The 144,179-nt window shown below is 41.5% G+C and overlaps 1 protein-coding gene across 5 annotated transcripts; it reads left to right on the top strand.

Annotated features, from left to right (window-relative positions):
- Nucleotides 1-29,786: 29,786 nt before the first annotated feature.
- Nucleotides 29,787-132,009, top strand: UBE2H (ubiquitin conjugating enzyme E2 H). 5 transcript variants are annotated; one of them, NM_001037614.2, is made up of 7 exons: nt 29,787-30,291; nt 86,713-86,789; nt 87,563-87,637; nt 104,634-104,673; nt 105,989-106,041; nt 123,314-123,442; nt 127,691-127,936. In NM_001037614.2, the coding sequence occupies exons 1-7, from the start codon at nt 30,239-30,241 to the stop codon at nt 127,813-127,815; spliced, it is 552 nt and encodes a 183-aa protein (NP_001032703.1). In that variant the 5' UTR covers nt 29,787-30,238; the 3' UTR covers nt 127,816-127,936. The 5 variants fall into 5 exon arrangements, with proteins under 5 accessions (NP_001032703.1, XP_059741689.1, XP_059741687.1 ...); XM_059885706.1 differs by lacking the exon at nt 86,713-86,789 and adding an exon at nt 81,699-81,733 and having other exon boundaries at nt 29,817-30,291; nt 127,691-132,009; XM_059885704.1 differs by lacking the exon at nt 86,713-86,789 and adding an exon at nt 64,868-79,096 and having other exon boundaries at nt 29,817-30,291; nt 127,691-132,009.
- The last annotated feature ends 12,170 nt before the right edge of the window (nt 132,010-144,179 follow it).

The raw sequence follows: 144,179 nt of genomic DNA, 5'->3' as shown, positions 1-144,179 counted from the left end.
GGGTCACCTCCTCCAGGAAGCCTCCCTGAATTCCTCACTTTGGGTTAGGGGTCCAGACTGAGCATCCCACACAGGTAGCAGATATGAACTGTTCAACTATTAGGTACCAATTATGGTACTTTAAAAATGTTCTTGACATTAACTAGAACTACCTTAAGCCCATCCACCTAAATTGAAGAGAAATTCGATACCAGTTGTTCCAGAGATGGGTTCCACCACCTTGGCTCATTGGTCAACCCTGGAGTGCTTAGAAGGGGTCCCCCGGACTCCCCATGCTCCAGCCGGAAGAGGCCTGGGTGGTTCTGCTGCTTCAAGCCCTGTTCCCCAGTGACTCTCTGTCACTTCTGTCCCATGGATCCTACAGCCTCCTGCTCCAGCTCCCTGCTCAGACCTTAAGGATGTCCCCCATGGAGGCTGGCTCCACAGCATCTCGACCCTTCTCTAAACTCTGAGAGCTCTCCCACCCAGTTCTTCCTAGTGCCTGAAGCTCTCCTCAGAGATGGGCACAATAAAAGACAGAAATTGTGTGCACCTAACAAAAGTAGTGGAGAAGGCAATGGCACCCCACTCCAGTACTCTTGCCTGGAAAATCCCATGGACGGAGGAGCCTGGTAGGGGCAGTCCATGGGGTCGCTAAGAGTCGGATACGACTGAGCGACTTCACTTTCCCTTTTCACTTTCACGCATTGGAGAAGGAAATGGCAACCCACTCCAGTGTTCTTGCCTGGAGAATCCCAGGGACGGGGGAGCCTGGTGGGCTGCCGCCTATGGGGTCGCACAGAGTCGGACACAACTGAAGCGACTTAGCAAAAGTAGCAGTAACAAAAGCAGAAGATATTAAGAAGAGATGGCAAGAATACATAGAAGAACTATACAGAAAAGATCTTCATGACCCAGATAACCATGATGTGATCACTCACCTAAAGCCAGACATCCTAGAATGAGAAGTCAAGTGGGCCTAAGGAAGCATCACTACAAACAAAGCCAGTGGAGGTGATAGGATTCCAGTTGAGCTATTTCAAATCCTAAAAGATGATGTTGTGAAAGTGATGTACTCAATATCCCAGCAAATTTGGAAAAAGCAGTGGCCACAGGACTGGAAAAGGTCAGTTTTCATTCCAATCCCAAAGAACGGCAACGCCAAAGAATGTTCAAACTACCTCACAACTGCATTCATCTCACATGATAGCAAAGTAATGCTCAAAATTCTCCAAGCCAGGCTTTAACAGTATGTGAACCGTGAAATTCCAGATGTTCAAGCTGGATGTATGAAAGGCAGAGGAATCAGAGATCCAGTTGCCAACATCCGTTGGATCATTGAAAAAGCATGAGAGTTCCAGAGAAACATCCGGAGAGAATACAGTCAACATTCTGCTTTGTTGACTACACCAAAGCCTTTGACTGTGTGGATGACAACAAACTGTGGAAAATTTTTAAAGAGATGGGAATACCAGACCACTTTACCTGCCTCCCGAGAAATCTGTATGCAGGTCAGGAAGCAACATTAGAACTGGACATGGAGCAACAGAGTGATTCCAAATAGGGAAAGGAGTACACCAAGGCTGTATATTGTCACCCTGCTTATTTAACTTTTATGCAGAGTACAGCACGCAAAATGCCGGGCTGGATGAAACACAAGCTGGAATGAAGATTGCCATGAGAAATATCAATAACCTCAGATACACAGATGACATCACTCTTATGGCAGAAAGCGAAGAACTAAAGAGCCTCTTGATGAAAGTGAAAGAGGAGAGTGAAAAATTTGGCTTAAAACTCAACATTCAGAAAACGAAGATCATGGCATCCAGTCCCATCACTTCATGGCAAATAGATGGCGAAAAAATGGAAACAGTGAGAGAGTTTATTTTCGTGGACTCCAAAATCACTGCAGATGGTGACTGCAGCCATGAAATTAAAAGACACTTGCTCCTTGGAAGAAAAGCTATGACAAATCTAGACAGCATATTAAAAAGTAGAAACACTAGTTTGCCAACAAAGGTCCGTCTAGTTAAAGCTATGGTTTTTCCAGTAGTCATGTATGGATGTGAAATTAGTACTATAAAGGAAGCTGAGTGTCAAAGAATTGATGCTTTTGAACTGTGGTGTTGGAGAAGATTCTTGAGAGCCCCTTGGATTGCAAGATCCAACCAGTCCATCCTAAAGGAAATCAGTCCTGAATATTCATTGGAAGGACTGATGCTGAAGCTGAAACTCCAATATTCTGGCCACCTGATGTGAAGAGCTGACTCATTAGAAAAGGCCCTGATGCTGGGAAAGATTGAAGGTGGGAGGAGAAGGTTGGATGGCATCACTGACTCAATGGACATGAGTTTGAGCAAGCTCCAGGAGATAGCGAAGGACAGGAAAGCCTGGTGTGCTGCAGGGCATGGGGTCACAAAGAGTCAGACATGACTGAGGGATTGAACAACAACAATATAACTGAATCACTTTTCTATACGCCAGAAGCTAATATAGCATTGTAAATCCACCATATCTCAATTAAAAAAAAAAAATCAAACCTTCACAGCTACTACAACTCTGACAAAAAAACTGGGCACTGTGGCCCAGCCAACTTGACACATGAAATTAACCATTGAGGAACTTTCCTGGAGAAGGAGAAGGGCAAGGGGACGACAGAGGATGAGATTGTTGGATGGCATCTCCAACTTGATGGACATGAGTTTGAGTAAGCTCCGGGGGTTGGTGATGGACAGGGAAGCTTGGCGTGCTGCAGTCCATGGAGTCGAAAAGAGTCAGGCACGACTGAGAGACTGAACTGAACTGAACTGAGGCTCCCCTGGGTCTGGCTGATGCCTCTTTCCTACCCGCTGAACCTCCACCCTTTTCTTAGACAAAGAAATCTAATTTCACTCATAGGAGATTACACAAACGACCCTCACCACTTCCTGTGGTCACCTTCTGGAGGTGAAGATTTCTCAGGAATCTCTTTGTGACCCCACAGGCTGTAGTTCATGGGCTCCTCTGTCCATGGGATTTCCCAGGCAAGAATACTGGAGTGGTTGCCATCTTTTCCTCCAGGGGATCTTCCCAATCCAGGGATCGAACCTGCATCCCCAGTGTCTTCTGCATTGCAGGCAGACTCTTTACCACTGAGCCACCAAGGAATCTGAATAGAGGCCTGCTTACCATCCTGAAAGGGGGAAACGTCTTCCATTCTCTTCTAGGGCATCCACAGAGGCAAAATCCAATTCTTAAGCGATTACTCTGTTTCAATGTCGCATATTTACATCTCATCCAAACCAAAAAGAAAAGAAAACAAGAAAAAGAAGGTTCATTTGTACTTTAATTACTCGTTTCAGTCTCTTTAAAAATAGCTTTATAACTATCTTGAGGACAGATCTTTCTATTCCCAAGATGAGTGCTTAATAAATAAATGTTGGGTGAACAAATGAATTGCCTGTGGAATTCAGAACTCAGTGCAATCTTGTACTCACCAGCCATGTTACAAGCCTTAAACATCAAGGTCTATTTGGCATTCTCTTTTACTGACAGAGAACTGCTTTTCAGAGCTTGAGAGCAGCTTGTCTCCTAGACTGGGGAACGAGTTTGTCTGAGACAGAATGCTTGTATAGGAATTTTATATCATGTGTGGCCAAGTCTTTGCCAGCTTGTGAACATCAGTTCCATGGTCAGTCAATAGACTTGACCTTCGTGATTCCAGGCAGTTAATTGCCAGTGTCAATAATTCAGCAAATCATTTAGTAGAACTTGAGAACAGTTTCATCTGAGGAAAGCACTGGAAGGCCATTCACGTGCTTGGGCAAGTGTTTCGTTTGTTCATGTGTTTATGTAAGTGTGTTGGGCTGGGGGGTGCGGTTGTTTTGTTTTTGTTGTGCTTTGTTTTGGACTTGCTCCATCAAAACCTTGGCTTCAGGGTGTTAATAAAACAGGCCAAATATTAATAATAAACAGTTGAATCAGCAGTGCCCCAGAAACCAAGGTGCCATGGGATGAAATGTTTCCACCTGTGCTGAAAAAGAACATAAGAAGCCCAAATGACCACAGCAAGCAGAGTTTTCATTCCAGAAGGTACGCAGCCTAAGGAGGGCTCCTTGGCACGCTCTTCTTGGCACCTGTGACTCCAGACCTCCACCCTCCCCCTGGAAACAGAGAAGGGCTCCGGAAGGCACTTAGTTATCTCAATAACAGGCAAAGTGTTATCCCTCGGTGAGAGAAATTTAATTCCAGTGATTTGTGTGTGAGAGCTCAAGGGATACCAATCAAAACCCAGCTGGTTTGAGAGAGTGAGATATCTAGTAACCAACAAACAAGTTGGTTATTTCTCCAAAACAGGTCACACCGAACACATTTATAGACTCTTTTCTTTTTTCCTTGACTTAATTACTGATCTGGTAGATAGCTGGACTGCAGTGGGAAGCAAACCTTCCAACTATAATCAGAAACACTCCCTCTCGATGCTAAAGCAGCCGCACTCAGGTTAGACGTGAGCTTGTTGTACCTGGGTGACAGCAGGTGCATGGTTGGGGCAGAGCACCAGAGCACCAGCTGGGGGAAGTGGAAGGCTCCTTGCGGAAAGGGGCCCGTGGGAAACCCGTGCCCGGTGGGGACCCTGTGTATCTGCCACACACAGAATCCAACAAAGAGGGGATTTCTCTGCTGGTCCAGTGGTTGAGGCTTCGCTTGCCAATGGGTGCAAGTTTGATCCTTGGTCAGGGAGGGAGCTAGACATGCCTTTTGGCCAAAAATCCAAAACATAAAACAGATGCAATATTGTAACAAATTCAACAAAGGCTTTAAAAATGGTCCCTATCAAAAAATATATATATATTTTAAAAAAAAGAATCCAACAAGGAGAAATGAAGAGGATGGGGAGTCATTGGTGGATTGAATGCCTGTCTACTACAGGAATCCCCAAGGGCTTCCTTCGATGGTAAGGAAGTTGAGGAGAAAAATTCTCCGTGTGAACCCGGACAGTGGCCTCCAGACAGAACTGAGGAAAAGGGCCTGGTGAAATAAAAAAGGTGAAGAACTCCATCTAAGCATCAGTTAACAACTAATTATTGAGCACATGATTACAAAGGCCAGTGACTCTGCTGGGCGCCAAGAATAGATTGTAAGAGAGATCTGGTTACACCCTCATGGAGCTTCCTGTACTGTGAGAGATCTGGACATCGGTTAATTAATTCTACAGAGACAGTCATGGACTTTGACATTCCACAAATAATTCTAGTCTCCTGGTACTGGCCACTTGCCACCAGCTGCTTTCTCCAACTATGACCAAAGACAGATTCAGCTCAAACGCAACATTCTGAAGATCTCACAGGATTATCTCCTTTCTTCTCTCAACGCCCAGAGAGGTGAACTGTTCGTGAACAAAATTAAGCTCATTTGGGATGGAGGCGGATGTCAATTATTGGTATAAATGTTATTGCTGGTGGCTGTAAAGCAGCCACTTGATTTCTGAAAATCAAGACTCTCGCTGGTGGCTCAGATGGTAAAGAATCTGCCTGTGATGCAGGAGATCCGGGTTTGATTCCTGGGTTGAGAAGATACCCTGGAGAAGGGAATGGCAACCCACTCCAGTGTTCTTGCCTGGGAAATCCCATGGACAGAGGAGCCTATCGGGCTGCAGTCCATGGTATCACAAAAAGTTGGATACTACTGAGCAACTAAAACACATATACACGTGGAGTTTTGCCCAGGGGCTCCACTTTATTTGAAGTGTAACTTAAGAAATTCTTAAAAATTAGTTGTATGCGTAAGCATGCAGTGCTAATTACAGTTTGTTGTTGTTATTCAGTAGCTAAGTCATGTCCAGCTCTTTTCGATCCCATGAACTACAGCACACCAGGCTTCCCTGTCTATCACCATCTCCCAGAGTTTGCTCAAACTCTCATCCATTGAGTCGGTGATGCCATCCAACCATCTCATCCTCTGTTGACCCCTTCTCCTGCCCTCCATCTTTCCCAGCATCAGGGTCTTTCCCAATGAGTTGGCTCTTCCCAGTAGGTGGCCAAAGTATTGGAGCTTCAGCATTAGTGCTTCCAATGAATATTCAGGGTTGACTTCCCTTAGGATTGACTGGTTTGATCTCCTTGTTGTAATAATAATAACAACAATAATAAAGCATACAAGTGCTCAGGAACCTCTCAACAGTTAAATGCATCCACATGATGGAATAGTTTGCAACAGCTAAAAACAATTGGAGCAGGTGGTCATGGTCTAGTAAGTGAAAAAAATTGATACAAACTCATATATACAATATACTTCAACTATGTAAAAATATATGAACATAAAAATGAGAATATCCCAAATATTAAGGAAGTTTGCTCTGAGAAGTGAGATTACAGATGACTGCTATTTTTTTTTTCCCACATGTTCTAAGCTTTCCCCACTGGGAGGAAATCACTTTTAAAATCAGAAAAGGGTTATTACCAACGAAAAAGAATAATTTCAGGCCTATAAACAGCTGTAGTTGAATTTGGAATTCTAAGTTTTTCCTCCATTTTCCTGCTGCCTCCCTCTTCGCTTTGTTTCCATTTGAGGAACTAAAGGCCTGCAAGGTGAGGGTATTTGGTTTAGTAGTTTTGAAGGGCCTCCTGGCACCCCTGGAAAACAGCCACTCCCCAGGGCTTGGCCACCCTCTGAGGGAGGAGAGCAGATGACTCCACACCCCACTGGTGGGGGAGGAGGAGAGGGAAGGGGAAGGGGAGGGGGAGGAAGAGATGGAGGGGGAGGGGGAGAGGGAAGGCAGGGGGAGGAAGAGATGGAGGGGGAGGGGGAGAGGGAAGGGAGAGGAGGGAGAGGAGGAGAGGGAGGGAGGAGGAGGAGATAGAGGGGGAGGGGAAGGGAAGGGGGAGGGGGAGGAGGGAGGAGGAGGGGAAGGGAGAGGAGGGGGAGGGGAAGGGGCAGGGCAGCTGGGGCTGGGCAATGAGGTGTCTGGGGTGGGAAAGGCAGAGACCGCTCTGGGGACTTTGCCTATCACCTTTGTGGCTCAGCTGCTTGCAATACGGGAGACCTGGGTTTGATCCCTGGGTTGGGAAGATCCCCTGGAGAAGGGAAAGGCTACCCACTCCAGTATTCTCACCTGGAGAATTCCATGGACTATACAGTCCATGGGGTCGCAAAGAGTTGGACACGACTGAGCGACTTTCACTTCACTTTACTTCCTTACACTAAAGACAAGCATTCCCAGAAGCTACTGACTGTGTTCATTTTCCTCCTTTTCAAGGTGAGAAAGGAACATTTGCAAATTTGAGGTAAAACCTAGACATCAGGAATGAAACAAGGGAAGTATCAAGTATGATAGATAAATCCTAGGTGAGTCTGGGCTGGGTGAACTGTTGTACCCAACTGGAGAAAATATTAGTTGCTCTGTTGTGTCCAACTCTTTGTGACCCCATGGAGCCCACTAGGCTCCTCTTGTCCATGGAATTATCCAGGTAAGGATACTGGAGTGGGTAGCCATTCCTTTCTCCAGAGGATCTGCTTGCAATGCTGGAGACCTCGCTTCGATCCCTGGATCAGGAAGATCCCCTGGAGAAAGGAATGGCTACCCACTTCAGTATCCTTACCTGGAGAATTCCATGGGCAGAGGAGCCTGGCAGGCTGCAATCCATGGGGTCACAAAGTGTCGGACACGACTGAGCGACTAACAATTTCACCTAAATGGTAAGCATTGGTAAACCAGTAACCAGCCTTCTCAGTGGAAGAGGCCAGGCCAATGATTCTGAGACCTTCAGTGTGTTTCAGAAGCTCCTGGGTACTGGATGAGGGAGCTTTACCCCTGTTTATGCGCTGGTGGAAAATCCTGGGCGAAGAGACAGTTTAGACAATGCAGCACGTACTGGGATCCTTCCACAGTGCAGGAGTGTTTCCCGTCTTTAAGCAGTGCCAGTGAATACCAGAAGGTTTTCTTTTCAGTTCAAAATTCAAGCAGCCCAGGGATGAACAGGGCTGCAAACAAAGGCACAGCCAACCACTGAGGGGAGGAGGAGGAGAAAGGTGAGCACTAGGGCCTCCTGGGGAAACCGGGATAATCTATTTAGAGGTAGGAGGGAAAAGACGCTGGCCTCAGGGGACCAGAAAGTTTACCATTAACTTCAAGGGAGGTGGAGCCAGAGCCTCTATTTGTGTCCAGAGATGCAAATAAGGAAGGAAGAGAAGAGAGATCTCTTAGGGCTGGAGTGGAAAGGCTTGAGGGGGAAACTCCAGACAGCCTTCCCTTCTTCCTCCTGCAGGTCCTCCAGTTCTACCCACCCAACTCCATCACCCTTTTCCAAATCACCTCTCTGTGCAGGTTAATTGGGTTTGTTTCCCCAGAGGGGACCATAAGAAGACACAGGTTGTCTTCGTTTTGTATCACTGCCTCTCTGATTCATTCAGCAACTATTCCTCTGACCTGCTTCTTCTATCAATAATACCCAAACATTTTCAATTAGCAGGCCACTTCAGGAAAGGCAAAATAGCCCCTATGGAAGTGTGATTTATCTCAGTGCTGGCCAGGTTTTTCTGTGTCACAGCACACGTCATGGTAAACTTTAATATTTATATGACAGGAAGGATAAATTGATTGTGTAAGGCTGGAAGCTGTCACCAGGAGCCAGCTACTCCAGGGTTGCATGGGTTCATCTCCTCAACATGCCTGTAAACCACATCTTGGCACACTATTGGGAACCCCCAGTCTAACACTTGGAGCCTGGCCACTAAAAAATAAAATCCTTACAATTAATAAATGGAAGACATGTCTGTCGGAGACACAGTGACCTAAACTATATGTCTTAAGTATTGGGTATGTGTGTGCTCAGTTGTGTCCGACTCTGCAACTCCATGAACTGCAGCCCACCAGGCTCTTCTGCCCGTGAGATTCTCCAGAGAAGGATACTGGAATGGATTGCCATTTCCTACTCCAGGGGAATCTTCCCAATCTTGGGATCAAACCCAAGTCTCCTGAGTCTCTTGAATTGGTAGGCAAATTCTTCAGTGCTGTGCCACCTGGGCACACATTTTCAATTTAAGCCCAAAAGAAAACAAGGACATTTTAATAGGATGCTGAAGTCCCCACCTGTAGGCTATGCCTGGACTATGTTGGGAGAGCCCTGGTGGTCTAGATGTCTGTTCTAACCTGGGGGGAGAACTAAGGGCTTATTATCATTATTGTAATATCCATAGCAATATCCTTTTAACCACTACTGGTTCTGAACCAAAAGAGAACAAATCTTAGGAATGTGAAAAATTGAAATGAAAATATAACTTTCTTTCTGATAAAGCTAGATTGGAAAAATGTGGCTGATCCGTCCATCCAAACGGGCTTCCTACTTTTTCCACTCAGATTTAAACTTACCCACACGTCTTCAGCCAAGCAGCTGGATCACCACAGGGCAAACAACCCCCCATCCTTCCTGCCAGGATTGGCTGCTTACCCCATGGGGTGCGGGAGGTCTTGAGAATTCAAGTTATTTTTCCAATACCATTCCCTCCCAGAGAAACCAGCAGAAGTTTCTATTTAATGGGGCAGGATAGGAATGCAGGGTGATGAAAACAGCCCAAAGAGCCCTTTGAGGGTTTATAAACCCTTTACCCTCAAGTACATGCTGAGTGTGGCTTGGCTTCCTGGAAAACAAAGCTTGGGCAGAGCCGAAGGGTTAATGTTTCAGTGCAGAGGTTGTCAGCCCTGAGCAGCAAAGTGAGGAAGAGAGGTGAGGCCAGGAAGGAGGGGAAGCAAACACAAGGTCATGCGTTATCAAACTGGCAGCGGCCTCACAAGAAAATACACTGAGCGGCTCACTCCCTCCCTTGGGACGGCTCAGGGATTGGCAGAGTCAGTTGGGGAGAAAGAAGCAGGGCTAGCAACGGCCAGCCCCTCCTAGTCTCCTCTCCTTTTCTGGTCCAAGTTTATCCCCTGGCTGTTAACTCCCCTCATCTGGGTGGTATAAGCCCTCCGAACAGCAGCTGGGCAGGCAGAGGTCCTGGTGGCCAGCTGGGCTGGACTTGGATGCTGTCCCCTGGCTCCTTCGGGGCAGCTGAGGTCACACCTGACCAGGACAGCAGCTGTGGCTGCAGGGCCACAGAAAGAAGCCAGCACTTCTCTGGCTGGGAGGCAGGGCAAGATGAGACTGAAGGGAAAAAAAAGGTGGGGCTTAGTCAGTCTGGGAAGGTATATAAACTGGGTTCAGACAGTCCCTTAGGAAAATTCGTTTTGGGCCCCTGATTGTGAACTCGCTCAGGCCCCTGATGCTCTGGGCAGTCAGATGTCTTTTGATGGCAACTTTGGTAAGCATGGACTGAAACAAAGAGCTGTGCTCTATCCTGATGAAATGCTGCTGCAACTGTCTGCAAGGACCCAGAGCCTTGCACGTTTGAGCCCACAACAACACAGGAGCCTGGGCCATGGGTCCAACTGCTTACCAGGTAGCCAAACACATGGCGTTGGTATGGCATCATTTTTTTTTAAGTGGAAGGAGAATCTGCTTTATTGTGTCATCAGAATATGATGATTTTTTTTTTAGAGGATCATTGCTTTATGGATGCTGTGTTGGTTTCTGCCATAGAGTAGTGTGAATCTGCCAGAACTATACATATGTCCCCCTCTCTCTTGAGCCTTCCTCTTCCCCTCCACCATCCCACCCCTCTAGGTTGTTACAGACCACTGGGTGGAGCTCCCCGTGTTATACAGCAACTTCTCACTGAGTTTAGTCATCCAGTCGTTCCAACTCTTTGCGACCCCATGGACTATAGCCCACCAGGCTCCTCTGTCCATGGGATTCTCCAGGCAAGAATACTGGAGTGGGGTGCCATTTCCTTCTCCAGAAGATCTTCCTGACCCAGGGATCAAACTTGCATCTCCTGAATTGGCAGGCAGATTCTTTACCATCTGAGCCACCTGGGCTTCCCAACTACCCATTCACTGTCTATTTTACATATGGGTACAGCATCATTTTAAGTTACTTATTTATTTCAAGCTGTGTATGGTTTACTGTTTTTTTAGATAGAATTCTCATAGTTTAAAATTAATTCTTTTAAAATATACGGTTCATTTGTTTTAGATCATTCACAAGATTGTGCAACCAGCAACATAATTTTAGAACATTATCATTAAAAAAAAAAAAAAGAACATTATCATTAACCCAAAAAGAAATCCCATCCCCATCAGCCATCTCTTTCCATTTTCCATTCCCCCCAGGAAATCACTAATTGACTTTCTTTCTCTGTGAATTTGCCTATTTTGGACGTTTCATATGAGTAGAATTATGCAGTACGTGGCCTGTTGTGACTGGCTTCTTTATTGAGTCTGTTTTCAATGTTCATGGATGTTGTGGCATGTATCAGAACTTCAGTACTTTTAATGCCTGATTAATAGTCCATCTTGGGCTTCCCAGGAGGTGCAGTGGTAAAGAACCACCTGCCAATGCAGGAGATATAAGAGATACAGTTTTGATCCTTGGGTCAGGAAGATCCCCTGGAGGAGAGCATGACAACCCACTCCAGTATTCTTGTCTGGAGAGTTCCATGGACAGAGGAACCTGGCAGGCTCCAGGGAATCATCTCGAACCCAGGGGTCAAAACTTCGTCTCTTATGTCTCCTGCAAGCTTTTTGTGTTTTAATTTCTCTCGGGTACACACCTAAAAATGAAACTGCTGGGTCATACATTAACTACATGCTTAACTTTTTGAGGAACTGCCAGACTGTTTTCCAAGTGGTTGCACCATTTTACTTTCCTACTGGCAATCTATGAGGCTTCTACGTATCCTCACCAGCACTTGCTGTCTGTCTCCTTTATTATAGCCATCCAAGTGGGCGAGAAGTGTTTGCTGTTGTTGTTCAGTTGCTAAGTCATATCCGATTCTTTGCAACCCCATGGACTGCACCACACTAGGCTCTTCTGTCCTCTCCTATCTCCTGGAGTGTGCTCAAAGTCACGTCCATTTAGTCAGTGTTGCTGCCTAACCATCTCATCCTCTGCTGCCCTTTTTTCCTTTTGTCTTCAATATTTTCTGGCATCAGGTCTTCTCCAGTGAGTTGGCTCTTTGTATCAGGAGTACGTCAAGGCTGTATATTGTCGCCCTGTTTATTTAACCTATATGCAGAGTACGTCATGAGAAACCCTGGACTGGAAGAAACACAAGCTGGAATCAAGATTGCTGGGAGAAATATCAATAACCTCAGATATGCAGATGACACCACCCTTATGGCAGAAAGTGAAGAGGAACTAAAAAGCCTCTTGATGAAGGTGAAAGTGGAGAGTGAAAAAGTTGGCTTAAAGCTCAGCATTCAGAAAACGAAGATCATGGCATCCGGTCCCATCACTTCATGGGAAATAGATGGGGAAACAGTGGAAACAGTGTCAGACTTTATTTTTCTGGGCTCCAAAGTCACTGCAGATGGTGACTGCAGCTATGAAATTAAAAGACGCTTACTCCTTGGAAGGAAAGTTATGACCAACCTAGATAGCATATTCAAAAGCAGAGACATTAGTTTGCCAACAAAGTTTCGTCTAGTCAAGGCTATGGTTTTTCCTGTGGTCATGTATGGATGTGAGAGTTGGACTGTGAAGAAAGCTGAGCTCCAAAGAATTGATGCTTTTGAACTGTGGTGTTGGAGAAGACTCTTGAGAGGCCCTTGGACTGCAAGGAGATCCAACCAGTCCATTCTGAAGGAGATCAGCCCTGGGATTTCTTTGGAGAGAATGATGCTAAAGCTGAAACTCCAGTACTTTGGCCACCTCATGCGAAGAGTTGACTCATTGGAAAAGACTCTGATGCTGGGAGGGATTGGGGGCAGGAGGAGAAGGGGACGACAGAGGATGAGATGGCTGGATGGCATCACTGACTCGATGGACGTGAGTCTCAGTGAACTCCAGGAGTTGGTGATGGACAGGGAGGCCTGGCATGCTGCGATTCATGGGGTCGCAAAGAGTTGGACACGACTGAGCGACTGATCTGATCTGATCTGATCTGATCAGGTGGCCAAAGTATTGGAACTTCAGCTTCAGCATCAGTCCTTTCAGTGAATATTCAGAGTTAATTTCCTTTAGGATTGACTGGTTTGATCTCCTTGCAGTCTAAGAGACTCTCAAGAGTCTTCTCCAGCACTACAATTCAAAATCATCAATTCTTTAGTGCTCAGCCTTCTTTATGGTCCAACTCTCACATGTGTACACAACTACTGGAAATACCATAGCTTTGACTATACGAAACTTTGTAGGCAAAGTGGTTTCTCTGCTTTTTAATATGCTGTCTAGGTTTGTCATAGCTTTCCTTCTGAGGAGCAAGTGTCTTTTAATTTCAAGGCTGCAATCACCATCTGCAGTGATTTTGGAGCCCAAGAAAATAAAATCTGTCACTGCTTCCACTTTTCCCCCTTCTATTTGCTATGAAATGATGGGACCAGACGCCATGATCTTCGGTTTTTGAATGTTGAGTTTTAAGCCAGCTTTCTTCACTCTCCTCTTTCACCCTCGTCAAGAGGGGGTCTTTAGTTCCTTTTCAATTTCTGCCATCAGAATGGCATCATCTGCATATCTGAGGTTGTTGATATTTCTCCTGGCAATCTTGATTCCAGCTTGTGATTCATCCAGGGCGGCATTTCACATGATGTAATCTGCATATATATTAAATAAGCAGGGTGGCAATATACAGCCTTGACATACTCCTTTCCCAATTTTGAACCAGTCTGTTTTTCCATGTCTGGTTCTAAGTGTTGCTTCTTGACCCACATACAGGTTTCTTCAGTTCAGTTCAGTTCAGTCACTCAGTCATCTCTAATTCTTTGTGGCCCCATGGACTGCAGCACGCAAGGCCTCCCTGTCCATCATCAACTCCTGGAGTTTACTCAAACTCATGTCCATTGAGTCGGTGATGCCCTCTAACCAACTTATCCTCTGTCATCCCCTCTCCTCCCACCTTCAATCTTTCCCAGCATCAGGGTCTTTAAAATGAATCAGTTCTTCACATTAGGTGGCCGAAGTATTGAGTTTCAGCTTCAGCATCAGTCCTTCCAAGGAATATTCAGGAATGATTTCCTTAAGGATGGACTGGTTGGATCTCCCTGCAGTCCAAGGGACTCTCAAGAGTCTTCTCCAACACCACAGTTCAAAACCATCAATTCTTTGGTGCTCAGCTTTCTTTATGGTCCAACTCTCACATCCATACATGACTTCTGGAAAAACCATAGCCTTGACTAGATGGACCTTTGTTGGCAAAGTAATGTCTCTGCTTTTCAATATGCTGTCTAGCAACAACTTTACTTCCTAGGAGCAAGTGTCTTTTAATTTCATGGATGCAGTCACCCTCTTGCAGTGATTTTGGAGCCCCAAAAAATAAAGTCTGACACCGTTTCCACTGTTTCCCCATCTATTTGCCATGAAGTGATGGGACCAGACGCCGTGATCTTACTTTTCTGAATGTTGAGTTTTAAGCCAACTTTTTCACTCTTCTCTTTCACCCTCATCAAGAGGCTCCTTAGTTCTTCTTCACTTTCTGCCATAAGGGTGGTGTCATCTGCATATCTGAGGTTATTGATATTTCTCCTGGCAATCTTCATCCCAGCTTGTGCTTCATCCAGCCCAGTGTTTCTCATGATGTACTCTGCATAAACGTTAAATAAACAGGGTGACAACATACAGCCTTGACGTACTCCTTTTCCTATTTGGAACTAGTCTGTTGTTCCGTGTCCCAGTCCTAACTGTTGCTTCCTGACCTGCATACAGATTTCTCAAGAGGCAGGTCAGGTGGTCTGGTATTCCGATCTCTTTCAGAATTTTCCATAGTTTGCTGTGATCCACACAGTCAAAGACTTTGGCATAGTCAATAAAGCAGAAGTAGATGTTTTTCTGAAATTCTCTTACTTTTTCAATGATCCAACGGATATTGACAATTTGGTCTCTGGTTCTTTTCTAAAAGAACTGCTCGTTTTAGCAGCCTTTTCTAAAACCAACTCAAACACCTAGAAGTTTACGGTTCACATGCTGTTGAAACCTGACTTGGAGAATTTTGAGCATTACTTTACTAGAGTGTGAGATGAGTGCAATTGTGTGGTAATTTGAGCATTCTTTGGCATTGCCTTTATTTGGGATTGGATGAAAACTGACCTTTTCCCGTCCTGTGGCCACTGCTGAGTTTTCCAAATTTGCTGACATATTGATATATTCCAGGTTTCTTAGGAGACAGGTGAAGTGGTCTGGTATTCCCACCTTTTTAAGAGTTTTTTAGTTTGTTGTGATCCACACAGTCAAAGGCTTTAATGTAGTCAGTGAAACAGAGGTAGATGCTTTTCTGGAATTCCCTTGCTTTCTCTATGATCCAATGAATGCTGGCGATTTGATCTCTGGTTCCTCTGCCTTTTCTAAGCCCAGCTAGTACATCTGGAAATTCTTGGTTCACATATTGGTGAAGCCTAGTTTGAAGGATTTTGAGCATTACCTTATTAGCATGTGAAGTAAGCGCAATCGTGCAGTAGTTTAAACATTCTTCGGCATTGCCCTTCTTTGGGATTGGGATGAAAACTGACCTTTTCCAGTCCCCTGGCCACGGCTGAGTTTTCCAAATTTGCTGACATATTGAACACAGCACTTTCACAGCATCATCTTTTAGGATTTTAGATAGCTCAGCTGGAATTCCATGGTAGCTCAGTCAGTAAAGAACCTGCCTGCAATGCAGGAGACATGAGACCCAGTTTCAATCTCTGGGTTGGGAAGATTCCCTTGAGAAGGAAACACCGATCCACTCCAGTATTCTTGCCTGGGAAATCCCATGGACAGAGGAGCCTGGTGGTTTACAGTCCATGGAGTCACAAAGGGTCAGTTATGACCTATGGATTAAACCACAGCCACCACCAATTCCACCCTTATGCAAAATTCAAGAAAGGCATTTACATAGATTTTGTCAGATACGTGTTTGCAAATTCTCCACTCTCTGGATTCTCCTTCTGCTGTCTTGATATGTCCTCTGAAGTACAAAACTTTCAAATTAAAAAATATTTTGAGGCACATCTTTTTATTACTTTATGTATGCATATATCAATGTGTACTGTATAAAAAAACTCAGTAATATTTGACATAAGATTATATTCACTTCAGATGTACAATATAGTGATTTGATACATGTACATATTTCAATATGATCATCTTTAACCAAGAAGAATGTTGATTGAATTAAAGCTATCATCATAAAGTTTGGTAACATTCCCCTCACCTCTACGCCCGCTCCTACCCCCACACACCACCATCTGCCTTTGTGGGCCAGTGAGCTGAGGGCACCCCTTTGCCACGTGACCACTGGAATAAGACCCAAGCAACCAGAGTGCCTGGGGAAAACCAAACTGCCTCTTGAGATATTGGGAGAAAGTCAGAGGAGGAAAATTTAGGAAGGAGAAAGAACCAGGAGTCCTGTTTTCTCACTTTTTGCTTTTTCTCTGCTCAACTCAGCAGATTCTCACATCTAACTTTCCCCTAAGACAATTCCATTTCTCCTCTTGTATAGCAAAAGAGACTTGGCTGGCATTGAGAGGAATAAGAAAAATTTGGTTAAGTCCTTTCAGACTTAAAATTTCAAAGGTCCTGACTCAAAGTATGTGTAACCTTCCTGGTATTAGGCCAATTTCCCCTAGTCTATCGGGGTCCAGCAGATGAATTCCCAAGGTGCCCTGTGACAGCTGGGACTGGAATTCAGAACCTCAGATTTTGAAACCATCTGCCTCAGGGCGGGGCTTCCCAGGTGGTGCAGTGGTAAAGAATCTACCTGCCAATGCGGGAGACACAGGAGATGTGGGTTTGATCCCTGGGTTGGGAAGATCCCCTGGAGGAAAAAATGGCAACCCACTCTGGTATTCTTGCCTGGAAAATTCCATGTACAGCAGAGCCTGGCGGGCTACAATCCATGAGGTTGCCAAGAGTCAGACATGACTGAGTGACTGAGCACACGCACATTCACACAGACACGCACGCACGCCTCAGAACCAGAACCTCTTCCTCCCTTCAGAGAGCCAGGTCAGGGCACTGGGTGTGGAAGCCTTGTCTCCACACGTTCTGCCTTTTAAGTGCAAATGTCTGTTTTAGGCACAGAAAATATAAAGAGGAATGAGAAAATTCCTGCTCACAGTGCAGTAGGGAAGCTGTAGCAGAAACAAGTAGCTATGCCAACCATGTGACACCCACAAGCGAGAAGTGCTGGGCACACACGGAACCTGGCAAGCTGCCTGTAACTCCAGTCGATGGTCTCAGATGGGCAGCTGTGTGTGCCCTTGCAGGGGACCTGTGCCTCCCGCAGCCCCGCACACTGGAAGAAAGGGTAAGCCCCACATTTGGTGGGACAAGAATGGGGAGTTCTGCCCCAGAGAGGGCAAAGTAGGACATTCAGTGAAAAGAAAAGCTGTGGCTCTTTAAGTCGAGCAGAGAACAGAGGACAGGAGAAGTTGAGAGAGGAGGGAAGAGGATGCTCGGTCAGCAGTTGTTTTTGCTGTGACCCAGGGCAACAAGGAAGAGTAGGGTTTTGCTTTGTTTTTTTTTTTAAGTAGTATCTTTGTTGAGCTGTAAGCCACATACCATACCATCCACTCAAAGTGTGAAATTCAATGTTGTTTAGTACATTTACAGAGTTTTACAATCATCACCACATTATTAGAACATTTTCATCACCTTGAAAAGACACCTCTTCCAGTCAGTGGTCATTCCCCCCATTCTTCCTATTTCTCCAAGGCTAGGCAACTATCAATCTACTTTCTGTTTCTGTACCTAGTTCCATTCTGACATCTGATATAAAAGAAATTTTACAATGTTTTTGTGAGTGGCTTATTTCTCTTTGCATCATATCTTTGAGGCTCAACCAGGGTGAGTTAGTATTTCATTTCTCTTCACTGCTGAATAATATCCCATTGTATGGTTATACCATTTTACTTATCCATTCATCAGTTGATTGACATTTGGGTTGTTTCTACCATTAAGAATAACGGTGCTTATAAACATTCATGGACAAGATTTATATGAAAGAGTAGGACTTTTCAATTAGTCCTTATCAATTATTTATTGACTGCCTCTGTGTATATAGCATAGTGATAGCTGTAGGGGTGAGAGAACAGATGTAGGAGGGTTGAAACCCAAAGAACTATGTTTTATTTTATTTATTAAAAAAAAATTTTTTTTTTCTGTTCTTTGGCCATGTTATGCTGCATGTTGGATCTTATTTCCCTGACTAGAGATCATGCCTGCACCCCCTGCAGTGGACCACCATGGAAGTCCCCTAAGAACTACAAATATAAATATAATTCCCCAAATGTCCTCTGACTAAAGAGATTTAAAATCAAAATACATCATGTGACTCTTCAATGGATTCTGGCTCAAAAAAAAAAAAAAAAAAGCCGTAGAGGGAACAGTTAGGAACATCTGATTATGAACTGGAAATTAGATGATATTAGAGGCAGTGAATAAAAGCATCCCAAAGAAAAGGAAAAGCAAGGTGGCAAAGTGGTTATCTGAGGAGGCTTTATAAACAGTGGAAGAAAGAAGAGAAGCAAAAAGCAAGGGAGAGAGAGAAAGGTACATCACATTTAAATGCAGAGTTCCAAAGAATAGCTAGGAGAGACAAAAAGGTCTTCTTCAGTGAACAGTGCTTAATAATAGAAGAAAACAGCAAAAGAGGAAAGACTAGAGATCTGTTTAGGAAAATCAGAAACATCAAGGGAGGATTCCACCCCAAAATGGGCACAATAAAGGATAAAAATGGTAGAGACCTAGTAGACGCTGAAAAGATCAAGAAAAGATGGAAAGGATACACAGAAGAACTGTATAAAAAAGATCTTAATGAACCAGATTACTATGATACTGTGGTTAGTCACCCAGAGCCAGATACTCTGGAGTGTGAAGTCAAGTGGGCCTTAAGAAGTACTGCTGTTAATAAAGCTAGCGGATGCGATGAAATTTCAGCAGAACTATTCAAATCCCTAAAGGATGATGCCATCAAGGTTTTGCATTCATTATGTCAGCAAATCTGGAAGGCCCAGCAGTGGTCACAGGACTGGAAAAGGTCAATCCTCATCCCATGCCCAAGAAGGGTAGTACCAAAGAATGTGCTAACCATTGAAGTTGCACTCATCTCCACATGCTAGTAAGGTCATGTTTAAAATCTTGCCTGTTAGGCTTCAGCATTATGTGAATCAACAACTTCTAGATGTCCGAGCTGGGCTTAGAAAAGGAAGGGGAACTAAAGTTCAAATTGCCAACATTCTCTGGATTAGACAGAAAGCAAGGGAATTTCAGAAAAACATCTATCTCTGTTTCATTGACTACAATAAAGCCTTTGACTGTGTGGATCATGACAAACTGTGGAAAACTCTTAGAGAGATGGAAATACCAGACCATCTTACCTGTCTCCTGAGAAACCTGTATGAGGGTCAAGAAGCAACAGTTAGAACTCTGAATGGAACACATGATTGGTTTAAGACTGAGAAACCAGTACAACAGGGCTGTCTGCTATAACCTTGTTTGTTTAATCTATACCCTTAGCACATCATGAGAAATGCCAGGCTCAAAGAGTTACAAGCTGGAATCAAGATAGGCGGGAGAAACATCAACAATCTCAGATACTCAGATATGCAGATGATACCACTCTAATGGCAGAAAGCGAAGAGGAACTAAAGAGCCTCTTGATGAGGGTGAAGGAGTAAAGTGAAAGAGCCGGCTTAAGAGTATTAAAAAAAACTGAGATCAAGGCATCCGGCCCCACTACTGCATGGCAAATAGAAGGGGAAAAGGTGGATACAATGACAGATTTCTTCTTCTTGGGCTCTAAAATCACTGCACAAGCTGGAATGAAGATTGCCAGGAGAAATATCAATAACCTCAGATATGCAGATGACACCACCCTTATGGCAGAAAGCGAAGAAGAACTAAAGAGCCTCTTGATGAAAGTGAAAGAGGAAAAAAAAAAAAGTGAAAGAGGAGAATGAAAAAGTTGGCTTAAAACTCAACATTCAGAAAAGTAAGATCATGGCATCACTTCATGGCAAATAGATGGGGAAACAGTGGAAACAGTGACAGACATTATTTTGGGGGGGCTCCAAAATCACTGCAAGAGGATGGAAATTAAAAGACACTTGCTCCTTGGAAGAAAAGTTGTTGCTAGACAGCATATTGAAAAGCAGAGACATTGCTTTGCCAACAAAGGTCTGTCTAGTCAAGGCTATGGTTTTTCCTGTGGTCATGTATGGATGTGAGAGTTGGACTATAAAGAAAGCTATCTGTCAAAGAACTGATGGTCTTAAACTGTGGTGTTGGAGAAGACTCTTGAGAGTCCCTTGGACTGCAAGGAGGTCCAACCAGTCCATCCTAAAGGAAATCATTCCTGAATATTCATTGGAAGGACTGATGTTGAAGCTGAAACTCCAATACTTTGGCCACCTCATGCGAAGAACTGATTCATTTGAAAAGACCCTGATACTGGGAAAGATTGAAGGCAGGAGGAGAAGGGGACGACAGAGGATGAGGTGGTTGGATGGCATCACCGATTCAATGGACATGAGTTTGAGTGAATTCCAGGAGCTGGTGATGGACAGAGAGGCCTGGTGTGCTGCAGTCCATGGGGTCGCAAAGAGTCGGACACGATGGAGTGACTGAACTGAACTGAACTGAAAATCGCTGTGGGCCGTGACTGCAGCCATGAAATCAGAAGACAATTGCTTCTTGGCAGGAAAGTGATGACAAACCTAGACAGTGTGTTGAAAAGTAGCGACATCATTCTGCTGACAAAGGTCCATATAGTGATCACGTATGGCTGTGAGAGCTGGACTGTAAGGAAGGCAGAACACCAAAGAATTGATGCATTTGAACCGTGGTGCTGGAGAAGACTCCTGAAAGTCCCTTGGACAGCAAGGAGATCAAACCAGTCAATCTTAAGGGAGATCAATCCTGAATATTCACTGGAAGGACTGATGCTGAAGCTGAAGATCCAGTATTTTGTGGTCATCTGATGCTAACAGATGACTCATTAGACGTCTCTGATACTGGGAAAGATCGAGGGCAGGGGAGAAGGAGATGTCAGAGGATGAGACGGTTGGATGGCATCACTAATGCAATGGACATGAACTTGGGCAAACTCCAGGAGATGGTGAGGGGCAGGGAGGCCTGGAGTGCTGCAGTCCATGGGTTGCAAAGAATCATATATGACTGGGTGACTGAACAACAACAACAGAGACTCATTGCTTATTTTCTTATGTGTGATAATGATATGGTTATAAAGGAAAATGTCCTTGTTTGCAAGGTATGCATGCTGATGTATGCAGGGCTGAAGTGTCATGGTGTCTGAAGATTATTTTCAAAAAGTTTAGCCAAAAAATGTACATATACATACATGCCTGCTGCTGCTGCTGCTGCTAAGTCGCTTCAGTCGTGTCCGACTCTGTGTGACCCCGTAGACGGCAGCCCACCAGGCTCCCCTGTCCCTGAGATTCTCCAGGCAAGAACACTGGAGTGGGTTGCCATTTCCTTCTCTGTTGCATGAAAGTGAAAATTGAAAGTGAAAGTGAAGTCGTGTCCAACTCCTAGCGACCTCATGGACTGCAGCCTACCAGGCTCCTCTGTCCATGGGATTTTCCAGGCAAGAGTACTGGAGTGGGTTGCCACTGCTTTCTACATGCAAGTAAAACAAATATGGCAAAATGTTAACAGTTGTTAAATTTGGATGGTGGGTATTTGGGTGGTCATTGTTGTGTTTTCTCATATTTTGAGCATATTTGAACATTTCCAAAATAAAAATCTAAAATAAAAATAATTACAAAGCAAAAGATCTAATGCAGGTAAGGAGATAAAGGTTAGGGGTGTATCTTTTTTTAATTTATTTTTTATGTATTTGGCTGTGCCATGTCTTAATTGTACTGGACCTTCACTGGGGCATGCAGGCCACGTGGGATCTATTATAGTTCCTTGACTAGGGCTAGAACCTGCACACCCAGAACCCGGGTCTCCTGCACTGGGAGCATGGAGTCTTAATCCCTGGACCAGCAGGGAAATCCCAAGGGTAAATCTTTTTACAAAAGGGGGTCAGAGAAGGCCTCTCTGAAGGCAGACATTGACTAAATGCATTAAGGAGGGAGTTGGCCACAAGGATTCAGGACAGGGCATTCCAGCAAGAAGGAACAGCCAGCTCAGAGGCCCTGATGTGGAAACAGGCTTGGTGTGTGGACACAAGCACTGAGAGAGCCTGAGGGTGTGTCATCGAGGCAGGAAATGAGGTTGAAAAGGTAGCCTAAATCCAGATTATATAGCATCACAGAATTGAGATTTTAGTCTACATTTAAGGATGACCTACTAATGAATCATGAGTGAGGAGTTCCTTGGGTCAAATTATATTTTAAAACATCTCTCTGGCTCCTGGGTGGTGAGTGTGGTGGTCAGAAGGAAGAGAGGAAGCAGAGAGGCTGATAAGTAGGATTTATTGCAGAGCTTCCCTGGTGGCTCAGATGGTAAAGCATCTGCCTACAATGTGGGAGACCCGAGTTCAATCTGTGGGTTGGGAAGATCTCCTGGAGAAGGAAATGGCAACCCACTCTAGTATTCTAGCCTGGAAAATCCCATGGATGGAGGAACCTGGTAGGCTACAGTCCGTGGGGTCACAAAGAGTCAGACATGACTGAGTGACTTCACTTCACTTTACTTTATGGCGTTTCAGATTAGGTGATGGCACAGGGCAAAGGACTTAGTTTTGCCAAGTATGTCCCAGAAGGGGAGTTCTTATGGAGTTTGCTGATGGGCATGGGAATGAAGGGAAAAAACAGTTAAGGGAGACTCCAAGGACAGCCTGAGCCTCTGGCCAAATGGTGGTGCCGTCTGCTGAGATGGGGAACTCTGGACCGGAGGCACAGACTCTTCCTTTACAGAGGAACATTAGTTGGGTTTAGAATGGCCTGGAAGTCTTCATGGTCATGGAGGAAGTGGAATTGGGGTTGGGCCTTCAGAATAAGGAGTTCATCAATGTCAGCAAATGAAGGTTTTCATGTGAGTTAACAAACAGGGTTGCCCAGCTGATCTGAATCCTGGTGCTGACATTTACTGGCTATGTGACTGGGGGCCAATCACTTACCTTCTTTGACCTTGAGGTTCTTCATCCATAAAATAGGCAAAATCACATCTGTCCTTTCAGGTGTTAGGTTGTAACACACCTTGGCACAGTGCCTGGCACAGAGAAGGTACTCAACATACAGGGTTTCCTGCTACTCTGTAGAGGGCATTAGGAAGGAGTAACTTTGTGAGCATCCAAAGGACTGCTTTAAGCTGCTTATTTTTGGTTGCCTTTTTAGCTAGAGTCGTCCTTTCTTCCTTATATTTATATATTTGAACACTATGTGCCACATGCAGTTCTAGCCCTTGCATGAATTGCAGTGAGTGAAACAGACAAAATCCCTGCCTTCTTGTAGCTTACATTTTGGTGGAGGGAGAAGACAAACATAACTAATTAATAGACAGTATGTAATGTATATATGCTGCTGCTGCTGCTGAGTCGCTTCAGTCGTGTCCGACTGTGCGACCCCATAGACGGCAGCCCACCAGGCTTCCCATCCCTGGGATTCTCCAGGCAAGAACACTGGAGTGGGTTGCCATTGCCTTCTCTAATGCATGAAAGTGAAAAGTGAAAGTCAAGTCGCTCAGTCGCGTCCGACTCTAGCGACCCCATAAACTGCAGCCTACCAGGGTCCTCTGTCCATGGGATTTTCCAGGCAAGAGTACTGGAGTGGGGTGCCATTGCCTTCTTCGAATGTATATATGAGATGGTGCTAAGTCCTAGGGAGAAAACAAAACAGGGAAGGGGAAGAGGAGACACTGGGGTAGAGCTAGGACTGCAATTTTAAATAGGATGCCAAGAGAAGACTCTACTGAGAAGGTGACATCTCTGTAAAGCCCTAAAGGAGAGAAGGGAGGAAGCCAAGTTTTTTAACTAAATGTAGAATGTTTTAGACCAAAAGAGGCAAGTTCAAAGGCCCTGAGGCAGGAGCATACTTGGTACGTCTGAGGGACAGCTAGAAGGCCAGTATGGCTAGAAAAGTGTGAGTGAGGGAAGAAGGTAGGAGCAGCTTCTATATGGCATGGGAAGCCTGCAATGGTTTTGGCTTTAGTGTGGAGTTAAATGGGAGTCCTCAGAGGATTTTGAACAGTGGGTATCTGGTTTATGGTTTAAAAGGATCACTGGTTTCTATCTGTGTGAATTCAGTGGTTAAAGAGAGGAGGCCTGTTGGGAAGCAATTCTAGTAAGGATGATGATTTCAGTATTAGAAGGAGGGGTCAAGGATTGTAAAGTCCATGGCCTTTGACCTCAGCAGCTGAAGGATATATTTAGTTGAACCAAATGATGTTGCTGATATTTGATTGTTCTTGGCCTTAAAAAGTAACCATTTCATATATCCAATTTCAGTTCAGTTCAGTTCAGTCACTCAGTCGTGTCTGACTCTTTGCGACCCCATGAATCGCAGCACGCCAGGCCTCCCTGTCCATCACCAACTCCCGGAGTTCACTCAGACTCAGGTCCATCGAGTCAGTGATGCCATCCAGCCATCTCATCCTCTGTCGTCCCCTTCTCCTCTTGCCCCCAATCCCTCCCAGCATCAGAGTCTTTTCCAATGAGTCAACTCTTCGCATGAGGACGCCAAAGTACTGGAGTTTCAGCTTTAACATCATTCCCTCCAGAGAAATCCCAGGGCTGATCTCCTTCAGAATGGACTGGTTGGATCTCCTTGCAGTCCAAGGGACTCTCAAGAGTCTTCTCCAACACCACAGTTCAAAAGCATCAGTTCTTCAGCGCTCAGCCTTCTTCACAGTCCAACTCTCACATCCATACATGACCACAGGAAAAACCATAGCCTTGACTAGACAGACCTTTGTTGGCAAAGTAATGTCTCTGCTTTTCAATATGCTATCTAGGTTGGTCATAACTTTTCTTCCAAGGAGTAAGCATCTTTTAATTTCATGGCTGCAGTCACCATCTACAGTGAGTACCCAATTTAATAATGGCCATTTACTGAGAAGGGAAAAACTATGTGAGGAGGTGGTGGGGAGGGTATCAGCAGTTTATTTTTGGACATGAAAAGATGTTGAACAGGCAGCCATATATTCATGTCTGGAGTTCAGGAGCGAGGTCCCAATCAGAAATGTACATTAGGGAGTCAGAGCACAGAGGGCAGTTATAGCTCTGAGACTGGATGAGGTCACATAGGGATTAAACGTAGACGAAGGAGAACAGAGGCCTCTGCTCCCCAGAGGCCTGGGGAGCAGGCCAGGGGCCTCTAGCATTTCCAGATTGGAGAGATGAGGAAGCAGCAAAGGAAACACAGGAAGCCACGACTGGCAAAACAAGGGTTCCAAACAGGGAACTGGCCTCAATGAATAATGTAGGTGTGGATAATTTCCAACCTCCCTCTATCCTTGAGCCTTGGCATTATGGAGTGCTTGTGTGTGTGTGTGTGTGTGTAAGAAGGACATGGTAATATCTTATCCAAGGCTAGATCTTTAGAGATTACAGCATCTCTTCTTCTATTTGATCCAGGCGAAGGTAATGCAGGTGCTATCATCCCATTTTACAGATGAGTAAACTGGGACACGAAGATTAGGTTTCTTGCCCAAGTTACATCAAGGTATCTGTCTCCAAGTTCCACATTCTCATTGAATCATGCTTGTTTGGTGCAGGTGGGGGCGTGTTGGTGTTTCCCCAGGGGGCCTGCTGTCAGAGGGAGTGTGCAGAGAATCCCAAGGGAATGACAGCAGTGTAGGAGATGCAATCTTACCATCCTGGCCACTGCTGGCTATTGGAGCCCTACTGACTGCTTCTGTGGGGACAAGTTGTAACAGGGTTACACGGAGGAGACTTGAAATGAGTTTTAAGCTTTCATTTCCTGGCAGCAAGAAAACTGCTGAATTTATTGCCCTCTTGAGGGCTCTGGATCTGTGATCTCTGATACAAAGTGCTCCAAACTAAAAATGAGACTATTTCTCGACAGAAATGGTCAAACAGAATCAGAAGGCCTTATCTGGGGGACTTTCACATCTGGTGGGGACAGTGATAAATCCACTTTAGTTTTAGGGCCATTGTGTTAGTAGGGACCTTCGGAGATAGAGAAGCTTCTGGGCTAGGTTCTTTTACATACTCTGCTGAATGATGGGTTCATCTTACTCCGTCTGAATGTCTTGCTCAAAGCAGTATATTCTCTGCAAACTTGTTTTCTTGCCTTTGAGAAGCTGCTCCTTAGATCAGAGGCTCCTTTGGTCAAGCTTGGCCCTGCCCTGGGGAGAGATAAACAGGCCTGAATACATTTCCCAGATTGCAAAAGTGGCGAGTCAGTCAGGGCTGAACAGCTGTGCCCTCGTAGCGCCACTGGTTGTCCCTGATAAGGAAGAACATGGCTCATTCTAGCGCACTGCCATGAGTGCACACACATAAACAGACACTCCCAGGCCCTGGTGTTATTTTAGAGTAAATTATTGACATTCTGAATAGCTGAAACCTTGGGGGGAAAGGTGAGCACAAACTTACTCTGCTCAAGAGGAGCTCCAGGTCCAGAAGCCAAAAGATGTCAAACCAGGGCTGTCACTTGGCACCATTTTGGAGCCACTTTTTGAACCTATGTGGTCAGGGGCGGGTTCAGAAGCCCTCTGAAGCTCCAGAAGGAGGAGGGAATGGAGAAGAAGTCAGAAAGGGAGCGGTGGATTTATGAAGGAGCAGATGGCAAAATGCCCAGAGAGAAACTCAGTAAAAATGTGAACATACCTTCACCGCAAAGATGGACCCTATGACATCCTTAAAACAATACCAGAAAAGGGAATTCCCTGGCGATCCAGTGGTTAGAACTCCATGCTTCCACTGCAGGGGCCACAGTTTCGATCACTGGTTGGGGAACTAAGATCCTGCATGCCGTGCATGACCAAATAAATAAATAAATATTAATAAAATTAAAAATACCCCGAAAGTGAATGCTTTTCTTCTTATATGACTTACATCATATAAGGAGTGGGGCAATGGGAGACTGATATTAATAATACCACCAGTAATATCGTCACACTTATAATCATGAAAAGCAATTTATAGTTTACAAGGGGCTTTCACATTAATCTTTTCCATTGATTCCACCAACCCACTCAAGTGGGTAGGGCATTATGAGCCACATTTTACAGATGAGAAAACTGAGGCTCAGGGAGGATATAAGCAATTAACTGAGGCATAATTATGGTCTGGGGAGGGGCAGGTTTGTCCTAAGTAACCCAGAGCTAAGATGCTTACTATGAAGGGTGATTCCTTTTCAAGGATTGCTCAGAGGCTAAATGCATTCTTAGGTAGAGCAGCCCCACCTTCCCTAGAGTGATCCAGAGCAAGCCTCTCTAATCACTCCCCTGATGATTTTTACTTAGTACTTAGGTCACAGCAGCATAACATCTGTGAAGATTAAAGCATCAGGGAAAATGTCTAGATCCACCCTATGCCCTTCTTTCTCAAATGTTCTACCTTTGACCAGCTCTTAGGAAAAAATACCTTCAGGTCCTCTATAAGCTTGCTAACTTGATCTCAGGTGGGGAAGAAAACATCCTTATTTACATAGGACATTATGGAAGCACAGGACCCACCTAGAGGGTCAGGCAGGTGTTTTGATAGTGCTGATGCCTATTGGAATCTTCCAGCAGTGGTTCTCAAACTTTGGCCTGCATCAGCATCATCTGGGGAGATTGTTAAAGACTTGGATGTCCAAGCCCCATCCCAGACCTTTGGAATCAGAATCCCCATGGGTGGGCTCTGGACATTTGTGAGCTTAACAAGCTCCCCAGGTGATTCTGAAGCACACCAAAGCTTGGGAATCACTCAGGTGAAGGGGAACAGGGAACCAGGTGGGGAGGGGAGGGAGCAGCAACGGGAGCCTGGAGAGCCTAAAGGAGACACAGTCATGAACAATTCCCTGCTCTAGCCTTATCTCCCTTTAACAAAGTGGTCAAATAAAGGGGGTTAGAAATCTCGTCATTCAAACATGTGTTCCTTCTGACAGAACTGCAATGTGCAATAGGAAAGAGCAATACAGCCCTTTTAAAAGCAATTAAAATAGCCTGTATTTGTCAGACAGAATAGAGGTGACCAGGCACTGCGGAGAGTGAGAAATAAGTAAGAAATGATTGTTTGATGGATACAGAGTTTCTGTTTAGAGTGATAGTTCTGGAGATAGGTAGTGATGATGATTGTAGTACACTGTGAATGTACTTAATACCATTGAATTTTACATTTTAAAATGGTTAAAATGGCAAATTTTGTGTTATGTATAATTAACACACACACGCAACAATAACGGGTCTTTTGGGGGATGAAATGATAGGCACACACAACATTCAATTTTAAGTGCTGCTGCTCCAGGTTCACGTGTGTGTGTGTATGTTTATGTGTGTGTGCATGCGAGCGTGCATAGGAGGTTACATAAGGGGACCCAACTCACAGCACGTGGTTTGACAGACTACAAGCGTGTTCATGGGGACAAGGGAATAGATAAAAATTTTGAAAATAGATGGCAGCGAAAATGTGATATAAATACAGGAGCTGCCTGGAACATTCCTTCCTGGCCCCTTTGCCTGGTTGACTCCAGGATTCCACATCAGTTCTTTTGGAGTGCCTTGTAGAGCTGCTGCTGCTGCTGCTGCTAAGTCGCTTCAGTCGTGTCCGACTCTGTGCGACCCCATAGACTCCCCCGTCCCTGGGATTCTCCAGGCAAGAACACTGGAGTGGGTTGCCATTTCCTTCTCCAATGCATGAAAGTGAAAAGTGAAAGTCAAGTCGCTTAGTCGTGTCCGACTCCTAGCGATCCCATGGACTGCAGCCCACCAGGCCCCTCTGTCCATGGGATTTTCCAGGCAATAGTACTAGAGTGGGTTGCCATTGCCTTCTCCGCCTTGTAGAGCTGTGTCTCTCAAACTTTACTGCACAAAGGAATCACCGGGGGACCTTGTTAAACTGCAAATTCTAATTCAGTAGGTCTGAGGTGAAGCTCTAGCCTGTGTTTCTAACAAGTTCCCAGGTGATGCTGACAGTCTAGATCTAGACCACACTGGGAGGGCTGTGTAAATTTAAAGTTCACCATGATATCCTTATGTCCACCAGAGTGATTACCACACAATGGGTGATCAATAAATGCTTACTGAATGAATGATGAAGTTATAGGTTTGCTCTAGGAGTTTGGAAGGCAGAACAAACTGTCCTAAACAACAGTATATTTGGGGTACTTCTGCTTCTTTCAGTCATTCACTTTGTGAAATCACCTCATACTGTGTAGATTAGAGATGTTACAACCAAATTGCCATCATGCTGTCTCAACTCTAATCATTGAAAAAATGACCCTATACACATGAAGGATAGCAAACCCTGGTTTGCAAGCTTGAAGAAGCCTGGGTATTCTCTCCTTTCAAGGTGGGAGCAGAGGGCAGGGAACCTGCTGGTTTAGGAATTTCTAGATTTTGGTGCCTGTTTGGGTTAATTGCCACCTTGGCTTCCTTAAATCAAATAAACAGACTTTTTAACAGTGTATGTGGGAAGGAGGTTCATTACCCTGAAACATGAATATGATGATACTGCCATTATTTAACCATTATCGTTTTTGATGATGACAACGACGCTGACAGTTGAGCGATTAAGTGTGTGAGGGAGTTGGGGGAGGGGGCAGAAAGCTGGGCAGGCAGGAAAAAGAGGAACTACAACTCCCAGAATCCCCTGCTAAAGCCCACGCCTCCGCCGCCGCGGCACCCCACCCCTTTCGCCAGCTGGGCCCGCCCCGCCGATGACGTCACAGAGGTGACGTCACGGCGCCCAGAGCGAGGCTGGGGTAGAGAGGCCGATTGAGCAGGAGTCGTCCGCTTGTCGTGGAGGCGGCTTGGGAGCCGGCGAGAGGGTGAGCGGGCGAGCAGGCGAGAGAGCTAGAGCAGGCAGGAGGGAGCGACGCGCGGCGCAGAGGAGCGCCAGGTCCGGGCCGCGGCGGAACCCACAGCCGGAGAGGGGCAGCCCGAGCCGTGCGCCGCGGGGTCCCCACCCCCACTCGGCCGGACAGTGCCCGGTGTTCCCCCCCGTGCGGGGGGCGGCGGCGGCGGCGGCGGCGGCGGCGGCTGACGGGACCAAACAGGACCGCGGGGGTGTTGCCACCTCCATCGAGGAGCCGGCGCGGCCGCGGGCTCCTCAGAGCCGGGGCCCGGGGCCCGTGACAGGCGGGCTGAGGAAGGGCGAGAGGCGGCGGCGGCGCAGGCGACGGGGAGGCAGCGGCGACACCATGTCATCCCCTAGTCCGGGCAAGAGGCGGATGGACACGGACGTGGTCAAGCTGTATCCTTCGTGGAGGGGGAGGAATTCGGGTTCTACGTGGGGGACGATATGGGGATGCCCGGGGCACCCCCTGAAACCTAAGCAGGGGCCCAGTGGCACTCCAGCCCACTGTCCAAGGCTTCCTCCCACCCCTCCCTCCTCCCAGTGCCTACGGAGGCTCCTTGGCACCTCCCAGGAGCCGAGATCCTTCTCAGCTCCCCCTTTATCTGCAGCACCCCGAAATGTGCGTTGTTCCACGCTCTTTCCGCACCCCTAGTCCCCGTGACTTTTCTCCACGACGTTTGGACTCCCAAATGGGTCTTTTTTTTTTTTTTTGCAGTACCAGCCCTCTCTCTTCACCACCAAGCCCACCTTCTTTTTCCTGTTTGCTCGCTCTGAATTTGGGGACTCGAGATAGAAATTCCCTAGAGCGAAGCCTTTCTCCTTTTCTTGAGATGCTTTCATTCCCTCCTCTCACAGTGCTTCTTGAACTGGGGTAACTCAAGTGACCTCCTTTATCCCTAATTCCTTTCTATATTAGGAAGAGAGTAGTCTGCTCAGTGCCCCCCTCTTGTATTAAAGAGCTCTGAATATTTTAGATCAGCTACCCCTATTAAGCTTTCTGGTCCTTAGAAGAACCCCACTCTTTTCTTCCTACCGACAAGGCCTATCCCACCCATAGTATGTGGTGAGGACCCCCAGGCCCTCCAGCAAGCCACCCTCCATATTGTGGCTATGACAGCTGAGGGGGAAGGAGAAAAAGAGGATCTCCTTGACCAAATAGCCCCTGCACTAGCCAGTTAAGCAAACTCCCTGTATGAGAATAAGGTGCTCATAATAACTGCCCTGTTCTTGCCAAGTGACACCCTTTATTTTCCTACTCCCCCCACCCCCAACTTTATGTACTTTGGAGGTAGCAGTGGGAAAGCTCTAACTGATAAGAGTCCTTCAGGCAGTGGTTTTGGTTGGAGTCCAGACCGATTATTTCATGACCAGCTAGAGAAATTCGCGAAGGTTCCTGTGACAAATCGAGACATATTTTGAGGGGTAATTTAGAGAGTGATGAGAGAGAGGAGCCCAGGGTTCCAAAAGACTAAATCCCTCGGAAGAGGGGGAACCCAGGGCTGGAGAGTGGTAGTGTGTGAAACGCAGTTTAAAAAGTCCTGTCTCCTGCTTCTGTTTCTCCTTTACCCCCATCCCCCCACCATTTCCCCCTGTTGCTGGGTTTTGTTTATATAACTCAAGTTGTTTGGCTAGATTCTTCAGGTGAATTCCTTCTTTCTTCCTTTTATTGTTACTGTTTTTGATTGGATGTTTTACCCGTTTGTAGAGATCGATGATTATTGTTGAACAGTCACTTAAACAATTCGCTGAAGTTTTAAAAAAGTAGTTTTTTTCATTTGGTTTAGAAGTGGGGGATGGAAGGGAAGTTGCCTGGGCAAGTGATTCTTCTCCCCCACCCCCCCCAACTCCATAATCTTTTCAGGAATAAGATGTTTTTCTCTTCACTCAGTAAAACTTGATTAGAAATTAGAAACAGTACATGAACGTCTCAGTTTAGGGTTAGAAGTTTAGAATTTGGGGGAGGTGGGAGTGGGAATTAGAGGAGCAAGTAATAAAGTATATATTATGTACCAAATATATGTTTAGGCACAAGTGAAACTGACTCTTTATGAGCTGTTTGTGGCTATGATTGAGTTTTGTAAATGTGTGAATGATAGCCGTAATGTTGGCTTTTCATAAGGTGGCAGGAAAACTTGTAACTATGGCTGTGTGTACATTTTACACAAAGCAGTTTCGGGTTTTATTTTTGTTTAGAAACTAGGAAATGACATGGTGGCAGAATCTTGAGTTATTTTTATCTTGAATTGAGACTTACTGTCACACCTAATGCAAATTTCTGCCTAATGTTTAATTGGGATGGGGGTGAGAGAGAATTCCAGCTGTCTTTGATCAGTGTCAGATTCTCAGATTATATACTTCCATATATTTTTTTAGAAGGCTGAGGATAAAGAGGGTGAGGCCTTACTTGACCTGATGCCTTTTCCATACAGTGCCTTTTGTTCATTTAGTAGTTGTGGCATCTAGAATGATTACCGTATTTAGGAGTCGGGGTGTGGGGGGTGGAGAGGGGGAAGAAAACAGACAAAGAACAGCAGGGTGTCTTTCTTTTTTTTCTTCCCCTAAGTGGCTTATTTCATAGCTTATTTTTAGTAGAAGATGAAGAAAGGCAAAGATGCATTGGCCTTCTGTTCTTTCCCCACCTTCCTCCTCTCTGACAAAAGAAAGCAGAGGCGCTTTAAAATTGTACATGTCTGAGATAGGAGGACAACAGTCTCGGGATTTAAAAGCCAGAGGTTATCTTTGTTTCATGTTTGTTATTTTCTGGTCTGAGTTAAATTTTTTGTATTTCCTTTTGTTGTGCATGTGTGTTGGGGTGGGTGTGTGAGAGATTTTGTGGCCTCGTTTCTCTGTTGAATTCACATTAGTAGGCCCAAATGGAGACAACAGTTTTTTGAGCAAGGTATATTTACCATGAAATTTAAGCAAGGTGTATTTACCAGGACACTGCTAAAATGAATACAATTGTGTGAAACAGTTGAGGGTTGAAAATGAAAGATGGTGTGGAGGAAGTAGGAAAGGTCTGGAGGAATGTACTTGCTTTTTGCCCCTCAGTGCCCCCTTGATTTCTTTGGTGTGTAGGCTGATAGCTGGTTTTGTTGAAATCTCCTGTTTCAGCCCATTTTTGGATGTCTCCTGAGCATAATTATGCCACCAGGATTTACAGCCTGGCAGGGAATCTATATAGTAGGAAAGTAGTGCGTGGGGGTAGGGAAAGAAGAGGATGTGTAACTAATTGGCCACTGCCTTCCAGCACCTCGTTAGGTCCTTTCAGAGACACCGTCTCTGGTTGTTGTTTGGAGTCGGTTATATTTCTTTTGTGACGGGTTGGTAGGAGGAGAGCTGACTTCCAAGTTATGGAGGGAGTGAGTGTTTTGCACCAATGCACTTAATAGTCTGCTGGGCGATTATGTTCTGAAACTCTGACTCATTCATTGTTTCTCTTCTGATCCTTTGCTGAGGGTTGTGCAAACCTCTCCAGGAGCCTAGAAACTGATGTACATGACTTGAGCCCTGTAGGAATGTGTCCCAATCAAAAAACTTGCAAAAAGCCCAAATCCTGTGGAATGGTGGTTGAATAATAGTGTTGCCATTTGTTTTGCAAAGTGAGGTGGGTGGGTGATACTGTGCTGTTCTCAGCCTGGCAAGCTTTGAGGTTTCTATCTCGAACCGGCTGATTATTTAGATTGTCTGAGACCTGGGACTCTGGTGACCTTAAAGCGTGATTTGCCCTAAAGGAATATCGGTTTAAGTTCTCCTGGGTAGAGGAACAAACAAGCTCAGATTACATGGGTTTCCTTGTTGGTGGGGGTTACTCGTCTCACCCTGTTGCACAGCCTGGTGATCCTTTTATCTGTGAACCAGTGGCCCCTGCTGAAGGCTGGAACTGCTTGTTTTGGAAAAGCCTATGCAGGCAAAAGGCCGTAGGCACAGCTCCTCACAGCTTATTGGCTGCTCTGTTACTACCCGGAAAAGGAGGAGGGGCGGAGCTACCAAACAGCTGATGGGAATGTGTGACCAGTGTGTTTATATACAAAAGAAGTTGGAGCTGGGGAGGCCTTGTGAGTGGTGTCACAGGATCAAGTGTATTTTCAAGGGGTAAAAAGAGGAGAGGAAAACCTGACCTGTTAAGAGTACAAGAAATATTCAGGGTTAAATCAGAAAAGTGGATTGATGGTAACGAGAACTTGGCAAGCACTGTGTTTGTTACTGGTGTGAAATTTTGGAACTTAATTTTATAATACCAAGAGTTTTCAAAGAGTCCCTTTTTCAGAGGGAGTGTGGTAGCTAAAAACGGATAGTCACGACTTTAAATGTAATTAACCGACTCCTGCAGGGATTCAAAAGTATAGTAGAAAAGTAAGCTTCCCTTGTAAAAGCTTTAAGAGCAGTGATCAGAAAGGGCCAGTGTCCTATACTAAATTCATTATCAGCATTAGTGAATCTTATAGAATCCTAGTTGTCTGCCTTAGGGTTTCAGAAGCTTTCAGTAACAGGTTCATCCCCTCAGTCATTTCTGCACTTTTCTCACGCCAGCCTTGGGGCTAGATGCTGGGGGTTTCGTAGTGAAAAATTTGGTGTGTGCTTATGTAACTAAAACAGAAAAAATCAAAGTACGTGTTGTGTTATAGCAAGTGAGGACTGTATGTGTCACCTTTTTTTTTTTAATTTTAATAACTCATATTTACTTTCAGAATTGACTTTTCAAGGAATAGAAAGTTTAAAGCGAATTTTATATGATGGGATATATGGGGATCTCTCTCCCTGTTATTTAAAAGATTGATGTTAAAAACTGAAAAACAAATATTAAAATGTGTAGCCATTTGTCTTCAACTTGGGTGTTTTGCTGTTGATCCATAGTTATTCTGTCCCTAAGTTAGTAGTGTTTGTTGCTCTTTTATTTGTGCTAAAAGTGTAGACGGTTCTATTATCTTTTAACTAACTCCAGTGTCATTGGAAAAGTGTGGTTTGCCTTTTACTTCCTGTGATCTCTGTTTTAGTGAGATGAAAAGATGGAAGGTGGAACAGTTTTATGGTCTTCAAGCTAAAAGTTAAAGCTTTGGCAACTCTCAGTGTTCTGAATTTGTCTTCTCTGCCTAGATTTTGGTGACAAATATAACATACTGGCACTTTGGTTAAGCAGGAACCTGCATGAGTAAGCATTCACAGCTTCAGAACATCTGATTCCTGCACTGCAGTTCTAGTAAATTACACACAAGCCTAAAAATTCAGCTTTTAGGGGAAAACAATCTTTGCAGATGTGACCCATAAAAATCCCTTACCTGTTTGCGTGTGTGTATGAGTGTGTTAAAGGAACCTGGATTTGTTGGTTTTCTAGTATTGTGCAGTTTCCCCAGCACCTTGACCTGTACATATCTACATATATTATAGATATATAATTATATGTAATTTAGTATCTTGTCTCAGTCTTACCAGATTTTAATGGTTCCAAGAATCACTGGATTTTTTTGGCATATGATTCAGACCTGCGAAAGTGCTTATAGTGGAATAGCTTTTTAACTGTAGACCTGCAGTGTACATTTTAGTAAAATACTTAAATGAAAAAACTTTAATTGGATTATACGAGTAGTAAGATAATTGAGGAAAATACAGGTTACAAAAAGGGAAAGAAAACCATCTCCCATAAGCCTATCCTTTAAATAAATACTGGTTCTCAAACTTCAGTGTGATCTTAAGGACTTGGTGGTGGTGGTGGTTTAGTCGCTAGGTCGCGTCTGACTCTTGGGATCCCATGGATTGTAGCCCACCAGGCTCCTCTGTCCATGGCATTCTCCAGGCAAGAAAACTGGAGTGTGTTGCCATTTCCTTCTCCAGGAGATCTTCCTGACCCAGGAATCAAACTCAGGTCTCCTGCATTGCAGGCAGTTTCTTTACCGACTGAGCCATGGGGGAAGCCTACTTGGAGGGTTTGTTAAAATGGGTCCCACCGCTGAAATAGTGTGATTCACTCAGTCTAGAGTGGGGCCTGTGAACATACATTTCTGAGAAGTTCCCAGATGATGGTGATGCTGTTCTGTCCAGCAACCACAGTTTGAGAACCATTGTCCTGAAATGTTAACATTATATAGTTTTTTCTTATCAGTGCTTCCCCCCCCTCCCAGGATATATTATTTTCAATCTGTTGATCATACTGTATGTGCCATGTTTTTGCTTAATATTTTTGCAGCTGTTTTTCCCATTTATAAATATCGGATATAATAGCTCATGTAATGGGCTATTATAAGAGCTAAACCATAACCTAAAGCATGCCTGTGCCATTGATTTAATTCTTTGCCTTTTTCCTGTGATAAATAAGATTGAAATTAACATGCATAAGGCTTTTCTTACATTTTTGGATTATTTCTCTTTTCTAGAAATGATATTCTAGATCAGAGAAGGTAAGCTTTTGAGTTAGAATATTTATTTAAAATCTTGAGGTCCCACACCCAGTGGATTCTCACTTTGTTATATTGTGTTTTAGCTGGTGTCCTTTCAGCACTGAAGCAGTCAGCCTGGCATAGTAATGAAAAATGAGTTCTGATCTCTTTGTTTAAACTTTCATGTTGTTTTGTGTGTGTTTGAAAATAGTGATTCTTACATTAGGGATACTTTTGTACTTCTCAAAGTGCCTTCTCTGAGTTGGTAGGTTGCACATAATATATTCATGAGCTGTCTGAGTGGTAAGAGCTGTAGAGTTTTGGTGACTTGATTATTTTTCCTTTTGTTTTTTATTGAGGTATAATTGACATAAAATAACTATACATGTTTAAAGTGATAGATTTGGTAGGTTTTCACATAAGTATCACTCATGAAGCCCATTGCCACAGTCAAGATCGTGAACATACTCATTTTCCCACAGTTTCTCTTGTCACTGTAGATTATTTTGCATTTTCTAGAATTTTATATGAATGGAATCATATACTGTATTGTGTGAATTCTTTCCTCATATTTTTTAGATCCCCCCTTGTTATCATGTAGTTTTTTTTAAACCACTGAGTAGTATTTCACTGTATGGCTGTACCATAATTTGTTTACGCGTTCACCCCTTTGTGGACATTTGGGTTGTTTTCCGCTTGGGGTTATTACAAGTAAAGCTGCTCTGGACATATGCTTCCTTTTCTTTTGGGTAAATATATTAGAGTGGAATAGCTGGATCATGTGGTAGATACAGATTTAACTTTATAATAGGTTGCTTGAATTTAAAAACGTAAATGAGGATGGTTGTGGCATTGAACTCTTGTTTCAGTTGTGTGTTTTAAAGGAGTCCCATTAAATAACATAAGTCTAAACACTGACTTCTGACCTAACTGTCAAAGCTAGTTCTGTGGCTGCCCTTCCCTTTCCCTCATTCAAAGTTAGTTAAATTTTCGTTGTGAAATATTTTTGTTTTGTGGCCCTTTGAAATGGTACTTCAAGAAATATGGTCACAAATAACTTTTATTTTTGCATTTGCTAATAAGACTGTATTTTTGTGAGATGGTAAGCACCCTCTTTGTTGATGGTACCTTTTTCTTGCTTTTTGTAAAGTATTGATAAGAATTTTTTTAACATTAGTTTTACTTAGCACCTCCAGTTTACAAATAATCACATAGGACCCTGTTAAGGTCTAAATTGGTCATATGGACTGTGTATGCGTTTAGTCGCTCAGTGGCGTCAGACTCTTTGTGACTGCATGGACTGCAGCTCACCAGGCTCCTCTGTCCATGAACTTTTCCAGGCAAGAATACTGGAGTGGGTTACCATTTCCTACTCCAGGAGACCTCGACCCAGGGATTGAACCTGCATCTCCTGCATTGGCAGGTGGATTCTTTACCAGTAGCGCCACCTGGGAAGCCCCTTCCTATGGACTAAAAACTCAGATAAAAAGAACCAAGAGGAACCTAGTGGCAGAACTGGAAACAGATTCTAAGAGGGTATCCCTTAATATGTTTTCCTGGAATCTTTTTTTAAAAAGTTAATATTTAGCAAAATAGTGGGGTTTTTTGTTTTGCTTTTTAACTTCTGGCATCCTATATAAGTGATTTGATAAGTTAATTAATAGACATTGCTATAATAATAAATCAAATGTTGCTTTACTAGCACATTTTTATACATTACCAACGTTTGAATGTATACTAGTTTATATGCATGTTGCTTAAAAAATTAACATCTTAGCTACTGACAACTGGAATTTTTAGCTTAGCTAACAAGAATAAAGACAGCCTGTTTTATGTTGGAGTCAGTGACAGTTTATTCACTGGGTGGACTTTGGTTCAGTCCTCAAACATGAGGATGGTGCTCTGAGCATATATGTTAGTATTATTTCCAGATTGCCAAAGTGTAATTTAAGTGCAATGTAGAAATCTATGGAAACATAGGCAAGTCAGTGTGTACTTTTGATAGGCTATTGTTACCTTGGTAATTCTCAGGTGTATGAGAAGAATTGTTATATTTTTATGGGGGTGGAAATGGCAACCCACTCCAGTATTCTTGCTTGGAGAATCCCATGGACAGAGGAGCCTGGCGGGCTACAGTCCCCAGGGTCGCAAAGAGTTGGACACGACTGAGCGACTTCACTTCACTTCACTTCATGGTTATTATAATTTCTTCTCTGTACCTCATCGGATGCTTGGGAACCTGGCAGGTTGTTCGCAGGCTGGTGCCTGTGGTGGCACCTGCCCATGCCCGACAGAACCCAAATCCTTAAGACCCAGGTGGTGGAAAGTCCCACGGGGCAGTTACATGCTCATGAGGGGTGAAGGATCCTTTCCGCCTTACCCTGCCTTTTAGGTATCTGGGGCATCAAGTGGGTGGTTTGAATAGGTGCTTACTGATCTTTTGACCTGTCCTGCAGAGCAGCCAGGAGGCATAGGAAAGCCATGTGATGTGAAGACGCTTGGCTGCACTTTGTCAGGACAGGCATGACTGGTGGGTCTGTCTTTGGGCTCTCAAAAGATACCTGGGCTGTTGCACTTGGAGGAACCATATTTAGGGATTCAGAATATTATTTAATTGATAGGAAATTGAATTGATAGGAAATGGAATGGCTTTGTTCAGCTTCCTGGTTTCCAACTTGTAAACCACTTTTAAGAAGGCGTATTATGTATCAGAGTAAGAGATACTCCCTATATGAGAAATTGTTATTAATATTGTAAATTGTGCATTTTGGCTTTAGTATTAGGCAAAATGTTTCTTTTTCTGTGTATTATGTTTTTATCATGCATGCTTTTCAAGGCTTCTTGGATGATAAAATCTTAGTTGATCAGTAATATAAACAGAAAATTAGATACAGTGTGTGCCTGGTTCATGTTACTTCAGAAGCAATTGGGTTACTACTCAGCTTAGTGAATATAGATTTAGTTGTTTCATTCAGATGGTTCAGTATAACTTTGGTTATCTGAATTTTGCTTTTTAATCAGTTGACTTTCTGTTGTGTAGATTAATTTGAAGGATTGATTAGTTCAAAGATTTGAGTAAACCTTTCTGTTGTAGTGTCTGTCTGTAGAAAGTTGACTTGGTGAGAACTGTGTTCATAAGAGATCACTAGGTATAATATAGTTAGATACATTGTTTTATGGTTTTACAGACTACTGAATGTTTAGTACCCTTTTGCTAATCTATTAATCTAAATCTGTAAATAAATTAATAAGTCTCCTTGGCAACAAAGCTTAAAACTAGGTCATACTTTTTATTTCATTCCAAAGGAAAGAGACTGAATTTGCTTTTTTCACTAACAAATGGTCACCTTGAGAGTCCTACAAGTGGGATTTGGAACTTGGTCACATTGTTAATGCAGATTAAGGCTCCGACAATGAAATCATCCCATGAATTTCTTGTACATTTTGGGTCTTTATTACAAACTTACATGAAATGGATAAAAACAGAAGAGAAATGCATTTTAAATGCTTGTGGTGTTTTCTTATGAGAGGAGTTTTAACTGTTTATCTTAATTTGGTGACCCATCTCAATGTTGCTTTTGAGTATATTTAAGTAAGTATATTAAAATGTAGAACATAATGTGTATTTGATAACAGAATCACTGATCTTGACAACTTGATTTTGGCATTATTAGCATCTGTTGATTTTACCAATTAATTCATTCAGTTCACCAGAGCCACCACCATCTTGATAATAAGAAAAAAACAAACCCTGTATTTTGCTTTTCTATTCATTTGTATCCTCAGAAATTAAAAAACATAATACTTTTCTTTTAAGTCAGGTTTATTTTATGAATGGAAGGAGGAGAGGAAGTAGACCTTTAAGTGTGTTCTTTAGTCTAATTACCTGGATTGCTGCCCATTTCTTCTGGTAGTGAAGAAAGGCCACCCTTGAATGCTGCCTTTGATTATCACAAGATGTATATTTGAGTATACCTGTATTGACTCATTCACCTTCTTGTGAACATTTACTTGCTTTCTTCTTTCTATAGGCTCTTAGAGTAGACAGATTCTATCAATCTTTGAGTAATTAACGTGGCTTTTCCTTTGAGTTTTAGCCAAGAGTTTTATAATATGTTAACAATGACATATCGGGAAGACTATTGGTGACTCAAAAAGACTAAATTCTTTTCATATATTTCATTCTGTATGTCTGTTTTCTATTAGTGTGCCTCTCTTATACTGTGACTAATTTCTAGAAATCAGACAAAAGAGTTGAATGTACTGGCAGGAAAATACACAAATAAACCTTTGGAGAGAAGGTATTTCCTTAATTAAAAGTAGAAGTAAAGTCAGATTATTTTTTCTAGAAGTTAGAAACTCAGAATATGCTTGGCCTATTTCAGTTTGTGCAATTTGGCATTTATTTATCAAACTTGAACTTACTTATGCTAAAAACATATAGTAGTAGTTTACAACTTTGATACCCATTCTCCAAAGGTAAAAATAGGCTGTGCCTTAGATTTGCCCTAACTCTGTTCAGTGAAGTTGAGACATGGTGGAACTTGGCACCTGAATCTTGAGTTCTTACACTTTAAAGATCTTCATCTCTCATCGCTATAGAGAATTTGGTTTTTCTAACTGGTTTTATGCAATCTGGCCAGTGTTGGAGATTGAAGAGCTGCTATTTTCTTTAAGTCCTCAAGGTAGGGAGTCTAGAGGTCTCTCTCAGCATCCTCCTGTGCTCTTCAGGCAAGGTATATGGGAGTCTCCTGCCCCTTGGGAGCTTACTCCCAGGTTTAAATTTTAGCCCTTTTACATTTTTTTCTTTTTTGGCCACACCACACAGACATGCAGGACCTTAGTTCCCCAACCAGGGATCAAACCCATGCCCCATGCAGTGAAAGCATGGAATCCTAACCACTGAACCTCCAGGGGGTTCCCCCCTTTGCATCTTGTAACTCAAAGAATGACTAACAAAATACCTATCTACTTGTGCTTATTCTCCATTTTGGGGGTTGATCTGATCTGTGTGCTTAAGCCTTTGAACTGGATTATCTTAGTTGACAAGAGATACATGTCTTATCTTTCTGCTTAATGGGAAATAGAAATCTTTTTTATAGAATCAAAAATTAGTGTATGATTTATGCTTTTAAATTGGGGCTTATTATTTGAAAGAATTGGGAAAAATGTAACAGTTTTAGTCTGTCAGTTCTGGCTGGTTTAGTTCTCACATGTCATTCTTAGAGTGTTTTGTCAGCTCTGATGAAGTTTGATGGCATTTTATTATTTGAAGTTAAATTTTAGTAGATGTTACACTTTCATAGATATTTTAACCTGTTGTTCTACTTGGAGTAAACTTGGAATGCAGATAATAGTATTACAGAGCCCTTTTTAAATATGAGGGCTCCTTGTAATTGAAAGTTGAAAGTAACAATTGTATTCTTTTTAGGGAATATCATTTGTGGCCTTAGGTAACACTTTGAGAAATACTAATGCTTGGCTGTACTACTTCAGATTTGGAGAGTAAACTCTGGTAACTTTGTTTTTGTTATTGATAGAAAAAATAGAACCCAAAGTTGATATAGGAATCTGTTTTTCATCTGTGACTTATAAAATCAGTTTTGCTACTTATAGTCACATTTATTACGTGAAAAATAGAGTTAAAGCTGTATATAGCCCAATGCGTCAGTTAATCCTATTTATGAATGTATCATAAAGAAAAAAATTGACTTAAATAGCTTTTAATATAAATGTTCTGATATCTCTTTATAACAGTAGATTAGATGGCATTGAATTTGGTATTCTTGAGATGTCTGAATTGTATGTGCCCTGTCAATAATTTTAGAAGAAAGTAAGCCTTGTAAAAGTACCTGATTTATGGAAGCTTTTATCAAGATAGAATGGCAGCATGCTGTTCCTTTCAAAATTTTATGTATTTAATTACCTGAATTATATTTCAGGTTTTAAAAGGTAAACTTAGGGAATGTGGGTATAATTGAGTAAAAGAATATGCCCAGCCGCAACAGGATCCCATAAGAGTTTGAGACAGTTCAGTATTTAAGCATCTAAATATTTTTTTACCTTTGTCCTTTTTTTTTTTCAGATCATAGTTTAAATTTTGACACAGAGATATTTCTGTTATAATGCCACAAATGCATTACTGAAATACCTTGCATTCTGCAAATCATGAAGTGGAAATAATAGTGCTTAGACACCTTTATGTCTTAATACTCTCCAGATATTGAAGATATATCTGTTGAAGAAAATTTAATTGCCAGCATTTTTATTGATATTTAAACTGAGTGTCTGTAGTGATTCAGTTTTGCTTTGTGTTATGGTAATTTTAATTATTAGTCTCAAGATGGTCAAGGATGTACAAACACTTTAGATGCTTAATTTTTTAAAAGTTGGGGTGATTTTAACAGAAGGCTTGGGATGTAAGCTGCCCTTCTTATTTTCTACTGATTTGCCTTAATGTTTTGATAGCTTTTATTTTTAAAGATAAACTTATAATTTTAGATTTACAGTACTTTACAGGTACTGCAAAGATCAGAGAGTTCTTATGCCCCACCTAATTCTCATTACCCCTGTGTTATTTATGTTACTGAGGCACGTGTTTCAAAACTAAGAAATCAGTGTTGGTATGTTACTATAAACTAAACTCCAGGCTTTATTCAGATTTCACCGGTTTTTCCATGAACATGTTTTTTCTGTTGCAGGTTTTCCGTGTTAGTGGTCACGTCTCCTTAGCCTTCTCTAGTCTGTGACAGTTTCTCTTTGTTTTGCGTGACCTTGACTGTTCTGGAGCACTGGTCAGGCAGTTTTTGGAGTGCTCAATTCCAGTCTATCTGATTTTTCCCCCCTCATGATTAGGCCTCATAATAGTGAGGTATTAAAATCTAGCCAAACTTCTTGTGGGTATTGGAAAGAATACTGCAGAGATGAAGTGCCCTTTTTATCACAAGTGGGGTGTGTATTGGGGGGAGTACCTATGTCCTCGTAACCTCACTGGTGATGTTAACTTTGATCCACTTGGCTTAGGTTGCACTTGCCAAGTTTCTCCACTGTAAAGTTACTGTTTTTCCCTTCTGTGTTCTGTTCTTCAAAAGCTAGTCATCAAGTGTGAAAGTGAAAGTTGCTCAGCCGTGTCCGACTTTTTGCGACCCCATGGAGAATGCAATGCATGGAATTCTCCAGGCCAGAATACTGGAGTGGGCAGCCTTTCCCTTCTCCAGGGGATCTTCCCAACCCAGGGATCGAACCAGGTCTCCCGCATTGCAGGTTGATTCTTTACCAGCTGAACCACAAGGGAAGCCCAAGAATACTGGTGTGGATAGCCTATCCCTTCTCCAGCTGGTCTTCTCAACCCAGGAATTGAACCAGGGTCTCCTGCATTGCAGGCAGATTCTTTACCAAGTGTTAGCTGACTTGCATGGAGAAAGCAATGGCACCCCACTCCAGTACTCTTGCCTGGAAAATCCCATGGACGGAGGAGCCTGGTAGGCTGCAGTCCATGGGGTCGCAAAGAGTCGGACACGACTGAGTGATTTCACTTTCACTTTTCAGTTTCATGCATTGGAGAAGGAAATGGCAACCCACTCCATTGTGCTTGCCTGAAGAATCCCAGGGACGGGGGAGCCTGGTGGGCTGCTGTCTATGGAGTCGCACAGAGTCGGACATGACTGAAGCGACGTAGCAGCAGCAGCAGCAGCTGACTGTCAAGGAGGCCAGAGGAGGTAGGCTTCACCTCCCGGAGGGAGTAATTGTTTTTGACTTCTGATTGTAACACAGTAGTGCATTAATCTTAGTTATTAGTGGATTTTGTACAGAACTTACTCTTGAGTGTAAATGGTACTGCCTTTTTTTAAAAATGGGATGTAGATATATGAGAATGTGGTCTTGGAGCACACAGATTTAGTGTGTTTGGTTATTTAGCAATTTGCATGGCAAATTTACCTTTCAGCATTTGGCTGTTTTTAGATCTAGAATAACATGTGGAAATGAAGATAAACTTAGGATGAGTTGCAACCTTAGTGTTAGTTAAAACCTTATAGTTCAAGAAATTCTATCATCTTGAGTTTTAGATCAGAAAGAGAACTTGGGTGTGAGATAGTGATAAAAGTTATTACATTCTGTATATCTTTCTGTTATTAACTAGTTATGTAGTTAACTTATAACAGAAAAAAATATATTATTAGCTGTGAATTCTAGCAAAGGGTCCTTATTTTGACCCATTGAAACATTTTATTCTATCTTAAAGGGGTGTATTTTTCACCATTTCAATATCTTTTTCTCTTGTTTTTTTGGCAGTTCTATTTGTAGTTTCAATGAAAACTTTGATATAATTATAGTTGACAGTTTTAACCCAGGAATTCAATTATTATGTAAAGATAAACTGCATAGAACTTCTTGAGAATTTTCAAAGCAAGTCTTCTTTAATTAAGAGAACTTGTTTACTCTGACAGTTTTTGGTGTATTTTATTTTGACTCTTCTTTTTTTGCTGTTTTCTCCTTTCTCCCTAGGAATAACACTGATTTTCATATGATAAAAGTCTTAAAGTATTTACAATACATTGTTTTCTTGAGCAGAGTATATTTATAATTGAGGTTATTGGGTAGGTGACTTCTGAAAAAGTAATAATGAGATATTAAAATTTGACCAAACCCATTTGATTTCTAGGCTCAAAAGTTAAGCTAAAATATTTAGCTCTCAGGGGCTTCCTTGAAGATAGTGAGGAAGAACAGTAGAAACTGAATGTTAATGGTAAATATCTTGCTAGTTATAAATATTATAATATTTGTAGTGGTAATAAATTGTTTAAGACTGTAGAGAATAGTTCAGAATTTGTGTTTTCAACTCATGAGGACACCTGGGTTTTTGGTATGTAAGTCAGAAGTGTTTGTAACCAGCTGTTTATTGTTTTAGTAACTCTGGTGGTGCATTTTTAGACCTTTGACCTCACGCCAGCACCTGCTTGTCAGGCCAGTGCTAAGAGTCAGTGGTGTAGCGCTTAGTGACATCTTACTGGTTTGATGACTCTGGGCAGATGTTCAGCTGGTTTTTTCTTTTGTACTCCTTTTTTCTTTGCTCACTTTCTCAAGTTTGAGTACCCTGGAAGGCCTTTTTTTTTTTTTTTTTAAGTTAGTTTGTTTATTCATTCATTTTGGTCATGCTGAGTGGCTTGTGGGATCTTAGTTTCCTGACCAGGAATTGAACCCTCACCCTTGGCAGTGAAGGTGCAGAGTCCCAACCACTGGACCAGCAGGGAATTCCCAAGAATACTTTTTTAGAGCAGTTTTAGGTTCACAGCAAAATTGAAGGGAAGGTACAAAGATTTCCTGTATCCCCTTGCCCCACTCATAAACAGCCTCCCCTCTACCAGTATCCCCTTCCAGAGTGGGGCATTTGTTACAGTTGATGAGCCTACACTGACACATCATTATCACCCGGAGTCCAAAGTTTATACTAGGGTGCACTCAGTGTTGTGCATCTGTGGGTTTGGACATGTGTATAACAACATGTATCTGTCACTGTGGTATCATACAGAGTATTTGCACTGTCCTAAAAATTCTCTTACCTTGGCCACCTCATGCGAAGAGTTGACTCATTGGAAAAGACTCTGATGCAGGGAGGGATTGAGGGCAGGAGGAGAAGGGGACAACAGAGGATGAGATGGCTGGATGGCATCACCGACTCGATGAATGTGAGTCTGGGTGAACTCCGGGAGTTGGTGATGGACGGGGAGGCCTGGCGTGCTGTGATTCATGGGGTCGCAAAGAGTCGGACACGACTGAGCGACTGAACTGAACTGAAAAATTCTCTGTGCTCTTCCTGTTCACTCTTCCCTTCCCTATCACAGCCCCTGGCAAGTCCTTATCTTTTTTACAGTCTTAGTTTTATCTTTTCCAGAATCATACAGTAGGTAGGCTTTTCAGATTGGCTTACTTCACCTAACAATTTGCATTTAAGTTTCCTTCATGTCTTTTTTTGGCCCAATAACCGTTTCTTTTTAGAGGTGAATAATAATCCGTTGTCTAGATGTGCCACAGTTTATCCATTCACCTTGGTGAGCCATTTTTTTGTGACCAGAGCTAATAATAACTCTTTTAATTGTTTTTCCAGATTTGCTTTTGTGCTTAAAAACAATAACAACAAAAAATTAGTAGCAAGTAGCTGAATTTTATACAGCTGCCCTGTTCTATCCTCAGTTCTACCTTTCTTATCCCCTGATACTTGTTTTATAATGTGCTACTTCTCATTCTAGTCTGTTTCACATTTAGTCTGTTAGAAGCCTTGTGTTTTGAGATGTTATGACCCACTTTTTATGAGCTGCACAGATTGGTTGAAAGTGCTGAGATGATAGCATTAAGTCCTTCTAGTGACAGGTCTGGAGCCTGTGAGAGTTTCTTATGCTTCCGTCCCTTCTAGCACATATTCAGCTTTGCATATGAAGTAGGTGCTCAGGAAACACCTGCTCAATGAATTCTGATAAATAATATACCACAGGTTTCCACCAAGTCCTCGCTTAGATCAGTTTTAGACTAAACATTGTTTCTCCAAAGAAGCAATATGGAAATCTCGAGGAGAGAGGCGGATCCCCCTAACTTGAAGAGGACTGGAGTTCCTTTACGTGCAGGAGCCATCTGCCGTTTCTGCACATTGTTCATTTGTCCACATGTAATATGTATTTGTGTTCTGAGATTGTCCCAAATGGTAATACTTTCGTTTATTAAATGGCATTTTCAGGGGAGTTCTTCTTAAAGATTCTTTGATTGCTGGTTTTATTTAAGATCAAGGGAAATTTTTAAGATTGGGAAAAGAAACAGCTGAAACTTTGGTTATTCCATTTGTAAAATTGAATACCTTAAACTCATCATATCATTTAGCTTATTAATACTCTCATTTTGTACTTTATAAACTGTTTCACGTTCTCCCTTACAAATTAGTAGTTCTAGAGATGACTTTTACTGTCTTAATATTTGATACCGTGAACTTATTGGTCTGTTCAGGATTTCATTGAGGACCTTCATTTTGTATTTATTTTTACCTTTTACCCATACTCTGTGAGGAAAGAGAAGATTTTAAGAAGTGCTTTAACAGCTCACACATGCTATAAAAGTTATACGTGGCCTATTTTTAGTTAGGCAGAATCATGGAAGGAATACTTTGTAATAGGTGGATTTTAAAAGAATACTTTTTATTGAAGTATAGTTGATTTAAAATGTTGTGTTAGTTTCTGTTATACAGTAGAGTGATTCAGTTACATATTATGTGTGTGTGTGCTTTTTCATATTCTTTTCCCTTATGGTTTATCCCAAGGTACTGAATATAGTTTTCCATGCTCTACATAGAACCTCGTTGTTTATCCATACTATATATTGATATGGTAGTTTGTATCTGCTAATCCAAGCTCCTAATCTGTCCCTTTCCCCTTGGGTAACCTTGTTTTCTATGTCTGTGAGTCTGTTTCTGTTTTGGAAATAAGTTTGTTTGTGTCACACTTTAGATTCCACCTGTTAAGTGATGTCATGTATGCGTACGTCTTAGTGTCATTCTTCTTCTGTATGATGATCCCTAGGTCCATCCATGTTGTTGCAAATGTCATTCCATTCTTTTTTGTGGCTGAGTAGTAGTGTATTATGTGTGCCACATCTTTATCCATTCATCTGTCACTGGTGTTTGCTTCCATGTCTTTGTTATAGTGAGATATTTAAAATCTCATTTTGCAAATGCAGAACTTTAATGATATGTTTAAACTGTATATACACATGAGTATACTTTTTTCTTTCTGTGTGCATGCACAGGCTCTTAGGGAAGAACAAATTTTTGCTCCTTAGGTTTTTGGTAAGTTCTTCAGTCGTTTGAATTCTCTAATGCAGAGGTTCCAGAGTTGCCTGCAGGCCCCTGGGGATCCCCAGGATACTTTTAGGGAGATGATAAAGCAAAAACTTGTTTCATAGTTACATTAATTTTTTTCCCCTTTTCTGCTTTTTTTCAGTAGTGATGTTTTGTACTGATGATGCAAGGCCAAAACCAATAATGGATTAAACTATGAAAGCCTTGGGACTTCTCTAGCGATCCAGTGGGGCGCAGATTCAGTCCCTGGTGGAGAAACTAAGATCTTGCAGGCCACAAGCCACCAGCCCCCCACCCCCCACCCCACCACAAAGTACACCATCGAACCCGTAGCACACCAAAACCATATTAGTGGTTGTCATATTTTTTGCCACCATACATCTACAGTTTTTAAAAAAGGCAGTTTCACTTGAACATGCTCTTGATAAGGAGTAACTTATCAAGACAGGTACTCGAAATTTTGACAATTACTCAGAATTTTAATTCTCAAGTACCTGTCTCCTTACTATATTCTGTGTGTTAAAATGGGGAGCACTTTTCCTGCATACTGAAAGTATGGTGGTGGTTTCCAGAAAAAGCACATAGGTGACTTGCTGGCCAAACTAGCTGCTTTTTTTTTTTTTATTAATGGAACACCATTTGAACTTGAAAGTGTGACTGGCTGACAAACTGGTTATTCAGACTTTGATGTGTGGCAGATGTTTTCTCACAAAGGAACAAAGTGAGCCCATCACTTTAAGCAAAACTGATAATGTATGTTGCCAGTGATAATAATATAAGCTTTAAAGTGAATATCAGAATTTGGAAAAACTTTTATCTGCACCACATGCTTGACAGTTGTCTAATACCTAGACATTTCTGATGAGATCAGTGATGATAGTAATGTGATTTTTTTGATGTTGTGTAATGAAATGTGTCAGTGTTGGGAAGATTTATAGAAGTCAGTAAACTAGTATTTTCTAAATGGCATGATAGGAAGTCATGTGTTGGGTAAAAGATTTGTTTAAAATACAGGGTAGAGCAGTGGGTTTTAATGTAACTATGAAAATTTCATTTGTACTATTTCAGATTCCACATTGCAGGTAGCCTTTAGGAATCTACCACTTGTTAAGTTTCGGTGTGATACCAGAATGTTCAGAATTTTCTGAAAAATCTGTTAAACTACTCTTCTGTCTCCTAACTACATTTGAAACATATTGTACCAAGTTGAATGCAGAAGCAAATTTGAGAATCCAGCTCACTTCTATTAAGCCAGACATTAAAGAGATTTGCTAAATTGTTTTTTTTTGAAATGTTTTTCCATAAACATGTTAACATGCATAAGATTTATTAGTACTTTTAAATGGATTAATGTTTAAACATTTTTCAGTGATAAATATCAATAGATATATATACCAAAAAAGCTCTTTGGGGTCATCAATCTTTTTTTAATTAAAAAAAATTTTTCAGTTTCTTGCCTGTGCTGAGTCTTCGTTGCTGTACACAGGCTTTTTCGAGTTGTGTTACATGGGCTTCTCTTGTTGCAGAGCATGGGCTCTGGGGTGCACAGACGTTCGTATTTGCATCATGCAGGCTCAGTAGTTGTGGCACACAGGCTTAGTTGCTCTGTGGCATGTGAAATTTTCTGGGACCAGGGATCAAACCTGTATCCCCTGCTTTGGCAGGCAGATTCTTGACACTGAACCACCAGGGAAGTCCAGGGTCATCAATTTTATAAGTGAAAAGGGTGCTAAGACCAAAAAGTTTGAGAACTGCCACTCTAACAAACGTGTGTCAATAGAGAAGTTGTCATGTTATTATAAAGCCTAGGATGCGCTTTATTTGTACCTAGCATAGCGTTGGCAAAATAGTAGGTTCTTTAATAACATGTTTGAATCAGATTGAATTGAATTATACAGTAAACCATGTAAATACACATTTACCCAAGAAGGAAAATAGGTGTGTGAAGATTGCAAGTGTTTTTATATTAGTAAAGAATGCCAGGTTTACACCATGTTTCATAGATTCTAAGGCATTTTTTTCCCCTTAACATGTCTGAGACGTCTTAGAGTTGGTTGTGAGTCAGTTTGTCAGCTCTTTTCTCTCTTGGTGTGTCATAGATGTCATGAAATAAGATAGAGCTTGTGTGCGGATGAGGAAACACACGGGATAGCAGTTTACTTCTTGGGCTTCAGGGTATGATGCATTAAATGTTTTTTATCAGGCACCGAGTTGACAATGGGCAGTTGACAGTGGGTCCATTGTCAGAATATTCCATTCGTAAAGCACGTATCTTTATTCCGGGCTGGAAGACTATAATCCTTGAATTCAGGCTTTTAAAATAAAATGTAAGACATGATGTTAATTTTGTTTTTTATATATAAAGCTTTTTGTTTTTCTATTTAATCGTAATGTTGGACCACAGTGGTGAGTTATTTCCATTTCTGTTGTAAAGCAGGCTTTGGAAGGTTTTACTGTGTAGCTCTTAGAAAATGAATGAAGGAGAGTAGCAGAATTGAGGTTTTTTTAAAAAATTTTTTTCTTCTAATTAAAAATTTTAATCTATTTACTGAAGCTTGAGGAAATTTACAAGTTTACTTTTGGCACCTTTTTTTTTTTAATCGACATTTATTTATTTATTGGCTATGCTGGGTCTTTGTTGCTGCTTGGGCTTTCTCTAGTTGCTGTGAGCAAGGGCTACTCTCTAGTTGCCATGCACAGACTTTGATTTCTGTGGCTTCTCTTGTTGCAGAGCACAGGCTCTAGAGCAGGGCTTCAGTAGTTGTGGCTCATGGACTTGGTTGCTCCTCAGCATGTGGAATTTTCCTGGACCAGGGATTGAACCAGTGTCCCCCGCGTTGCAAGGCAGATTCTTAGTGACCACTGGACCACAAGGGAAGCCCTAGCATCTGTTACTCTAAGTCTGAAGACTGTTAATATGTATTCTGCATGATTTCATGAGGACCTGCGAGGTACAGATGCTTGTTTCTTCATCTTTAGAGCATTTTCTGTTCTGTTAAATAATTCTAGTAAAAGATAAATTACTAGGTTCTATTATTAACCTTGTGCCTCTGTTTGTGGTGGTTTCGTTGCTAAGTTGTGTCTGACTCTGAGACCCCATGGACTGCAGCCTGCCAGACTCTTCTGTCCAAGGGCTTTCTCAGGCAGGAATACTGGAGTAGGTTGCCATTTCCTTCTCCAGTGCCTCTGTTTAATTCTGTGTCTATAAATAATGAATAGGACCCTAATATGAAGATATAAAGATATTGTAGAAATAGGTATCCTTAAAAATAAGTTTAAAAAGAGAGAGCCTGGAAAAGTGAGGAGTTAAGTCTGTTAGAGAAGGAGGAAGCTGAATGTCATAGAGACCGGAGGTAAATAAGCAAAAAGGCGCCTGTGGGGACGGCAGGTGGTTGGTGGCTTAGATTGATGAAAGGATCAGAGGCTGTACATTTGTCACTGTAAATATGTATATATTAGAGTGCAGTGTGTGTGATCAGGATTATATGGTTGCTATAAGGTGAATAGGCTGAGCTTTTTTTTTTTTTTTTTTTACCTTTTATCATCTAATGGACGCTATGGAACCAGTAGTGTACACCTGATATTTGCTAGAGGTATGATCTCTCATCTTTAGTCAACCAAAGAAGGACTCTTGGTAAAAAGAATTTACACACATAGGTTGTTGAAATCTGATCGTGAATTGGCAGGATTTTAATGGTGTTAGTAGAAGGGAATGCATGGATTTTATGGCATGTTACATGAGAATGATTAAGGTAATGTTTTGAAATGCATATACTTTTCTAGATATGTACTACTTTTGAAAAATTACAGTGGGATGACTGTGGTTTCAGTGACATACTTGGATTTGCATCTGCATTTGGTTTCCTTATCCAAAAAATGAATAAAATACCACATTATAGAATTGCGTGAAGGATTATTTGAAATAATGTTTATAAATGCGTTTACTATGTATTTGCTTAGTTAACTCAGAAATTGTAGTTGGCTAAGGTGGCGCTTTCCAGTACTCTTGCCTGGAAAATCCCATGGATGGAGGAGCCTGGTGGGCTACAGTCCATGGGGTCGCTAAAAGTTGGACACGACTGAGCGACTTCACTTTCACTTTTCACTTTCATGCATTGGAGAAGGAAATGGCAACCCACTCCAGTATTCTTGCCTGGAGAATCCCAGGGACGGGGGAGCCTGGTGGGCTGCCATCTATGGGGTCACACACAGTTGGACACAACTGAAGGGACTTAGCAGCAGTAGCAGCAAGGTGGTGCTAGTGGTAAAGAACCCACCTGCCAGTGCAGGAGACATAAGAGATGCAGGTTCGATCCCTGGGTCTGGAAGATTCCCTGGAGAAGCGCATGGTAACCCACTCCAGTATTCTTGCCTGGAGAATCCCATGAACAGAGGAGCCTGACAGGCTACATTCCCTAGGGTTGCACAGAGTAAGACACAATTAAAGTGATGTCGCATGCTAGTAAAAGATCTAAAATAATATATCTGTAACATAGAGTTAGCAGGTTGGCAGATAAGGACAGGATTGATGTTGGCAAGGACCCAGCTTTCTTCTGTTTTTTTTTCCCCAACCGTCTTTGTGTGTGGCTCACTTCCTTAAGGGGTCTTTCCTATCATCACATTAATGTTTCATGCAAGAGGAAGAAGAAAGGAGTGAGTAAGGTGAAAGGGATATGAACTAGCTAAGACAGCCCTTCCCCTTCCCTCGACTTCTAAGGAGATTTTCTGAGCATCCTTTCCTACAAATTGCACTTCTTATATCCCAGGCACAAAATGTCAACTGACCAACCTTAGCTGCAAGGGAGGCTGGGAAACACTGCTTTTTGACTACCCTTAATAAAGTAAGAATTTTATTAGTAAGAAAGAAGGGGAGAACAGGTATTGGGCTGAGAAACCAGCAGTATTTGCCACAGTGAATGCTAAGTTGTTTTGTTTTTTTTTTTCTCTTTCATACATATTTGAGAGCATTATCATTTTAGGCTTGGTTTTCCATGCCTTGAGTTTTGGCTCACAAAAATTGATCTTTTAACCCTTATTCCATGTCTTCTAGGTTCTGCTTTGTTGGGGGACTGGGATTGTATGATAAATTATTTACTTGGGCATTAAAGGAGAAGGAAGAGCGTTCACTTGGCACTTTTCATTTATAATGTAGCTGGTATCTTCAAACTGTAACTCAGAGGACCTAATTTGGGAGTTCGGGTCACGGGAGGTTGGTGGAGAGGCAGCACGTTGGTGTGAAGGAGGACTCCCTGAAAGGCTTGCCCTTGGCTATGCTGCTGCTTGCTGTGAAGTGTACCTTTCGTGTTCTTCTGGGGTATATCTGTTTCCTCACCTATCAAAGAAGGAGTTGGCTTAGACATTTTGAGTCTTTGCAACTTGAATATTTTGATTTTATCTGAAGGCATTTTGTATATAACTCTTAATTGTATATGTATGTATGTATATATATGTAAAGGAAGTGAAAGACCTTCACAGCCATATGTATACCTGGCATTGCCTTCTAGGGACTAGAGAGTTGAAAATAGCTTTATAGCATAAATTTAAAATCTTATTTTGAATCTTACTATTTTTGCAGATAGGGGTAGCAAAAATAAGTAAGTTTTTGCAGTTTAGTACTTTCTTGGTATGAATTTTTACTAGGGCTTTTAGAAGTATAAAGTAGGAAACCCTGACATCTTCATTTCTGACTCTGAAATATGGTAGTAAAATGTTGCTTCATATTTATAAACCTGCATTAATGTTAAGTTTGTGTAGGAAAAGCCTGTTAAATGCTCTTTCATTTCTAAAAATGGATCCTTGGAATTAGTTGAAGTATTATGAAGGTATAATTATTCAGACTCTCTTCAGTGTTAACTCATCACCTATTTACCTGAGAATACAAGTGCTTTGTTTACCATGTTTAGGTCAAATTTTGACCAACTCTGTGAATGAAGCAGCTGTTATCATTATTGTAGATGATGAAATTGAGGCAAGATGTTATGGTCCTTCATTGATAATGGGGAGCAGCCAAGTTAAGAATACATTCTGATTTTGTCCAGGGGGTGAGTGTGTCTGTTCATTGTATGTTTTAGGAGAGAGAAGCTTGTGGTTACCTCATGTCTTGTTTCAGTTTTGTTTTTTGTGTAGAGTATGTTTTGAGAAGCGGTATGGTATAGTAGATGGGAGAAGGCCTGTGTTAGAATTTCTTGAAATAATGTAATTTCAATCAGTAAATTTCTTTCATCTGTGTTCTCTGATCCTTGGCATTATGAACAATATTTGAGAATGCAGCCGTGTTTTAGAACCAGTCCTATCTAATATAAATCAACTCAGATATCTGTAACTGCTTTTGTGGATATTTTCACTGATAGATGAAACCAAGGTATTAAATTATAGATCCTTTTACCAAATTTTGGCTTATTGGAAATGTTGTGATTGAGAAAATTGGTTGTCAGTTTTATGATTTTTCTAAATTGCTACATAACTTCTAATCACATAAAAAGAGTCTAAGCTTGTCCACGCTGCCTTAAATTATGACTAATAATACTAAGGAACCAATTCTAGGTTCTCAGTAATACTTACTGGTTAAAATATATTGGTATGCCTTGAATTTGGCTACATTGTAAATATTTTTTCTTTCAGCTATACATTTTTATGAATAAAACTACAAAAGCAGGTAAAACTTCATTATATTCTGGTTGTTAATTGATAAGGGTAATTCAGATAGAATTGCATGATGTTGGCAGTATTAAATTTGCACAGCAGGTATTGACCAGAAATTTTTCATTGTAGTTTACTGTGAAAAATCTCAGATAAACAAGGGTGGGAAGAATATAAATAAATTCTGTATATCTTCCTGCTAGACTCAATAATAAGTGTTTTGCCATATTTGCTTAATTATATATTTATAACTAATAAATATATAATTATATATTTAATATAGATAGATAACATTTTATAAAAATATATTTATATATAAATATGTAATTATTGGAGAAGGAAATGGCAACCCACTCCATTGTTCTTGCCTGGAGAATCCCAAGGACGGGGGAGCTTGGTGGGCTGTCGTCTATGGGGTCCGAACAGAGTTGGACACAACTGAAGCGACTTAGCAGCAGCGGGAGCAGCATGTAATTATATATATTTGGTTGAATCATTTCTAAGTTGCAAAAATAATGGCATTTTAGCTTAATTACTTTTAATATACATCCTCAGAGAGTCAGGACTTTTCCTATATAACCATAGAACCATTATCACATCAAATACTTTTAACAATAATTGCACTTAAATCATGTAACTTCCACGGAGGAAATATTCAAGTGATGAGACTGTTTATTCATTTTCAGAGTAAGAAAGCATATTTTCTTTTTTCTTTAAATAATTTAACAGTATTAAAAAGACAAAGTACCAAAAGAGTACTTTAAAATCAATGCTGTCCTAGTAAGGAAAATACTTTTCACACATTCTAATAATTTGTAAATTCAGCATTTAAATTAGAATTTAAATTAGCTGTTAAAGCTGCTTATCTTCTAAACATTTAGCAATTTACATAGAATGAACTTGACGTGTACCTATATTCATTGAATTGATTTTTTAAAGCAAAGCAACCAAATGGAGCCTAGATTAGCATTCATTCATTGTACATATATTTATTTTTTACAAAAAGCTGCAAAGGTAGGATACATTTTAGTAAATTTTCAGTTGTGTATGATTTTGGAGTAGATTCTTTGAATTAATTGAAAGTTGAGCAGAAGGAACCCTTTATTAGATATATTAAAATCTTTTAAAAATAGATTAATCCATTTTTCTGCCCTCAGAAAATGTGGAATGGTAAGTACAGTTGGACCCTCAAGATTAAAGACCAGAGGCAGCGATGCAGTCATCCTAATAAAAAATAATAGTGACTGGCACAGAGGCCATTGAATCAGTTAAGTGAGACTGTATACTTAAGGCTTATCGCAGTGTCTGATCTATAAGCATTCAAATTGAAGGAAAAATGTGGAATGTGTATTGATTTGAAGCTGTAAACCAGGACATTTACAAGATTGCCTTTTTTTTTTCCTTTTAATGTATTCTATTTATTTGCTTATTTAAGAATGTTTTTGAAATGATGAAATTTTTTGAGCACCACAACAAATATGAGGAATAAGGGAATGATAGTAAAAGAGAATCCGTTACCCAATTTTGTCTGATCTTAACATTTGCCTTACTGCTTCAGAAGGTTGATTGATAACTTGCGGGTTCTTAGTTTCCTTGACCAGGGATTGAACTTGTGCCCTTGCATTGGAAGCACAGAGTCCTAACCATTGGACTGCCAGGTAATTCCCCAGAAAATTTATTTTTAAAAAAGAAATAAGATCTGATTACTTTCACTCCCCCTTGGAATCCTCCTGGATTTCACTTCCCTCTCTCTCTCCATGAAGTAGAGGTAGCAACTTTCTTGAATTATCTTTCCAATCATTTTAAAAGACTTTCTAATATGTGTATGTCCATAAATATGTAGCATTATCTTGCATGTTTAAATGATATCAGTATTTACTACTTTTGAGATTTGATGTTGACAGGAGTAGATCTACTTCATTTGTAACTCATTTTTTTTCCATTATAATATTTATTACAAATCATCATTCTCATTTTTGGTACTTTTACCGCTGTTGCAGTGGGCAGGGAGAGGCAGGCATTTTTGGTGGTCTCCGGTAACTCATTTGTAAAAGTTGCATGCATTTACCATATTTTACTTATTCATTTTGTTAATGTACATTTAGGTTATTTCCAGTTTTTCACCACTATATATAGTGCTGTAAAGAACATTTGTGAAAATCTTTTTGACCACATATGTTTCTCTAGGGCACTGTTTATCAGGCTTTTTTGCTTACCGAACACAATAAGAAATGTACTTTACAATGAGATGCAGCATGTATATAAATAAAATGTATATATATATACATATATATAAAACAGAAACTTTCCTTTTTAATAATATTTACCCTGAAAAAGTGATTACTCATAAACCCTTGAGATACCTCTCTCAAAAAATGCTAATCAGGCTCTACATTTGACAGATAATGGCTCAGTGTATATAACTTGAAGCAGAATTGCTGCTCTTAACGGTGCACATCTTCAGCTTTGATAGACATGAAAAAATTGTTCTTGAAAGTGGTTGTACCAAACTTTACATTTCAGCAGCCTGTGAGACTTCCTGTTTATTCATACCCACACCAGCACTTGTCTAGCTTTCTAACATTTGCCAGTCTACTGGATGTGAAATGGTATCCCAGGGTTTTCTCAGCCTGTTTTCTAATCAAATATTTTGAGTGCCTTTTCTGTCAGACCCTTTGCAAAGCAGTAAAGATGCTACCAAAAGAAAAGACATGGCTTCTCTGTTCTGGGGGAGAGGGGTGAACTTTGCCAGCCTATGACTGACAGAGGCGCAGAGGAAGGAGCAGTATGCAGCCCACAGTGTACTGTTGTTGCAGTACAACAGTTGGCATGATCTTGAAGAAGTCTGACCTTGGTCTTGAAAGATGAGCAGGCATTTTCAGACAGCACATAAAAGTTGAAGGACATTCCAGGTGGAGAGGAGGGAGCTAGGCAAAGACACAGAGGTGTAAAACCAATCATTCCAAGGATTGACTGAGTGTTCATGATTGTGGAGAGTCCCAGAATTGGGCGGCCGAGGGAGAGGAGAAGCTGTGGACGTGTGGGCAGGCTGAAGGAGCTGAGCACTGCCTGCATTCACAGTTGTCAGTGAAAGTTTTAAGCAGGGTATTAAACAGGAATTGTGTTTTTTTTTTTTTTTTTTTAGTCTAAAAATGAATTTTTTGTATTTTAAAAGTTAATCTAGTTTTTGTTTTTAATTTCAGTTTCAGGCTCATTAGCTTGGCTCTTTATTTATTACTGCCTTTTGAAACAGATGATAGAAAGCGATATTTTTCCTCTGAACTGGAATTGGTCATTTGCTTTCCAAAACAGAAATATCTGTAGCTTTGCGTGTGATGCATTTGCTCTCATCCACGCTGCTTGGTTTTAAGTGGGACAGCAAACGGTCTTCATGGTATTTTCTTTCTATCGTCAAATGGGTATAGGTTTGCATAGAATTGGTAACTTTAGGAATTTGTGGTTCTGGACAATCTTTCATGGTGATATTTTCAGTCTTCATCTCTTTCACTGCTTCATAGCAAATATGAGTGTAGTTGAAAGAATTTCCTTAAGAAAGCTTGAGTGTTTTCTGTCAGTCAACTCTGTGTGTGTATAGATGATATGAGAGGTCTTTCTGAGGTCCTGTCTGCTTTTGGCATCCCTCAGCTGCCAGTTCTTTTTCATAGTAGCATTTCATAGGAGCATTCGTCTTGCTTTAAGGCCTGAAAGTTGAGGCCTGCCAGCACCTAATTTAAATAGGACAATTTTAGAGACCAGGTTGGAGATACCAAATGTGTTTTGAAATTCTCCATGCCTTAAAAGAATAAATGTTAAACATCTAGCACAGAACAGTTAGCACTCATAATAAATGTCACACTTGGCATTTGTTTTAAGTAGAGGTATGTTCTTTGAGATGCTGGGTCAACACTGACTATTGCATAGATGTTATTTTTAATTTAGGAAAATCATATGCAAGTAGATACCTAAAATAACTTTTCTAAACTTTACAGTGCAAAGTCTTTGTTGTTTTTCCTAGCTACTTGATACCCTAAAAATACCCATTTCCCTCCATGAGATCTCTAAAAAATGCTTTTTATTAGTTTAGGACTTAATCCAGGGAGAGCTATAATTGAGGGAATCATACTTGGGATTAAAAGAACTAGACAGAAGTTTGTGTTGCCCAGTTATCCTGCCTGTGTCTTTCGTCTCAAAACCCCCCACAGTGTTGATTCTCTCAGCCTCATCCTCCTATCACCCACCCAGCCTGTAACACGCACGTGAACACACACACATGCGCACACAAATACACACAGTTCATTGAGTGAGGGAAGAGAGGGGTGTGAGGGTCTGTCCTCAGGATGGGAGCTGGGCCTGTCCTATTTACTTTCTGCCTTTAGCAAGTATAATACATGTTAACACCTTGGCAGCAGAAGTAGGCTGGATCAGTTGGATACAAGGTGACTGTTCTAAAATAAACAAAATGAAACAGTGTAATCTTGAATTTGTGGGCAACATGTGAGACTGAGCAAAGGAGACTTTTGCAGATGGTTTGGCCATTAACTGTAAGCATGCTGGGAGTATGTTAGGCAAGTGGACAGGATGTTCTCTGTGTGTACTGTATAACCTTGAAATCTTGCATCTATTTCCATTTCCCCAGGAATGAAATCTAAAACAGAAAAGCTACTTCCCTTTAGCTTTCAAAACAAAAATCAGGTTAATAATCTGAACTAGACTATTTGCTTAGTGCTGGAGATGATGGCTCTGGTCTTGGAGTTGATTTTTGGGGAGGATTTCTCTTTTTAAAAAATTCTGTTAGAACTTGAGCACAGATAAATGGTTTTGGAAGAGTGAAAGGAAAGCCCCGGACTTAATCACTGTGCATATTCTGTAGAAAATGGCTGAGAAATATAAACCAAATCTGTTGAGAGCTGTAAAGGCTGAGCTCGTTGATTTCTGTGTTAGATAAAACCAGTGCTGTATCTGAAGACTGTTTTCCCATTTTTCTTAGATCTATTTGGAATTGGATATATTTAATGGCAGAGGATTTCTATGTTAAGCCAGTTATAGTGCCCATTGAAACTTTATGTTCAAAGAATGAGAGTCCTTAAAAAAAAGAAAAAGCAGAAGTCATTTGAAGGAAAATGAACAGGTGCAGCGCTATAAGCCATTTGAAAATGTAAAGTGCATCTGAGAAAGCCTTCTGAGAGTCAGAATGTTTTATGGATTTCTTCTGTCTTGCCATTAATAATTGAACTTGGTGTGAAAGATATATTTTAGCTGGATGGACTTACAAGACTGGTAAAGGACAAGGAATTTTTTAAAATTATAGTTTATCTTTGCAGTTTCTTTGATCTGTTTCTGTATCTTGAGCTAATGATTGAAAGAAAAATCTGTGGAACTCAGTATTTTTATGGCTTTTGAGATGGGGTGGGGCTTAAAGGGTACTGCGTGTTAGGGCGAGGGGAGTTCTGGGCAGGGGTCGTGGCCCACTCAGCCTGTGCTTCTGCTCTGGCCACAGGTGCACGCAGACTGTTTTACAAAGAGTTAAAGTTCTGCTTCTAACAGATGCCTTTCCAGTGTTTCTTCCTGGTGCTCTGAAAACCATATGTGGGGGAAGAGTCTTGTTCTGTTTAAAGGTTAAGGGCGTTGCCCTCCTGAAAGCACCAGTAGTATTATTTAATATTTATTTTAAGGTTTGAGGCAAGAGATGAAGAAAACTTCTCACATTTAACAAAATGGAGCCAAGCCATCGTTGGTTTTTTTTTTGGTGGTTGTTCTTGGGGGAGGGGGGGTGGCAGTGTTTTTTCTGTGACTCCTTTAAAGCTATAAAAGTTAATGTCATATCCTTAGGGAAAGATGTTGCCTCCCTTAGAGATCTGTTCTAGGAGAGTTGGAAGCTGACTTGTCATTAGGTAACTTAAAGTGATAAAAAGTGGGGTTTTGGTTTTTTTGAGTGTTTACTACATGCCGGGCATTGTGCCTGTGGCGCTTTCGATATCATAGTCCTCAAAATAACCCCAGAAGGAAATCCTACTGTCATTTTTCCTGTCACTGCCGAGAGACCTGAGGTTTAGGCTGCAGGCTTCCCTGGTGGCTCAGTGGTAAAATATCTACGTGCAATGCAGTAGATGCAGGTTTGATCCCCTGGAGAAGAGGAAATGGCAACCCACTCCAGTGTTCTTGCCTGGAGAATCCCACGAACAGAGGAGCCTGGTGGACTGTAGTCCATGAGGTCTCAAAAGAGTCGGACATGACTTAGCGACTAAACAGCTTATGCCAAGTTAAGTTGCAGAGCTGGATGATAAACCCAGTCTCTTTGACTCTGAGCCACTCAATTCTGTAGTACCGGTATTACCCCAGACCACGTGGAGAGATGGATGGTCTTATTTCCCGGAGGTTGTCTACTCAGAAAAGATAAGTAGTTTACTGTCATGAGGCTGGTGTTGAAACAAGAATTCAAACCTGGGTCAGTTTAAAGGGAATACCCATGTTCTTTCCATTAAGTGTATTGTATTACTTCTTAGAGTACATTATAATATCTGATTATTATTATTATATCTGATTTACTGAGATCTTTTTATTTCTTGTGTTGGCTGCCCTCAGTTTACACAGAGAGTTGATTAAAAAGTTCATTTGTGAGATGGTAGTTTGGAACTCAGAGTACGTTGTCTTCTGGCAACAAGTGTTGTACCTGGTTGTCTTTCCAAGGCCATAGCCCCTTAGGGCAATCGATACATTTCACCTTTTTATGCCTGTGATACCAACCTGGGTTCTAAGATCTTTGAGTTTCAAGAGAGTAAGAGAAGCAGATAGGTATGTGTTCCTGGTTGTTTCCAGGTTCCGTTTGTCCCTTTACAGATTTTATCTCCCTTGGTGTGGGTAACAGACTAAAAAGAATGGGTTTTAGGATAAGTCCAGAGCCTCTGAGGTCAGACCTGGTTCTGACTGGCCGCACTAGTGACCGGTTCCACCCACTCTCCACTAGGAGACTGAGATGAGGCTTTTACCCTTCCTCAGGCTGAGTTTCCTCATCTGGAAGATGGATGGGTACCATCGCTGTAGTGCTGGAATGAGAGACGAACAGGCATTGAGTGCTCAGCGTAACGTCTGAACATGAACAGTGTTCTGGAAATGATGGCAGTGGTGATGGAGATGATGCTGTTTTATTCTGCTTCTGTTACCGTCTCTTCTGTTACCAAAGGCTTTTGTAGCGGTGAATACTTTCTGGAGTAGACTGTGCTGTAACCTGAATTGGATTTAAGGTACAGTTTGGGATTCCGTTTATTTTGTAGTCATGGGAATCAGTAAATTGCTTTGTAATTTAAATACTGCATTCTTAAATTATGTGTTGTAAATTTTTATATACTTTAAAACCTTGATTTTAACTGGAAATACATTGGTTGATGAAAGGCTTTGATATTAACAACTTTTATGAGCCTTTTAAGTTTTTGCTGCATTTAAAAACATAATGTACTTTTTTCAAATGGAGAAACTGAGGTACGAAGTAGGGATGGACTCTTGCCGAAGGGCTGTTAACTAAAACAGGGATAGGCCAAATAGAAATATTCTGTAAAGAACCAAATAGTAAATATTTTAGGCTTTGTCAACCATACAGTCTTTTTTTGCAACTCTGCTCAACTCTGCTGTTGCAGCACAGAAGCCGCCATCAGCTATTTATAAGTGGCTAGGCTTGGCATGGTAGAGTCAAATTATATTTGTAGTAACAGATGATGGTTCATGGTTTGTGGACACCTGGACTAAACAAAAATGCTTGGTTCAGTCTCATTTTAAAGCCCTGTCTTGGTCCTACATCTCTCTTTGTAGGTTGATGTAGATTTTTTAAATGTTGGTTTTCCCATGGGCTTGATCCTCATTCTTCTTTTCACATAATTTTCCCTTCCATAAAATGATTCATATATATAACGCATTGGGCTTCTCTGGTGGCTCAGCAGTAAAGAATATACCAGTGCAGGAGACACGGGTTCAGTCCCTGGGTTGGGAAAATACCCTAAAGAAGAAAATGGCAACCCACTCCAGTATTCTTCCCTGGGAAATCCATGCGCATGCACACACACACCTTCAGCTGAATTGTTTCCCAAACTCTAGATTAGTATAGCTGCCTGCCTTCCAACTTCTCTCCAAGAATAAATATCCCAACAAGCCCCTTAACATTTCTGATACTGATTTTAGTACTGTATTCTTCAAAGTCAGACTGTAGTCTTTTTATGTGTGGTCAGTCATCTGTTTCCAAGTGGGAAACCGGAATGTTCCCTTAACTCCTCCCTCGTCCTGTTTATTCTGCCCCCCCTTGAAATCTTGACTCCCCCGTTTCTCCCCATCCGTACCACCACTGCTTTATTCAGCCTCACGTCATCTCCCTGGACTATTGCGAATCACCTCACTTCAGGGCTCCCTGTGTCTAGCCTCTGTCTCCTTCCAGTCTGCCTTTCATTTTGCTGCTAGAGTGATCCTGTTTTTAGTATTACGTCTGATCATACCACTTTCTGCTTAAAAACCTTCGGTGGTTCTTCAGTCCCTGTGGTTTAAAGCCTGCCCTTGGTGTAAAGGTCATTTCAGTAGAGCGGTATTGCCTTCCTGCTGTGCGAGTCTGAGATGCAGTGCTGCACCCGCTTTGCAGTACACCAGCCTTTGGAGAGGACAGTTCCTACCTTATCTATGTAGTTCCTTTCTCTTCTTTTGGCTAACTTTGGTTTATTCTTTTTTTTTTTCTTTGAATTTTTATTGTAATGACTAATCTTCCCCCCCCCCCCAGGATTTTTTTCCTTAATATTCTCTCAAAAATGATCCAGTCTATGAATTCTTATATCTTTACTAAGAAGTCCTTTGCTGTCAATTTCCACTCCTCAAGTCTTGGTTCTTCTTCAAACGCCGCATCTCTGTATTTGCCTTAGATGCTTTCCTGCCTTCTGCATTATTTTAATAGCATCCTTTGTGTTCCCCTCAGTTTATAATCAGTTTGTGCTTGTATATCCAACTCCCATCTCTTTAAGCTGCTCCTTGGAGAACAGATCCTGAATCTTTTATACCTTTGTCCCCCTCTGCTAGAACTGTAGCTGGTACACCTGGGCTTGGACATTTTGAAGAATGGTAAATGTTCATTAATAAAGAGGTAGGGACACATGTACGTTTTTCTTTCCTTTTTGGGGAGTTCTTATTTCTACTCTTCCAAGGGAATTAAAAGCCTAAGGAAAGTGTCAAAAGGAAAGTTTCGGCTAGGGTCTGTGGTACAAAGAATGCTCAGTGAACAGGCCTGGGGCTTAGAACCATCCCCTTGTGTACTCTTCATGGCCTGGCAGCTCACTCCCTAGAGCAGTGGAGCTTCAAGGAGTGTGTGCACACGTCTGATGAATCCCTAGCCCCCACTGTCCCCACTCAGTTATCAGTAGGGGCAGGGGATGTTAATATCCTGGTAATTGTTATTTCTCCCACCTGATGTTTTCTCCCTGCTCCTTCCATTTCAGAGTTCTTCATGATGATGGTTCTATATCCTACTTCCCTTTTTCTGACAGAGGGGCTCTAGATACAGTGAGGTTCAAATAATGATGTTAGCATCTTAGTATGGATGTGTGTGTACTTTCCAATAGAAATGTTCGTATAGATGAGGATTAACAATTCAAAGTAAAATAGTATACTTCAGAGTTTCAGTTCAGTTCAGTCGCTCAGTTTTGTCTGACTCTTTGTGACCCCATGGACTGCAGCATGCCAGGCTTCCCTGTCCGTCATCGTCTCCTGGAGCTTACTCACTCATGTCCATCAAATCAGTGATGCCATCCATCCATCTCATCCTCTGTTGTCTCCTTCTCCTCCCACCTTCAATCTTTCCCAGCATCAGGGTCTTTTCCAGTGAGTCAGTTCTTTGCATCAGGTGGCCAGAGTATTAGAGTTTCAGCTTCAGCATCAGTTCCTTTCAATGAATATTCAGGACTGGTTTCCTTTAAGATGGACTGGTTGGATCTCCTTGCAGTCCATGAGACTCTCAAGAGTCTTCTCTAACACCACAGTTCAAAAGCATCAATTCTTGTGTGGAGAAAAGGGAACCCTCTTACACTGTTGGTGGGAATGCAAACTAGTAAGCCACTATGGAGAACAGTGTGGAGATTCCTTAAAAAACTGGAAATAGAACTGCCATATGACCCAGCAATCCCATTGCTGGGCATACAAACTGAGGAAACCAGAATTGAAAGAGACACGTGTACCCCAGTGTTCATCATAGCACTGTTTATAATAGCCAGGACATGGAAGCAACCTAGATGTCCATCACCAGATGAATGGATGAGAAAGCTGTGGTACATATACACAACGGAATATTACTCAGCCATTAAAAAGAACACATTTGAATCAGTTCTAATGAGGTGGATGAAACTGGAGCCTATTATACAGAGTGAAGTAATCCAGAAAGAAGAACACCAATACAATATACTAATGCATATATATGGAATTTAGAAAGAAGGTAACGATAACCTTGTGTGCGAGACAGCAAAAGAGACACAGATGTAGTGAACAGTCTTTTGGACTCTGTGGGAGAGGGCGAGGGTGGGATGATATGGGAGAATGGCATTGAAACATGTAAAATATCATATGTGAAAAGAATTGCCAGTCCAGGTTTGATGCATGGTATAGGTGCTTGGGGCTGGTGCACTGGGATGACCCAGAGGGATGGGATGGGGAGGGAGGTGGGAGTGGAGTTCAGGATGGGGAACACATGTACATCCATGGCGGATTCAAGTCAATGTATAGCAAAACCAATACAATATTGTAAAGTAAAAAATAAATTAAAAAAATAAAGATAAAAACAAAAAAAGCATCAATTCTTCAGTGCTCAGCTTTCTTTATAGTCCAGCTCTCACATCTGTATATGACTGCTAGAAAAACCATAGCTTTGACTAAACAGACTTTTGTTGGCAAAGTAATGTCGCTGCTTTTTAATATGCTGTCTAGATGGGTCATAGCTTTTCTTTCAAGGAGCAAGCATCTTTTCAATTTCATGGCTGCAGTCACCATCTGCAATGATTTTGGAGCCCAAGAAAATAAAGATGAGTTTAATTGGCTTTTATTTGTGAGAAATTAACATTCTGAGTTTTAAGTAATGAACTAAAGAACTTTTGAAACAAAACTTGTCTGTTCACTAAGGGCTTGCCTGCTTGGCGAACATCAACCTTTGCCCTTTGTTGTACCCCAGCTCTTTGTGGACCCTGATTGCTTAGCTTTGCAGGTGACCTAGGGGCTCTATGGGGCTTCCCTCACAGCTCGGTTGGTAAAGAATCTGCCTGCAGTGCACGAGACCCCAGTTCAATTCCTGGGTCAGGAAGATCCCCTGGAGAAGGGATAGGCTACCCGCTCCAGTATTCTTGGGCTTCTCTTGTGGCTCAGCTGGTAAAGAATCCGCCTGCAACGCAGGAGACCTGGGTGTGATTCCTGGGTTGGGAAGGTCCCCTGGAGAAGGCACAGGCTACCCACTCCAGTATTCCGGCCTGGAGAATTCCATGAACTGTATAGTCCATGGGGTCGCAAAGAGTCGGACATGACTGAGCGACTTTCACTTGCACATTCACTAGGGGCTCTATAGAAAGGCAGCCTTTCTTGGGAGGAACTCCAGGTTGGCCCCTGGAAGGTGGGTTGGAAAATAGGAAGGAGGTGCATGTTTGTACTTTCTGCAGTTAAATCAGAAAGGTTCAAACAATTATTTGCTGTCATATTTAGAGTACACTTTGCTCGTTTTGAATGTAAGCCTATGCAGATAGTTAGCTGGAGCCTCTAAAGAAAAAATCTCTTTATTCCTAAGTGACTGCTTAGTAATCTACATAACAAATGAGCCATTTTGCTTCAGAGATGTGAAATAGGCATCTATAAGTGAATAGTTTTTGAAACTAAAGTTGTTAAGACAAAGTTCATCTTTTCACAGTAGGGTTTCCCCAGAAAACCCTCTGAACTCTATTGAAATGCAACTAGTTTGAACTTGGAAAGCATATTCCAATAATAGGCCCATGCAATTAGCCTCTACTATATTGGAGTGAATGCTGGAATTTTTTGTGTATTATCATCATCAATTGGTGTTAGTCCCAGGGCAACCACATAATAGCTATAAAACCTTGATTGAGAGATGCAGACAAAGGTTTCTGTCTTACTCATAGGCATGCTTTAGTTCTTGAAACTAAATAAATGTTAGGCTTTTAAAATCTTAATACTTTTTTGGTAACCATCTGTCGATGGTAAGATTAAGAAATGGTGCTTCAGAACAATGTCATTATTTTGAATTAGACAAAAGTGTCAAGGGACTCTTCATTTAGTGCCATATTCATAGGAGACCTTGTGTAGAATTGACACAGTGGTGTGCTGGTGAATGCTGAACAACCACCCATGGGGGGATAAAGCCCTTATTTGTAGCAGTTACTGATTTTTGAGGTATAAATACTCCATCATGCCTGATTTTAGACTACAGATGGGAGGTCACTGAACTTGAGAAGAGATGCATGTGATCAGCAGGCTTCAGCACACTGTTGAATTCACCTCAGTCACTAAACGTTTGGTTTTACAGCCTGTACTTTTAATGCTTGTCTCATTCCTGACTTGGCGATTGTCCTTTGCTTTCCAAAAATTAGCATAGGGGATGTATAATGTATTAATACATACAATAAAATTTGGCAATTTCAAGTGTAGATTTGGTGAGTTTTGACAAATGTCTAGCTAGTGAGCTAGTGAATTCGCTCAGTCACGTCCGACTCTTTGCGACGCTGTGGACTGTAGCCTACCAGGCTCCTCAGTCCATGGAATTTTTCAGGCAAGAGTACTGGAGTGGGTTGCCGTAATGTATAACACACCGCAGTCTTGTTACTGTCTACCTCTTCTCCACGCAATTGCCAGATTGGTTTTTCCAAAAATCTTGCTTTGCATCCACCACCCATCTGTGCATAAAACCACCACTGGCCATATACTGTCCATAGGATAAAGGACATGGCCTTATGCTCAGCTGTCTTGCCACTTGTTGGCTTCTCTGGCCTTGTTTATTACGGCTCAACTACAGGAATCTCTTATTCAAAAAAACCAGAACCAAACAAAACCTGTTCAGCTGATTCCTGGCACGGTTCCTGCATCCGTCCCGTTGCTTGTATCTGTACTCTGCTTGTAGCAGTGCTGTAACTTCACTTTGCCTTTTTTCTTGACTGTCTTGCCTTTCTGTAAATCTGGCTTAAACCCCATTTTCTTCTTATACAATCAGGTCTTGAGTAATTATGCCCTCATCTGACTGAGTGTACTGCTGTTCGGCCTTTTAACTTTGCGATCTATATTGAAATCTCAGGTTTTTTATGGAGTAATTTGGTCTTGTCTAGTAAACTTGTTAACTGCAATAGGGTAGAAAATGTTGTATAGCTCAATTTTCAGCACATGGCTTTGCTTTAAAAAAAAAAAAAAAAAGACAATAAATTGTTCTTGTTGACAGTAAACTTTTCAGTGGCTCTTCAAAATCAGTCACCAGCTCAGTGACACTGTTGGGGTGAATAGTACTGTGCTGTATTATAGATCTCTTAGGGGATGAAAGTTTGATTTGTCACAGAGTGAAAAAAAAATGTATAAATGGACAGTCAAGTTTCTCAAAACCAGTGTTAGTCATTAAGATGCACATTGGCGCTTTTATCTCTGCCTCACACATTCATCCAAAGGTGGTTAGCATCATGGACTTTGAACTCTTGGCAAGACTTAAACATTTAAAGTAGGTCCCAAAAGAAAAGCCTTTGTTCCTTTCAACCAGCCTTATTTCACTTTTTCAAGTCCTAGTAAGAAGTCAGTAGGGTGTATCTCATTGATTTCCTTCCTGTTCCAGGAAGCCATATTATGGTATTCTGAAAGAACTTTTGTGTCTTTTTTAGTGACTTTACTATAAGCAATTTGTTTTACTTTATCTGTTTTAAAAAAAAAATCGCAGATGTGCTTGTTGAAATCTGACATTGAAGATAACCTAACAAATATTTAGGACAATTATAGGTGCCTTTCTCTGTTTCACAGCCTACCTTGCAGATTTCTTTTCTTCCATCCTTTAAATAATGGATGTATTCAGGTTCCTCATCTTTTGGTAGTTGGCATGCCTTTCTTGGGTGCTTTCATCTATGATTGCTCAAATACAAATGTCTCCAAATTTAAAAAATTCCGTGTCTCTCGCGTTCCAGTCTCGGATAGCCAAATGCCTACTGGACATCTCCAGTTACCTACCCTTCAGAGACTACAGATTCAACACGTCCTAAATGGTACATCGTCTATAAGTCTTCTGCCCACTCTCATGCTGTTGCTTTCTTGCTGAATGGTATCAACCATCCCCAGATAACTGAAGCTAAAACCTTGGACTCATCCTTAGCATGTCCCTTTTCCCTCACCTTCCCAATCAGTCAGATCCACCTCAAACATTTTCCTTAAATCCTTTTCCTTAACTCTGTTTGAAGATAGGCTAACCTCATGCTTTGTTGGGAGAGTCTTTAATTGGGGGGTGAACTAAGAGCAGATCCATTTCCCTGGCCTCAGACTAACCAAACTCGTGAGTCTGAAATTGGAAAGCTAGTATATAATTTTCAGTGTATTCTCTCCTAGACATAGCTAGAAGCCTATACCATAATTAGAATGTTATCCAAGAAGGAATCAGAACAAAAGCGATGCGATGAATCAAGTATTTAATGGCTTGTCATGATCAAATGATGCTACCGTCCGTCTCGTAACAAACAGGGAGATCCTTTGTGACCAGAAAACTCATCCGTGAGCAAAAGGTCCTCCTCTCCTGCCCACTTACTTCAGTGGCCCCTACCAGCTTTTCTCTTTTCCATTGTTCTTCAGTGCTTGCAGGGCAGACCCTTGTTGCTGAATACCTTGTTTCTTTCTTTCTTTTTTAAAAAAATATTTACTTATTTATTTGGCCTTGCTGGGTCTTAGTTGTAGCATGTGAGATCTAGTTCCTAGACCGGTGGTTGAACTGGGCCCCCTGCATTGGGAGTGGGGAGTTTTAGCCACTGGACCCCCAGGGAAGTCACTGAATACCTCGTTTCTTTACATATATAAGTACATATATATATGTAAAGTATATAAGTATATAAGTACATAATATATATATATATAGTATATAAGTACATAATATATGTAAAAAATATATATATATTCTTTACATATATAAGTTTCTTTCTGGCTCTGCTTGAATCTTGTTACGCAGCAAACCAGGCTTTCTGTTTTAGATGGCTTGTGCCTCTCTCTTATTAGCCATTATGAGTTGATCTTGAGTGGAACTTTGAGGGCCTTCTTATTTCTTATGTTTAGAGAAAACTTCATTGTAGCTGCCAAGAGCAAAAGGCTCATCTCCCCTTGGGTTTAGCTAGCATCATTACCTCCTGAAAACACCTTCTCCGTTCCCCACCCTCCTGAATCTAGAGCATCCTCTGTGCTCCTCTGTAGCACTTCTGGGTAACCCTTACCGTAACATTCACTTATTTCACTACTTGGTAGTTGGTTGCCTGTTTCCCCACAAGAACTTGAGCTGTCTGAGAGCAGATCCCACTTTGTAGCCATGGTGCCTGGCGCTCACTTTATTTACTTTAACCAGTGTTTGTTGAGCACCCACCATACTCCAGACAAAGAATAAGTCAGATATTAGGTTCCCTGCCATCTTGGAACTTACATTTTCTGGAGGTTAGGGAGAATGAGATTAGACAAAATAGTACTATAGTAAGACCTAGAAGGAAACAGACCTTAGGCTGAAGTAAAGAATAGTTGGGGGTCTGTTGGGGTATACACTCCAAGTGATGAGAAAGATCAGTGAGTCAGTGGCATTTAAGACACAACATAAAGGATAAGAAGAAGCAAAGTATCTGTAGAAACAGGGAGGTTAAGGCTAGCCAGAAGTAGCCATTGCAGAGGCGCTGAGAAGGGCAAGAACTGGTATTGCAGGGAAATGAAGGACCAGCATAGCTTGAAAGGGAGGCAGAGTAGGGCATGAATGTGTCAGTTATATTACGGGTTTGGATGAATAAAATAAGACAGCTGTTGATATGGTGATTCACACAGGTTAAGATTTGTTTGCAACTGGATTCAGCATTATTTGTTAGAACTTGTGATTCTAGATGTTCTTTTTGTGTATTCTTTTCTGGAAAGATAGTTTTCACAAATAATGATTGGAAGAGAACTGAGAATTTCAGTCTTAACGTGTGAAACATAGCTTACAGTTGGCCAGACACTCATAGGAAGTACCTTTTTATGCCTAAATTTATCTCCCTAGGAACCTATAATACAGCCAGTTTAGCCTTATGTATCATTGAGAATTTTTCTCTTAGTCTTACTGACCATCATTATTTTCTGCTGGTCCACCTACTATTTCAGCACCAAGTCCTCTCTCCCCTCACATATAATTTGTCATAAAGTTCATTCAGCTCTTAGAAATCTCTTTGAAACGTGGCTTCCTTTCTGTCCTCCTGCTCCCAGTCAAGCTCCTCCCTGTTCTTGCTGATCAGATCCCAGCTGGCCTTCCCATCACTGGCTCCCAGACAGCTCTGCAGCCTCAGTGGAGTTAATCTTCCTAAATCAAGACAAGACTGAGCATACTCCACCCTTCTCCAAAAGCTCTGGTCTATATGCTGAGTGGCTAAGAGCACTGACTTGAATTAGGCTGCCTGGGTTTCAGCCCCAGCTCTACAACTTGCTGGTTGCAGGAGCCTGAGAGGGTTACTTAGCCTGTCTTTGTAATAACAACTCGTCTCCCTGGGCTGTTGTGAGGGTTGTAAGTACAAAAGGCTTAGAATGGTGCTCAGGGCATTGTAAGTGTTGAAAGGGCTAGCTGTTAATATTTGTGACTAAAGGGGAAGTAGCAATTTCTTAAATTGGGGAGGGGCTGCACCAGCATAGAAATTGGGCTGAATGCTATCTTTGGAACAAATTATAGGTTAATTATCCCCTCATTAGCAGTTGCTAACATCAATATTATTAAGGACCTAGGCATATTAAAGGTAAAAAGTCATTATGTGCTTAACTCTTCTCAAGATTGAAGAGCTGTAATTTCAGCTTTGTAGGTTAGTAACTAAGGTAGATTAGATGAATGGATGTACCTTGTTAAATCTGAGGTTACTGTCTTGGAAGTATTCATGATAATAGCAAATACTGAGCCTTAACCTTAATCCTACAATATTTACTGTTGCCTCCTTTGTGCATTGAGGGAAACGAAGGCACGGGGAGGTTAAGTGGCCTGCCCAAGACCCGTGTGGCATCTTGAGATTCACGCTAATGAACCCCCTCTCTAAGCACTAGAACTCCAGACAGTATTATTGTGAGATCTCTATTCCTGGAAAAGAGCCCTGTTCCTTTGGGGAACCGAACTCTGCAACCCAGTGATGTGGTGAAACTGAGTGGCAGGGATTGGTACGAATTTTCTGCCACCCTGTCAGTCTCCAGCCCCTGCCTATGCAGCCCTGGATTTTACTGTCTGAATAATGCTGATGCTGGATATTGTCTTTTGCTGTTAAAGTGATTGTAGTGGTTTTAATAGAAAAATTCTTCATTACACTCAGCAGAGTAGTCAGGTATTGGTCCCTGGGCGGCTTCCTTTCTGTCAGCTGGGATATTCGTGAGTCACCTTCCTTGGCTGTCTAGCCAGCGTATACTTGGGGAACACATGCCACCTGGTCAAGCCTGAAGAGTGGGGAAGGTAAGTTTTTGAGGGAAAACATTCAAATGCAAATACTCAGATACTCATCTTGATGGGTTTAAGCATCAGGAGACAGTCTGTTGCAGTTGAAGGACAAATAATGATAGATACATTTATTTCTTTGTTTGCTTAGTTTTTTTAGGGTGGTGATTATTTCTTTGGAAAAAAAAAATCCTGAAAAAATCTTATAGTACTTTGTGACTTCAGTTCAGTTCAGTCCCTCAGTCGTGTCCGACTCTTTGTGGCCCCATGAACCTCAGCACACCATGCATCCCTGTCATTAACCAACTCCTGGAGTTCACCCAAACCCATGTCCGTCAAGTTGGTGATGCCATCCAACCATCTCATCCTCTGTCGTCCCCTTCTCCTCCTGCCCTCAATCTTTCCCAGCATCAGGGTCTTTTCAAATGAGTCAGCTCTTCGCATCAGGTGGCCAAAGTATTGGAGTTTCAGCTTCAACATCAGTCCTTCCAATGAACCCAGGACTGATCTCCTTTAGGATGGACTGGTTGGATCTCCTTGCAGTCCAAGGGACTCTCAAGAGTCTTCTCTAACACCACAGTTCAAAAGCATCAATTCTTCGGCTATCAGCATTCTTTATAGTCCAACTCTCACATCCATACATGACTACTGGAAAAACCATAGCCTTGACTAGATGGACCTTGGTTGGCAAAGTAATGTCTCTGCTTTTTAATATGCTACCTAGGTTGGTCATAACTTTCCTTCCAAAGACTAAGCTTCTTTTAATTTCATGGCTGCAGTCACCATCTGTAGTGATTTTGGAGCCCCCAAAAATAAAGTCAGCCACTGTTTCCACTGTTTCCCCATCTATGTGCCATGAAGTGATGGGATCAGATGCCATATCTTCATTTTCTGAATGTTGAGCTTTAAGCCAACTTTTTCACTCTCCTCTTTCACTTTCATCAAGAGGCTTTTTAGTTCTTCTTCACTTTCTGCCATAAGGGTGGTGTCACCTGCATATCTGAGGCTATTGATACTTGGCTTAGCAGTGAGTAATATTTATATGCCCATTATTACAAGATCTTTCTTTTGTTTTCTGTAGTCGGGTAAACTGTGTCATTTAGTAATTTGGAGACTAACATAGTTCTTTAAATGTTGACTATCTGTTGTTGAGGGATTCAGTTCTGTAATTCTTTTGTGAGAATTCATTACTTTGTATGCTGTAACAGCAAAAGTAGTTCGGTCTAAGGAGAGCTATTTAAAATATCAGAAGCACCCAAGAAATAAGAAGTTAACATTCTACTTGAGGGGATAAGTAAAAGTATAAATGATTTAAGTATTTAGAGAAATAAGTAAGATACTACTCCGGTCATTTAACTGAGTGATGCCATGTTAGACTAAACTTGCCTTGTTTTCCGTTTTTTTTGCCCAACATGGTGGATCCTTTTCTTCTGGGTGACCCAGCCAGGGCCACACTTGAGTTGGTGAGAAAGAGCACGGGCCAATTTGAAGCGCAGATGGCAATTGGGGTAGTTTTTAAAGATTAACTTTGTTTCACTTTAAAAGCTTGAGTGCCAATTCTGGTGAGAGTATCAGGAAAACAGGTTGGCTCATATGACAGTGTTATAAAGTGATTGTACACAACCTTTTTTGAAGGACATTTAGGCACTGTCAAAAGTACACCAGGATTCATGTACTGAGATGTTCATTGTAACATTGCAATAGCAAAATACCAGCAACGACCTACTGTTCACTAATGGATGCTTATTTATTTAATTTATAGTACAGAGATATTTCACAAGCATTTTTTTAAGGGAGCTTAGGTCTGTATGTACTAATAAAGACGTTTTCTGTGTATAACCCAAAGAAAGGTGTTTGCAGAAGAGTTTACACCTGTGTGTCTGGGTGTGCATGATGATGTTAATGTGTGTATATATAAGTCTTAGTATAAACAGTAGTAATATCTGGGCAAGTGGGATTAGAGAGAGGAATGGGGATGCTGCTTTATGCCCCAGTCACATTTTAAAAGACAATTTTTTAAAAGCCTAAAACTCAGTGCTTCACCGCCAGAGATCATTTGGTCATACTATAAGGTGTTCTCAGAACTGCGCTCTGCCCTGTGATTTGGGGCCCGGAACACTGTCTCACTTAGTGGCACCTGAGCCTGTCAATCCTCCCTGTCCCCATGGTGTAAACACAGGAGAGGGAAACCTAATAGATTTGTCACCTTTTCAGTGCCAGGTTTTCTTACTATATATACACCCACTGTTGTGTATGTCTGGGTTTATTTTTTCTTGTTTTGCTAAATAACTTGATTTTTTTCCACATTGTTTAATTATTCAGTAAGTAATCCTTGTGAGAACCTTGATTTTTTAAAATTTCCTAGCAATGACTCATAGCAATACAGCCTTTCTTCTATTTACTGTTTGTATATATTTAAATGTCAAACCTCTGTTTAAATTATTATTAAGCTAGCTTCCATATCACTTACTTAGCATTCCCATGTTTCTTCATTGTACCCAACAACCCATTTCTTCCTATGCACTAACCATTTCTGTTGGTCTCAAGCTAGCAAGCTCACTAGCATGGCAAGAAAGCTTCCTCTCGCAGCTCCGTCACCTGCTCCTTGGACGGTGCTTTAAATAGCGGCAGCCTCCCTGTGGTTGTATCGCATTGCACACCTAGTGTACAGTTCACTTTCACCTCACGTCTCTTGACTTTCCAGGGTTTTCTACTGTTCAGTCATATTGGGGTTATTTTCTTATGGTAGGATGTTTCTCTAAAAGCAGCTCCCCCCCACGCACCCCCACCACCATTTTAAAGTTTCTTTTGCTTCTTTTCAGTATGGACTTTTTTTTAAAGCAACAGTCCAGTTTCTGTTGAAATTTTTTATCCGAGTTTTTTCATTCTAATTGTGTATAAAGGTAATAAATGAAGGCAGCTAGCTACTTGATCCTATCAAATAGGACATTTGCCTACTCAATACCCTTTTATATACTATGGTTTTTAAGCAGAATTTCAGTGGAGAAAACAATGCTATTTTCTATATCACTTTAGATTACTTTTTAATCCTTTTCTTCCCCATACTTTATCCAGGCCTTTATTAAATTTCCAACAGAGCTATTACCTCTCATAAGTCTTCCAAACGGGTAATGGAGACTGGGCTCAGCTGAACGAAGGCACATTCATTTGTTTTGGAATGCAGAGTTCTCTACATGGTGGATTGCACTTTAATTTAGCATCCTATCCAGTGTATGTATCTGTAGTTCTGCCTTTTTCAGTGTAAAGTCTTGACAATGATCTTGAACCTGTTACTTATTCCTTTGTTACATATATTGCTTTAAAAAGCCTGAGTCTGTGCTGCTCACTTCCAACTTAAAATTTTCATGAAATCAAGGTTGTTGTTAATGCTTGACGTCCGCTTTGCCCAGTGAACGTGGTGGAGGAGTAAAGGGAATGGCAGGCGTTGGTCATTCATGTTCTGGGAAAGCAGCATGGGGTGAGGAGGCTCTGAGACCAGGGCCATGGAGCAGTGATTTGTAAGAGCAAGCCAGTTGTTATCTTCCCCTCTTTCATCTGGGTTTACAGGCATTTGTTTTAATTTTAAAGAGCTTGCTTTAAGAAATTTTCCTTGAGATTATTGAAGTCATAAAATTATGATGGGGAAAAACTGGTCTCCAGAGACACAAGCTCGTAATTAGCCAGTGCTGAGAGGGAAGGAGGAAGAGCCATGACCTGGGTTGCACATCTAGATCTTTCCATCTGTAGCTCCATGACCTCAGGATGTGTTGACTGTTCTTCTTTTCTTTTTAAGAGATGACTGACTGTACATTGATACCTAAGATCTTCTCCTCATTTCTGTGATCCATTTGTTTTTCACTTGTCCATAATCTTCATCTCCTGAATGGGTACCACTGCTCAGTATTTATTAATTTCTGCACATCACTTTGCAGTTGTAATATACTATATGTCACTTTTAGAGTACAGAGAAAATATTTCCTTTAAAATGTCACTGCTTACTGCGAATGAATATGCCTTGATTAGAATATCTGTTATGTGTTATGAAACACATAACTTAATTTTATTTTCATTGATTGGCATTGTACCTATATGTCAGGTGTTAGGGTAAAAACTGCTCTGCTACATTTAAAACCAACAGGAAGTAGGTTGTCAAGGATTTTCTGAGAAGAGAAGAATGCTGGAAATATGAATATAAATATACTGCGTAGATATTCCATAAATCCATATCAGCTTCTTATTGAGAAGTTGCTTCATGATGTACATTGCCCTGCACTGTGGATGGCTTGGTGAAGTAGCATGCATCACAGAAGAGGAGGTAGAATGTGTTTTAAATAGATGTTTCCATTAAGATTTTGCAGATGACCACTCATGTTTCTTTATCATCTCTGGGGAAATTATACATTGCCTGTAACTCTGAAGTTTTCAGGTATTATTGTCATCTGTAAGGTTGTGATTCATGTGTTTTTTTCCAGCCTGCTGTGATTAGGTAGTATGCCTTTGAAATGACGGGGTTCTTTTTTCTGTTTCCTTCTGTGGCATGTGAAGCATGGTTTCATGTACCTCCATACTGAGGACAGGAGAACTGGAGATTGTAATTAAGTACTGGTATCTTTCAGTACCTGCCAGGCAGAAAATGTGGGTTCAATCCTTGGGTCGGGAAGATACCCTGGAGAAGGAAATGGCAACCCACTCCAGTATTCTTGGCTGGGAAATCCCATGGACAGAGGAGCCTGCTGGGCTACAGTCCGTGGGGTCAAAGATTCAGGTACAACTTAGTGACTAAACTACAACAATAGCAATCTTTCAATGTGTCCTATCTCTAAAATTTTCCCCAGATTTTTTTTTTTTTAACAATTTATCTAGATCATTGGTTTTGATTTTCATTGTGGACTTGATGTCTCAGGAGTGTTCTGTGACTTGAGAATCTTGCCAGTCTTTTATTTTTTTCTCTGCAGTTCAAAGGTGTATTCCAAGTTTGCAGATTTAAATTGGACATTTGACCAGTTGATTTAGTTGACAGTGAGGGTCCCCTTTCCACAGAAGTATAGTGTAGTTAAATATATATATAGGCTTCTGATTTTAAAAAATGATAAGTATTGGATATTAAAAAGAAATAATTTAATTAAGATGTTCAAGTGTACACAAAACTAAAGGTTTAATGAATGCGCATTACCCAAATTGAAATTTTGTTAATTATCAATATTTTCTCCCACATCTGTTTCTCTTCTTTCTGAAATATTTTAGGGCAAATCCCAGACATTGTTACCTGCATCTATCAGTAGGCCCCTCTTAAAAATACTAATATTTTCTTAAATAACCATAATAACATTATCACACTAGGGCAGTGATTTATTTTTAACATGCTGTGAATCAAGCTGTAACAGACCAAACTATGAAAAATTTTATGACTTATTGAGAATCCCATGGATGGAGGAGCCTGGTAGGCTATAGTCCATGGAGTCGCTAAGAGTCAGACACAACTGAGCGACTTCACTTTCACTTTTCACTTTCATGCGTTGGGGAAGGAATTGGCAACCCACTCCACTGTTCTTGCCTGGATAATCCCAGGGACGGGGGAGCCTGGTGGGCTGCCGTCTATGGGGTCACACAGAGTCGGACACGACTAATGTGACTTAGCAACAACAACAAGCAAGAGTAATATACTATTAGGTAATACATTATTAATTTGTGTACATGGATTTATACATTTTTAGTTAATAATGAACAATGTGTTGTTGCCATAAAATAGCAAAGCATCAAAATTTGTAAAATAAAGTGCTGTTGCAATTTTATCAGTAGCCTTCTAAATATTTTTAGGTGGTTAACCTGAATTTTCACTTTTTAGAAAAGTTTCTAGTTTTTACAGCTTTTTAGAAAATGTAAATCTTATTTCTGTTTTGACTATATTTTCTTGGTCTCAAGATGGTATCATTGTTTTTCCATATTTCCCTTTGCTTTCTCTCACTTCTGCATCTGGGTCATCTCTGACTATTTGACTTTGTAAACCTGCTGTATAAAAATTTTTGTGGAGTTGGAGTGGGGCTTAGATTTCTTATGTGTCTTTCTGATACACTTCCTTTTTCTAAAACCTACCTCAAAAAAATTATTTTCCGTAACATATGACTCTTAATTTTTCTTTTGAGTTTTTTTCTTTATTATTTGTGAACTTAGTAGCGGAATAATGCTTCTAGGGAAGAGCTAAGTTATAATGATTTTCCCATTTAAAAAAATAACGTTTACTTAGGTCTTGCCAGTGTTTGCTTTGGTGTCTGACATGGAAGCTTAAAGTAAAAGCATAAACTTGAGAAGAAAAAAATACCCACACACAGAAAAACTCCAAAGGATAATGTAATTTATAGAGTGCTGGGTGGTAATGAACATGCTTGGTTTTTAACTTAATTTTTGGACTATCTTTGTTAAATTTAAGAAATCATTCATGTTACTTTTTACCACTTAGATAATGAGGCTTTCAGTGTTCAGTATATCATAGTAAGTTGTCAAATTTTTTGCTCTACTTACTTCCGGACAGTACATATTTACTTTGAAGAAGGTGTTTTTATTATTTTTTTAATTTTGGCTGTACCATGTGCCTTGTAGGATCTTAGTTCCTCAACCAGGGGATCAAATTGTGCCCCCTGCACAGGAAACACAGAGACCTAACCACTGGGCTGCCAGGGAATTCCCTGAAGAGACTATTTTAAAGTAAGTCACATCCCCTCCGATAACCACACATTGGGCTTCCCACCTGGCACTAATGGTAAAGAACCCGCCTGTCAATGCGGGAGACACAAGAGATGTGGGTTCGATCCCTGAATTGAGAAGATCTCCTGGAGAAAGGAATGGCAACCCACTCCAGTGTTGTTGCCTATAAAATCCCGTGGGCTGAGGAGCCTGGTGGGCTCCAATCCGTGGGGTTATAGAGTCAGACACAACTGAGCGCACATTTCCCTCCAGAGTTGTTTGGCTTGCTTTAAACCTGAAAACATAACAGGTAAAAATTATGTATTGGAGAATGTCTTACTTAGAATTACTTACCCTTTTTTAAAAAATAAAATTTCATGAACTTTGGTTATCTGATTTTTGTAAGCTACCATAGATCCATTTTAAGGAATGGTAGCCCAGTGACAGCTCTCAAACGTGGCTAAAGGAGGAAGAGAAACTAGGAAAAGAACCTGCCAATCTCTTCAGCCTAAGAGTATGGGAAATTTCTATTTCAGGAAAGAAGTATATTTCTTCAAGGGCATCATTGTATTTTGTAGTACTGTATAGCAGCAATCCTTCGTTTCCATAGCAAACCATCTCTCTGTCTACCTAGCTGCACTGTTTCTACTCTAAACTCTAATACACTTTATGCAAACTTTTTTTTTGCGTTTACTTGTACAGATCTTACGTTCTTTTGCTAAAATTTAAGCTTCTTGAAGGCAGGTTCAGTTTCAGAGTGGTTTTTATTTGCCTTGTGGTATATGTGTGGGAAATGTGTAGCATAACTTTCAGTAGAAATTAAAGCCTGTGATCTTTGTGAATTTAATAGATGCTAACATTATACTCTCCATAGCCCAGCTTATAGATTTCTGTTAAGTCATGTAGAAAGTGTAAGTATTTCATGGGGGGTGGGAAATACAAGGAATAAAACTGAACTTAAGAGATAAGGCCCAAATACATTGTTCTGGTGATTCCTCTTGACATTGTATTACACATTGTATTGTACATGGTGTGTGTATATTTCCCTCTTACTACCTTTCATCTTTTTTGCCCTATGCTTATTTTCTCAGTAGCTTTTATTTCTGCTATTTTTATTATTTCTCCTTTGAATAGAAGTCTCCCTTCCTCTTAACACAAAGAACACAAACATTTGAAAACTTTTTAAAAAAATTTAAACTTTCATCTCAACAAGGAGCCTTTGATATTACACATGACCCGTTTTTTTCTTATAATTTAAGCAAAGCCATGTCTGTAATTATTATTTTGCCCAGAGGCTATTTGTCATGAATATGCAGAAGCCATGCTCATCTTCCTTCATTGTGGTTAGATTTTTCTTAGACATCCTTTTGAATCCACTTAAATTTGATTCTTCTAGAATTTGACCGTCTTGACACAGTATTCTTCTCTTTCAGTATGAAGTCTTTGTTTCCTTAAGTACTAGATCACTTGCTAAATTTTTTGTTTTTGGGCCACACCACACGGCACTCAGGATCTTAGTTCCTTGACCAGGAATCCAGCCTGTGCTCCCTGCAGTGGAAGCATGGAAACCTAACCACTGGACTACCAGGGAAGACCTGATCATTTGCTAATTTTTTTTTCCTCAAACTAAATATTGGACCTCAGGAAAATATTGGATTATTTTGTAAGCCCTTAAAAGAGCTACAGTAGCTAAGTTCTTCTAACTTGTCATGCTTGTTAAATACTAAAGTTCTGATAACTGACTACATTAACTTTTCAGAACTTATAACAAAATTTCAAATGCGAGAGAACGCATAATGAACCCCCATGTACTGATCATCAGATACAGTAATTGTTGACTTAAGGTCAGTGTCCTGTCTTCTGTACCTCTCTCTCCTAAATGAGTTATTTTGAAATAAATCCTACACATATGTTTTAATTAATAAATATTTCAGTTTATATCTCTGAAGGAGAAGGATTCTTTGTAAACATAACGCCCAAAGTATTATCTTTGTTATTTTTGAACATTACTGGATTAATAGACATACCATATTTTTATCAAGAAAGCTAGGTAGAGAAAGTTGCTTAGTTTCTTGAACTTTCGGAATGTAGTTAATCTCAAGGAGAGTTGGAAGCAGACTGATCTGAACATGTAGATAGAAAGCCATGCAAATAGCTTTTACCTTCTTCACAAAAGAAGCCCATTCTTTATCCTGGTCACTTACTGCCATGGACACAACTCAGGGAGGTCACCATCTTTTATCTTAATAACTCATTATCAGCAAATTTAGGAAACCATGCCGTCTGAATCCTTGACCTGTTTAACAGACTTAGCCCTTGACTCGCTTTCTGGAGTCTACTCCAGAAACTACCCAGAACTACTAAAAATCATTTCTAAAATCCCAATAGACACGTTTTGCCAAGAATGTCAATTGTCTCTTTTTTTTTTTTTAAAGAATGTCAATTGTCTCTTGACAGTTTGGCATTAACCTTTAAATATTAGATTGTGTAATCATAGTGCCATTCAGGGAAAATAAAGTGGTGGGTGGCTGGCATTTTAAAAGTGAAATGAACTTGGGTTCCTGGGAATGTTGATCATTATTCTACTGAAAATGCTGATATTCCTTAATAGTGAAACACTAAGTAAGTAAAAAGCAGTATTTTACAAATAACTTAGAGGTGAGTAAAATGCGGGTTTTATGGATTTAACATATTTTTACCAGACCAGTATCTGAAGGGTGTCTTATATTTTCAGACTTTGAAAGTGAGACAGTAATGAAGGAACCTTCTAGTGAGTTCCCGCCAGGCTACTAGTCTGACCAGCACATATCCAAAATAGATCATTATTTTTGTCATTGTAACCTGCCTTCTCATTTGCCTTCCTCGCCCTTGACTTTACAGCAGAGAGCAGAAAGAAACTCATGGCCTGTACCGTAAATACACATGGTAACAGTAGTCAAGTAATTTTATAGTTTTTCTGGGTAAGTCATTCATTCATGGTGATGGAATGACTTATTTTTAATGCAGTGTTTTTCTTTCAACTAAACTTAAAAAAATTTTTTTTCCCATCTGATTTAGTGTCTGTGCCATTGCAAGGTAGCATAAATTTAGCACAGCTTCTTCGTTTTACCAACTTTGTAGAAGTGTTTAAAGGTTTCTTTCAGTTTACTTTTAGCTTTTCATACGAAATGGACTATAAGAACTCTTTAATTTACAGTATAAGTGTAATTAAAGACAGACCCAGTGTTTCTGGAATGTGGGTTATACCTGGGATCCTGGGAAAGAGGAGATTTGGAGCATTAATTTCTAATCTCGTTTTAATATGACCTTTTCGAAAGGAGAATCTTCTTTGGAAAATAGATAAAAGCATGAACTAATCCCAGACAGATCACAAAATGAAAGAAACTCACATTTACTGCATCCACCTAAAGGATAGAAAAGATATCTTCAAGTTTCTAGAGGGGACATTCATGTAGATAACATACTTTTAAATAATTAACTAACTAGTTGCTATAGATCAATGTCATTCATAGCAAATTAGGTCTGATAGGGAATGCTGCTTCTACAGATTTTTATAGTGTAAAATTAGTTTGACTTCTTTTATTAAACTCATTTAATCCTCTGCTGCTGCTGCTAAGTCACTTCAGTCGTGTCCGACTCTGTGTGACCCCATAGACGGCAGCCCACCAGGCTCCCCCGTCCCTGGGATTCTCCAGGCAAGAACACTGGAGTGGGTTGCCATTTCCCTCTCCGATGCAGGAAAGTGAAAAGCGAAAGTGAAGTCGCTCAGTCGCGTCCTACTCTTTGTGACCCCATGAACTGCAGCCCACCAGGCTCCCCCATCCATGGGATTCCCCAGGCAGGAGTATTGGAGTGGGGTGCCAGTGCCTTCTCCAATTTAATCCTCTACCTTACTCCATTATTATCCTTGCAGTTTTTTTAGTTGAAGATCTGAGATATCTTATGTGGCGCTACAGTATATTCATTTTGACTGTTTCTGGATGCCTCCCAATTAAACAGAAGTATATATTAGAGGAGCTCTAGATGGTGAGAAGGCACTAGTATACACTAATAGACACTAATAACAGCCTGTTGTATAAATGGCTTGTAATTCTTCAACCAGTTTCCTAGTCATAAATACTTAAATTATGGACTTCCCTTTCAGTCCAGTGGTTAGAATTCTGCTTTCACTGCTGAAGGCCTGGGTTCGATCCCTGGTTGGGGAACTGAGATCCCACAAGCCACGTGGCATGGCCAAAAGAAAAATTCAAGACAAAAAAATACTCAAAATATTCAAATTATTTTCATTCTTAAAATTTATGGTAAAAAAAAAATTATACATGCATCAGATAGTCTTACGTTTAGTAAACTTTTTAATTAAATAGATATACAGAAAGTGCACAAATCATTTTTGTAACTCACTGATAAATGGAAGTGTAAACGTGTAATCTGCACTCTGGAAATCCCCTTCAAACCCCTTTACAATGACCACAGACCCCACTAGCAGGTAACTGTCCTAATTTCTAGCATCTTGATTGATTTAGCCTGTTTGAACTGTGTGTAAATGGAATCACACTGTATGTGCTCTTTAGTATCTGGCTTCTTTTACTCAACTGTAATGTCTGTGAGAGTTCATCCATTTACTTGTAGTGGTGGTTTTTGTTTTTGTTTTTTTCTGATTATACTGTAGGGCATGTGGGATCTTAGTTCCCCCAGCAGGGGTCAGACCCTCGCCCCTTCCGCTGGAAGTATAGAGTCTTAGCCACCGGACCACCAGGGAAGTTCCAGGTTCAGTTTTATTGCTGTGTAATACTCTGCTGGGTGACTGTACCACTGTTGTTTAGTCGCTAAGTCGTGTCTGATTCCTTTGTGACCCCACGGATTGTAGGCCACCAGGCTCTTCTGTCCCTGGGGATTTCCCAAGCAAGAATATTGGAGTGGGTTGCCGTTTCCTTCTCCAGGGGATATTCCTGACCCAGAGATTGAACCCAGGTCTCCTTCACTCGCAGGCAGATTCTCTCCCACTGAGCCACCAGAGAAGCCCAGCTGTACCATAATTTATTCTTTTTATTGTTGATGAACTTTCGGGTTGTGACTTAACTTTTGGATATTACACATAGGGCTATATGAACATTCTTTTTTAAATTTTTTAAATTTATTGACTGGGCTGAGTGTTTACTGCCTCGCAGGCTTTTTTCTAGTTGCGGCAAGTGGGGGCTCCTCTCTAGTTGCAGTGCAAGGGCTTCTCACTGTTGCTGAGCACAGTCTCCAGGACACCTGGGCTTCGGTAGCTTTTTGGTTCCTGGGCTCTAGAGCACAGGCTCCATGATCTTGGTTTATGGGCTTGGTTGCCCTGAGGCATGTGGGATCTTCCTGGACCAGAGATCGAACCTCTGTCTTCTGCACTGACAGGCAGATTCTCTACCTTTGACTAAGCCACCAGGGAGGCCTTTTATGAACATTCTTAAACATGTATTTTGGTGAACATAGCTCTTCCTGTCTACTAGCAATAGTGCTGATGGATATAGGGTATATCTGGGTGCAGCTCACCGTGCCAGCAGTTTTCACGTGGTTGAAACTGTGTCACTCCTGCCAGCAGTGTTGTGTTTTTTTTTTTTTTTTTAAATAACTTCAGAGAAGTGAAATTTAAGTGAAAGAGTAAATTCATTTTAAGTTTTAGAGTATAGTGTTTAAATTTGTTCTCAGGAATGCTAATTTATATTCCACTGAACACTGGGTTTTATCCAGCTCCTTCATCTCTATCAATTAATAATGGAAAATATCTCATTTTTAAACTACTTTGATGAGTTGGGCTTTTTATAGCTTAATTTCAGTTTTCTTAACTTGGCTGTTCTGGCCTTTTCTTCCTAGTTTGTGCTTTGTCCTTGGTTTTTTATAATAAAGAAGTTTAAATGTGTATGTGTGCTTGCATCTGCTAGTTTTTCCCCCTGTGGTTTCTGCCTTTGGTGTCATTCTTAAACCTTTTTATCTCCAAAATTTTTTGGTTTGTTTTCTTTGAGAATGTAATTGTTTGTATTTAATTTTGTTTATTGTAACTAGATTTGACTTTTTCTTTCACTAATGCAAGGGAGCTTTTTTGGTTATTTTTGTTTTAAAGCAAGCACTTACTTTAACTTACTACATTAGCATTAGCTTTGAAATATTTGTAGAGGGGTGTCAGAGTGTGACTGGCCAGGAAGAAGTTAGTACACCAAAACTTACATTCATGTGTCATCTGACCATGAGAAATGAAGCCAATTTTCCAATGTGGTTGCTATTTGAATCCTTTCAATGTGCATGTTATTAAAAGTAGTTTTTGTTTAGAAAAGAATGAGATCAAATAGACTACATTATCTTACTTAATATCTCTAGTTGCTCTTAAGCAAGGACTTTGCCAAAAATACACCTGACCTCTGTTCTGTGACCTACAGGACAGAGGATTTGGAGAATCAAATTTCAAGCCTTAAAACATAACATTTTTCTCTATTTAAGAGATCACTTAAATTTTATTTAGCATTTTTCTTTTTGTATAATAGTACACATAATTAAAGTGTAATTTGTACTTCTGATTGAGAAAGATGAGGCCATATCTTCTTGTGGTGGGTTGTTTTTTTTTTTAATGTTCCAGTGGGATTTGAGAGTTCCCCAAAGCCCCCCACCACCTAAAATTTTTATCACTAAAGTCATTATTGGGGTAGACCACAAAGCAGAGACAAAACAGAAATTAGACCAGAAGCCCTATCATCTGGAAATGGGTTGTTTTGGTTTCTGTAACTGAATCTTAGGAGCTTAAAAGAATGAGTCTCAGGACACATAAAATTGACGAGGAAGAGAACACAGAAGTGCCGGTGCTCTGTGATTCGAGCCCCCAAACACACACAGAACTAGAGGCCAGCCTAAGGAGGATAGAGTTTTGTGAGTGAGGAAAAGAATAGCTGAAAATAAATACTACAGACAAAGTTTAAAAAAAATATATATATATATATATTTTTTTTTTTTTGCTGTTTTTTTTTTGCATTTGGCAGTGCTACTTATAGCACAGTTATATCACTAGTCATTTCAATTATTCTCTAAGCCAGGAGGAAATTATCAGGACTTCCTTAGAAAATCTGTAATTTTAGGCACGCATTTCCAGTTCAAGAAAATCAGTGTTTTGCTGAATGCTTGAATTTGACTAAAGGGAACACTGGGTTTATATTAAAGGATCATTGGGGAGAGGTTGGGGTAGGGAGAGAACAGAGGGGAGAAAAGCTAAAATTAAGTTCCTGTTTTTCATTTACTTACATACACAATGTAGTCTTACACATATTACATACTTAACCCATTTATTCTTCACATAGGTCTGTAAAATGGTGTTTTCCTGATTTGCCAAAAACAAAAGGCTCAGGGAGTGAGTTTACATTATTTTGTCTAGCCTCAAACCCACCAAATGGCAGTCCTGGGATTTGAGCACCAATCTCTCTGAATCTAAAGCTCATTCATATTCTTTTCACAGGATTATATATTGCCTTTTAAACTACCAGAATTATTATCATATTTTATATTTTATTGGTTTCTTGTAGAATGTTGGTAACATTTTCATTGGCATATCTTAGGGGTACCATCTTTAGTTCTGGGTAACATAAAGCCTGTGTAATTTCCTTTACCTTCCACCTTAGTATTGAGAGTAAGCATGAGGTTACTATCCTAGGAGGACTCAATGAATTTGTAGTGAAGTTTTATGGACCACAAGGAAGTAAGTATATGTGTTGGTATGTGTTTTTCTATTTTACTTATATTCCTTAATAGACAATGTGAATATCAAGATAGATGGTGATATGTATAGTTCTTGAAAAGTAAATTTAATTGAATTCTAGAATCAGTAAGGAAATCTTGCTATTAGGATAAATATTCTGTATGCTTTTTCTCTTATCTCTGTGTTAGTGTGACTTAGTTACTTAGTCATGTCCAACTCTTTGCGACCCTATGGACTGTAATCTGCCAGGCTCGTCTGTCCTTGGAATTCTCTAGGCAAGAATGCTGGAGTGGGTAGCCATTCCCTTCTACAGGGGTCATCCCAACCCTGGGATCAAACCTGGGTCTCCTGCATTGCAGGTGGATTCTTTACCATCTGAGCCACTAGGGAAGCCCTATGAGACAGTATTAAACATAAATTGTGAATTCTGGGTTTTGTGGAAATGTTTTTGTTGTTTGGGGGGAGAGGTGGGTTAGGCACAGGATAGACTGAGATAGTTAGCTATTACTTACCAAATAATTGAACAGTGTTTGAAGAATCAGGTAAATTTGAGAGAGAAAATGAATCTATGCTAATTCTAGATTTTTTTTTAAAGGAAAGTATTACCTTTGAACATAGAGTACCTACTAGTTATAAGAGTTCCCTGACTTTTGAAGGAATTAATTTGCAAGATTCTCAAAAGAGATTAGAATTTAATGTTTAACTTACAGTTGGATTCTGTTTTCTAATTTGGAGACAATTCTGATGTTTTAACATTTTTGCTTTTATTTCAGCACCGTATGAAGGCGGAGTATGGAAAGTTAGAGTGGATCTTCCTGATAAATACCCTTTCAAATCTCCTTCTATAGGTATGTAACTACCCATTTTCTTTCCTTAGAGAATTTTGAAATGGAGGGAAAAAAAAAACCAAGCCTACATTTTATGGGAATTAGTTAATTCCAGAAGTATTTGCTCAACTGAATTTTCCCCCTTTTTTTGGCTTAGGTTATTTAGTAATTTTAAGGAGGGACTTCCATAGTGTGATAAAAGGTGTTTAAATATATCCTTTGCATGCTTATAATGACTGTAACTCTAGATTTTTCTGTCTTTTAGGGTCAGATTAAATAATTTTAAGACCCACTGTCCATTCAGGCTATTAGCAGTAAAATAATAAACATCTTAAATCTCATTTTAAATGCCAATTGTTGAAATGAATATTATATAGTGCCTATTCTAGTTCTGTCATTTAAAAATCCTCCTTATTCCCTACTTTTGTTTTTGTTCACTCCAACTCTGTGTACCTTTTTCCATTCTTTCCACTCCAAATCTTTTTAACCCTCTAAACGGCTGAAGAAAGTAGAATAGAAACAAACCTCAGTAGGGTTACATAAAATACCCTCAGTGGGGTAGTTTTTCCTCGCCTTCATCTTGTGCCGTAATTAGTGATATTAACTTATCACCCCCATTAAGGCATTGACAGTTTAGGTATTAGCATCAGATGCTGTGGGGATATATTTTGGTTGAGCTTGATACCTTTAAATATTTTGAGACTGTAGAATGGTAGTAACTTAGATAACTTAAGCCAGCTTTAAAAATTTTCATTCTGTAGATGATTTTTAGATATTACAAAGAACTGGCCAATTTTAAGAAGGAAGAAGAAAATAAAATTGGAGTATGTTTAGAGCGTTCTCTGTCACAGTGAATCACTTATTCAGAATTGTCAGAGCTAATGCCAAAACTCTTGGAATTTACACTTCTCCCTTGCCCCCGAAAAAGGGTTTTTTAAAAGAGGTGAACCAAAGACATTCTGAGCTTTGTGTTTTAATTCTAAGCCCCCATATTTCTGTCTGGGATAAATAATGTGAAAATGTTAGTAATTCCCAATCAAATGCAGTGACCTGTCCCCGTAGCATCTAGCTACTTTATATGTTTTACAATTTAAGGCTATAAAAATACTATAGAGCATCTATAATTCCTTTTTAGTCTGGGAACTCTTAATGTTCATTTTAAGAATAAACTGGTAATTTCCTCTGAAGGGCCCTTAGCTGAGTTTTAAACTTGGTAATTAACAAGATGGGCTTGCCTCTCTGATGGCTCAGTGGTAAAGAATCTACCTGCCAATGCAGGAGACACAGGTTCAGTCCCTGGGTCGGGAAGATTCCCTGGAGAAGGAAATGGCAATGCACAGCAGTATTCACACCCGGAAAATCCCATGGACAGAGAAGCCTGGCGAGCTGCAGTCCATGGGGTTGCAAAAGAATCAAACATGACTTACCAACTAAACAACAGTTGAGGAGATAGTTTATGGATAATTGAATTGGAAATCTCCCATTGCTATCAGAACCTGCAAACTGTAGAGTTATCAGATGGTGATATAGGAAGGGTACTCTGAGGTGTTGAATCTTTGAGACAATTCCTGAGTGTATCTGACTTAATACCTTAGCACAGGTGGGACAGCAGCTGTTTCTCAGTTCCTAGTGTGGTGGAATGTAGGTAGAATCTTTAAACCTTTATAAACAGAATATCCAAACCATATAAATTCATTCAGGTATATTTCATAAGTAACTATTTACCTATAGAACTGAAATTTTGCTTGCTAAATCTAGCAGTAAATTTAGTTTTGTTACCCTAGATTCCTAGTCAGAAAGGAAACAGTATAGCTTGATGAAACTGACAATGAACCGAGAAGTGCAATTACATATCCTACAGAAATGTAAGATTCTCAAATCTTAGCCTGTTTCCAGGTAACAATTATTTCATCATAACTTTCAAAGCAAAACTATCTGAACTTCAGACATTGTTTGTTAACTAGTGATGCAACAGAAGCCTCTGTACTTTCTTAAGTTAATGATGTAACATGAAATTGGTTAGGACAAATGACTAGGCTAACTTAACTTCTTGATAATTTTTCCTTTCCCTTTCTGTGTGCTTTTAGACCTTGATGATACCTACAAATGTGTATGTACCATCTTCTCTTAGGGAAGTAGATCTAGTTGAAATATTTTACAAGCTGTCCTTGTTTCCTCCAGAGGAAGATTGCGTAAGAGTTTTAATCAGTCATGTGGGGTGACCCATTTTCAGGTCATCAACAATGTAATTACTGTTGCAATGTGCTTTAAACATTTTGAGAGGTAGTGGGTCCTGCAGAGTAGGCAAGGGTTTGTTTTTGAATTGTATAGATAGCTGCAGAACTATACAGAAGAGGAGATAAGATAAATCCAACCTCACTGTTCTTTTTAAACCCTGCCTCCATAGATTAAGTGTTTTGATGATTAGGTCTTGCTTGGGGTTTTTAAATATATATCTATGTATACTTTTTTGTTTCATGTTGCTATGTATATTTTTTAGTTGTATAAATGCTCCTTATCTATAAGAATGTAAGAAGGTCCAGGTGAGCAAAACAAAAGAAAAACTAAAATGTCTTATAATCCTGTCCCTCAGTGGATATTATTATTTACATAAAGTACATAAAAATGTATTTTAAAACATTTTTCTCTAAATATTTAAGTGTATATGCAATGTACTTTTACAGGTAGACTGTAAACTCCAAACACAGTTTAAGGGAGTTTTCAATAGTTACCTGACTGCTTGACTTGTAACTGAAAAAGTCCTTTTAAAAACAATTTTCATCCTTAAGTAAGTAAATTAACTCCTTAATTTACTTACATCTTAACTCCTCTTTGGAAAGAGAAGGAATATTAACAGCCTCCTGGGGAAGTTACCAGCTTACTCTTACAAAGCCGACATTGTTCCAAACATCTTAATAAGCTCATCTTTTGGAATTTTACATTCTCTTTGAATATCATGAGTGATGGCAAGTCTTGATGCTTTGAAGCTGGATATAAATTTTTGAAATGGCTAAAGGTCATTTAATTCCAGAGAATAAGATGAATTGAAAAACTGAGTAACATCAGTTGAAGTCTATAATGATATATGATTATGAAACTGACTGAAGTTTAAGAGTTATGATTTACTTTTTAAACTGGCCCTTTGGGCTCTTTCAGAAAGAAATTCTAAAACTCCTTTAATCAGTTGTAACATCATTGAAATATTTGCATCGTTTTCCAGAGAGACTGCTTTGATATAAATCATGTTTGAATCACTGAGTTCTGGTCTGTTTGAAGGTCCAGACTTTGCTCTCCTTATTCAGAAACTAGAGTGAGAGCAGCACTGCTGGGCGTGTCCCCGTGTAGTTAGGAGGGTCTGATTGGTCAGTGGACGGGTTATCAGGAAAGAATGGTTCTGGCCCCAGTTCTCCTTGACTCTGGTGATACTTAGCTTTTTGTTTCCTCTTCTAGAAAATGAGATAATGTAATTAAATGGACTGTGCATGTTTGGTATTGATCGGTGTATTAAATATTCAGGATATATGATATATGGCATTCCACCAGATACTTAGGAAGGCTGTATATACGGCTTTCACCAGATGGGAGGGAAAAAATATCAATGTATTTAAAATATTGCATTTGCTCTAATGATAGCATTTCATTGCTTTTTAGAAGTGTGACTCAGCACCTCAATTGAGGAAGAGAATATATGGAGGAGATAGATGTTTACACAAGTTATATCTAATATATTGAGAATAGAGTCTTTACAAAGCTTCAGAGAGGTGAAGGTGAACATAAGGACTTTATAAATACTCTTTCAAAACTGCAAGTAATGCCCAGTCCATGAAGATTTTGTTCTATCCAAAGAAATTGCTGCGGAGACTGTCATATTCCGTACTTCTCTAGATTCACACTTTTCAGTCATTACACATGTGCTCAACTAAGAAAAAGCTTTTACCCATCTAAGGAAACAGACTTGCAGTTGCTGCCTGGGGGGAAATAAAGATGAGTGATCCCATGTATAAAGACGTCACATACAGCAATGTTTTCCTAAAAATGAAAAATAACCAATTAGCATAGGATACAAAATAGTTTTGTATCCAATCCAAAGAATGCAAAGATTGAAAAATGAGAAAATATATGACTTTCTAAATTGGCAAGTTAAACATTGTTGGCAAAGGTATTATGATACAGCCAACCTAGCAGTACATATTGATAGAATTTTATATCCTTTGAATGATTTTACTTAAAATAAGGAAATATTCAGACCTGTACACTAAGATTAATGCACAAGAGTATGTAAATTGCAGTGTTATTTTTAAAACTTAAAAGTTGGAAGCAACCTAACGACTCAGTTGATAAATAAAGTAGTTAAATTATGGTTCCTTTTATCCCCCCCCTTTCTTAGGCCACATAGCATGTAGGACCTTTAGTTCCCCAACAAAGGAGAGAACCCATGCTCCCTGCAGTGGAAGCATGGAATCTTAACCACTGGATACTGCCAGGAATGTCCAAATTACAGTACATTTTAATGGACAAAATGTTTTACAGCCATTACTTATATTTTAATATTTTTACCACTATGTTTATTTTTTATTTATTTTTTAATTGAAGGATAATTGCTTTACAGAATTTTGTCATCTTCTGTCAAATCTCAACATGAATCAGTCATAGATATACATACATCCCCTCCCTTTTGAACCTCCCCCGCCATCTCCCTCCCCATCCCACCCCTCTAGGTTGATACAGAGCCCCTGTTTGAGTTTCCTGAGCCATACAGCAAATTCCTGTTGGCTATCTATTTTACATATGGTAATGTAAGTTTCCATGTTACTCTTTCCATACATCTCACCCTCTCCTCCCCTCTCCCCATGTCTATAAGTCTATTCTCTGTTTCTCCATTGCTGCCCTGTAAGTAAATTCTTCAGTACCATTTTTCTAGATTCCGTATATGTGTTAGAATACAATAGTTATCTTTCTCTTTCTGACTGACTTCACTCTGTATAATAGGTTCTAGGTTCATCTACTTTATTAGGACGCAGATGCGTTCCTTTTTATGGCTGAGAAATATTCCATTATGTATATGTACCACTACTTCTTTATCCATTCATCTGTCAGTGGACGTCTGGTTGCTTCCATGTTCTAGCTATTGTAAATAGTTAACACCATCTTTAATGAAAGAACACACAAGAGGGAATCCTCTGGTGGTCCAGTGGTTAGGACTTGGTACTCTCACTGCCAGGGGCCCAGGTCAGGGAACTAAGATCTTGCAAGTTGCACACAGCACAACGAAAAAAAAAAGATAAAATAGTATAACTATAATTTTTTTCTATGCAAACACCAAGTTTGAATGCCAAATTTTGGCTATAGTTATCCATTGCTGTTAAAGGAATTAAAGCCATTTTCCTGTAATTCCCAAATAGTCTATACGAAGTTCCCTTTTATTATAAAAGTAAGTATTTAAGAAACTTATGGCAAGTGTGTGTCTTTCGGATGTCCTGTCTGCATCTTTGTCTGAGTCTGTGCTTTACCTGTCTGTTGTTCCAGAAAGCCATCAAGCAGTCCTTGGTCAGAATTCTCAGTTTGCTAAGGGCCTCCTGGCCCCCATGTTTCCCACCACTCCCCTTAATTTTTTTCCTTCAGTTTTAATTACTTGTGCATGTAAGTGTGACACAACTGAAGCGACTTAGCAGCAGCATGTAAGTGTACATACTGTGTCCTTTGTCTCTCTTGCTTCAGTTTGGTTTACTCCCTCTTGGAGCATCTTTGCACCTTTCCATGTAACCATTCTCCACTCCTTTCCTCTCCTTTTGGCCTTCCCCTTTTCCCTTCTGTCCTGTTACTTTGAGCAGTTCTTACCTGCTTTTTTCAGTCTGACTCTTCCACTTGTTCTCCTTTGTTCCATTTTTCTCTTCATGTGAACCAAAAAGACCCCTTTGTAGCTATTAATAACAGTAATCCTTTGATAAACCTAACCCAAGGGGTAAAAATTATGTCTTTAATAAAATATGACATAAAATATTGGATTTAAGGCTTTTAGCCTCTAAAGGTCTTGAAAAGGTCACTTCAAGATCTGCCTTAGTATCCATCAGATCTACCTATGTTACTTGAACAATAGCATTCTAGAGAATATTTTAAAGTTGTGATTGAACCTTATTTTTAAATGACTACTGGCTAATATATTAAGAGACATGCATTCTACTGATTTCAGATAGAACTATAGAGTATTACAGAATCTTTTGTAAGTAACCTTAAGACAAGCTCAAGAACTCTGTCACCATTGATACTTTTCTTAAAATGGAAAACTGTATTGTAAGAGCCAGCTAACAAGTCAAGAAACTGAGTACGAAGTACTACATGTGTGTATCTCCATGTGAACAGTGAGGAGGACCTTCTCCCAGGAGCAGGCTACATGCACTGTGTGTCTGGACTGTAATTTGATGATACCAAAGCTGACTGTGTAAAAGGAGTGGTTGGTTGAGAGCAAGATTCTGGAGAGACCACATCATGGTTTGCCAAGTGTTGATAGAATGGCTAGGGGAAAACCAAGCTCATTCCACAGTATAATTGATGTCAATAGCATATGGCAGGAGGTAGTCAAATCCATTTAAGTAAATAGAAACAAAATGAAAGTCATGGGCAATAACAAAAATTAGAATGCTATTTTGAGCCACACCAGTGGCCTTTACTAGTTCAGACTATCATCTAAATAGAATGGTTTTAGGTCATTCTGTTCCAAAAGGAAACTAGACTAGATAACCTCTCAGACTTCCTTCTGAATTTCCCAGTCTGCTGCCAGTTCTTAATTAAGGTATTCTGATGATCAGTGTACCATGTTCTTTTTACTTGTGCCAGTGGTTAAGGGAAATGGTTTCACCTTTTTCATTGACAGATTTAGGAGACTCTTCTGGCATAATACACTTTTTATTTCACCATGGCCAGAAATTACCTCACAGTATTTTTGGAATGGAGTTCTGTAATATGGTGTATGACTAACTGTAGAGCTTAGAATACTTAGCATTTTCCTTTGCATCTTCCTGGTTGGAAACATTGTATAGTTACTTCCTCAGGAACTAGTGTGAGTGACTTTAAGTGAGTGATGTTTAGTCAGGAGTGGACCAGGATTTGAAATAGAGAGGAGTGTCATTCATGAGAGGTTTGGGGTCAGTCATTTAACAAAGACTGATTTGAACCACTGTATTTCCACAAATGGAATGAATTCTTAGACTGAGGAAGCTAAAGTCCATTAAGATCACCAGTATACTTCTCTACTTTTATAACTTTGGGTTTGAATGTAGTTCCTGTTTAAAAATAGTTACCTAAGTGCTACTGTGTAGTGATCTATATTTTTTGAATTCCAATAGAAACAAGGTTCTAGTAGAAGAATTTCCTTAAAAAAAATGTTAATGCTATGAGACCATAAGCCATTGTTAAAAGCTCTCTTTTTACTGGTGTTGTGAAAATGAAATTTGGGGGATATGATTTTGAAAAGATTATGTTTGGCATCTGAGGTAGAACCTACTTTCTCATAAAATGGATACAGCTTATATTATTTCTTCAAATCAGCTCCACAAATTTGTCAGCTACCAGCTATGTGCAGGGCATTATTCTAGGTGCTAGGGACCCAGAAGTGAACAGATTGGTCTCTTGACCCTTAAATCCTTTTGGGGAAAATGAGGATGGGGGGCTGATAAAGCAAAATTTTTAATGTCTTGATAGGTTTATTTAGAGAATTGATGTAATAGAATTGACAGTCATGATAGCTGTCTTAGATTAGGTGTTCAGGAAAGGGATCTTTGACAAAATAAATTTAAGCCGGGGTTTAAATGAAAAGGGGAAAAAAGCCAGCCCTAATCTTCCAAGGTCAGAGATAGAGCATTTTAGGCAGAAAAACTGTGAAGACAAAGACACTAAGGCAGGAACTTAGCTGGCATGCTCAGGGAAGAGAGATGAGGCTGGAAGGCTGGGTAGAGAGCGAGATACGAGAAAGGGTCCAAATTGTAGGCAGGGCGAGGCCCTATTAGGACTTCGTAGGCCAGATTAAAGGGTTGAGTTATATTTTTAATGTAATGGAAAAGATCATTGCAGTGTTTTAAACAGGTTCAGTGACCACTCTGCTGTTGTGGGGAAATAGTAGAGGTACTAGTGGGTTGGATCAAGGTGCCAAGGTTGAAAATCTGTGATGTAGACCCACGTGACTTTGAAGAAATCCATCTGTATTAAGTAAAGCATACAAAGGAGGCTAGTACCTAGAGGAAGATAAAAGGAAGGCTTTGCTTTCTATTTCTTGGAGATTTCAAAGGATGTTTATATGCTCATTGTAGGGAGTTGTCTAGAAGAGAGGGAAAGCTTGTTGATGTTTGAGGTCAGGAGGAGGATGAAGGAGTGGTGCCTTTGACACTGTAGGAAGGGACAAGATAGGACTGGTACTTGAGAAGACCATGGACATATGAGCAAGCTGTTCAGACAGGAGAAATTAGCATGGGGGGTTGTTGGGGACAATGAGGGGTCCTGCTGATTAGCACCCACTTTCGCATGAAAAATACACAGGGCTATTAAGTCCTATTAAGTGAGAAATGGAGGACCAAAGGGAAGGAGAGATTTGAAACCTACTGGTAAAATGTACAAGTCATTGGAGGATGGGGGAGCAAGCTACTACAAAAAGGAGAGAGGAAAATTATAGGGAATGTTGAGTCCACAAGAGATTATAGAGTGTATTTTTAAAAACTGGTACATTTGTTTACTTAACATCTCTTCTCCCTGCCAACCCAGTAGATACAAACTCCATGAAGACAGTCCCTGGGTATGGTTCACTAAAAATCTATCTCCCCAACTCAGGACTTGGTGCATTGCCTGTTCTGCAGAAGAATATTGTTTGAGTCAGTGAGTGAATGCCTATTTAGTGGCATCCTCAAGTCCAAGTATAGACAGTTGTGAATGATTGGTGTCCTTCCATTGTAGACGGGCATTTTGGAGGGGAGAGGGCAGGGAATTAGTAGAGTGCTAGAGAATGATGATGGTGATAGCTTTTAGACTTAGTATGGAGAAGGAGTGAAAATAGGGTGGTAGGTAGGAAGAAGGCTACAATCCATAGGGTTGCAAAGAGTCAGAGATGACTGAGCACATGTGCATGCGTGCACATACACAGGTAGAAAAAGGGGAGGGCCAGTGGATTAGAGTTCACAGGCCAAAGAATTGTTCATGGGGGTGGGAAGCGCTTTGACAAGGATAGGAGACTGTCATTGGAGAGGGGATGTCTGAATTTGTGATTTTGAAAGTGAAGCCATCTGTAGGGATGACAGACTTCAAAAGCATGTCCTGGGAGTGTGAATGAGATAGAACTGAGGAAAGATCATTGAGGAGAAGCTGAGATAACTGAAAGGCTAGGGTATGATGAGGATGGTCTGTATAGGCAGTTGTATCACTAAAAATGACAGGAGTTGATGGGGGAGAAACTTGGGGGCCAAGTGCTGAAGTTCTCAGTGATGGCAGAAGTCAGTTGCCAAATTGGCCCTTTCATTGAAAAACCTGTTGTGCACAGTTTGCAATATCTAAGTCCACTTAGCTTCATCTTGCTGTATAGCCAGAGTAAAAATAGTAGTCGGTTTCATTTCCCTTTCCCATGTCACCTCTGAGGGGTAGCTTTGCTTTTATTCTTGCTTGCCTCTGTGAGAAGATTTACCCATTTCCTTCCTGAAGCTGGCTGATGTCAGTTTTAATTCTACCTTTGGCAATTTATGATTATATAGTCTTTCCATTTGCTGCATAGAAATCCTACCTCACTCACTGTTTAGGTCAGGTCCTACTTTAACTATAGTAGATAACCTCTAGCTTTAGAGCTGATTAGTTATTCTGACATTTTCTGGGCATAAAATTCACTTTCCCTTTAGGACTGGTGGTCTAATGAAAACATATATTCTTAGCTTCATTTTTCTTTAGTTAAATGAAATTCATTTAAAACTTTAAAAACTAAATAATATCTTGGTTCCCTTGGGAAAGCTTGTTCATGCAGTTGAAGATTTTGTTCATATTCTTGTGAATACCATGGTTGGTGAAAACCACATTGCTAGAAGGAACTTTGGTGTTTTATACCATCCAGTTCCCTTATTTGAAAGATGATAAAAATGAGACCTAGGAAGGCAGAGATACAGAATTGCTGACTAGTTGCAGAGTCTGCCTTCTAGCTTCCATTCCAGTGTTCTTGCCATATGCCAATGCAATCAGAACAGTCTTTTTAATAATAAATGTTAGAGTAGATGTATTTTCCATTTCCAGTGTGATAGGGTTATTAAAAAAAAACAGACTAATATCCCATAATCAAAATACCTTCTAATGCGCTTGACAATTCCTGAAGGATTAAGAGAAGGTTATATTGGGGCAGATACTTTCATTTTTAGGATGAGGAAAGTGATATGAAATTATGTGCCTGAACTCTGTCAGCTAATAGTAACATTACTGAGTACTTACTGTGTGCCAGTTACTGGTCACATGCTCTGCATATATTCATTAAATCTTGGTGACACTCCTATGATGTGTGGATACCATTACTTAACCCAGCTTTATGAACAAGGAGACAGAAAGGCTAAGAGATTCAGTAGGTCTAAGTGGAACTTAGGCAGCCTGACTGGAGCCTGATATTTTAACCCCAACTTTGTATAGTAAGTGGCAGAGACTTGAAATTAAGTCTTGAAATTTCATGTCCAGGATGTTCTGCTCATACTCCCCTGCCTCTGACCATGAAAATAAATCCTGCCTGATTGAGTCAGTGTGGTTATGAGTGACCAGGAGAGTGAAAGATAAACTGTGGAGACAGGAAAGAGAAGGCGATCTTCCAAAAAATGGAACTGCCAGAGAGTAGGTTTTGGTAATCTACTAGGCTGGTAGAAGAGTTGTACTGTTGAAGGATAACACTTCACCTTTTCTTAGTTATAAATAAACTTTTCTTATCCATCCAGCCCATTCCTCAGATTCTATATTATCAGAGAGAAAGGAAGAAACAGAAAAGAGGACCCCTTGTTGAGTTTAGATCTCCTGAACACACACAAGATCAGTTCAGAATTTCCCATGACACAGGGCAATGAGAGTGAGCTCCTTGCTTGGTTCCTCACCCAAGAAGAGACCGGCCCAGGTCCAGCTGTCCTGAGTAGGAAAGGCTCAGCTCTCGGAAGAGACTTCTGCCTGGGTGCAGGCTGCCACGGGCTGGGCCTGGCTGTCTGAGGTAAGCTGAAAAATCTATCTGAGGATGCACTGATGCACAAAGCTGGCAGCAGAGCTGTCGCCATGAAGCTGGCAGCATCCACACCCCTTTTTCAGCTGGAGCATCCTAATTCCAGTTACCTCCTGCACGCTAGGAATGAAGACCCAAGTTATTGCCCTTAAAAATTTATAGTCTGAGACACTGCTAGGGAAGATAGGATTTAATCTTTAATAAATATATTTTAAATAATTCTATCTACTTTAAAAATAGAGAATTGATCATTTTTATTCTGAATGGTCTACTTTATGTGGGTATTTGTCCTGAAGATGGAACACCAGAGTAACTTAATACTTTCTCACAGAGATTCATAAGCTTATAATTAAATTGTATCAGCCACAGCTGCCCATCTGAAGTCCAGGTTCATTTCTTCTCTAGGATAAAATTCTCATTTCTGCCTTTCGTGCTTTTCACCCATTTACCTTAGGGTGGATTTACCTTGTTTCATGAGTCACCTTGTTTGACCTCTCATTTCAAGATTATTCTGGATGCAATTTCTGAATAGGTGATTGGCCCTTGGTATTTCATTCTATCCACAAATTTGATCACTAAAAATATCCCCACGAATAAAAGGAACAAAGATGGAAATTTGGTTAATTTCTGCCTCCTTTATTTACATATTGATCCAGTATCAGTTATTTGAAAGTGTGTACAACTTTGTACAGATCCCCTCCTGGGATTGGATACAGAAACAGTCTGAAATTAACAAAAAAAAAAACGTTTTCAGCATGACTCGGCACGGTATTATTTACTTTCTCTGCTTATTAGCCTGTGGGTCAACTCTAGAGCAGTTGAGTGTTGGAGTGAGTGAAACAAGCAAAAGCATGGCATATTTTTCTGTTTTAATAATCTGTGCTTTTATTTTCTAAGATGTGTAGTTTTGCATCAGCTTAGCATGGTTTGGCTTCCTCCTCCAGAATTACAAATCTGATTTCCTTCTGATAAAAGATAAGAGGACAGAGGGGGTAAGCTGTTCAGCTAAACGTTTGTACCTGTTGTCCCCCTTTTTATAAGTGCTTGAGCCATACCAGAGAATAACTGTCCAAAAAATTGGAACGAGTTCTGAATTTTATCTGAACAAATCACTGAAATGTACCATTAGAACATGTCTGGTAGTGAATAAAATCTTACGTGGATTAAAAATGACTTGCTGCTTCCACTTGTCATGTTTCCATAAAAGCAGTTTTCAAAACATGTTCTCTTAAAATATCTTCAAAATAGTTCCTGGTCGAATGGAAACAAGTGTTGGGAAAATTCTGTTGTTGCAGACAAATTCATTAGGGTGGTGATAGCTTTGCCAAAAGGAAGGAAAACGTGCCAGGGCAAACACGCTCAGTCCTGAGAACGTTCCTTCCCTGAATTCCTAGCTTATTCTTTATCCGTCTCCTCCCCTCCTTGTGCAAAAGTTCCACTGTTGCCATCATTATCCCGAATGTAAATAGCTTTGCCAGAAATGCTTCCCACAGCTTGTCCAAGAACAAATGTAAAGGACGTGTGTGTGTATATATATGTATGTGTGTGTGTGTGTGTGTATATATAGACACACACACATACCCCTTTCCATTTATTTGCATCGGGTAATTTTTCTAACAATAGAAAAAACTGGTGTAGGAGGAGATGACTGTACTGTGGAAATTGTTTTTTTGGTAGAGTTGGTCTGGCTGTGCTTGTTTCTCAGTGGCAGGGTTATAAACGCCATTTCTGCCTACTTTGGAATAGTCAGCAGGTTTTTGTATCTCTTTGTGGTATTTTAGCATGTTAGAAGCTTTGTATTACATTCTCCAGAATACTTCTGTACCTAAAATGTGCCCTCACAGAATTAATTTCCTTCATGGACTTAACCATTGGCCATTTGTCTTTAAGTTCTCTGTTCTCAGAGCTCTGGCCATTGTTATTAAATCCTAGATTTTAGAACTGATCGTCCTTTTACAAACAGAAATAAGAGTAGGGGGTTTGGAGATCATGTCGTCCAGCTTTCTGTCTTTGCAGGTAAATAAACAGGACCACAGAAGTGTAGTGACCTGATCAAGGCCTGCAGTTAAAAGGCAGAGTTGGGACTAGAAGCCAAGCCCCTATTAGCACTTTGACCCTTCCAGTCAGGTTCTGCTCTCCACATCACACCTAGATGGGGTTCAGCAGGGACAATGGGGACTGGGCTCCAACCCATTTGTTACTGAAGAATATGTTTACTGAGCCCTTTTTGGTTCTCTTTTTTATGTAGTTTTGAACTCAACCAAGCCAAAATCTAGATTTAATTGAAAAACAGTGTGGAAACTGTATTGATGCCAAATGTCGTCTCCAGACCTTGTACAAGGAGTCAGGCACCTTATTCTTTTAGAGACAGTTTTGATAAACAATTCAGGCTTGTTTCACCATGGCTGTTGCCTTGACTTACACTTTTGAGGTCCCCGGTGACATCACATTATTGAAGCTTCATTCTTTTATTTTTATTATGGAAATATAGTTAATTTACAATATGGTGTTAATTTCTACTGTACCACGTGATTCAGTTATACATATATTTTCTTTTTTTAATACACTTTTCCATTGTGGCTTATAGGATATTGAATATAGTTTGCTATCCTATACAATAGGACCTTGTTACTCTCCATCCTGTGTATAAAAGCTTACATCTGCTGACCCCAGCCTTCCTTTGGCAACCACCTATCTGTTCTCTACATCCATAATTCTGTTTCTGCTTCATAGATGGACTCATTTGTTCATATTTTAGATTTCACATATAAGGGATATCATGTGGTATCTATTTGTCTTTCTCTTTCTGACTTACCTCACTTAATATGATAATCTCGAGTTGCATCCATGCTGCTTCAAATGGCATTGTTTTGTTCTTTTTTATGGCTGAGCAGTATTCCGTTGTATATGTGCCACATCTTCTTTATTGCTTCATCTGCCAGTGCACATTTAGGTTGTCTCGTGTCTTGACTGTTGTGAATATGCTGCTGTGAACGTGGGGGGTGCGTGTGTCTTTTTGAATTAAGAGTTTTGTCTGGGTATAAGCCAGGAGTGGGGTTCCTGGATTAAACAGTGATGCTTTATTTAGTTTTCTGAAGGTTCATTCCTTCTAGCCCATTTCCATTGCTGTAGTCCTACTTCTGGTACAGAGGTGGAGGTGGTTTTTTTTTTTTTTTAGTTGGTGGATAATTGCTTTACGGTGTTGTGTTGGTTTCCGCCATACAACAGCAGGAGTTAGCCATAAGTGTACATATGTCGCCTCCCTCTAGAGTCTCCCTCCCACTCCCCATCCCATCCCACACCCTCTAGTTTGTCATTAGCTAGCTGTTTTACTCTCGCAATTTGTCCCACCCTCTTCTGTCCTCTGCTGTGTCCACAAGTCTGTTGTCTGTGTCTGCATGTCTATTCCTGCCCCACTAATAGGTTTATCAGTACCACTTTTCTAGATTTCATATATGTGTGTTAATATACGATATTTGTTTTCCTCTTTCTGGCTTACTCACTCTGTGTAACAGGCTCTGGGTGTGTCCACCTCACTAGAACTTGTGGAGAAAATATCCTCACCCCTGAGAATGAAGCACTGTTAATATTTGTACATTTTTGTTTCCAGTTTTCTTATCAGTATGCACACTTTAAAAAAAAAAGAGCAAATAATATGTAAGTACATTATCTCTTTTTAGTATATGTGCTGCCAAAGCAAGCACCATCTCCTTTTTAAAGGAGTGTAGTTCTATAAATTAAATTCATCCTTGATCACTGTTCCCCATTTTGTTCCCCATTTCCACCATGACCTTGACCCTGCACCCTCACTAAAATAATCGCTCTTGTAAATGTGGTATATGCTGGTCCAGTAGAGTTTTCTGTTGTTGTTACCATAGAGAATATGCAGTGTTGCTTTGTTTTCATTTATCTGAACGGTGTCATGATGCGTATATATATCATCCTGCAGTTTTTTTGTTTCCCCTCAGCCTTGGCTCGATCCTAATTGATACATACCGACCTAGTTCATTACCTCAGCTGTATAGGACTCCCAGTACAAGGATGTGCAACATCTCTCCAGTCCCTGGGTGATGGGGTTGAACTTAGTTCTTGGTTTTTATACTACAGCAAAAGATATCCTCACGAGTCTTATTGTTACATGTATTAGTGTTTTTCTAAGGTTAGGTAGAACTTCTATCCTGCCTTTTCTTCTCTTAACATTAAGGCATGAATGTTTCCATCGGCTTACTGTAATCTCCGTATAAACACATACTTTGTGAATCTAGACTTGGAGACATCTTTAATGAAAAATTAATATGACATAGTAATTGGACACAAATCCTTTTGCATCAGAGTAATTTAAAGATTGCATGGACTTTCTTCATAGTAGGTAGATAAAGCATTAAGCTATTTTAATACCAAAGATTAAAGAACAAAAATCGGAACCGTGATTAGTACTTGGAGTGGCTTGAGCAAGTAAGGGTTGGAAGGCCTGGAACTTCATATAGTCTAATCCCTATTTTCTTTTTTTTTTTTTCCATTTTCTAAGTCTAGAGAAATTTCTTAGATTTTTGGCGCTGACCTCTGTCACTCCTCATCCTTGAGAATCCTCCTTTGATTCCGCTTGTCTTCCTCTTTCCTGTAATCTTCCTCTCCTCATGCATGCTTCCCTGTCACCTCTTTGTGCATCTTGCAATTATTCTTCATGTCTCCTGTCCCATTGCTCCTGTCTCGTGACCTCCTCAAGAATAGTGTACTGTCTGTATTTGGTTTTGTACCCTAAATAAGCACAGTGCCTGATACACAGATGTTGAACAAATATATTTTGAATGAATGAAAGAGGTGAATGTGAGCTATGGGGTGAGGGAGGGTGGGATTGGGACGTGGTGATGCTCACCTTAATAAGGAACTTCAATTTATTGAAACTAGGGAACTGAATAAGGAAGTCTTAAAAGGAAGTTAGGCGGTAAAGATGACAAAATGACAGCTTTGACAGTGGCTCTCTGCTCTAGAGGACTGTCATTTGCTTGTATACATATTTATTAAATCACTGGTTTTATGTTAGAAAATAATTTCTTTTCAGAAGTTAAATACCAATACATTTGTTTAAAAGTCTGTACCTACTTGTTTTTCTAGGAATAAATCAAAAAGCTTGAATCCCCGACAAATACAGCCATCTTACAGAATTTTTTTAAACACCTTGCCCAATTTCTTGGTTGCCCCAATTTTAATCAAAACTGGGTTTCCTGGAATGAGTAGACTAAAGTTAAAGGCAATATTTTGGTCACTGTTCTTATGAAATCCTTTGTGGTTTGGAAGCAGTACTCCTTCAGTGTTTCAACAGCTTCATTCATGTTCCGCACACTGTAGCACAATGATGCCAGTAACTGAGCTTCAGAAGGAGAAGTTCAAATGCAGAACCTCCACATTTAGAAATTGAACAATAAAACTTTCGGGGAGGAAAGTCAGAGTAGCTTTCTTAACTTTTATCATGGCACTAGTTATAAACCATTTAATACTATACATTTTCTTGGCAAGTATCATCATAACTCAGAAAATTCTTTTAATGATTATTAGAAGCTTCACTAGATTATTCTAATAATCTAATGATTATTAGAAGCTTCATTGCTCTCAAAGTTTGCCCATTTGATTAATAGAACACTGATATATTTTAAGTTATTGACACTGTCAGGAGAATATAGTCTAATCAGTAACCAAAGATCTAAGATTGAAAGTAATGAGTTATCCTAATACTGAAATTATTTCCAACACTGAAATACTTTAATTGTTCTCTGGATACTTTTTGCTGCTAATTAACATCTCTTTTTACAGGATTCATGAATAAAATTTTCCATCCCAACATTGATGAAGCGTAAGTAACTATTTTAAAATGTTTAAATCTTAGCAGCAACTGCTCTTGATTAGAGTTTATGTATTGTAAAAAAGTCTCAATTATCTTTTTGGATTTTATCAACAGATAGGACTGTCAGAAAAGTCACTGACACTATAGAATCCAAGAATATGATATTCTAAACCACTTAGTTCAAAGTCTGCTATTGGACTCCTTGGTTTTTTCCATTGTCACAAACGAGTCCTTCATTTCCCTTGATATACAGCTAACATTTGTACTATTTCACATCTCCATCTCTTTGTATAGACACAGTCCAGAGATTGGTCTTCATTGTACAGAGTGTATTATTTTCAGCCCCTGAAGTATTTCTCAGTTCTTGAGAGTAAAGCAAACAATTAATCAATCACAATTACCCCTTTCTTCCCAATATTTTCTTAGTGGTATTTTAAAATGTGCTAAAAGTGCCTCCTATTTTCTACTTCCAGGGCAATTTAGAATACTGTTTGTCCCACAGTTTTTCCTTGTCATAGCATTAAATTTTGATATTACGTATATACACACGTGTATACATGTGAAGTATTCTGAACTCTGAGAGGTTGTATGTATATATATGTGTGTGTGTGTGTGTATCATGCCCCATTGTCTTTTAAAACTGTCAATCATCCTAATAGGGATAGTCTCATGTAACTGCAATATAGTCATAAGATTCAGGAATATGAATATTAATGCAGTACTTTTTCATCTACTGCCATATTCTGGTAATGTACTTTTTAGCACCTTTTTCATTCATTAAAGGATCCAGTCTAGTATCATCTACTGCATTTAGTTTTCATGTTTCTTTAAAGTAGTTCCATCTGAAACCATTCCTCAGATTTGTACAGAATTGACATTTTGGAAGAATAAAGACCAGTTATGTCATAGACTGTCCCTCAATTTGGGATTGTCTGATTTTCCCTTATTAGGTTCAGAGTATGCTCTTAAGACCGGAAAACCGAAAGATAAGATTGTGTCCTCCCCAGGGTATTCCATTTGGAGGCACACAAGTCTGTCTACCCTGATTACAGTGTTAATTCTCATCACCTGGTTATGGTGTTGTCTGGTTTCTCCACTGTATAGTTACTGGTTTTCCCTTTCAGTCTGCAAAGAGACACTTAAGACTTTATGTATATTCTGCTCCTCATCTTGTTTTTACCAATTGGGATTCTTTGGAGTTGTTTTTTTTTTTTTTTCCAATGATCTATTAAAAATATTCTGATGATAAAATTAGTTGTCTGATACATGCAACTAACTTTCTGATTTTTTTTTTTTTTAATGCCATTCTTTCCATCTGTTTCAGGTCAGGAACTGTGTGTCTAGATGTAATTAATCAAACTTGGACAGCTCTCTATGGTGAGTTTGGCCATGGAATATTTTTTAGAGATGTTGAGACAATGCCTAAAAAAAATTGTTTGGATTTTCTTCTCTGGTTTAAGATGTTTTGTTGGGAATGTGAAGGGATTTTGAAGGCCTGGTGGGAAAGTTTAATCAGTGAAAAAACATATTTTCTCATGAGTACAGACTTGGTTTAGCAGTGAAAGTTTGAAATAATCTTTAAGATTCTGAAGTGAAGGTATACTGATACTCACATGTAGACACACAAATACAAACAGAAACATATATGTGTTATTCTGAAGCACATTGTATACATGTTTATCTGTAATGCCTTAGTTTTGGAAAAACCCTTAGGAATGTCCCTTTGAAATGAAATGATGTAATTAGGTTTGGGAGATCATCTGTTTCAAAAATCAAAACTTTGTTATGAAGCAAAGAATCATTTAGCCTTACCTTCATTGCTGAAACTGACATCTCTCACAGTGAATCTGCACGTAAATTGAGGTCACAGAGAGAGAGTATCAGGTCTTATTTCCCTGAGCTTATAACTTGGTTGGGGAGCTAAAAATATTTTAAAATATATTTAAAGCTAATTAGGGAGACAACAAATCAGTCTGTGTGTTCTCCCCACATGACCAAGTTCTCAGGCTTCCCAGAGTCTCCCTGTTCTCATGCCCCCACTTCATCAGCATCCCCTGATGCTCCAGCTGGAAGTAATCTTTGGACATGGCTCAATTTTACAGCTCTTTTTTGGGGGCGGGGGAGGGCGGTGGTGCTGGCTTTTGCTTTCTACTTAGTGTTTGTTGTTTGCCCCGACATTGTCTGTGCTACTGGATTATTTGCTGCCCTAAGGGCTGGCAAGGCACCCGTCCGATTGGTCTTTTAAGTCCTGGCATGCCTAGCACAGCGCCTCGCACCAGTGTGTTTGTAAGAATGAATGGTCCAGACAGCAAACACTTACTGAGAGGTGCAGAGAGGGAAAGATCACATCAGGCATGGGTTAAGCAGAGACGGCCGCCTCTTGTTATGAGACCTTCTGGTGGTCTGAAGGTGCACAAGACCCCTTATTCCAGGGGTTTTGGTGACTCCATCTGCGAGTCACCTTGCACTGACCTGGTGATAAGAACCACAGAGGTTGGTCATCAGCAGCACAGTTAATCCTTCTTTTTCCCTCCTCCCGATTCTTTCAGAAATAATTTCCTCTGCCTGGAGTTGTCCTCCCTGATCTCTGTGTGGTTGGCACCTTCTTTTCTCATCTCAAACATGCTTCCTTAGAGAAGCCTCCTTTCCTGGCCACTTCACCTAAAATAACGTCCCTCCATAGTGCAGCACCCTCTATTTTAAAAACCTTAAAATTTGTTTATTGTTCATCTTGTCCTATCAGACTGTAAGCTCCACCAGACCAGGGACTTCGTCTCGTGTGTGTATGCACATAGGTACAAGTGCCTAAAGCAGTACCTCGTGTACAGTAAGGGTTCAAATATTTGTTGAATTAGTCAGTGACTTAACCATGCCCAGTACTGTTTAACATGAGAGTTTAGGGAAACGGCAGCTTATAAGGAGATGAGGCAACAGGAAAGAACATACACTCTGAGGTTTATTAAATGAATTCCCTTCAAGATGGATTTTTTGGTAAAAATGTCTCATGGCAGGCTGCCTGGAATATCTGATGTAATGATGTGTTGTCTTAAACTGCATTCACATTTTAGAAATGTACATAACTAAATACTGCAAGCTGGTTCCAATTACAATAAAGTAAATTGGACTTCAGTTTGACTAATTCTTTTACTATTGACCAGAGGAGCTTTGGGGAAGAGGTTCGCTGATTCTCAAGCATCTCACATCTCAGAATAGATTTTTTTAAATAACTGTTTTATTGAACTTTAATTCACATATGTAAAATACATACATGTAAAGTGTATAATTTGATAGTTTTTAGTATATTCACAATTATTCACTACACCACTGCCACGTTTTTATCATAGAATATTTCCATCACTTCAAAAGGCAATCCTGTACCCTTTAGCTATCACCCCCTCATTTCCTAGCCCCTCCCCCAGCCCTAGGCAACAACTAACCTACTTGTTGTTTGTATAGATTTGCCTATTCTGGAAATTTCTTATAAATGGAATTATATTAATATAATATATGGTGTTTTGTGACTGGCTTTTTCACTTCTTGCAGTGTTTTCAGGATTCATCTATATTGTAGCATGTATCAGTATTTCATTCCTTTTTATGGCCAAGTAATATTCTACAGCACAGATACCATTTTTATTTGTCAGATGATAGACATTTTAGTTGTTTATGCCCTTTAGCTATTATGAATAATGCCTCCATAAATATTTGTCCACACATAGTCTATGTGGATATGTCTAGGGTGATACAATAACTTTGTTTAACCATTTGAGGAACTATTTTCCGAAATAGTACCATGTTAGATTCCCACCAACAGTCATAATATATGAGGTTAATAATAGAGTTTGAAGCATAAGGCCAATATGACTAAGGTTTCATCACATCTACAAAATTTTAGAATATGTTCTTGTATTACCTTGCAAAGCACTTAGTAACAAGGATTAAACCACATTGATCAAAGCAAATTTTGATTTCCCAATCACATGTGTATGAGTTACCTTTAAGTGTTCCATAATACAAGAACATGAACACATAGGTAAGTGTAGGAAACCAGGAAGGAAATATTTTTAGAGTACAGTCAAAATTATACTTATCACGGGAGAATTGTTTTGACATTTTGCTCAAATCCAAACTATTCCTCAAGAAAATCCAGCATTTCTTCTATGAAAAGTCTTATTAGGAGCAGGTAACTACAATTTATGTATTTAATAAAAGTACTGGTAGAAAGGATTGGTTCAGGTGACCTTGAAGTTTCTTTTAGGCTTATCTGACCTTGAGATCTGAACTGAATTTGTATTACAAACTGCTAAACCCTCTGGCTGAAGGTTAGTTCATAATTGGTAAATTCTGAATCACTCAGTCTCCTGCTGTGATTCTTATTCTAGTTCAAAGGACAAAAAAAACCTAATCGAATATGAAACAACTAATAGGAGAAAGTTGGCAAGTTAACATGGATGTTCAACTGAAAAGCAAAAGGCTTAGCTTGGTAACCAAAACTTGTTTCAGCACCTCTACTGTATAATATGGTAAGGAGCAGGGAGGTACTTGTGAAATTTCCTGCAATTAACTCTGCCTTGGGTATGTACTGTGCAATATGTATACATATTTTTATTGCAATGGCAATTTCTAGTTGAAATTTCAGATTTATACTCATCATTACCTAATAATAAACTGTTTATGTTGGTAGCAAATTTAGTCCTTTATTCCTCTACCACCGTGACTACCACCTTCAGCCCTGCAAAAGAAAACTGGTTTCTGGCAGCCCATTTGACTTACCGCCTCTGTTCTCCTCCTGCTTTTCCTTTACCGAGTGTGCATGCAGTTTGTTCATTCAGAAGCTCAAAATTGGTATAATTGTAGTTGAATCACCCAGTCATTTTGAATTTTATGTACTTCACCAGAGAACGAATTATAGTAGGTAATATGGTTAATTTTCTAAAGATGCTGCTTGTCATCAATATGAAGTTATCTGACGAGTTTGGAGTTACTATTGTCACTCTTTGCAACATCAAAAGGAAAGTAGCATATGCCATCACAAGATTGATTTCATTTTGGCGTCCGGTATGATAGCATCCTTTTTTTATATCCCTTTCTGCTCTTGCAGGCAGCAGTGATAAAAGCTTGGAAAACTTACAATTCAGCCAAGGGAATCTGGATTTCAGTTTGAAAAACAACTGTAATTTTAAAGACTGGTGAAAGGAAAGTTCATTAAGCCGTAGGTAGCTTTCTTAGCTCCTCTTCTGTTGTCCAGTCTTCCTTTTTACTCCAAAATATATTTTATCCATCATTGTATTTTTAACCCACACTCCTGGAAGGTCAGGTACCTTTACTGCATTATACAACTTGAGTTTCTCTCTCACTCTTCTGGCCCATGCATACCTGATCCTCGCAAATTATGTTTCAGTCTCTAGCCTTCCTTTTACTCATTTTTCGACTGACTTGATAAATTACTTATTTGTGGATTAAGTGTGAACAAGTAATGTGGAAGACAATTTTCTTATAAAATTGGGCAGTTTATAATTTTATTCTCACCCTTAGGGTTGCTAGCCAATGGGCTGGATACTCCTCTTATTTTGCTGGTGAGAATAATCAACATTTGGGAAATTACTTCCCCTGGAGTCATTTGGAGAGTCAATAACAGACAAATGAAGTTGACTACAATGAAAGGAGTACTTCGGGGACTTTGAGATTGGAATTAGGCAGAAGAAACAATGCTTCTTTTACTAGGCATTTAGAAAAGTTTTAAGTCATAAATTTACTTAATAGTACTGTGCTATAACTTAATGACTTTAAGCTGCTAAGTGAATTTAAGCCTTTCCATATTGGACATACATTGTTGTTACACCCCTGTTTTCAATCAGGTAGTCTGTGAATCTTTCCAAACTACTCAGATTGTACCTGAGGGTAACTGTATCTTACAATAATGCTTTAGGCTGCTTTAGAGTTTTGCTTGGTATGTTTCTAGACATTTTAGTGTAGTTGTAGAGATAAGAGATACATTTATCTGTCTGCATGGATGATTGACTCACCAACAACTACTGTTTGAACAGGCTTGAGAGCTCAGTATTGATCCGTGTTGGAATCACAAATGTCATCCTGCTTTTGGAGCAGCTGGATTTCATTATGAGTCTCCTAGACTGAGGCCAGGTAGAACAGTTTGTTTCTTAGACTAAGGGAGAAATGTCACCTGCAACAGATATAAAAGAAATATGCTGGCGTTTGGGATTTGATGGTTTCTACAGTGCTAGCTTCATGATCCACCTCCTTTGTGTGCTTGTAGATATTTAGATTTGGTATTGGCCTGTGGCCCAAGAATTTAATTAGCTATGCACAGAAAAATGGGGCCTTCTTGGGTTGAACAACTTAGCAGAAATTCATTAAAAACACCACATTCACATCTGCTGACGGTCAGCATTAGAACCATGGAGTAGTCCAGGCTTTGTGGATCGTGGGACATGAACCAGGCTATGGTCCTGAAAGATAGCCACAGCCATGTTCTTTCTTTGGGGCTATAGCTGCAAAGAAAGTGACTGTGACTTTATAGATTTGTTTTCTCTTTCTTTGCTTGTGATCACTTTGTCTAGGTAAAATTTTTCCCCATCCATGGCCACTTACCTTATAATTCCATGAAGTTATCTTGTTCTTTTCTGACATTAAAGACAAACTAAATTATTGCCTAGTAATTTAAAACTTTAAAAATGAGTTTTAGTATGACTGTAAGAATATCCAACTAGCTGCTGCTACTGCTAAGTCGGTTCAGTCGTGTCCGACTCTGTGCGACCCCATAGACGGCAGCCCACTAGGCTCTTCTGTCCCTGAGATCTCCAGGCAAGAATACTGGAGTGGGTTGCCATTTCCTTCTCCAATGCATGAAAGTGAAAAGTGAAAGTGAAGTCGCTCAGTCGTGCCTAACTCTTAGCGAGCCCATGGACTGCAGCCTACTAGGCTGCTCCATCCATGGGATTTTCCAGGCAAGAGTACTGGAGTGGGTTGCCATTGCCTTTTCCAATCCAACTAGCTAATTATACATTAACTGCCCTCATTTCTAGAAGGCTAATAACAAATCCTATTACCATGTTTTAGCTTGCAATCTTTTAAGGCAAGCAGGGTCATGCCAGGTTTAAACTAGGATGAATGACCTCTAAAGAACACCCAGGTAAGGTGGAAAGTGTTTCGAGATTGATATGACAACAAGGGGAATGTTTTTGTTGAACGAGGGTCTCTTTTATTCCTTCTGATCTGTGTAGTAGCATTCATTTCATTCTGCAGATCTCTGCAGTTTAAAGACATTATTGGGAGGGGATGTAATTAGGCAGTGGATGAAAGATGATTTTCTAAGATAGCAGAATGCTTTAAAACATTCCATGTTATAAAACTACACCTCTGATCGGTGACCTGGTGATCTGACACTTGGCAGAATGTATCTGGTATTCCTCCAGGTTTTAATTAGCACCCTGTGTCCTTGACATTGCTCTTTCCCACATATGACAGGAATACTTGTTTTTAGCTTGGAATACTTAAAAGTGTAATGCTTTCAATAGTGAGATTAAGTATATCATGAATATTTCAAAAATTCTTCAAGTGTTTATTAATTCTTACTAATTCCTACTAATTCTGTGTAGAAGGTATGAGGAGGGAAGTTGCTTTTTTGCATGCATGAGACCTTATTCTATCTTTAAAATATCCCCATGGACTAACATGGGTTTCCCTGGTAGCTTAGCTGGTAAAGAATCTGCCTGCAGTGCAGGAGTTTGGGAAGATTCCCAAGAGAAGAGAACAGCTACCCTCTCCAGTATTGTGGCCTGGAGAATTCCATGGACGGAGGAGCCTGACGGGCTGCAGTCCATGGGGTTGCAAAGAGTCAAACATGACTGAGTGACTTTCATTTTCATGGTCTAACACGAGAACACGCATAAATGTTCAGACCTTTCCTATTTATCCACACAGGAGACCCTCTCAGTAAAGTGATTGGATACATTCTTGAGTATGTCATCTAGCATTTTGGTGTGCCGGATATAGTATTCCATTAAAGCATGTTAGCATTTGGTGTACTAAATACAAACCTTGTGGCCAGCTGGTTCTGTGCCACAGTACCACAGCAGGTCTTCATAGTAATCTGCTTCAGTTTGCCACATATGTGCCCTCAAACAGCTATAGAAATAGGCTTTCCATATTAAGTTAGGTTCGTGTTAGTTAGAGAATGTTTCATCTTAAAGCCACTTCTTTTTTCAAGTCCTCCTACCTATCTGAGGGCATTCCTCCTGATTGGCGTTAGTATTCACAGACTGTAAGCAGAAGGAAAAGTTTAAAAAAACTCAAATCCATCATTAGTAGTACAGCTTCTTAGGAGCTGACAAGAGTAGAAAAGTAAAGATCTATTAATTAACCCCAAATTCTTAAATAACCTGAGGAAACCTGGAAATTGTATTTGCCCTGATTCAATCTTACAAACGTTGACTATCTGTATGTTAGTGTGTTTTTATACATACAGATACCACCCACCTATTCCCCCCCCCCCCCCAAAAAAAAAACTTGAGTAAGCAAAATGGAATTTTATGGTTGGCTTTTTTTTTGAGCATATAACTGTAAATCCATAGCTTACTTAGCAATATGTTGAATTAATTCTTCATAAGATAAGCAGAGTCAGTCAGTGGGGTTTTAAAAGGTCAGCTGCTGATTTTCTCTGGCAAATCAAGGATAACATAGCTTTAATTCCCTGGTGATCTCAACTTATTTAGCCATCAGCTTCAACTATAATGGCCTAAAGCCATGGAAAGAGGAGGTCACAGAGTCGAGAGTCCTAAGCCACCAGAATCTATTCCCTGTTGCTTTTGCCCATCTTTTTACCTCTCTGATTGTAAGGGGTACTTTTCCTTTTTGACTCTTCTTTTAGCCCTGCTTCCTATTGAATTACAAAACAGTTAAACACCTTAGGGAGTTGTGGCTAACTCAGTGACTCTCAGCTTGGGAAGCCAGGGGTCCTTCTCTTGGAGGGAGAGGGTCAGTAAAATATAAGTTTGTTTGGAGAACATGCTTCTGAAATACAAATTACTGTAGGAAAAATGAGAGGAACTTGCTCTTGATGGGAAATAACCTGAGTGATTGTTTTAAGGACATGTTCTCTGGTTCCAAAGGCTAGCGTTTGGAGACTGGAAGATTGAAGCCAGAGATGGTTGTCCTGATGCAGATCTAGAAAGATAGACTGGGAGACTTCCCTGGGGGTCTAGTGGTTAGGACTTGGCGCTTTCACTACCATGGCCCGGGTTCAATCCCTGATAAGGGAATTAAGATCCCGAAACTGCGTGGTGTGGCCAGAGAGATATATTGGACTTGATATGGTTACATGCCAGGGGAGATAGAAGAGGAACTAGAGGCATTTCATTAAGGTAAATAGTGAGTCTGGAAAATTGATTGAGTACATGGAATAAAGGGGGAAAACCTAACCAAGGTCCTTCCAGAGGTTTAGAGCAGTCAACGTAGGTATTAGGAGAAAGGCATATTCAGGGAAATAATTGTAGGCCATGTCGAGTTTAAGACCAGAAATGTAAAAGACTGGTTTGGTAGTTATCAGCATAGACTTAATTTCTTTAAAATTGTGAGATGATGAACTTCCTGGAATAAGAGTGTAAAATACACGCTTTATATTAATACAAAGACCACAGAATTCACATTGCTGTGCAGGTGGCTGATGTCTTTCCAAACAAGTTTTTCTGTGTGTTGTTTGTTTAGCTTGAATAAGAAGGAACCCAGGGCCTTGGGCATCTGAAGGATGGTGAGAAAAGCGGGCATGAGAGGTGGCATTGGAGAATGGAGGCGGGCTCTTACGGTTGGTGGTACCTGTCCATGACTGTGCTGTACAGTGGTGGTTATTTTCTGAGTCACAGCATTTTGGATGTTAAATATGAAAAACAGACGAAGATTATGACGTTTAGGTCTCTAAGAGGACTGCCTGCTTGGTAATTGTGGTTCCTGGTGGGGCTGACCACGTCAAGCTTTGGCATCCACAGGGTTTTAACCTGAAGATAGCAGCATGCTTTACAAAAGTTTCCATTTTAATGTTCAAAGGAAATAGAGGCAGAAGAAATAACTTATGGTCACTGGTTCATAAACAGCCAAGAATAAAACGTGAGATACGTGATTCATCCTCTCCAGTGTGTCTTCTGCCTTAAGCCACGTACCCATCTTTTTGTGAGTCACCTGGAGTAGGGTGGCTTTACTTTAAGAATTGGTACATTTTTGTGCGTGTGATTCATTTTAATTTTTAATACGTATCACTTGAGGGATACAGGTAACTGAAACTTCTTCTGGGAAGATGGCATATTTGTATTAATATTTTAGTCTAGAGCGAGCTAGAAGTCCCGGTGGCTGGCGCAGCGCGCAGCCTCCGCCCCGGCTCGGTGCGCACGCCCGCGGCCCCACGCGAGCCCTGTCCGTCCTGCGCCGCCGTGTCCCGCGCCGCCGAGACCATTAAGAAAAAAATATATATATATATTTTAGTCTAAATTAATATTTTGGTGCAGTTCAAAGACTATTTTACAATCATTTTTAGAGATGTGCTGGGGTCCAGCCCTGGTGGATCCAGGGAATCGAAGCGGGGACGGCATCAGCGAGGATCAGGAAACAACTGCTTAATTAAATGTTAATTAAGGATATAAAGAGTAATAGAATAAGGATAGCTCAGTGAGGAAATTCAGTGGAGAAAAGAGGCTGAATAATTCAGCCAGAAGGTGAGAGAAAGAATGACATGGGGAGACCAAGTTTCGGTGAACAAGGCCCGCACTTTATTTTCCAAAATAGTTTTTATACCTTAAGTTATGCATAGAGGATAATGGGGGAAGGGGTAGAGTCATGCAGCAAGCCGGGCTTTCTTCCTGCAAACTTATCATATGCAAAAGCTTAGGTGATTTGCATCATCTTCTGGCCCGGAGGCCTGTTAACATTTTAAGACCCTTTCTTCAGAAAACTTTTTTTTTCTCTAAAGGTGATAAGTCAAGCGCCACCCTCCAAAAGCATTAGATAAAGTTGCATTCCTACAGAGCAAAGGTGTGGTGGGCTATAACAAGAAAAAGAATTAACTCAAGTGTCCCAGGTTACAAACATTAAAGCTACTATTTACACCAATTATATTAATCAATACACTGCCAGGGACACAGCAGGTAAGGGATATGGAAACTTAGCAGCAAACATTGGCCCAAAAAGTGAAAATCCTTCGCCAATACAATTTCTAATCAATCTTTTAATTACTCAAAGGAATCTGTGTTTAGACAGTTTAGAACATCTCATGCCTCTCACAGTTGGGAGGCTCTGAGCAATCACATGTGGCTGGAAAAACCTATTCAGGCAGGCTAGAGGATTTCCAAAGGAGTTTGTAGGTTGAAACACTGTCACACCCAGGAATTAACTGGAGCTGTAAGCTAACTTTTGTTTCAGAGAGAGGTAGTGGGGGACAGCCCCCGTAAAGTCTGAGGGTGTAGGTGAAAGCACAAAGCAGAAAGTAGGCAGACTCTGGTTTTGGGGGTAGATGCTCGAGAATTTCCAGGGAGACTCCTGAGGCTTGATCCGGCCTTTGCGTATGCCAAGCCTCCTTCCTCAAGACCTTTGCCCGGGGCGGAGCTCGCTCCCCGCAGATATATATTTCTTGTAAGGAATTGTGGTATTATACTTCTCTTTTTGCAGATGAAGAAATTGAGATGCAGAGAGGAAGAGACCTGCCTTTCCTACTTATAGTTTTTGGAATGCTTCCACTTGGAGGAAGTGATGGTGATAGCAGTGTGCAGGGAAAAAAAAATGATGAGAGGGTCAGGGAGGGCCGCTAAATTAGAGCCTCTGCAGCAGCTTAGCTGCCAAGACCTAAACATTTTCTTGAGCTGAAGAACCCACCAGCACATAACTGTTTTCATTTGGTCATTGCGGGTAGGGTAGGTGGTGCATTTCTGTACACATATCACACACATGCTGATGCCAACCAATCCTAAATCAGAATCCCTAGGGTACATAGGAAAAACTCCATGGGTAATTCTAATGGATGAACATCCAGGACCTAGACTCGCTGAAGAATCATTGCTCTAGACCAAGTTGGGTAACTGCTGCTTTTGGTGAGAGATCAGTATGATTTGAGTGTTTTTAATAATTCGGTTCAGTCACTCAGTCGTGTCTGACTCTTTATGACCCCATGGACTGCAGCAAGCCAGGCTTCCCTGTTCATCACCAACTCCCAGGGCTTGCTCAAATTCAAGTCTGTCCTTCAAGTTGGTGATACCATCCAACCATCTCATCCTCTGTCGTCCCCTTCTCCTCCTGCCTTCAATCTTTCCCAGCATCAGGGTCTTTTCCAATGAGTCAGTTCTCAGGTGGCTGAAGTATTGGAGTTTCAGCTTCAGCATCAGTCCTTGCAATGAATATTCAGGACTGGTTTCCTTTAGGATGGACTGGTTTGATCTTCATGCAGTCCAACGGACTCTCAAGAGTCTTCTCCAACACCACAGTTCAAAAACATCAGTTCTTCAGTGGACAGCTTTCTTTATGGTCCAGCTCTCACATCCATACATGACTACTGGAAAAACCATAGCTTTGACTAGATGGACCTTTGTTGGCAAAGTAATGTCTCTGCTTTTTAATATACTGTCTAGGTTGGTCATAGCTTTTCTTCCAAGGAGCAAGCACCTTTTAATTTCATGGCTGCAGTCACCATCTACAGTGATTTTGGAGCCCAAGAAAATAAAGTCTGCCACTGTTTCCATTGTTTCCCCATCTATTTGCCATGAAGTGATGGGACCAGATGCCATGATCTTAGTTTTCTAAATGAGTTTTAAGCCAGCTGTTTCACTCTCTTTCACTTTCATCAAGAGGCTCTTTAGTTCTTTTTCACTTTCTGCCATAAGGGTGATGTCATCTGCATATCTGAGGTCATTGGTATTTCTCCCTGCAGTCTTGATTCCAGCTTGTGCTTCATCCAGCCTGGCATTTCTCATGATATACTCTGCATATAAGTTAAATAAGCAGGGTGACAATATATAACCTTGATGTACTCCTTTCCCAATTTGGAACCAGTCTTTGTTCCATGTCAAGTTCTACCTGTTGCTTCTTGGCCTGCATACAGATTTCTCAGGAGACAAATCAGGTGGTCTGGTATTCCCATCTCTTGAAGAATTTTCCACAGTTTGTTGTGATCCACACAGTCAAAGGCTTTGGTGTAGTCAATAAAACAAGTAGATTTTTTCTGGAACTCTCTTGCTTATAATTAAATATGGCTATAAACCATTAGTTTATATGCCTAAACTGAGCTATATGGCTTCCCTGGTGGCTCAGATGGTAAAGAATCTGCCTGCAGTACTGGAGACCTGGGTTCAGTCCCTGGCTCGGGAAGATCCCCTGAAGGGAATGGCTACCCATTCCAGTATTCTTGCATCAACTCAATGGACATGATTCTGAGCAAACTCCTGGAGATAGTGAAGGACAGGGAAGCCTGGTGTGGTGCAGTCCATGGGGTCACAAAGAGTCGGACATGACTAAGTGACTGAACAACAGAACTGAGCCTATGAGGGTAGTAATATTGTTTACATTAATACTGTAAGATCATGCTGAAGACTCAGTCCTAATGGACTGCATTTTGTTAAGTGCTGATTTAGTTCAAGGGAAAAGGAAAACTGTTTGCTCATCATAAACCATACTTCTCAGGGATCTTGGGACTTGCTTTAAAAATTAAGGTATCCAGTAATGGAGCCAGATGACTGTAATCTCTAGATTGGGTGATCCATGTCTGGCTCTCTCCCTTTCAAAAAGTGAAAGGTCAGTGTTTTTTGAAAGACTTTGGAACTGATCAAAGTTTTTTATTATTAACAGTTCTAGGGGAAAAAAATTTTATTATGATGGATTTTTCCAAAGATGAGTATCTTTATTTGATACTTGGTTTATGGTTTATGTCTCTCCTGCCAAAATATTTATCTTGAAGATATTGTGCACATCTGCATGTTTGAGAGATGTTTCTTTGGGGAGGGCCCTCTCAGTGGTCAGCCGCTCTGACAGCCGCTCTCAGGAGTGCTTTGCTGCTTTGCAGTGGCCGTGGCCACAGCATCTTGGCCTCCAGAAGCTGCCATCGTCCCCAAAACTGGGCTGCATACTTTCCTTTTTCTTTTCTTCTGTCTTTAGAGGTGTGACTAAGCATCTCTGTAAAATGGACCAAAAGTATATTAATATAGGAAGACAACAGACAGAAGAAGGAAAAAGCAGTAATTGTTCTTTTATTTGTTTGGAACAAATACATAGGCAAAGCCATCTATTGATAGCTTGCAAAACTTTAAAAGTAGTGGGGAAGGGTATAAAGTCTTTCCTGGAACACGTGAAACACCTAGTTATATGAGACATGTTGTCTGCAATATTTCTCAAGTCCTGAAACACTTTTGAACTTACAAAGAGTAAAATCTCCAAGATTTTGTTTTGGTTTTTTTTTTTTTTTCCATTTGATAGGAACATTCAGCTGTTACTCTTCTGGGGGCGGCGCCTAGAATGCTCATGTGGCAGGAGAGGCTCCCAGTTTACTATGTGTGTGTATCTGTGAGTGGCCATGACTCCTTCCTGGGGCTAGGCTACTCGAAGAAACAGCTGACAGTTCAACCAAGAAGCTCCTGAACATTCTCTGCTTAGAGACCATCCTGTTGGCCTTGAACATACAAGAAAGAAAACCTTCAGGGAGGGGGATGGCCAGGGATGTAGGGAGCTTGTGCCATCATGGTTGAGAACAACGTTCCTTTAATCCACTAACAGAAGCAGCATGGTACAAAAGCCCAGGTTTGAAACCCAGTCCCATGGACACCTAACCCCTCTCTGCCTCATTTCCCCTGTATGTAAAATGGAGATGGTAATGGTGCCTACCTCATTGGCTGTAGTGAAACGAAGAGTATGTATGTAAAGTGTTTACAGGGCCTGGCTTGTAGTAAGGGCTGTGTAAGTGTGAACTCTTACTGCCCGTACTATTACTGTTACTATCATTAGTGTTATTGTAACTCTTCACTGTGCTGGGATCTTGTTTAAGCTGTAAAGCTCGGGGTTCACACCCCTTGTTTTTTTTCCCAGTTTGCTTGGTGCTAAGTCACTTCAGTTGTGTCCGACTCTGTACGACCCTATAGGCTGCAGCCTGCCTGACTCCTCTGTCAATGGGATTCTCCAGGCAAGAATACTGGAGTGGGTGCCCTCCCTCCAGGGGATCTTCCTGACCCAGGGATCAAACTCACATCTCTTATGTCTACCTGCATTGGCAGGTGGGTTCTTTAGAGCACCTCCTGGGAAGCCCAGTCCAGGGGATCTTCCCAACCCAGGGATCAAACCCAGGTCTCCTGGGTTTTGCAGATTCTTTACCATCTGAGCCACCAGGGAAGCCCATGAATACTGGAGTGGGTAGCCTAGCCATTCTCCAGGGGATCTTCCCATTCCAGGAATCGAACCAGGGTCTCCTGCATTGCAGGCAGATTCTTTACCAGCTGAGCTACCCGCAAAGCTACCCTTAATTTGCCTACCTTTTAACATTTTCTACCATTGCCTTGATAACCCACCTACTAAAGGATAAAGAGAGGAAAAAATTTTTCAGATTTGTCATATTTTATTAAATGTTTTAAACATATGTAAAAGTAGAAAGTACATATTTTAGGCAAATGGCTATTTTTAAAGGTTAAAAAAAGGTAAAGTGTTATTTGAAGTGTGAAAAGTAGAAATTACAAGCCTGTTGTAATTTGACATAACTTTAAAAATATTCTTGTGCATCATACTGAGTACCTCATTGTAACTCTAGAGAACATAATATTCTACAGACTTTCTCTATTCAGTATTAGAACATAAGCATTTTTCTCTGTCCCTGAGCTTTACAAATAGTTTTCAGTGATTTCGTACCATCAGTTGGTTTATTAAATATGTTGCTTCCTTAAAAAAAAAATAAAACAGCAGTGAAAAATTCTGCTGGACGGTTGGGGCTATCTTGGAGGATCATTTTGGTTTTCTTTTTTGATTAAGGATATCCACATTTGTTTTCTGGTATGTGAGAATTGTACTGTAATGTGGTTCTTTGGAAAGTTAGCCTCATCAGTAATACCGAGTCCCTAACTTGGGGTTGAAGGTAAACCTGCTCTGCGTCACTGTCTGTACATGAGAATAGGACTGTGCTAGGGGTTTCCCTATTGGCTCAGATGGTAAAGAATCCGCCTGCAGTGCAGGAGACCCCAGGGCCAACCCCTGGTTGGGAAGATGCTCTGGAGAAGGGGATGAATGGCTACCCACTCCAAAATTCTTGCCTGGAGAATTCCATGGACAGAGGAGCCTGGTGGGCAGGGTCCATGGGGTCACAAAGAGTTGGATACGACTGTCTGACTAATACACTTGGCCATCATGGGACTCTCCATAGATCACTCTCCAGACCTGAGTTGTCCAATATGGGATCTACTAGCCACATGTTATTTAAATTAAGGAGAATTAAATAAAATGAAAAACTAAGTCCTCACAGTCAAACCAGCTATATTTCACGTGCTTAGTAGCCACGTTTCTAGTGGCTACCGTATTAGTAGCAGATCCAGAACATTGTCATCATCGCAGAGAGTTCTGCTGAATAGTGCAGTTATAGGCTTTGTTTTGTTTTTCTGTTTCTTGTTTTATTGCAGTATAATTGACATATGACATTTCAGATGTACAACATGATTTAATGTTTTTATACATTTGAGAAATGATGACTGCATTAAGCCTAGTTAATGTCAGCCACCATACATACTAAATGAAAGCATTTTTTTTCTTGTGATGAGAACTTCTAAGATCCCCTCTCTTAGCAACTTTCAAACATGCAATCCAGTACTGTTAACTGTAGTCACCGTGCTGTGCATTACATTCCCAGGACTTGTTTACTCCATAGCTGAAAACGCATGCCTTTGACACCCTTCGCCGTTTTGCCCGCCTCACCTCCACTGTCTCCGGCAGCCACCAGTCTGTTCGCTATTTGTTTCTTCCTCTTTCTTTTTTTTTTTGAGATTCCACATGTGAAACCATACAGTATTTCTTTGTCTGAATTATTTCACTTAACATAATGCCATTCCAGTCCATCCATGATGTCATAGAGTTTTTTGAGTGCTCAGCTTTTTAACCTTATAACGACAAGGACAATCTGCTTCTTGTAGGATTTTTCTAGAGCAGAGGTCAGCAAACGTTGGCTGCCTGATTTTGTATGTAAAGGTTTATTGGCACACAGCCACACCCATTTGTTTATCAGTTATCTATGGCTTCTTTTGTGCTACATGGCAGAGCTGAGTGTTGAGTAGCTATGACTGACCAAGTGTGGCCCACCAAGCCTAAACCGGTATTTGCTCTGGCCCTTTTTGAAAGTTTGCTGACCCCTTTTATCTAGACCAGGGTGTTGCACTGTTGACATTTTGGTCCCAGATAATCATCGTGGAGGGCTGCCCCGTGCACTGTATTGTAAGACGTTTCAGCAGCATCCCCGGCCTCTGGCCACTAGATGCTAGTGGCACCCCAGCCTCCCCTACTTCTTCCCCCACACAGTTGTGACAACCAAAGATTTCTCTAGACATTGCTAAAGTGGCCGCTGGGAAGCAAAATCACCCCTGGCTGGGAATCACTAAAGTGACATGGCTTGACAAAACATTCACTTATAATACTGCATGAGAGCGCCCACTCTAAAACAAAATCCATGAAAAGAGCAGAATAAATTGAAAAGTAGTTCTTATGCTACTATTCTTCAGCATTCCCTCCAGAAACAGAAATGTTTTTTATAAAACATGGTGACTAACTTAGAGTGGGCAAAGAGATGGAAGTGCTAAGGTTCCACAGTCCACTGTCTGCTAACTGAGCAGCAAACAGGATGGAAGTCAGAGCATCTCTAAAGTTACGTGGCTGTGCTAAGAAGTTTTCAAGGCCTGCTTCCTTCATAAAGCGCTAGGTAACCGCAGGGTTTTGTTGCTTTTGCTGTGTATGTAGATGTCATCCGTGTACACCCAGCACCTTATGCTGAATCTGGCAAGGAGAGAGTTAATAGTGTTTATTTAAGTGAGTATTAATAAAAGGAGGAAGTTGGTACTTACCTGTCTTACAATGGTTTATGATTTTAAATGGTCCATATAGGTTCCTACCCTCATTGCCCAGAATAATTGAAAAACTGATTATATTTACCTCCATTAGAAGTTAGGAGAATTGAAGTAAATGTCAAGGCCCATAATATTGTATTCAGTTTTTATAAGACCTGGTGCTTGAATACTTTTCAGAATGGGGATTTCCAAAATCATAGAAAATGTCGATGCTAAGAAATTAACTGCTCACTTTGTAAGAATGTAGAGTGCTTATACGGTGTTGGGGTACAAGTTTTAATAAACCTTGTAGTATTTCTGAATTCACAGTTTACAGAGTGGAGTGAATTAGAATTGGGACAGTTGCCTTTCATAGAGAATATCAAGTGTACCTTGATCTGTTTCTTCAAATTAAATTTTAAAATTGGTGTTGAAACGAATATGTAATATAAGTCACATGTAATAGACCACAGTTTTATGGAAAATTTCCATGTAGTTAAATATGTTGGAAGGTAAGAAGCTTTGACTACTGAAGTCAAGTGAATCTTAGGTGAACTTGGCATACTTGACGCACATGACATACTTCTGTTTGTTTTTCAGATCTTACCAATATATTTGAGTCCTTCCTGCCCCAGTTGTTGGCCTATCCCAACCCCATAGATCCTCTCAATGGTGACGCTGCAGCTATGTACCTCCATCGACCAGAAGAATACAAGCAGAAAATTAAAGGTAAGGCAAATAGCTTAGCCTGGAGACAGAAGAACTTAAGTCTGTTAGGTGTTCATCATTAAAACCCCTTCTTAGTTACTCATAATTTTTCTCAGGCCTAAAAAGAGACAGCTCTGGGCTGAAGCAGAGCTCACTAGCCTCTGTAGCTTCAAGGGCCTGAGACACCTTTAAAAAGAAGAAGGTTTCAAAGAAGAGGAGAAAGCAGAGTAACAAAGGATGAGGAAGTGGAGACTTATCAGTTGGGTAGAAGCAGACATAACCCTGCTAGAAATCCCTGTGACCCCCTATTGGAAAGAACTTTTGCCTTCACTTGCTTCTTCTTGTCTTGTAATTTAGAAAATTTACTTGAGGGTAAAGTATTAATTGAAAGGCATAATCTCACATTTTTGAAATACATGAAATCATCTTGGCCTTTCAGGACATCAGTTAACTTTGAGAGTTGGGGAATAATTATTGAATTCATCATTAGACTTTTTTTTTTATTATATCATTTTACCCGTTGATTAAAAATTACCCAACTACCCAAGAACTCTTTTCTTGTTCCCATACTGGCTTGCTTGCATTTGGGGAAGTTTACATCTAAGGTACTTTTCTCTCTGCTGCAGGGATTTGTCCCAGTGCTTTGGTGCTGTGGATTTTTCTATCAAAACTTGAGAATGTGCTGTTGAAGCTGAGATCTGTGCCAGTGGTAGTGGCTCATCCTTCAAGACTTAGAATCCTGTTTTCCCGTTCTTAAGCGTACGTGCGAACGGGACACGAGTCTCATTAGAATGAAGGTGGGGTTGTGAGAGAGCCGCTAAAGCGACACACTGGGTTACTGGCATTCATCACATTCTTTTGTCTCTTAGATGTTTGAGAACTGTCGTAGTGGAAGGTCTAGATACATAAAGTTCTACAAGAAAGGAGAGGCCTTCAAAGTCCATGAAAACAGGCTCTTAACAAATGGCAGGCATTGGTTTTTACCCAGTTTTTAGCTTGACTTGTTCATCTGCAGAGCTGCTCAGAATAGGAGCTTCTGCAAAGTGGCCAGCCCCTCTGAGTACATTTGCAAGCGATGGCAGTAGAAATAATTTGAGAGCCCAGAATGCATAGGTCTTCAGTCTCAAATGTGAAAGTATGAGACAGATGGGCTCATCTGGGGCTATTTGTTGAACAGTATTTTTCCTTCGTTTTCTCATTCTTCCCTAGTCTCTTAGGGTATTTGGTACTTTGTGTTGAAATAAAATACAAATAAATCTACTCTCATTAACTTACCTAAGTCTCAAGTGCTTTGCCAATTAATATCTAATTTATGTAGCCAGAATATTGACATAGCCAAAGAAACATATATTTCAAGAAAACATGTTTTTCCTTTTCAACCAGATAAAATTCTGTTACGAGACTGTATTATTTTGACATAAGAATCACTTAGTGTCTGCAACCCACAGATATCTCTGCAGAGCATATTTCTATAGTTCTTACAGTCATTATGCCTCTCTGTTTAGCACTTTTCCTGTTTTAGTACATATCTGCTATAGGAACCTAACTTCCTTTTTTTATCTTTGAGCAGCAAGCTCCAGCTTAGGGGGCTCTAGATCCAAAACATTAGTCTCACTTTGTGTTCCTTAGTAACCTGAGAAGATCATGACTACCAGACCTGAGCGCACCCCAGGTTCCTACTGTACCTTCATACATATATATATTTAAAGGTATATATATATATTTATAGGTATATAAATTTACCTTATATATCCCCATCTTTTCTGGTTCCTCCTATAGGAAATAGGAGATCCTGTCTTATTTCTCAGACCCAGTCCCCCCACCAACATGATCTTGTTCTCCATTTATCCCCTTCCTCTTAGCACTGTTAGTCTTCCTCCTCCTCCTGGTTCCCCACCATCCCCAGACTGTCAGAGGTCTCCCCGTGTCAAAAGCCTTCTTCTGCTCCTGTGGACTCCTTTAGAGTCCTGCTGTTTATTTCCCTTGATTTTCAAACTTCTCGGTTCCTTCCCTGAAACTCATGGAGTCTAGCTTTAGCTTCTCTTCCTCTCTTCTGCTGAATCCGTGACCTCCTCTCTTCTTAATCATTTGGGTTTTTCTCAAGACACATTTTCCTCCCTGCAGCTGTGGTATTTTTACAAACCCTTGCCTTTCTGAGAACTTTTCCCATCCCAGACTTCCATTCGGTGTCTCTATTCACCGCTCCACTCCACCTACCCATTAGGAAGCTAATTCACCCCTTACTGCTTCAGTGTCAGCGTAGGTAAGTGTAACCTTTCTTACTGTGTGCATGATTCATAGTTAGTTGGTGCTGTTTTATCTTGTAGATACTGAACTGTCTGTAGGACGGGGCACCACTGGAGCTTTCTGAAGAGTTTCGGATACCCAACTGTATCTGCTTCCGTAGTTGGTCAGAGAGTTTTCAACCATGCAGAAAAGCAGAATAACTTAACTATGTACCCACTATCCAACTGTAGCAAAACCTGTACCTTTTGCCTTGTTTGCTTCAGATTTTTTAAAAGAAAAAACAAACGTAGTTCTGTCTGAATGTGTCTCGACATCCCCGCCACTTCCTCCTCCCCATGCTTGGGGCGGGGCTGTCTACGCCTTTCCCCTGGGGTGGCATCTCCTGTGCTGCTTCAAGGAGCTGCTTGAAAGTTCAGGGCAGATACTGCCTTCCTGACTCTCCAGGACCACAGTCCCTTCCTCCCGCATCCCTTTGCCTGGCACTGAACCCCCTACCTAACTGCTTTTTTGTGTGTCTCCTGCTCATCAGTGACCTTGCTCTGCATTTCTCTTGTCTCCTGAAAAGCCTCCTCCCAGTAAGCCCTTAATACAGGATGGTCTCCTTGAATGCACTGATGGTGTGGAATTACAGTGTCCGAGAGCAATGTCACTATGCAGCAACTTCTTTCTACAAAGAAACAAAATAGCCAGCCCATCAGAGAGTAAAAATAAAATTTCTAAGACTTTAGTAAACGTTTCTCTCACACTAAGAAGAATTAAGGCAGATTCCTACCTAGCCAGGGGCTTTTGAAATCCTGTTTTCAGCGTAAAATTTCATTGTAATGAATCTGCAGGGGTGTAAGTCAGAACCCTGCAAACTTTTTCTGTTAAGGCCCAGATTTGGTCACATACGGTCTCTGTCACATACTCTTCTTTTCTTTTCTTTTCTTTTTTTTAAAACAATCCTTTGAAAATATAAACAATACTTTTCCCTGGCCCTGCACCGAATCATTCAGACTTGGCCCATTTACCTTCTCTCCTCACCGCCACCACTCCGGAGGGGGAACAGCCAGCGTACAGACGTGAGGACGTGTTTTTCTGGGTGGGAGTCTGTCCTGCCCTTTCACATTATGTGTAGGCTGTTTACTTGAAAACCGTCTGCACCTGGAGCTTTTAGGAAAAGTTTGTTTATTCAAACTTCTTAACATTTTTTGAACCAGCAGATTCAGCCTAGGCTACAACAACGTAAATCTTCAGGTAAATAAATGAATAAGTGGTGAAGTCACACTCAGGCTCTCTGTGTCCCCAGATAGCAGCTCATTCCTGAGCAGATCGAGAGACTGTTTTCACCCACTGCTTCAAAACCTGACAGGCAGGATCTGTTTAGACTAAAACCTACTTCTAAAATAATAGATTTGGGCTGACTGTAATTACATAACTGCAACCCTAAAAAATGATGGGGGATTTCCTTATACATGACTATGAAATCATAATTAGCCCTGTTCTGTCCGGGGAAGGGGGGAGTGGTGAATAGTTTTATGAATATAGGAAGTAAAAAGAAAGTGTGGGGTTTGCATTTCCCTGGTCCACCAAGTTTGGAGGAGTACAGCCATATCAGTAGACAGCAAGGAGAGAGGGAGAGCACCCTGGCTGGAGGACAGGGTCCGGGACGTGTGCCAGCTGTCCTGAGCCTTGCTGCCGATGCCAGCGGTGGTCAGCTGTCTCATACATGCCCACGGGGGAGGTGATGGCCCACGGGAGACTTGAGGGTGGTGGTGCAGTGTCTGTTCCCCTGCAAATCAAGTGTTCAGCTCTGCCTCTCTCACCAAGGGGGCAAAATGCATAACATCCAAAGACATCTCCCTGTGCAGTTTTCCCCTTTGCTTATAGTCTAGTGACTATAATAACTGTCATCTTTGTCTGTCCCCTCACCCCTGCAGCACAGGGAGAGCGTGAGGCTCCCTTGGACTCGGCAGCTTTGGGGGTCACTGAAGCACATGCCCGCCCGCTTACTGTGTTTTCTCTTCCCCACCCCCTGTGCAGAGTACATCCAGAAATATGCAACGGAGGAGGCACTGAAAGAGCAGGAAGAGGGCACTGGAGACAGCTCATCGGAGAGTTCTATGTCTGACTTTTCGGAAGACGAGGCCCAGGATATGGAGTTGTAGTAGAAAAAGCACCTGCTTTTCAGAAAGACTATTATTTCCTAACCATGAGAAGCAGACTATAATATTCATATTTAAACAAAGCAATTTTTTTTATTACTAAACAAGGTTTTTATGAATAATAGCATTGATATATATATATTATATATCACCCTTTAGATCTTGATTTCTTGGTCATTTCTCAACCTGAGGTGCATAGCATATTCCCACATTCCATTTTGGTAGCAATATGCGGTCCGAATGCATGCATTGATAAGTCCATTTGGCCAAGTCAGCCTGTGTGCTACTGAACTGTCAAAAGGAATAGCCGCTCTGATAGATAGGCCTGAGTCAAAATAACAGGAAAAAGTTGCTTCTTTTATTGATGGTTCCAAAGAAACAAACCAAAACCAACCAGCTCTCGGACGTGAAGATAGAATAGTGCTTTTTCAAAACGGAAAGGAAAAAATTGGGGAGGAAAAGGCCTGCTGTGGGAGCATTTAGAGCCAGCCACGTTAGGATCAGAGCTGCTCCTTCCTGTGCATCCCAGGTGGCCCCACTTCTGTGGAGTAACAATATAAAACAGGGAGCTCATTGGAGTATTGAAACTTAAAACGATTTTTTTCGACTGGGATTTTAAGTACATTTTTATATGTAGATTTCTGCCCTTCTTGCTACCAGGCCCTGCAGCCACAAGTGTTTTGTGTTTTTTTGCTTTGGAGAACCTTTTGGAAATGGTTTTGCTGAATCTGATTATTTTTTCTTTGGGGTAGAACTTATATTCCAGACCATTTTTTGAGAGGACAAGACAGGAGGAGAAAAGTGACTGGGAAGAAGTTTCCTCTCCTGCGGCAGAGTCTGCCCTCATCGTGCTGTTGGCCACTGTGAGACCGCTGCCCTGGACTAAGAGCTTTAACTTTGAGGGTGCTCGTGGGGGGTTTTGTTTCAAGGTTTCGGGTTGTTGGTGGTGGTGTTTTTTTTTTTTTTTTTAAATTTTGGTGTGTGTGCGTGTGTGTGCATCGTGCTTAGGTTGCACATTTAATCTTCACCTTCCAAGAGATGGCCTCCCCCTTGGACAGCCGCTCAGCGGACTGTTAGACTCGGGAGAAGACCCTGCTGGCGGCTGTGCCTCCTGGGTCCTCTTGCTCACGCTTTGACTTTGTGTTCCCTTCTGCTGGCACTCTTGACAGTAGCCTGGTCATCATCTGCCTGTGGAAATGGGAAACGGGTATTGTAGACCCAGCACACATTCTAAATTTATAATGAGTAATAATTGGAACAAATAAAGGTTCTTGTACCCAAAGTGACTCTCCATGGGAAAAACAGCTTTTTTTTTTTTTTTCCCCTGAGTGAGACTGAATAGGAGGAAAGGATTCAGAAATACGACGTAGAACAGGTTTTTAGGGAAGAGAATTTTCTCTCCTGTGTATGTTAAAAGGAAATCAGACAGTTTCAATGCCTGCTAATCAAATGTTTACTCAGCTAACCATGTGTCCAGGTTGCTGGCAGAGTTTCTTTCAGATCCGAGTGTTGCCTGCTGAATTTGGAGAACTTCAGACAGTAGCTCTGTGGACTTTTGTTTTTTGCCACAACCAATAGGACAATAGCAGAATCAGCCAATCCTAAAATCTTCTAAAGATGATTTTTGAATGTCCTACTGGGAAAATTTAATCTTTCTTTTTGATGTGTGTTTTTAGTTTTAGAAGTGCTATATTCCACAAGATATGAGTCATTGAGGTTGGAAGATACCCTATCTTTTTTATTCAGAAAGCACAATCAGTCTTTTCTTTGAAAATCTATATAAAGTACAACCTGCTTTTAGCATGATTATTTTCCTGAATAAAAAGCAAATAATTTACTTACGTTAATTACGGGCATGAAGCAAAAGGTTTTCTTTAAAAAAAAAAAAGTGCAGTTAAGTAGGGCTGTGGTTAGTTCACGTACTGAGTTCTCTCTCTAGCATTTGTGGCTTGTTGGAAGGGTAGTATTAACTATTTAACATGTAATGGTGTACTTTAACTCTTATCTAGCACGTTGTCTTCTCATTACTTCGGGGGAGGGAGGGTCTCTGCTGGCACTAACTTGCTTACCTGCTGAATTAGCAGTTTGCTTGTGCTATAACCGTAATCTGTAGGTGCGACTTAGGGTAGGCTTAAAGTGCTGGGTGGTGATTTGAGTTCAAACAATAAAAAATTGTATTTTTTCAATATTGTATAAACAATAGTGTTCTAATTACCTTTCGGAAAAAAAAATAATGTCCAGATAAAAATTGCTTTTAATCTTGTCAGAAAACAAAGAAACAAAACTAGCAGAAGCAAGTTTAGGGAAGGTTCGCGAGCAGTGCCACAGCTCTCCTCCCCAACTTAAATCCATGTTGATCTAACAAAAAGACACCAGCTCGCTGCACTCGAGAGCACCGGCACTAGGAGTCTGGTGGTGCAGAATTTCCCAGTTGGAGATTTGTTGGGGGCGGCTGCAGGGGTTCAGAAGCTGGTACGAGTATGGCTGCAGTGTGTGTGTGTGCACGTGTGCGTGCGCGCCCACCCAAGTCTGTGTGGTGACGGTGCCCTTAGGCTTCTCTGTGAGCACTGGAAGCTCCTGGAATAGCTGCCCGCGTCACGCTGAACCCCCCCGCCTTCTGTTCAAGCCTGTGCTTTCTGGGCACTAACCTGGGTCCCGTGCATGTGTTGGGCTCTGTGTGAAGCTTTTCCTCTCCACGGGGAAACTGCCTTTTGATAAGCTGAACAGACTCTCTTTTTACACTAACTTTTGTCCCTTCCCAGTGCCTGAGAGAGGTAGGAGAGGAAGCTGGAAGAGGGTCTGGCTGTGATTCTGAGGACTCTAGGTCCCCAATAACAGTTGGTCAAGTGAGTCTGGAGCAAGGGGTGGTATGACACCAAAAGCTTTTTTCCACGTTGTCCCATCGCAACACTCTTGAGAAGCATCCAGAGCCCCTCAGGAAGGCTGCACATTTTTAAAGGTGGTAGTGGTAGATCAGAGCTGCTTCCGGCAGGTTTCCCTCCCCTTCTTTAGTACCCCTCACTTTTGAAATCCTACCTGGTGGTTTATCAGCACAAAGCATTCTTTGCCCCTGTTCAAATGACCGAGCTCCATCTCTCACCAAACACAACAGATGAGATGGCCTCACCACGGCCCACTGCCCTCCAGCCTCCCCAGCACCGGGGCCTCACGGGCTGCATTTTATGGTAGCCAACCTAGACACTGGCATTTATGCGTTTTCGTCAATTGTATCGCCCTCCTTGAGGTTACTGTGCAGGTTACCAGCGTTTGATATTAGTGAGATAATTATCAGAAGTTGCCATATATCTCTCCAGTACCTAACATTTTTCTTCCACTCCAAAAGCGGTTCTAATTGCCAACAGGCTGATCTAAGCTCCAGAAGAGTGTCTCCCTCTGAAGCAATCTTTCTTTCCCCCTCACAAGGCTCCCAGAAGCCCTAGTTGGCCTTGACCTGACACTTCCTTTTTATTAGGCGTCTTGTTGGGGTGGCTGAGAATCATGAAAAACAGATCCTCTGCTAGCCTCCATGATGAAGTTGTTAGACACCAGCTTTCTGGGAACTCGTGTTTGATTTTTAAATGGCATGTGACCCTTCTGTGTTCTGGGGACTCAATCAGAAAGGTAAAAGCCATTAACAAAAGTTAGTAAGAGTTTTATTCATCTCATATCTTCCTGCCTGGGTTCACGGCCTTACTGACTGAAATAAAATCATTTCTGATTGGACGCAGACCTGCGTTTCTTTGGACTTCTGAATCCATGTTCATATTTTCTCTGGCCACTGAACACCTTGGAGATTCCGTTAGGGACTGGATGGAGTGGAGGCCCATTGGGGAAGGGGTGCAGGTTCTCCACTCACCTGAGGAAAGGCCAGGACTCTCTTAAGTCAGCAAATAATTGTCTTGGCTGTGGGCTTGGGAAGAAATGGCCGTTATTTACTGATTGTATTTGGTACATATTGTGTGATACTTGAAGAGATAAAAGGGATTTACCAGCCCTTAATTGAAATCTAAGCTTTTTATCACTTATTTTTTCCTTGCCCCCTGTCCTCCCTCCCACCTTTCTCCTTGCATTGTGATGATCTAGTGGGCACGTCTGTCAACAGGACAAATGCCTCTTCTGACTATAACCTCTTAATAGTTGTGTATAATGAAAAACTGTAAACTTTTTTTAAATAAAATGTGTATATACCTTGGCAAATGGCTGGACCTTGATCAATAAGATAATAGCCCCTGTGATTACTGATCCCAATTTTTTAAAAAACATCTGCCCTGTTCATCTGGCTCCTTTGAGCAGCAGACATTGACTTTTTTTTTTTTTTTTAACTGAGAATTTCTTACAAGGCAGATGACTGGGTTAGTTTGGGAAGGGAGGGTCGTGTGTAGACAGTAGAAACTGCCTACAGAGCCCTGTCCCTACGCCTGGAGTGGCAGGTGACTGCCGGCTATAAACGGGGCTGTCTCTGAGGCTTCTCTACTAACGTCTTGAAAAACCATCTATTCTGTAGGCTGGAGGACCCGGCCTAACCCCACGTGATTCAGCAGGCGTGGCTCCTGTGTTGCTCTTCAGCCCAGACCTCTAGACCCTGTTAACTCATGCTGAGCAAAAGGCACCCCCTTGGCGTGGAGTTCACAGGCAGTACAGCTTCCTGCCAGGGCTCATCTGCCTCAACAAGGAAGGGAGGAAGCAGTGGGTGTTGGGTCGGAAGCTGATCAGTGGATTAGCCGGACATTTCAGCTCTTTTTCTACAGCACTTGTCCACATCGGCCAGCAGGTGGCGATGTTTCCTCATTTGTCCTATGCTGGATTAAGTTCGAAGACCCTTCAGACAAAGGGAAGAGTTTTCCTTTGGTGACATGCCCTTGTCCCCCCAACTCTCTTGCACTGTTTTCTCCTTACTCATCTCCCCCACACTTCTTTTTTTCTTCACTGCATCCCAGTGCATTCAACTGTAGGCACAGCTTTTTATCTACCAGAGAGGAGGGCAAGACCACCTAGGAACCCTGCTCTGGTGCCAGCAAGCATCTCCAGCTCCCCTGGCTGCTCGCAGTGCTCAGAGACAAAACAGTTGACAGCCGGCTCTGACAGCTCGCTAACTTCTCAGCCAGGGGAGTAGGGGACCGAAGAACTGGACCAGCTGTGAGTCCTGGTCCCATCTCGTCTGTTGAAACCAGCTCTGTGGCCTTGAGCTCCGTGGACCTCAGGTTCATTTGTAACATCAAGTCCCTAAACTAATAGGCTTTGACTGACATTTTATGACTCACAACTCCATCTGGGCTCTGAAATGATATCATATCTTAGTATCCTGAGAGAAGAAGATGTCTCGACCTGAGAAAACACCAAGGTTTCAAGACCAGAGGTTAGAGGTTTTGGACCTAAAGACCAGGAGTTCAGAGCACCCATTTTCGAGCTGAAAGAATTAAGGGTGATGTGAACCAGCATCCTGTTGATAACCACACAGGCAGCTGCTGTAAAAAACGCCACGAGGAGAGTCTCAGAGCGTCCAGTGCTGGGTCCCTGCCCGCCATAGTCTCACCCAGCATCACTTACTTCTCAGCCTCAGTCCAGTTGCTTCCTGAGTGGCAGGGGGCTCTTGGTGCCTGCCTGAGGCGCTGCCCCTTTCCTGAGAAGGGAATGCCGGGTTTCGGAAGTATACTGTCCTGGAACAGAAAGTTATGGGCTCAGAGCCCCTTATGCTTGCTTTAAACTCTTATCTCCAAAGGCTGCTCTCTGCCTCAGGGAATAGATTTCTGTGACACTGGACCCTGGTGTTTTCTGCTCTCCACCTAGTACCACAGCAAAGGGCATTTGTCTGGCTCCCACAGTCCTTGGATCTGCAAGGTCCTGCAGTCCTGGGAGCCACTTGACAGACCAAGCAGCCTTGTTTAGGGGGAGCTCACAGGCTTCTCAGGGATTCAGACACCCCAGTGAGCCTGGGACAATCTACCTGGGGCCAAGCCTGCCCCCCAGTGCCTCACGTTACAGGGTTTGTGCACTCAGAACTGCAGTTACACACACTAGGGATTTGTTAGAAGGTAAAAGGAGCCGGATCATGTCCCCTCTCACTGTGTGTGTGGGGTGTGTGTGTGCAAGTGTGGGTGTAGACCCATATAATGAAGGATGTTTATTTTTCAAAAGGGTCGGGGCACTTCTGTGAACCTGGGCTCCTCAGAGCACTTTGGGGCTCAAACTTGGCTTCTAGTGTCAAATGACTCGGGGTGGCAAGAACAGACTTGACCTCCCTAAAAGAAAAAATTGGCCCTTCTTGCCACCCTATCATTGATGATTAACTTGGGAAGGGGCGGCTGGACTGCTGGTGGGTTCTGGCCTTCCGATCTCACTCAGCTCCCCTTCCCTCGGTTCCTATCACCCAGGTCAGCCAGCGCTGAGCAAGCAGCTCGCTTTGAGAAGCTTCAGGCCAAATTCAGTTCTCCCCAGCTCTGTAAACAGTGGGTCAGGTACCTGCGAATGTGCAAGTAAAAGTGTACATTAAAGTAAAGCTAAGCTTTTAAAAGATGTACTTCTACAGATTTCCTCCAAAGAATTCTGTGCTGCTAACAAAAGGACATTCCAGAGACCCATGAAGGTCTTCCACAGCGCTCTCTTGCAGAGATAACCACCGTGAGCTGTGACCCCTGGGGGCTTCCCCATGCCATCCTCACACTGGCCCTAGAAGCCTCTCAGAAAGTAAACCAGGCCTTGGCCCCACTTTGCACTAACTCCTTGTGAGGTGCCAAGAGACCTGGGCACACAGTGTGTGGCATGACCCATGCTGGATGGACCTATATCTTCAGGTCATAGACAACTTTCTGTGCTCAACTGGGTCTGTGGGCACCTGGGTCTCTGTGAGCCTCATCCTGCCACCTGGGGCTCCTTCAGGATGCCTCCTGGTTGACCCGGTGAGGCTAGCTGACCTGTCCAGAGACCCTGTGGGCTTGATCCGTGAGGGTCAGGGACTTTCCCCACATACATCCCCGTTTCCACTGATAGCAGTGTCCCCAACCTCTGGGCCCTGGAGTGGAGTCAGGAAACTCAGATTGAAACCTAGAGCAGAAATATAAAAATAGAATACCATCTACATCAATAATTTAAATTTTTCTAGTAGCCACATTTCTTTTATAAAAAAAAAAGTAAAAGTAATGTTTTACTTAACTCGATATATCCAAAATATTATTTCAGTGTGTAATGACTATTTTAAAATGCATGAAATATTCTGCATTCTTATTCCGGTGCTAACTCTTTTTAAATACAGTGGGTGTTTTACACAGCACATCTCAACCTGGACCCTGCTGGTTTTGAAATAGTTAATTACAATCAAATAAGACGAAAAATTCAGTTTCTCAGTCACCACCTGGCACGGGCTCAAGAGCCACAAGTGTCTGGTTGGCCACCCACTGGACCGCGCAGCCCTGGACGGCTCGGGGTGGAGAAGGAATTTTTAGGACAAGAGAACCAATCACAAGAGAGACTTCAGGGGGCGCAGAACCCAGACCCGCACACCCAGACCCGCGGAGAGTGTTTTGGGATCGTGCGGACCCCGCAGCGGGATCGTGGGCGAATCATAGCAGCGGCCGGGGTGGAGGTCGGGGTCGAGGTCGGGCCCGCGGCCACGGGTTCGTAGTTTCCAGGACGTGAGGGCACCCCTGGCCGTGCGCCCCGCCGCGCGCTGCTGGCTGGAGCCTGCGACCCCAAGCTACAGTCACTCCGGGGGCTCGCAGGTGTCCCCTACGGGGACGGAAGTGCCTCCTCCCTCCTCCTCGAGTCTGGGGACGCTGCCGCGGGCCGGTTGGGGCGGGGGTCCGAGGCCGGCGCGGAGGGGCGCGGAGGGGCGCGGCCCACCCCGGGCCATTTTAGCGGGTCCCGCCTCCGGCACTAGAGGGCGCGCGAGCCTTGCGCTGCGGCCTCGGCTTCGGACGGACCCGCCCTTCAGGCCCTGTACCCGCCCAGCTGGCCGGGGTGGGACCGGGAGACCCGCGGTGCCCTGAGGTTGTCAGGAAGAAAAGCAGTGAGGTCACCAAATATGAGCCTTGGATATGGCCCTCCCCACCCCCCGGTGTTCCCCGTTGGTGCCACAGAGGCCGCCCCTGGCTCCCCTTCCCTGGCCTGGACCGTCCCTGCCCATCTCAGTAGGAGCCGGAGCCTCGAAGCCTGACTGTTGCCTTAGCCGTGGCTCCTGGTGGTCAGCGACAGATGAACGTGCTTAATAAGTAAGCAGCGGCTTGTTGGAATGTCAAGGCGGGACCCCAGAATTCCTGGGGGGCTGTATGACCAGGTTTGGGATATGAGAGGAGCTGAGGGACTTTGGAGACCTGTCCTCAAGAGCAACCCGGCCAGAACAAGTCCTCCCTAACAAAAGGCCCGGCCACGCGACCTGGATCTAACCATCCCTCCTTTCTGCATCACCTGCGGAAGACAGAGAAGCCCCAGCGGAAGCCAGGACCATGTGCTAGTGGGTGGGGGCCCAGAGGTAGGGATATAAACCTCTTCAAACGTGATCCCTGTAGGGAAAGAGCCCCCAGAGCAGCCAGGGAATTCAGCACAGAGGCACCAAAAGCCAGGTACCTACACTACCACTGTGCCAGCCACTCTCCAAACCCTCTGCTACTCTCCGCCTCTCCAGCTGACCTTTGGGGCAGGGAGGAATAAAGCTTTCCAAAGAACCACAAAGAGGGGACTTCCTGGAAGAGAGGATTTGATCCATCCTGGCTGGATGGGGAGGGATTGTATAAAGAGAGAAAGGCCCAGGGTGGCCCAGGTAAGGAGTGACCAGGGGTGTCTAAGGAGATGGGAATAGATATGGGGGGAAGATAGAGGAGGTGTCTCAGAGCTCTGGCTGGCCTTGAGGTATGGAGCGAAAGGAGATTGAATGGTGGCTTGGGGCCAAGTCAGCCATCAGAGGCACAAAACAAAAATACAGAGGAGACAGAGAACAGTGGACAGGGGCCTGAGGAATTCCCCAGCAGCAAGAGGACTGGGCATGGAGGGACAGTGACACAGGCTGCAGGGGCAGGTGGGGCTAGGAGCGCTGGGGGCTGGAGGATAAGAGAGGCTTGAGGATGTTACTTCTGAGACTGAGTAGACCACAGCCTCCGCCTTGAGTGCCCTGTCTTGCTCTGTCTTTCCATCTTGGCCCTCTTGCTCTGGAGGAGCGGGGAGTCAGCTCATGTGTTTTGAGCTGCGCTATGGAGAGACTCACGTGGTTGGGAATTGAAGCCCTAAACCAGAGGCTCCTCCAGACCCAGTCAAGCTAGGAATGACTGCAGCCCAGGCCTCATGAATCCCAGATTCCTGACCCTCAGAAACTGAAAGACAGAGGCAGTGTTTGTAGTTTTAAACTCCTAAGTTTGGGGTGGAAGTTACACAGCCATCAATATCTAATACTCTGTGACCCTGTGGAACCACTGTGTTAGCACTGGACTGCTTGTTCAAGACTTACGTTACATGAGAGAGGAAAGTAATTTTTATCATATTTAACCCATTGCTTTAAAACTTTTTGTTTTGTTTTCTATGTTTTACAACTGGACCTGATGTTAAATTATGCTATAATAAAGACTAGGAATAACAGTGAAGTGGGTTCCTTGTCTCTTCTCTGTCATCCTCACTTTGGCTTCCACTTTTCATATGTCACCTCATAGTCCAAGATAGCTGCTGGAGCTTCAGAAATCACATCCCAAGTTCTAGGCAGTAGGAAGAAGGAAGGAGAGAAGGAAAAAAGGTCTTTATCTCCCACCTGACAACTCTTTGAACAATCTTAGGGACTTCCTTCGTGGTCCAGTGGTTAAGAATCCACCTTGCAATGCAAGGGACACTGGCTTGATCCTTAGTCCAAGAAGATGCCACATGCCTGAAGGCAACTAAGCCCAAGTGCCACAACTACTGAGCCCACGGGCTGCCACTCCCGAAACCCGAAAGCCCTAGAGCGTGTGCTCTGCAACGAGAGAAGCCACTGCAGTGAGACGCACGTGCACCAGAACGAAGAGCAGCGCCCGCCTGCTGCGACTATGAAAGCCCACGCGCAGCACAGACCCACCACAGCCGAAAATAAATAAGTCTTTCAAAGAAAAAAAATTATGAGACAATCAGGGAAGTTTGAACAACGAGTGATCATATTCAGTTCAGTTCAGCTGCTCAGTTGTGTCCGACACTCCGTGACCCCATGGACTGCAGCACGCCAGGCTTCCCTGTCCATGACCAACTCCCAGAGCTTGCTCAAATTCATGCCCATCACATCAGTGATGCCATCCAACCATCTCATCCTCTGTCGTCTCCTTCTCCTCCTGCCTTCATCCCAGTATCAGGGTCTTTTCAGATGAGTCAGTTCTTTGCATCAGGTGGCCAAAGTATTGGAATTTCAGCTTCACCATCAGTCCTTCCAATGAATATTCAGGACTAATTTCCTTTAGGATGGACTGGTTGGGTCTCCTTGCAGTCCAAGGGACTCTCAAGAGTCTTCTCCAACACCACAGTTTAAAAGCATCAATTCTTTGGCACTCAGCTTTCTTTATGGTTCAACTCTCACATCCATACATGACTTCTGGAAAAACCATAGCTTTGACTAAACGGACCTTTGTTGGCAAAATAATGTCTCTGCTTTTTAATATGCTGTCTAGGTTGGTCATAGCTTTTCTTCCAAGGAGCAAGTGTCTTTTAATTTCATGGCTGCAGTCACCCTCTGCAGTGATTTTGGAGCCCCCAAAAATAGAGTCTATCACTGTTTCCACTGTTTCCCCATCTATTTTCTATGAAATGATGGGACCAGATGCCATGATCTTAGTTTTCTGAATGTTGAGTTTTAACACAGCTTTTTCACTCTCCTCTTTCACTTTCATCAAGAGACTCTTTAGTTCTTCTCTTTCTGCCATAAGGGTGGTGTCATCTGCATATCTGAGGTTATTGAGATTTCTCCCGGCAATCTTGATTCTAGCTTGTGCTTCATCCAGCCCAGCATTTCGCATGATGTACTCTGCATATAAGTTAAATAAGCAGGGTGACAATATACAGCCTTGATGTACTCCTTTCCCAATTTGGAACCAGTCCGTTGTTCCATGTCTGGTTCTGTTGCTTCTTGACCTGCATACAGATTTCTCAGGAGGCAGATAAGGTGGTCTGGTATTCCCATCTCTTTAAGAATTTTCCACAGTTTGTTGGGATCCACACAGTCAAAGGCTTTGGCATAGTCAATAAAGCAGAAGTAGATGTTTTTCTGGAACTCTCTTGCTTTTTCTATGACCCAGTGGATGTTGGCAATTTGATCTCTGGTTCCTCTGCCTTTTCTAAATCCATGTTGAACCTCTGGAAGTTCTCAGTTCACGTACTGTTGGAGCCTTGCCTGGAGAATATTGAGCATTACTTTGCTAGCGTGTGAGATGAATGCCACTGTGTGGTAGTTTGAGCATTCTTTGGCATTGCCTTTCTTTGGGATTAGAATAAAAACTGACCTTTTCCAGTCCTGTGGCCACTGCTGAGTTTTCCAAATTTGCTGACATATTGAGCGCAACACTTTCACAGCATCATCTTTTAGGATTTGAAATAACTCAGCTGGAATCCCATCACCTCCATTAGCTTTGTGTTCATAGTGATGCTTCGTAAGGCCCACTTGACTTCACATTCCAGGATGTCTGACTGTAGGTGAGTGATCACACCATCATGATTATCTGGGTCATGAAGATCTTTTTTGTATAGTTCTTCTGTGTATTCTTGCCACCTCTTCTAATATCGTCTGCTTCTCTTAGGTCCCTACCATTTCTGTCTTTTACTGAGCCCATCTTTGCATGAAATGTTCCCTTGGTATCTCTGATTTTCTTGAAGAGTTGTCTAGTCTTTCCCATTCTATTGTTTTCCTCTATTTCTTTGCATTGATCACTGAGGAAGACTTTCTTATCTCTCCTTGCTATTCTTTGGAACTCTGCATTCAGATGGGCATATCTTTCCTTTTTTCCTTTGCCTTTAGCGTCTCTTCTTTTCTCAGCTATTTTTAAGGCCTACTCAGACAACCATTTTCCCTTTTTACATTTCTTTTTCTTGGGGCTGGTCTCGATCACCGCCTCCTGTACAATGTTACAAACCCCCACCCATAGTTCTTCAGGCGCTCTGTCTATCAGATGTAATCCTCTGAATCTATTTCTCACTTCACTGTATCATCATAAGGGATTTGATTTAGGTCGTACCTGAATGGTCTAGTGGTTTTCCCTACTTTCTTCAATTTAAGTCTGAATTTGGCAATAAGGAGTTGATGATCTGAGCCACAGTCAGCTCCTGGTCTTGTTTTTGCTGACTGTATAGAGCTTCTCCATCTTTGACTGCAAAGAATATAATTAATCTGATTTCAGTATTGATCACCTGGTGATGTCATATTGGGAAATTATTATTATTTTTTATAGGTGAGAAATGTATTGTTTAATACTGTGTGTATATATTTGTTCAAAGACTACCTACCTTTTAAAAATACATATTGAATTTATGGGTGAAATAATACGATTTTTTAAATTTGTTTTAGAATAACCCAATCATGGGAGGGCATGTAGTAGATGAAACATAATTAGCCCTTTATTAACAACTTCTGAAGCTAAGCTGAGTGATTGGTACATGGGAATTCATTAGACCATCCTCTCTACTTTTAGAAAGTCACTCAGTCATGCCCAACTCTTTGTGACCCCATAGATATACAGTCCATGGAATTCTCCAGGCCAGAATACTGGAGTAGGTAGTCTTTCCCTTCTCCAAGGGATCTTCCCAACCCAGGGATTGAACCCAGGACTCCTGCATTGCAGGCAGATTCTTTACCAGCTGAGCTACCAGGGAAGCCCAAGAATACTGGAGTGTGTAGCCTATCCCTTCTCCAGGGGATCTTCCCAACCCAGGAATCAAACTGGGTCTCCTCTCCTGCATTGCAGGTGGATTCTTTACCAGCTGAGTAGAGGGAAACCCTCTCTACTTTTAAGTACTTAGAAGTCCCTTTAAAGTTCTGGGACTTCCCTGCAGGTCCAGTAGCTAAGACACCGAGCTCTCAATACAAGGCTTTGATCACGAGTTTGACCCCTGGTCAGGGATTTAGATACCACATGCCACAACTGAAGATCCTGTGTGCCGTAACTAAGACCCGGCACAGCCCAATAAATAAATAAATAAATAAATTTTTTAAAAAGAAATTTCTTTAAAGTTTTGCTATTAGGTAAAAGCATTGATATTAATATTTTAAAAATTTGGGTTCTAAACCCTTGGAGCTCTATTAGTAAGGAATAGATCTGGGGACACACAGCTTAGCTCAGTTCCCAGCGTGTCTTATGCTCTAATGTCCCTCCAGGCATGACACCTGCTAGACACTCCCATTGCCTGGTACTTACTGGATCTTTCTGTGTGCCTAGATTTGTATTATGGGTCGGGGAGGATAGGGGTGTCACTGAAGGCATATGAGGCCTAGGGCCCGGTCTCAACAGTTTGTGATTTATTTGAGCAGACACTGCCAATTGCAGCAGCACCCACACTGCATAGTCACGCCAATATAGGAGATGGATAGGTGGCAAACTGTTCTGTGTGTGTTCCTTTGGCAAGAAGCATGAGGCCAAGGTGTGCGGGAGGGCTGCGTGGATGAGGAGAAGGGGATGAACTGGCCCTTGATTTGACTTGATAAGGAGAGGAGGCCCATCTGACAAGAGGAGCATGAGGTCTGGAAATGGACCATGACAATGATTGCAGAGGATGAGATGGCTGGATGGCATCACCAACTTGATGGATGTAAGTCTGCGCAAACTCCGGGAGTTGGTGAAGGACAAGGAAGCCTGGCGTCAGACAAGACTGAGCAACTGAACTGAACCGAACTGATGGTTTCACAACTTTGTGAATGTACTTAATACTACTGCATAGAACACTTCAAAATTGTTTAAATAGTGTATTTTATATGTATCTTAACCAGACAAATGAATAAAATACGAAAAAAGAAAGAAAAGGTAGATACCTGATAAACACACAAGGAGAAGTATATATACAGGTGGCTCAGATGGCAAAGAATCCGCCTGCAATGCAGGAGACCCAAGTTTGAACCATGGTCAGGAAGATCCCCTGGAGAAGGGAATGGCAACCCACTCCAGTATTCTTGCCTGGAGAATTCCATGGACAGAGGAGCCTGGTGAGCTACAGTCTGTGGATTTGCAAAGAGTCAGACACGACTGAGCAGCTGACACTCACTTTTAACACTCTCATATACTCCATACCCTGGTGGAAAAGACAGACCCAGGACTGGACAGTTATAAACTCTGCAGAAGGGGCTGTGATAGAGACACAGCTAGGGTGGCCTGGGCCATGGTAATCAGGGAGGACTCCTTGGAGGAGGAAGACTTGAGCTGCATCTTTTGAGCTGAGTGACAGCTGAGGAGGCTGAGGGTGAGGGTGATGTTCCAGGCTGAGGAAGAGGCATTTATTTAAGCCTGAGGGTAACATACTGCATATTGATCCTGCTGTGTGTGGCGAGGTGGGGGTGGGCAGGAGGGTGTTGGAGGGGGGGTGAAATGCCTGGAGTGGAGGTACAGGTGGGACCACCAGGGATGGGGTGAACCCCGGTAGGAAGCAGGATTTGATCCTAAGACGTGGGATGCGGATTTCGCCTGAAGCACGGGAGGATGTGAGCAATCAAGCGCAGAGCAAACAGTGCCGTTCTGCAGGCCGGAGCCCAGCCAGGGGCTGTCAGAGGTTTCAGGATGGTGTTGACTTGGACCAGAGTGGAGTCCAGGCAGATGGATCTCATAAAAAGCGGTTTCTGCGATGGAATTGGAAAGATTTGATAATGTGAGACAGAGGAGAGGAAGTGAGTGACTGAAAATCGCTCAGTCATGTCCGACTCTTTGCGACCCCATGGACTGTAGCCCGCCAGGCTCCTCTGTCCACGGAATTCTCCAGGCAAGAATACTGGAGTGGGTTGCCATTCCCTTCTCCAGGGGATCGTCCCATCCCAGGGATCAAGCCCGGGCTTCCCGCATTGCAGACAGATTCTTTACCTGTCTGAGCCCCCAGGCACAGAGGAGAGGGAGAGGACGGAGGCAGCTGTGGCAGGGTCACAGCTGTGGGGAAAGCAGGGCTGGAGAAACAGGTTTCGACCTAGTGAGGGGGCTGATGAGACCTCGGCGGTGTGGAGGAGCTCTGGGGAGCCCAGGTGGAGGGCTGAGGGGCTGGCAGTTGGCCTCCCACAAGGAATCAAGATACCCAGCGTTGCTGAATTATTCAGCAGCTGCCTCTCAGCCGTGACTGTGTCCCCTCCAGGGCCGTGGCTGGTGCTGGAAACCCAGGTTACTCTGGGCTGCCTGGGAAGTTGGGGACAAGAGTGCCCTAGGTCTCCAGGGAGAGCACACCTCCCCTGCTGCCGGGCCTCTGAGCCTGGCCAGGCTGGGGCATCGTCTCTCTGACACCCTCCCTCCTGCCCAGGGGCCTGGTGTCCTGGGTGGGCCAACGAGAACCAAGCTCCGAGGGTGGGTTGTGTCCTCACCTTGGCCCAGGGCCTCAGGCCCCACCATCCGTCTGCTGATCCCTCTAGTTCTGCCACCAGGACCCCCAGGCCCAGGGTGGTAGCACTTAGGTAAGCTCTAGGTAAAGTGGTCACAGGGGCAAAGCTAGGCAGGTGCCACAGCCTCTGACCCCCAGAGCCCGGTGTTGGGCAGTCGGTTGAAGCTCCGGGCTCTTGTAAAAGCTCCAACCAGAAAAGACCGCTCTGGTCATTCTGCCCTGACACCCGTCTCTGCCCCCAGCCTCCGCCCTAGTGGACCCAGACATCAGCCTCCGCACGTAGAGGCAGCTCTGTTTGGAGCAATCTCGAGATACGCCCTGGGCCACGGGTGGGTGAGCAGAGGTGGATCGACGAGGGTCACGGTGGCATTAAGGTCGCACAGCTGGTCCCCTACGGAGCCTGGGCTGGCCCCGCCCTCCCGCTTCCCTCTTGTCTGCACTTTCTCAGTCTTTGGGCTGCCCGAGCCCCAACTTGCCCACCTCCTCCCCCAAAGTTTCCCCTTCCTACGCAGGCCTATCCATCCCTCACTGATGGCCTCCTTCCTGGAGGTGTTCTTTCCCCAGTGTGATGTGTTCAGGTTAGGTCAGACACGACTTAGCAACTGAACAGCAACAATAAGAACAGCAATGCCTGGTCTCCCACGGGGGAACTACAGGACTCCTAGAAGAGGCATTTTAGGGTGGACAGAACCTCCCCCAACCCAAGGACAGCTGTCGGAGCCAGGCCACGGGCCCAAGGACAGAGCTGGGGATCCTTGGGGACACCCCCGAGCTGCTGTGGGGGTGAAGGGTGGTGCAGGGGAGAGGCAGGGAGAACTTCGGCCCTGGGAATGGAGGAGGCCCTTTCTGCAGGCCCAGGGTGAGAGGAGCGCCCCCAA

This window comes from Bos taurus, chromosome 4 (genome assembly GCF_002263795.3).
Source record: "Bos taurus isolate L1 Dominette 01449 registration number 42190680 breed Hereford chromosome 4, ARS-UCD2.0, whole genome shotgun sequence".
Classification (NCBI taxonomy): domain Eukaryota; kingdom Metazoa; phylum Chordata; class Mammalia; order Artiodactyla; family Bovidae; genus Bos; species Bos taurus.
This window is presented reverse-complemented; position numbering and strand designations above follow the sequence as displayed.

Excerpts from the sequence above, each read along its gene's own strand:
- UBE2H (NM_001037614.2), top strand. The coding sequence starts at position 30,239 with ATGTCATCCCCTAGTCCGGGCAAGAGGCGGATGGACACGGACGTGGTC. Across the intron at positions 104,674-105,988 it reads CATCCCAACATTGATGAAGC|GTCAGGAACTGTGTGTCTAG; the intron begins GTAAGTAACTAT and ends CATCTGTTTCAG. Across the intron at positions 123,443-127,690 it reads ATACAAGCAGAAAATTAAAG|AGTACATCCAGAAATATGCA; the intron begins GTAAGGCAAATA and ends CCCCCTGTGCAG.